Source organism: Coccinella septempunctata, chromosome 3 (assembly GCF_907165205.1).
Source record: "Coccinella septempunctata chromosome 3, icCocSept1.1, whole genome shotgun sequence".
Lineage (NCBI taxonomy): Eukaryota > Metazoa > Arthropoda > Insecta > Coleoptera > Coccinellidae > Coccinella > Coccinella septempunctata.
This window is the reverse complement of record NC_058191.1, coordinates 29152972-29297150: the sequence shown is the minus strand read 5'-3', so window position 1 is coordinate 29297150 and position 144179 is coordinate 29152972. Positions and strand designations below refer to the sequence as shown.

At 35.4% G+C, this 144179-nt stretch overlaps 9 protein-coding genes and 1 long non-coding RNA gene across 19 annotated transcripts; 6 read left to right on the top strand and 4 right to left on the bottom strand.

The window, feature by feature from the left end:
• Positions 1-43086: 43086 nt before the first annotated feature.
• On the bottom strand, positions 43087-44414 carry LOC123310031. Its single transcript, XR_006537318.1, has 2 exons — positions 43940-44414; positions 43087-43298 (listed from the first exon to the last, which is right to left on the bottom strand). It is a non-coding gene; the product is annotated as an uncharacterized LOC123310031 (long non-coding RNA).
• An 8726-nt stretch (positions 44415-53140) lies between these two features.
• Positions 53141-57126, bottom strand: LOC123309838 (caltractin-like). Its single transcript, XM_044893121.1, has 2 exons — positions 56994-57126; positions 53141-53747 (listed from the first exon to the last, which is right to left on the bottom strand). The coding sequence occupies exons 1-2, from the start codon at positions 56994-56996 to the stop codon at positions 53160-53162; spliced, it is 591 nt and encodes a 196-aa protein (XP_044749056.1). The 5' UTR covers positions 56997-57126; the 3' UTR covers positions 53141-53159.
• A 938-nt stretch (positions 57127-58064) lies between these two features.
• Positions 58065-60988, top strand: LOC123309860 (caltractin-like). Its single transcript, XM_044893149.1, has 3 exons — positions 58065-58189; positions 58253-58514; positions 60632-60988. The coding sequence occupies exons 1-3, from the start codon at positions 58187-58189 to the stop codon at positions 60907-60909; spliced, it is 543 nt and encodes a 180-aa protein (XP_044749084.1). The 5' UTR covers positions 58065-58186; the 3' UTR covers positions 60910-60988.
• A 424-nt stretch (positions 60989-61412) lies between these two features.
• LOC123309721 (radial spoke head 1 homolog) lies at positions 61413-67453 on the top strand. Its single transcript, XM_044892954.1, has 5 exons — positions 61413-61565; positions 61877-62042; positions 62422-62616; positions 63679-63894; positions 67091-67453. Exons 1-5 carry the CDS (start codon positions 61497-61499, stop codon positions 67384-67386), a joined length of 942 nt encoding a protein of 313 aa, XP_044748889.1. The 5' UTR covers positions 61413-61496; the 3' UTR covers positions 67387-67453.
• A 1624-nt stretch (positions 67454-69077) lies between these two features.
• Positions 69078-80215, bottom strand: LOC123309206 (RNA-binding protein 42). The gene is made up of 4 exons (XM_044892193.1): positions 80053-80215; positions 79633-79994; positions 79203-79529; positions 69078-69375 (listed from the first exon to the last, which is right to left on the bottom strand). Exons 1-4 carry the CDS (start codon positions 80088-80090, stop codon positions 69242-69244), a joined length of 861 nt encoding a protein of 286 aa, XP_044748128.1. The 5' UTR covers positions 80091-80215; the 3' UTR covers positions 69078-69241.
• A 118-nt stretch (positions 80216-80333) lies between these two features.
• LOC123309205 (DDB1- and CUL4-associated factor 8) lies at positions 80334-84104 on the top strand. Of its 4 annotated transcripts, none has more exons than XM_044892190.1 (9): positions 80334-80478; positions 80613-80897; positions 81007-81177; positions 81246-81591; positions 82536-82711; positions 82819-82984; positions 83074-83373; positions 83494-83724; positions 83782-84104. In XM_044892190.1, the coding sequence occupies exons 2-9, from the start codon at positions 80629-80631 to the stop codon at positions 83965-83967; spliced, it is 1845 nt and encodes a 614-aa protein (XP_044748125.1). In that variant the 5' UTR covers positions 80334-80478; positions 80613-80628; the 3' UTR covers positions 83968-84104. The 4 variants fall into 4 exon arrangements, with proteins under 4 accessions (XP_044748125.1, XP_044748126.1, XP_044748127.1 ...); XM_044892191.1 differs by having other exon boundaries at positions 80387-80507; XM_044892192.1 differs by having other exon boundaries at positions 80416-80507; positions 80560-80897.
• Positions 84105-85591: 1487 nt separating this feature from the next.
• Positions 85592-92324, bottom strand: LOC123309600 (ribonucleoside-diphosphate reductase large subunit). Its single transcript, XM_044892789.1, has 4 exons — positions 92171-92324; positions 92028-92116; positions 91793-91970; positions 85592-87844 (listed from the first exon to the last, which is right to left on the bottom strand). The coding sequence occupies exons 1-4, from the start codon at positions 92211-92213 to the stop codon at positions 85692-85694; spliced, it is 2463 nt and encodes an 820-aa protein (XP_044748724.1). The 5' UTR covers positions 92214-92324; the 3' UTR covers positions 85592-85691.
• A 319-nt stretch (positions 92325-92643) lies between these two features.
• Positions 92644-96204, top strand: LOC123310081 (oocyte zinc finger protein XlCOF22-like). The gene is made up of 4 exons (XM_044893456.1): positions 92644-93706; positions 94433-94783; positions 95008-95369; positions 95577-96204. Exons 1-4 carry the CDS (start codon positions 92941-92943, stop codon positions 95856-95858), a joined length of 1761 nt encoding a protein of 586 aa, XP_044749391.1. The 5' UTR covers positions 92644-92940; the 3' UTR covers positions 95859-96204.
• A 9221-nt stretch (positions 96205-105425) lies between these two features.
• Positions 105426-108093, top strand: LOC123310111 (muscle-specific protein 20). The gene is made up of 3 exons (XM_044893499.1): positions 105426-105581; positions 106983-107194; positions 107554-108093. The coding sequence occupies exons 1-3, from the start codon at positions 105552-105554 to the stop codon at positions 107864-107866; spliced, it is 555 nt and encodes a 184-aa protein (XP_044749434.1). The 5' UTR covers positions 105426-105551; the 3' UTR covers positions 107867-108093.
• An 11763-nt stretch (positions 108094-119856) lies between these two features.
• Positions 119857-129778, top strand: LOC123309150 (muscle LIM protein 1). 7 transcript variants are annotated; one of them, XM_044892110.1, is made up of 10 exons: positions 119857-120011; positions 121315-121444; positions 121686-121842; positions 123308-123437; positions 124581-124677; positions 125223-125307; positions 125491-125559; positions 126131-126427; positions 126510-126642; positions 128702-129778. In XM_044892110.1, exons 2-10 carry the CDS (start codon positions 121330-121332, stop codon positions 129167-129169), a joined length of 1551 nt encoding a protein of 516 aa, XP_044748045.1. In that variant the 5' UTR covers positions 119857-120011; positions 121315-121329; the 3' UTR covers positions 129170-129778. The 7 variants fall into 7 exon arrangements, 6 of the variants coding, with proteins under 6 accessions (XP_044748045.1, XP_044748040.1, XP_044748039.1 ...); XM_044892105.1 differs by lacking the exon at positions 125491-125559; XM_044892104.1 differs by lacking the exons at positions 124581-124677; positions 125223-125307 and adding an exon at positions 124371-124467 and having other exon boundaries at positions 125463-125559.
• Positions 129779-144179: the final 14401 nt, after the last annotated feature.

The window sequence follows — 144179 nt, the reverse complement described above, 5'->3', positions numbered from 1 at the left end:
AGCTCTATCATAAAGTGTTTTAATGATACCTCTTTTGACACTTACTCGGTGATTGGAATAAAATTTCAAATATCTATTAGTATGTGTCTTTTTTCGGTATACGCTCGTTTCAAAATAATTCGAAAACTTTTTTATTGAAACATCTAGGAATTAAATTTTGTTATCTTGCTCTTATTCCATTGTAAATTTTATTGTAGGTTCTTTGTTGTTAATATGATCAAAAAAATTCTCTAGTTCATCTCTACCATGTTGCCAAATCACAAAAATATCGTCTACATATCGCCACCAAGTCTTTGGTTTTAGTGGGTATGTGTCTATATATTTTTGTTCGAAAGATTCCATGAATATGTTACTCATTACTGGTGATAAAGAAGAACCCATAGCCATACCAAATTTTTGTTTATAGAAAACATCATCTAATTGAAAATATGTGGAATTCAGGCAAACTTCTAATATCTCCATTATATCATCAATAGTCAATTTCGAATTTGCATAAATGTTTCTATCATTAATCAATTTTGTTCTCACTATTTCAAGAGTTTTATCAACTGGAACATTTGGAAAAAGATTTACTACATCAAAACTTACTAAGATGTCTGTTGCAAGCCGAGCCGATTGGGAAAAATTGGTAAAGCAAAAAGGGTTCCTTGTGACCTCAGGAATCTACTGTTAAAATATTTATATAAGTCAAAGACTCGCCCTGTATAATAATAATTATTCCAGTGCTTGCGCCTCAAGCGTTATAATAAAGATCACCATCCAGATTGGAGAATCATTGCTCTATATGGGTATTCATAAATTAAATGCCATATTATAAAATTATTTCATTTTTGGCTTCGACGTCGGCCACAATTTGCGTGATAATAATTCCAACCAAAGAGAATCAAAATATATTTAACATTGAATTTAATCGATTAAATCCGCGGTCGAAGGTGGAAATGAATCCAAAACAAGAGAGAATTATTCCACATTGTATGGATCGATATGAATTTAATGAAAGCATCAACAGGTAAACCACTGCAGCAGAAACGCCATACGCTCGCCATAATTCAAGTTAGATATTCGTGAGCTAAAAATTAGCTGCATAAATAATAGTGTTGCAGTAAATGCAGATTGGAGCTATCGATTATTCAGGTCTTGTTCATTATTCAGATATTCTAAAATATTATTTCCGACTACAAAGAATTACCGCGGATATTTTTTCTAGGCTCATTAAAATGGAACGATTTCAGTTTTTTTCCTTTCTATAGAAACACAGATTCTCAGAATATTTCTTCCTCAGATATAAACAGCTGCAAACTGATTGATACCCTGCTCTAGGTTGAAAATGATGGCGAATTTGATTTTCAGGAATAGAATGTTTTATAGCCTAATGTTCATCCCACATAGGCAGTAAAAACAATTGAAAATTACTACATATACATATCAAATGCTCCAAAATGTTAGGGGAATATATTTATAATACTTGTGCAACTCTGCAAGAACAGTGGTGAATTTAGTTTCCTCTCATATGAGCGAATAAAAATTGACACACGGAATGTAAATAGATGTTTTTCTATAAAGAAAAGTTAGTTACAACTTATAAGGAGTTATGGACCAAAAATCTATGCGCTACAAGTTTTATATAGATACATAGTGATGCCGAAGCAGACCGACAGATTTTAGGAGGAATTTACAAAGTTTCGAAACAATGTTTGGTTTATCGCAGGAGGTCTCTATTGAGATTCTACAGGGTGATTTGTCCAATTCGACCGATTTTACTTTTATCAATAACTTTGGTATGACTCATTCAATTTCGATTAAATTTACTACCACTAGAGGTCAAATTATTTCCGGAGTTTTTTCGAGCGAAGACAAAAAAATTCTGAAAACATCTAAGCTTGTAGTTGGAATGAATCAAAATTATCATGTGAACAAATAAAAATTACATTGTCAAAAAAAATATTCTGTCATTATAAACGTCAAAAAAATTTCCAGTATAATTCGCTGTTGGGTACCTACGAAGAAAAAATTTCCACTAAAATTCATCCGTTGCGATGGTGATTTATCAGAAATACACGTTCTGATTGGTTGAAATTTGCATGTGTGGAATTTTCTTGATAATTCGATTCAAATAAATTGTTATCTCGGAGAATCAGAAATTTTTTATTCGTCACAAAAAAAAAAGTAGAAAAATTTTTTCATTGAAAAACGAATATTCATTCATGTTACTCACTTTCCGAGGTGAAATGGTTTCTTGAATGGATTTCCATATGAAAAAATTCTCGAAAAGTCTCGTCATTGGCTACAATTCCTGACCTGCTGAAATTGAAAAAAGACGTTCGTACAGTGCTGCCATCTTTTCGTCTAAAGTGGACACTATTGTATTATTCGTAACTTATACTGATCGTTCAAGTGTTCTGACAACACCCCACATTCTAGTATTCTTACACCCCTTACGACTTATACGAACGGCAAGAAAGTCCCCTAGTATAAACTAGGAATTAGGAATTCATAGGAGGATACGGCTTTACTACCTAGTTCAGAATATACCCACTGATTTGGAGCGAAATTTCGAAATAGTTCGTTTTTTAAATTTTTTTTCGAAAAACTGGAGGCGTGCTGAAAAAAATAGATACACTGAAATAATTACTCATTATGGTAGAATCTGAAGCGGATAACGAAGTTTTGGGAACTCAATGTATAGGGTGCGCTTTCAATCTGCACACTCAATCTGGAATTATGACAATAACAACAATGTATTTTGAAAAACGTGTTGAATTTATTGAATGTATCTACTCGTTCATATTTTACTGAAAACCCCATATACAGTAGTCGTTTCTGAAGTAATATATACCTTTATTTATACTACTTTTCCTTGCACTAATTGGTTTAGTTGTTGTCGAAAAACCTAATGGTAGCTATTTGAAATTCTTTTGAGCTATAAAGATAGGCAGCTACAGTCAGCAGCAATAACTATGTCATGAATAAACAAGGCACTTGGCATTTGAAACAGATCATTTTCCTCCTATAGGTCATAAAAATGATGAGTACTTGGACTCATTAAATTAGCTTCGTTATTCATTGATGGCTGAATTGAAATAATCTGTATTTGAAACAAACTGATGACTGATTCCCCACAGTTTTGTATAATGATGATTATCTTTTTGAACTCATATTAAGTTCAGCACGTTTTGATTTCCATTGATAACTGAACCTTTGGTAATGCTGCAAAATCTGTCTCAATTTTCAACACGCTTAGCATGGATTACTCTGAAAAATACGAAAGTTTCAGTCAATATGAATCCTATGGAATAAGGTATAGAAATAGAAAAATAAATATATTTGTTGTCTATCATCTTGCAAAAGATATTATATCACACCTAGTAGAGCTAAATGTTTAGCTTTGTTGATTTTCCTTTTTTCTCATTTTTCATTGTTGTCGTTGAGCATTTGTTGTTTTCATATTTTTACTGGATGAATCATGACAAAGTCGACGTAACCAATCAGTTAAGATGACAATATGTCACATTACAGAAAGCTGCCGATGGCACCCAACAATATTAACAGTGTCTTTATACACTTTATACTTTATATAAAGTCACTGTAACAATATTTCTTATGCAGTACTATCCTCTATGAGGACATACCGTACCAAGTTTCCAGGTGGGAGTTTTCCGCCGAACATAAACTAATAATACACCTACTTTATGTGAGTTTAAAACTCATCGTGGTATGCGATTGAAATACAATTTACAAAAACAACTAACAGATATGTCTACATGGCCGAAACTTCATTCTATTCCTCTTGGAATGTAGAAGTCCCTAGGTCCGAATAGTAATGGAATATACGTCTCTTAGTCCCATGAATCAGGAACAATTTAGTGCGTTCTACATAATCTCCTTCAAATCGTCTCGAAACTCGAGAAACATTCATGTAAATTCAACCCTGAGAATCTTGATAATGATTTAGTCGAATGAAGAGGCGACCCCTCAAGAACATTCTTTTCAAAACGCAATATATCTTTCTTAGGTTGGCGAAAGTTTCCTCCGTAGCGACGGTTCCACTGAGTTACACTTTTTGAATATCATCTTTTTGAAATATTGCGGAAAGTTACTCACGAAGTGCCGACTTCTTTGGACCTTATGTGAATTTTACTCCGGCCCATATATATTTTGCTGATATACTTATGTTAATCTTAGCAAAACCCATAGGCGTCTACATAAATTGTTCAGTCATATATTCGTTGGCTTAGTTAAAAGAATTTCTGCATTTTGCTTCATCTCATCAAAATTTCTTCTCTATCATTCACAAGATAGTTATGTTTATGTAAAAATGACAATAATCGATATATGAACAAGCCATGAATAGTCCAAATTTCCTTCTCACGATATACTAAGAAAAATAAGTACTAATACTCTCATCGTATTGACCAATCAATTCTGACTTCAAATTAATATACTATACAGGCTGCCGTAAGCAAATGCGAAGGACTTAGGGAGATGATTCCTCGATGAAAGTAAGCAAGGGTAGTTCCAATTTTTTTTTTCCGAAATTGACCTCCCTTCCAAGATACAGCCTTTAGAAGGCGATGACGACTTGACAGTTTTTGATTTTTTTTTTGGGTTCTACTAAACACTGAGTCATAAAACTATACATAATATGAAGCGATAGATGTTATTCACACAATTTTTTTTTAGATCTCATAACTTTATTATTAGTGGTTAAAAATAACAACCCCTTATAATTTTCCTTCAAAAATTGTTTTCGTGGGATAGATTTTCGAAAAATAAAATTCTCTTATGGTTTCCCTTTCAATTCTGGAGAAAAAAGTCTCTTGAAAAATTTCGATACAGTCGATATTTTTCTCGGAATAAATAAAAACTTACAAGCAGTTCTAATCACTGTTCATTCCATTTCATCGAATGACTACTCGTACATTCTGCCTCGTAGACCTCGCACACTGCTTGTAAGTTGTTATTTATTCTGAGAAAAGTATCGACTGTATCGAAATTTTGCAAGAGACTTTTTTTCTCCAGAATTGAATGGGAAACTATAAGACAATTTTATTTTTCGAACATCTATCCCACGAAAACAATTTTTGAAGGAAAATCATAAGGGGTTGTTATTTTCGATCCCTAATAATAAAGTTATGAGATCTAAAAAAATTGTGTTAGTAACATCTAATTAGTGCTTCATATTATGTATAGTTTCATGATTCAGTGTGTTTTAGATCCCGTAAAAGAAATTACGATCAAAAACTATCAACTCATCATCGCCTTCCAAAGGCTATATCTTGGAAGGGAGGTCGATTTCGAAAAAAATTTATAGAAACTACCCCTGCTTATTTTCATCGAGGAATAATCTCCGGTAGTCCTTCACATTTATTTACAGACACCCTGTATATGTATATTCCAAGCCATTTTATTCAAAATTGAAAATTACCCAGTGGAAAAGTTAACCATCTAGCAGGTTCACCTTAATTAAAAATGATGAATGAATGACCAACCTCAACCCTTACTGTACATCCGAGATTGTTCTCTTCTCTATTAACATGGATTCATCTCGGCATAGGATACCCATCCCTGTAGTTTCACACATTTCGACGAGAACAAAATTATTTTTTTCTCCATAAAACATTCATGCAATTTTGCCAGCCTCGTAAATTCCTCCAGGGGTTGAGAAGCTACACTTCAGATGTTCCTGCCGACACATTAATATTTCACTTCGCTTTCCGATCTAAATAAATTTAACCTGCATTATAACTCTTATGATTTAGGAACCACTGCTCTGTAAATCTAGTTATAACCTGTATGACGGATCATGTTGTACAAGCAACGAGACGAAACGTGATCGTATCAAGAGACATTTGAATAATAATGTTTCCTTTCCGTTCCGGAATAATTTCGAGGGACGCATTGCAGTGTTTATATTTGAGGAGATCCGAGAATTCAATTGGAAATGCTTTGTTTTTTTTGCAACGGTGAAATTCGTTTCAATTATTTTATTCAGCAGGAATGAGAAATAAAGAGTTGTCGAATATTTCCTCATGAAAAGTTCATATATCCTGGGAAAATATTATATTTGAATTTTTGGAATCGAAAAAGGTTATTGTAATGTCAACACCGCGGAGAGCGGAAAAAGTTGAATTTAAATTATTTTTTATTTTACCTAAATAGTAATATGTATGACTAGCTTACCCAACAGAAGTTGTTCTGCCATAGCAAGGGAATACCTACTAATTGGAAGTAAATTTGGAGATGAGAAAAATAATTTTTTATTTTAAACTTTTAATTATTGAGTAGGTAGGTACATATTTAACATACCTATCGTCGTTAAAACCCGAAAAATGTGTAACTCCATTTTAGCTGATTTGACAGGAGAGGCAAAAACCTTTTATTATTACCCGTACTCCCTTAATATTTACCTTTGTTTTCACAGCAAAGCAGCACTATTTTTCCACTACTTCTTATGTTATCCACTGATGTGATGTGGATATATGCACTGACGCCGTGCTAGTGTAAGGGAGGTACACGTATTTCTTTTAAACAATTTCAAGCACGGAGATACACATTATTCTATTTTGCGCGGGAAAAATATTTAACTGTTCGATGGAACTACACAAATTTCTGAGCATGTAGATGTTGAAAACCGCTAAGGGATGGCATCAAAATCTCTTTTTTGATTAAATTGGGAGTTACACATTTTTCGGGTTTTAACGACGATATATTATGCACATTTTCATTTGAAGTGAACATCGACATTTTCATTGCAGTGCTTCTTTGTAAACAACATTTTTCAATCTGTCTCAACAAATAATGTTTGTCAATACATACAATTGACCCTGTCAATCACCAGCAAGTATCAATCACCAGCAAGAATCAATCACTTGTCCATGGAGGGAAGACTAGACTACCCAATATACAACCTTCTACAAAGTATGAGGAAGGGGTCAAAGAAAAAATTAATAAAATCAGTTCAACCGTCTTTACATCAAGCGATGGCACCACCAAACAGAGCTCCATTTTTATTTATAAAGATAAAACCAACTTGAGACACTTGATCCCTCCTTTTATTTATAACCGCTAATTATTCATCCTTGAGAAGTCATATAACAAAAATGACCCTTTAATACTTTTACCCCCGGTTCCATAAAACTCCATCGGAGAATCAACGCTTGATTGACGGATAAACGTCAATTTGTTTTCAATCAATAAATTAAGTCATGAGAATTCGGAATACCATTGTCGCATCAAATTATGATCTATATACGTCCATTCAATGATTTCCAATTGATACTTCTTCAATATATGTAGGAAAGAAAAAGTTTTAGAAATTTCGTTTTTGAAATCGAGTGACGAGTGACTGTCAAATCGTTGATCGGGCAATCAAAGATTCTTGATAAGAATGAACTGAAAAAGGAAAATAATTTGTTTCTTGGTTTTTCAACAATGAATCATGACGTGTGCAGAAGTCAGGCTGGTAAAACTTGGGGATATCACTCCAAAACACTGCGATGGATCTACCTCAAGATTGTGGGACCAATAATCACTTTATGGGGCAATAGTCTGACACACCAAGGCAAGTCAGGACACTTCAAGGAAAACCCTCGATAGAATAGTAGCTAGCCAGCGTTTGCATCACTCTAGCTATGAGAACGTGTCCACTCGGGAAACTTGAGATCAATACGGATCTTCATCTCAAGATAGATACATTAGTCCACGAGGCTATTTCAAAAAAACCAGTGAAGGTACGGCTGATGGAATAATTAGAAATCAGAGAGCCTAGGTCTCTCTGACCAAATACATCCCATCATAGAATCTTTCCAGTGACGAGATTTAAAGGTAGGTAACCTACCTTGGTGTCAGTCAGGTTGCTATCAAAATACTGAGCTCCCACGTCATCGATTCTAAGATGTTAGGAGAGTGCGAATATTCGATTTTCTTCTCTTCAATTTGGCTAATCTGCCCGACATAGCAGATCTTAAGTTTCTGCGATCAAATCGTTCAGTTTTATTTCATTCATGACATCAATCAAGCCATGTATCGGTCAACACAATATGTTCATCACTGAGTTAATTGAATAGATGAAACATGAACTTCTGTGTATGTAGCTTATTTACGTCCTCATTCGCTCGCTGCTGCTTCCAAGTTACGTGCAGAAAGATTTAATTCTGAGCTCATTCAACAGAAGTTCGTTTAATCTCATTCAACAGGCTTAGAACACTGGTAATTTGCGGGAACAACCTGAAGGAAATGCAGAAAGAACGAGTTCTGAAATGTTCCAAGGTACATCACAGTCTTATCGAGAAATATTCAACAACAATATGGAATTTTAGGTCAGAGTGGAATGCAAAACAAAAATATTACAGGAAATATGCCTATCCTCTGAAAGATGAATCTGAATCTGCCTAAAGAATTCAAATTGGCTTTCAACACCTTGACGGGGACATCACTTTTGAGGAGAAATTTTGTAGAACGTTTCAATTTTATTCTGTACGGATATGCTGTTCCGAAATGGCTCCTCAGCTTTGAAAATTTGGAAGGAAGCTAGATGGATCGAGTTGGATTGAGTCATCAAGAAGACCTTTCCCCGAGCCGAAGCCATTGTTCACGCCTGGGAGAGGATCGATTTGAGGCGAAGCACCGTAATCGAAGAAGACTGGCTACCTCAAGAAATTCAAAGAGTACAAGAGGAAGATAACGACTTGAAAGTAATCCTGACTTGGAAGAAGAGCAGTAGACGACCTACTTGGGAAGAAGCATCTAGACTGAACCAGAATATAAAGTCGTATTGGGCACAATGGGAAACGTTGAAGATTGATTGAGGTCTTTTGAAACGTTCTTGGAAAAATGAAGATGGATCTGAGCAGAGGCTTCAGTTGATTGTACCGAAGAGTCGAGTGACAGACATTTTGACCAGACTACATAAAGGACATAGGGTGGATATTTCGAAATATCTAAGACGTTGGAAAAAGTAAGGCAGCGGTTCTATTGGTGGAGAAGATGCAAAGCTTGTGCTGCGGCTAATGGACCTTATGGTAAAGGAAAAGCATCAATGAAGCAATATAACGTCGGATCTCCCATGGAACGAGTGGCTATCGACATCGCGATTGCTGGCCCTTTCCAGAAACAGACCATCGAAACTAGTACATTTTGGTAGCGATGGACCATTTTACATGGTGGGAATCTTCGGTATTCCTAATTAGGATAGTACAGTAGCTGGTAAATTGGTCAAAGAGTTATTCTGCAGATTTGGAATACATCTAGAGCTGCATTGTGATCAAGGCCGAAATTTCGAGTCGAAGTTATTCCAAGAAGTATGCAGGAAATTGGGGATTCACAAAACAAGGTCTACACCTCCTCATCCACAATCAGACGGCATGGTCGAACAAATGAATCGGACCATGGACAAACATCTCGGCAAAGTAGTTTTTGATGATCACCAGCGGGACTGGGATGAATATAGGTAGATCTTCGGTTCAATAATCTATCAAGGAAACTTCACATAATATAAATAAGACTGCCTTGTCACCTGGAGTTTGGATGTAAGCCTGGAGAAGACATAGTTGGGAAGGACTACGTTAGTAAATTACGAAAACAAGCTGGATAACATTCATAACAAGGTTCGCAATCAAGTTCAGCAAGCAAGTGACTGAATTAAAATGCGCTACGTCATCAAGGCTTTCGAAGGTGGGTTCACAGCTGGAAATCTAGTTGCATAATCCACAAAGGAGGAAAGGTTTTTCACCGAAGCTGCAGAGGCAGTGGGAGGAACCGCATGAAGTTATCAAGACGATAAATGATATGGTTTACAGGGTAAGGAAGTTCTCCACAGGAAAACCGATTGGCCAGTACGCGCAGGGTGAAGAAGAAGGCGTACGTTTTGTGGAAGTTCCGATGCAAGATAGCAACAAGCAGAAGTTTATGGACTGCTATGGTGAGACACGCGTTGCACGCTTCGGCGTCATACAGGAAGAACTTCAAGACCTCTTCACAGTCTCTGAGGGATACTTTCCCGCTTATTGTATAGCGAAAGATCTTCTTATGAGCAGAGGATTAGCAAGAGTGTTCAGAAGCAAATTTGGACGTCGAGCGTTGGAAAGAACTATTGCGGGATGCAGCCAAGAATCGAAAAAGCTTTGAAATAGAAGGCTGAAGGTCAGTTCATGTACCCTGTCACCAAGCAGCATTCCCATCACAAACCAACCTATGAGACTTAATGGATGGCACTGCATAGCTTGAAAGAAAAATACCTTCAACGCTTTAGGGTTAGAAGTTAACTGTTCCCTCGGTTTGTGACTGGATCAGCTGAATTGGCGGGTTGTGCGAAGCATACTGGAGTAATATTTTTGAGAAGACTGGTATACGGATCCTAGTGTGCAATTTTAACCCGAAGCAAACTCAGGAACCTAGCTGAACAGTTGAGTGCTACTTCCACGAGAAGGGCTATTGTAGAAATGGTGATGATTGCAGATTTCTCCACAGTCCAATTACCAATTTGGTAATTTTTTTGTTATTTATTGTTTGTTATTATCAGAAATTGTTTTAGTCTAGTGCTTTCTTTTAAAATGAACGGTAGAATGGCAAAAAACGGTTTTATTTGAATCTACCGATTTTTCACCGAATCTACCGATTTCGCGCATTAGTTTTTTCAGATAATGCTTTCTGCTCTGAATTCAGTGATGCTTATATGGCGACTTCTACGACTTCGGTACTCTCTAAACCCTTTATTAAGGCTGACAATTTAAGAGAAAAAAAATATACCCGTTGAGCTCATTCAGTGAAAAGGTTTATCGAACCTGAAGCAACTCTTGTAAATTAGTTTCACCAATGATGTTGATGCAGCTTCTGGTTCATTACCGATGGAGGTCGATCAGTCGAGTCATCGAAAATTTATATGTGCGCAAAGCTTCAGAACCACAAAACCGATAGAGTGTATATATGTATCGGTTAATTAAAAAGTTCCACGAACAACTTGGCGCAATATAAGCCAGGTTGAGGAACGGATATCAAACAAAACAACGGCAATATTGGTATTTGTAGTTAATTCATCCGTGAAATGAGTCGTCTTTTTGCAACAAAACGCCGGGGTGTAATTGTTGAAGCGGAGATAACCCACATAACCCAGGGAAATAGCGGAGCGTGTTATCAGCAAACATAATATAAATTCAACCCGAATATTTTCCAGACATTTATTTTCTTAACTCTCCCGATGTATAAATATTAACGTAGTGAGTACTACGGGGATGTTTGCATTAGAATTCTAGTGAATGAAATAAGGCAATCTCGAGTCTTGGTCCCACGCAAAGCCGAATCCTAAATTTGGTTTCGTGAATTTGATTCTTCTACACTCTCACAGTTTATTCCGTGAGGCATCTGACCCAATGATACGAGTGAGGATGTAATTGTCGTAAGGATTATAATGAACAATAAACAAGTGTGTAAAAAGTGTAGTAAAAAATTCATATCTTCGGTATTTACTATTTTGTAGAAAAACTCTCGAGCAAGTCAACTTTTATTTTGAATTACGAAACTTTTCAAGTAGGTGTAATTGAGGAGTTTGTGGCACCTTGAATTTGTGACAGAAATGAAAACCATTTTTGTGTCTGAGGGTGATTTGGTCATTGATGGATAATTTATCAACCCATTTTTATTATAGGGATGAAATGGTGCAACTAACTGAATTCGAATTTTCACTTTTTATGTAGTTAGCAGTCAATGACTTACACTTTGGTGTTGACTTATTGATTAATTTAGTAATTAAATGAAAATCACAGAGGATTAAATGTTGAAATAGAGCACCATTAGAATATTGGTATTGTCCAAAATGAAATTCATACTCTTAGTGGACTTTTGCAGATTTTTGAGAGATATACTTCTGCATGATTTCTATTTTTCCAACGTAGTGGGTCTTGATGCTCAAACTTTAGTTTTTACGTATTTCCACAAGAAAATAGTGGTGTTAAATCAGTTGATCTAGCAGGCCATCCTATATGGCCCAATATGGGTCTTTTTCTAACGATACATCTACCAGGGAATGTATCAGTGAATAAATTCTGCTTAAGAGGAGCTTATACCACTCTCTCGCCATATGTATAAAGCGTAAAGGGGGAAAGACTACCAGAATGTTGGGTGTTGCCTGAACACTTGAAGAACACTTTCGTCGAAAAGGTGGCAGCACTTAACGAACGTCTTTTTTCAACTTCACCAGGATACGAATTGTAGCCAATGGCGAGACTTTTTGAGAAATTTGTTCATGTGGAAATTCATAGAAGACATAATTGTACCTCGGAAAGTTAATAACATGAATGAATATTTGTTCTTCTATGAAAAATTTTTTTTTTCCGTTTGACCAATAAAAAACTTTCTGACTTTTCAAGGTGACCAACTGATTGAATTGAATTATAATGAAAACCTTATATGAGTTAGTGGTTTATGACAAAAGATATTTATTTTCGCTTTTTGAACTGATCACTAAAACGTTGTAGAGCCATCTTAATGATAACGAAAGGCGATGGCGCTCCATCTTGTTACAACCAAATATCTTCATTTACTGTGACATGATCGTTGATATTGGGTAACTGTAACTAAACAGTGTCGAGGAGAGTTCAAAATGAGTAATGATGTAAAAGACCGTTTCTGAGCCTTTGTTTCGATGATCAGATATCTATAACAATACTCTTTATATGATTCACATTTTTCTCGTCAACATATTAGTGAAAAGGAGATATTTCTCATCTTCACTAACAGTGTTGAACAGTGTTATTCAATAAGCACTATATTTTTAGTGATGACAAAACGTTTCGGAAATTTTCAATGAACTAGATTATAGTCAAACAATTTATATGTGAATTAAACTTCTAACAGACAAAATAAAGAGTATTAATAATAAATTTTCAAAGCTGCTGGAAATGGCCTCTACTTGTGGCAATGCATGGTCCTATTTTCTTTCTCGATTTTCGGTTTCGCAATCTCATTATCTGAAAGAAAATGATCAAATTATCATCAAAATCGTACGAAGGCGTAGAAGGGCCACATAATATTTTAAAAATATTTTTCCTTAAATTCCGACTTTGAAGTCGGAATTTAGTTAAATTCCGAGTTCAAAGTCGGAATTTAACAAAATTCCGAGTTCAAAGTCGGAATTTAACAAAATTCCGAGTTCAAAGTCGGAATTTAACTAAATTCCGACTTCAAAGTCGGAATTTAACAAAATTCCGAGTTCAAAGTCGGAATTTACTAAATTCCGACTTCAAACTCGGAATTTTATTCAGTTCCGAACTTCTACAGGGTGTTGTACGACGACGTAGATATGTCCCTAAATTACAGTTTGCTTTTCTACAAATATTCAAATTCATATAATAGAAGGTGTTCCCACATTTATGATGAATGAATAATTATGTACACAGGGTGTACATTATTATTTGAGTTTTCTTTTATGAGAGGTCATAACAATGATATGACAACCTTTTACAGACATGACATGACATGAATATTTTTTTAGATATAGGTAACTGTTTTTTAGGTATATTCCGGATATTTTATAAAAAAATTTCCTTCTCATATGAAATCGTGAGGCTCAATGGACAAGAAATGAGTACACCCCGAGGTACACCCGGTGTGCTTTGATGTTTCTTACATGAAGAGGTCATTACAACGGTGAGAAAACCTCATATAGGCAGTTCTATGACGATTTGGTTCATTTCCAAATATGCTGAGATATTCATGAGAGGATTCAGATTTCACAAAATAAACACGTTGTTCTTTAATAAATATTGAACTTGATGTATTTTATTGGAGAAAATTGTCGTTAGGTCCATGTTTTTGAATAATTATGAAATTATGGTCGTAGACAGGTAGAGGTAAGGATAGTAACCATAAAATAACATTGAGCTCCCAGGCCCCCCTCTGTATACAACGTGTCCCAAAATTCAACGATAAGCCGGCGCCGTAGGGTGTACATGGTCGTGACTACTTCAGAAAAAATAAGAAAAAAAATCCAGCTCACTTTGTTATTTAATTACAAAATAACTTAGAAATTCTTCGAAAATTAACAACCTTCATGACATTTTAAGTTACTACGGCCACAATTTTTCAAAAATTTTTGTAAATTTTTTTGTGTCGGCAACTTGAGTAGTACTGCTGCCCACCACGATTCCTAAATCTCCTAGAATACTTATAGTTTTTACACAAAAAATAATCAAAATATGTTTTTCCCATAAAATTTTGAAAGATTTTTTCGTTCAGCCCACTTTCCCTCATTGTTTTGTTAAAAAAAGTATGGAAACCATGGCGGCAAGTTTTTCTAAAAATTTACACAACTAACCAAGATTCCAAAATAGTATAATAATCCAAGAAAAATAGTCGCAAAAAAAATATGCGTACCATTTCTTAGAAGGACTAAATTACTTAATTGTTCTCTTTCATAGTGACAATTTTTATTATGTGCCGAAATGAGATTGTGTAAAGTCATTTCTTGGAATTTCAATGGGGTACGTGTGTTGTTGATGAAATTTAGAAATTAAAGAGAAAAATATAGCGAGAGATACACCTTAGAGAAGGATAGTAGATGTTCTTTGTTTAATAACAATAGCACTGATAAAGAAGTTCCTATTCTCGGCAAAGTCAGTACCAATCTCAGAACATAGATACATGGAATGAACATTCTATGCTACGGATGAATTTTTTGTAGTTCACACATTCGATGTTCCTCTGTCTAGCACGACACTAAGGCAGTGGCGTTATATTGAAAAATTTACATACTTCCTATCTATTCGTACTGAAAATTGATGTTAATGATGTCCGAGTCAACTGTCTCAATTTTGATTGGCAACACTAAGCAACTATCTCACTCCAGTCTTTGGAATGGTTATTTTCCATTCCATGTTTCTATGTTCTGAGATTGGTACTGACTTTGCCGAGAATAGGAACTTCTTTATCAGTGCTATTGTTATTAAACAAAGAACATCTACTATCCTTCTCTAAGGTGTATCTCTCGCTATATTTTTCTCTTTAATTTCTAAATTTCATCAACAACACACGTACCCCATTGAAATTCCAAGAAATGACTTTACACAATCTCATTTCGGCACATAATAAAAATTGTCACTATGAACGAAAACAATTAAGTAATTTAGTCCTTCTAAGAAATGGTACGCATATTTTTTTGCGACTATTTTTCTTGGATTATTATACTATTTTGGAATCTTGGTTAGTTGTGTAAATTTTTAGAAAAACTTGCCGCCATAGTTTCCATACTTTTTTTAACAAAACAATGAGGGAAAGTGGGCTGGACGGAAAAATCTTTCAAAATTTTATGGGAAAAACATATTTTGATTATTTTTTGTGTAAAAACTATAAGTATTCTAGGAAATTTAGGAATCGTGGTGGGCAGCAGTACTACTCAAGTTGCCGACACAAAAAAATTTACAAAAATTTTTGAATAATTGTGGCCGTAGTAACTTAAAATGTCATGAAGGTTGTTAATTTTCGAAGAATTTCTAAGTTATTTTGTAATTAAATAACAAAGTGAGCTGGATTTTTTTTCTTATTTTTTCTGAAGTAGTCACGACCATGTACACCCTACGGCGCCGGCTTATCGTTGAATTTTGGGACACGTTGTATATGGAGAAATAATCTATATCGTCGTAGAACAACACCCTGTGCATCTAGCCTGTATAGGTTTCGAAGTAAATAAAATTCCGACTTCAAAGTCGGAATTTTACTAAATTCCGACTTTGAACTCGGAATTTTGTTAAATTCCGACTTTGAAGTCGGAATTTAGTTAAATTCCGACTTTGAACTCGGAATTTTCTTAAATTCCGACTTTGAACTCGGAATTTAACTAAATTCCGACTTCAAAGTCGGAATTTAAGGAAAAATATTTTTAAAATATTATGTGGCCCTTCTACGCCTTCGTAAAATCGAATCAACAGTTTAGAAATTATATTTTATGATTTTCAGGAAATATCCATTGATCTAAAAACTACAGGGCATAAAAGATCGTTGATTGCCCATTTCTGTCTCCTCATATGGTCCTCTATTACCATTACCCCATACCCGATTGGTGATTGGTCAGAAATCTGCCTGTATAATTCCATCACTACTGCCATTCTTTATGAATTATAGTCAACTATGATCCTATTGAATTTCTCTTGATTTGCTCATTCATTATTTCCAGTAGATCAACCTTTATACAAATACAAACACAAATAATTTTTTCTTCAAATCCAAATATTTTCGGGGTGCATAAAAAAATGTGACAAATAAGATGCAAATTGGAAATTCCTGAATGTCTCTATCCTAAAAATATGAGCTCGAACAAATGGAATAGAGACTTCCTATTATTGCTCTCAGTAGCGATGAGCCTATCTTATGAAACGAGTGTTGAATAAAAATGAAAGAAGTGGCTGTCCCTTTCAGGATTTGATATCTTACATCAGCCACCGAGTTGATCCTCGATTTAATTTTGAATGGGAACTTTTCGAATAAAAAGTTAAAAATTACCTTCCTCATGAAGATAATAGACTGTAATAAAGTTGAATGTCTTAATTCAGCTCAAGGAGATTAAACATCTAAGGTTAATAGGGTGGGAAAATCGGAATTTTGCGCGGGCCTGAAAGACGGTCGAAATTTCGATAAAGGATTACATGTCAGAGTTGCGAATATCTTTAATCTCTATCTGGGTTTTCTTCAAGTTATTTTCAACAGTAGTTACTAAGTTATAAAAGTTTTAAAAACAATTCTTTCCAATCAATATGGATCAAATATAATTATTCCCAGTTCTAATAGTTTCATGAACCCTTTAAAATAAACATTTCGTTTCGTCTTCATATACAGGGTGTTCTACAAGCTCTATGACAAACTTTGACAGAAGGAAGCTTCTTTTGAACATTTTTTTTTATGAACAGAGGTCCGATTCGTTTTCTTTTAAGAGTTAGAAGCATTTGAAATTTTTTTTTCCTGTTTTGATTAAGTAGGCCTACAGAAAATATCTGTTGACGTTATTTTAATTATTCATTTGACCCTTGTTTCACTAAGGATAGTATCAACAATAACCATAATGAACATGTATAGGCACTGCAGAATCCATATGCCATTAGACAAAGACGATGTCAACAAAGTTCCAATGTAAACGTTCGGGGTGGGATTTTCATCAATGATTTGATGCCAGTACAGGTTGTAAATGATCGGTTAAATGCAGATTTGTATAAAAATTTTTTGTGGCACAACTTTTTCGATTTAATTGATGATAAAGAGCACAACATTGTTGGAAATATGTTATATCAGAGACAAGTAGTCAGTGGGCTGAATGAACATTTCCCGTATAAAGGGATAGGTCAAGGAAGACCAATACAATGGCCATCTCTTTCACCTAATCTAAATATCTTAGATTTTTATTTATGGGGGTCATATGAAGGAGCTTGTTTATCATGTTGAAATCTAATCTCATTAACAATTACTTGATAGAATTCAAGATGCAGCAAACCAAATACGAAACGACCCAAATCTGATCCGCCGAGTAACGACACTTAGAAAAATTTTCATAGTCTAAAAATTTCCATTTATTATTATGATATGAACATAAAAATATGATTTTCCAAATGCTTGTATCTTCTGAATGAAAACAAATATGATATATGTCCATCGGAAAAAAAAATTTCAGAATAAGCACAGCTACCATCTATCAAAATTTGTCATAGAGCTTGTAGAACACCCTGTATATATCCCTTTACAACAAAAACACTGCCATAAAAGAATTAGTATTTTTCACAATATCTTCTGATGTTTATGTTTTCATGTTCTCTCCGTAATGTTCAAAAATTTTCATCCTCTTTACCATATGTATTATGTTAGTGTCAGCCAATTACAAGTTTGCTTTCTTAGCAAATGGGGATAAAAGTTCGAAAAAGGATTGTATGGTGAATTACATGAATTTAGGATTAACCTACGTTTTTATTTTTAATTTTCAAGAGTTTAGTCCTAAGCATGAACTTTTTTATTAGAGAAGCAAACAAACCACAACTTTATCTTTTGTAGATGAATAGAGTTGAAGGCAGCTAACGCAAACCCTCCCTATCAGCGCCAATCATCCCCTCACTCAAAAACTCACCTTATATTTTGCAGGTTCAAAAACAAACCCATGACCTTGAATGGCTAATTATTACTACATGCAAATGTTCAATAGTACCCTTGTTTATATAACCCTTATAAAACTATAAACAAGGGTAATACTCAAGATCCCCTGCAGCAATCTTGTCATGGTTCAATTCAATACGAAATCGTAGTTTGCAGGTAACGATATAAACTTTATTCATCCATTTTCACTGAATTTCGCATATAGCTCTGGGCATCTTATGCTATTTTCGCTTCGGAATATTTTTGCTGCAATATTTTATGTATTATAAAATGATAATCGTGTTTGATTTTGATAGCTTGCATTCTTTCAGTCCTCATTTCAATCGCATCCATAATTTCACAAAATGAAAACTGAAAACCTATTATTTTCAGGTGTTTTCATTCCAACAATATCAATATTGCGGATTATGTTATAGGGCCGGATACCAAATTTTCATTTAAATATAAATCAAAATTCATGTGGAGCCTGAATGCGAATCGAGCGATATCGTGTGAACAATATTTCAGCATTATTACAAAATCACTATTTGATGAATTCAACGAAGAGATTTTGGTTCAATATATGCCTTCAACATAATAGCACAGACAGATTCGACTGATTCAGCACTTGTTAGGTGAGGCTTTGCTATGGAGCTCAAATAGTAATCATTCTGGAGCTTGGCCTTCAGACTCGCAGGAGTTATGATAATATCAAACAAGATAACATTCAGAAAAAAGATGACATCGCAGAATGGCTCCAGCTTGTGATGATGCTGCAGAAACTGTAGGTCGATCTTATTATTTTTATAATACAGTCAAGAGTTTTGGCAGGGCCTATAAACTGAAATATTGAAGAAAAAAGTTAACAATAGATGTTAGAAAAATAAAGGTGCATACAAAGGATAAAGGAAAAATTAAGAAAAGTTACGAAAGACACGCTATGGCAACAGCTACTGTGCTTATAAAAGTGTTCACTGTTCGAAATATTATTCAAAGTGAACTGACTATGGGGATTGTGGTACCTAAGTGCAGCACAACACATTTCTCCTGGTTAATGGGCAACTACCAATCCTAATACCAAAGGCTCAATTTATCTAGGTCCTGCTGGAGTTCTTGAGCTTCTTCGTGAGGATTTCCGAACAATTTGGTATCGTAGGCAAATTGACAACAGTTAGACTTTAGACTTTTTGGAAAGTCAGAGATGTGAGGAATAAAAAGAAGTTGTACTAATACAGAACCTTGAGAAACTCCACTTGAAACAGGTCTTGACGATGAGAAGTCCTCGCCAACACGAACCTGAAGGATCTATTGGTAAGAAACGCCTCAATCCAACAGAAAACTACACGAATACGATTGCGAAGTAGAAGTTTGTGCGCCACACGGTCAAATGAGAGTGAAAAGTCAATTTACACCACGATAAATCGAAGAGCCTTACCCAAGGATTTTGACCAGGAATTGTAGGCTTCAAGAAGGTTGGTAATCGCTGACCGTCCTGGCAGAAAACCATGCTGGCAGTCTAGTATAAGAGAGTAAGCAAGGGCAAAATGAAGGACTTCGCTAAGAATAATTTTCTCGCATATCTTTTCTACCATCGGGACCAAACTGATGGGGCGGTAGTTAAAAATTAAAGAATATGTATCGTCAATATAAATACACACATAATAAAAATACCAAAAATGACTACATATAGAAAATTATATTGAATATATTGAATTCGTGAAACCGACACTTTGAAAATCCACAAAGTAACTAAAAGAAGTGAAGAAGACATTAAATCAAGCAAAGAGATCTATCATTATAGTCTATAAACATTAACAAACTTGACAATACAATTATATCATAAGAAACATTTGGGAAATACTCTTAAAAATCCTTATTTAGCTGTACCGACATTCAAACTATCACTGCATTTATATTGAAAATATGTTACAAGTTCTCTGTAATACTTCCTTACGATCTGTTCGTCGAAATTTCGGGAATAAACAAATAATAGAGTCTCATCTGCTAACTATTTCCATGGTTGCAAACTCTCCCAAACGAGCAATAACTCTGATCGACGAAGAACAATATCCGGTATAACTAAGAGCACTGGCATAGGAAACTTAAATCAAATCCCATTGCTCAAATAAATCAGCATCGTATAGAGATGGAAATATTCCCCTGGTTATTCTATTTGAGGAACTATGAATATATGGAATAAATAAAACACGACCAAACTGGGATTACTTACATAGAGGAAATGAGAATCTTCTTCATGTTTCGAATGCAGTAGACGCAGGCAGTTTCTGAAAGAAAATATTATTCCGTTCTTTGACTGGAATTTCATTTCCAGAGATATATTTAGTTGTATCGAATCAGTTTGCCGAGATCATCATATTCGCTAGAAAAAACATAGTTACATTAGTTACTATCATATTATCTCCTACCACATGAATATGGATATATTTTTCAACCCTTTCAACTTAATTTAGTCTTGTTTGTTAACTTCATATGCGGGAATAATAGCCAAAATTATATACCTCATATATACCTACTCATTCAATAATATATAGTCCATTCAAGAATTATTGATAACCCAGTAGGCCAGGCTTAAAATCTGGTCACAAAACACAAAAGATCGCCAATAAGTAAAGTATAAGTTCAGAGCAATCGCATCAGCATTCAAAATTGATACAATTATTTTCCATATTTCCATAATTGAAAATATCTTTCGTCAGTGCTTAGACTCATATTTTATCGGTCTATTACCAATACTGACCTGAATTCCGCAAATCAAAGATCTTACTCTACAGGCTATTACCAACTTAAATCTTATTTTCCACAGATGCCTGAGATATCAATAATTCTTAATTTTAGTATACTAACTGTCGATATCGGTTTCCTTTAATTATTCCATCAGCAAAATTGCTTTTTTCACTTTTTCGCATTGTGATTCTTATCTAATTTCCCATTAGTTGTGTATCTTCATATGAATTCTAGTGAGGTTTCACGTTCTATAGTCATTAGTAATATAGTAAAGAGTATTTATTGATCCTGTTGAGCTTAATGTTGGGTATAGGACAAGTCATATGATTACAAACTTATTTATACAGATGTCTGTTTACCAAATACTCTTTTACACTAGAATATGCCTTTGGAATAATCAGCGATTTAACTGTTTGCTCAAAACTCAATCTATGCTTGACTTTCACAGAATCAGGTAAGTGATGGTATAGCTTGATACTCTGATAAGAAGAAGATGGTGGAAACTTCCTGGTCTTGTGAACTGGCAATGACAGAATTACGATACTTCTTGTAGAGTAACAACTTGATAAAGGGTGATTTATTGTCTTTCATATATAATAAACATTTATACATTAAATAGAAGGCACAATTGGAATATTGTTGGCAACAAATAGTGCTTAACAGTGTTCACGAGGACCAATTCGAAAAATTCTGATGAGACATTTCTGGGATACAAAATTCTATTGAAATCTTCAAAATATTCTCAGATGAATATGTTATGGCAATATGGGTATAACCAAACCTGTAATATGTGTTGATGAGTGATTCAAGAGGAGGGGAGCCATAGTCTCTTATTTGACGAAAAGCATAAAAAGTAGAGCTCCATTTCCTACCTATAAATGATGTATATGATTATTCCATCTCGAATGGTTGTCGACATATAAACCTTCAACTGAGTTCTTGGACATTAATAAATTACAGTGGAACAAACATTTTGAGACTCAATCGAATAAGGCCGATGTAATTTTTTGGTCTACTCGGAGATTACTTGGTAAGGCTTCAAATCTCACATTATGCACTGGTTGTACACTGCAGTGGTGAGGTCTATCCTTACCTATGCATCTCTGGTGTGATGGACCATGGAGAAGAGCTGCAGCCTGCAGCAGCACCATTATGACATCTAGTCTGGCATCTGCCAGAGGATAGCCTTACAGGCTCTCTGAGATCCACACCTGCGGCATCCATGGAGTTTCTGCTGGGTTTATCTTCTTTACACCTTGTAGTTACAGAGATGGCTATGAAGGCATCTCTTAAAGTCTGGGAACAGGGACAATGGCGTGATAGTGGACTGTATAGGGGACACGCGAGGGCTCTCAGATGGTGGAAGATCACAACGTATATCTTCTCCATAGAGAGGACCGCGCAGGCACCAGCTTCAACTTCCTCGAACTTTATAGAGTAATTGTTCCTGATACAGACCTATGTTCCACTCCAAACAGACTTCTTGTGCACTTGGTTCACCGATGGCTTTGTGATACCCACAGGAACAGGAGTGAGATTTTTGGGACATCGTTTCATCTTGTCCATTCCTCTAGGGAAGGATGCAGGCTGAACTGTATGCTGTTCTGGTCCGCACAGTGGAGAATATACGGAGAGGATACTCCAGTGAACACATCCATATTTGTTGTGACAGTCAGGAGACTCTGAAATCCTTTTTTGAGGAAAGGGTTAACTCACGGTTAGTAGAGAAATGCTCGGAGTCTCTGCTAGAGCTGGGCTCCGGTAGCGTTGTGAAAGTTATTTGGTGTCCGGCGCATGCGGGGCTTCCGGTAAACGAGAAGGCAGACATACTACTAGAAAGTGCTGCCCATCTATCGTACATCTGTCAAGATCTTCTTTGATAGAGGGTTCCGGCCATTCGTCTTTCGTATGGCATTTTTTGTGGACCTCAAGATGTAGCGGTTCGTTCACAGATAGCTATTTCCAACCCTCCAAATCAGCTTATTTTTCTCTCTCACCTCCCCCACTCGGTGCTTACGAAATTATTATATACCGACTAAATACAAAATTCATTCAAGAAGAACGTTAAGTCCTTTGCTCAGTTGATCCCAAAAATTCCGGACGATGGAAAGAACGGATAAGGAAAACTTCCGTCGAATTGAGGATGAATTAGCTACAGGAAACATCAAATAAGGCCGGAAAGAATTCATCACCGCCAAGGAAGATGTTTATTATAGATCAAGTGGAGATTTTAGCCCGTCAGAGATGCGAACTGAGATCACGTTTAAACTCGTTATCCCCGACACTTACTACAGGCTCCTCGTAATTTATTCGTGCGATTTTCTGGTCCTTCCAAGCATTGTATGCGCCTATGTGTGCGTTGTTTGGCTCAGCCGAGTCTTTGTAGTTGTTCCTGATGCCTGGTTTCTTGTTTGCTGCAATTAGTCTGCCTGGGATTTGAATAATAATTCGTCCACAGCGTCGGTTTGACACATGACTGGTTTCCCCATTGTTTTCCTTGTCTTCTCGTGTCCTTTCCTTTCCCAATCCCGTCCGATTCAATTACCGCGGGTAACTATTTCCTTAAGTTCTTGCACTTAACTTTGGAATTTGCTAACTCGAAGTTGTATCGTTAGGACGTCCCTACAGGATCTGGTAGTGTAATACATATTCATACAAATAACCGGAAGTTATACCGTATTTTATGGAACGGGGCGAAAACTATACAAATTGGAATTACCACGAGCTATAAAGGAAATTAGGGTAGAGCAATTTAGGCCTCGACATTCAAATATTTGAGTTTTGGAAAATCGATGGTTGTGAGTAGTACTTACTTCTCGTTCAAATTTCTGGAAAGATATTTGAATGTTGAGTTTGAAATATGCTCTGAATTTATTATTCTTACTAAGTATACAGGGTGTATTTGAAGGTGAGGCTTTTTTTTTCAACAGAAGATAGAACTGGTCAAAATGGAGCGTTTCACCAAAAATCACCTATACAAATCTTTCAAGTTGAAAAAAAAATTGAAAATGATTACTAAAATAGATCCTAATACGATCCTAGACCGTTTGTTAGCTGAATTATCGAAAAGCAGAGAGAAAAAACTTATCTCCTGATTCGACCATTTGGTTTCATTGAGGATATTGGCTCGTTCGATATTTATGTGGTAATGAAAATGGAAACTCAGGATTGCCGAATTGTTCTCATTATTTTTAAGTAACACGATTTTATGAAATTTCGATACCAACTGACAGAAGAGAATTAGGACACAAGTGTAAAAATTAGACAAATACTTCAAAATCTCACCAATAAAATTCGTCTAAATCATTCACGATTTTTTGACACTGGGCATCACAATCTTCTTGTTCGAACATTCCAACAATCGTCGTAAAAATGAGATAAAATTGGGAAACATCGTAGCACTTTTTCAACATAACTAACATAAGCACTTTCAAGAAACTGCCTCAAATTTCTACATTTTTTTTTCACCCTTAATTGCACGATACAACAATTATGATTCTCTCGAAAGTGACCTAATGCATTTAATCCGATAAACTTGGTACTGAACCATTCATTTTCCAGCCATATGTTTATGTTTTGTTTCTTTTTTGCGATGCCGGAGTCACCTTCCACAGTCCCGTACTTGAAATTCAATGAAATTTTGTCGAACTTCTAGGGGTTGTATCTCAGCCATATTGGATATTTTATGTAGACAATTTTTGGTTATACGACATATTTTGATGAGTTCTACCTTCTGTCAAAAAAAAGAATCACCTTTGAAAATACCCTGTATAGAATAATTCTTTCATCTTTCATTTTTTCTTCGGAAATGAACTTGTGCCTCTCAGTATTTCAAAAGCAAGATCATAGGAGGTGACTAATACAGTTGAAACGATTGAGTTTCTTTCAAAATTACCAACATGTTAGCAACTTTGGCCGCAGTAGAATCACGAAGCTTATCTAGCCCCATAAAGCAATGACTGATCTTTAATGTGTTTTCCCGCGGCCAGAGTCGCTTTCCAGTACCATACTTGAATTTAATGGAATGCTATTTTACTTGGGAGAATGATAACAAATCCGCCGTTTACATCTATAGTGATGAATGAAATTGAGCATATGTCTGTAATCATAAAATGAAGGATAATCTGGGAACAGTTTGATTTTAATGTGATTTTCCACATCTATGCACTTTTTCACCGTAGTGATGAGAACCGAAAGCCCAAAACGTGTCTGCGGTTAATATTTCTCAGAGGGTTATGTCCGTTAAATTTCTCTTACCTTTCTGTAATTTTCGAATGTTTTTTTTGGTTTTTTGGGTTATTTGAAAATTATCTTCACCTAATCAACTCTTTTTAAAATTACTGTATATATATCTGTTTGTTCAGGGTAATATCTGGATTGGCCCAAACGATTTCAACGGATAATTCTCCATTGAAGGGAGGACTCTCCAAGAAAGGCTTTATACTTGGTTAACAATATTACAATTCCATACCGTTCAGTCACTATCTTGAGAAGAGTAAAGAAAACTCGTCCTGTGAATCCGCAGGGCACAGCTAGTAGTTGGGGAGCCGAAGAGGGAAATTCGTGATTTACTAGAGCGTGTCAGATTAATATTAGGGGACATACCTTGGACCCAGGGGCGTAGCTTCCGCGGTATCAGCGGTATCAGTGATACGGGGCCCCCGAATGTTTGTAGGCAAAAAATTTCCAAAAATGTTATCCAAAACCTCTTACAGGTTTTACAATAGCATTTTTGAGAATAACTGCTAAGAGCTAAGACAACCATTCATTTCAAAATCCCGTTCATTACACCGAATCGATCATTCAGATAGAGACGATTACTGAAAATCAGAAATTCAGAAAATTCGTGCCATCAAAGAACTTTTAGAATTAGTCCTGATAAAATTCAATAGCCTTGCATCCAGTTTTCCGGACGATATTAGTGCATGCCTTTTATTTTAGACCCTTCCGGTTACAACTGCAATCGCTGAAAGGAGTTTTTCAAAATTAAAACTCATAAAAAATTATCTGAGGACTTCTATGGGACAGGAACGGCTGTCAGACATGTCGTTATTGTCAATAGAGGGGGAACAACTTAAAAAACTGAAATCGTCATCAGCTATGGCTGATTTGATAAATAGATCTGCTGAAATAAATGCTAGAAAAGCGTATCTTTAATTTTTGTTATTTTTTGTTCATTATTTGTTTGTATATTATTTTATATTGTTTGTATGTTATTTGTTTGTGTATTATTTCGCTCCCAGCACCAAGTATGAGTTAGAACTTGTAATTATAAGTACATATAATCATTTCGATACTAATCGAACATTTTTTGCTACTTTTATTTTTACTTCACCCTTCCTTAGGGCCCCTCAACACATTTTGATACGGGGCCCCTCTAAGGCAACCTACGCCACTGCTTGGACCCTGTTGAGTACCTCCACCAAAAATCAGTCCAGTATATAGGGGAAATTGTCTAGGACAGCCTGTCAGAATTGTAAAAAAAAACGATCATTGTACATACTCGAGCGTGTCAGATTAAGATATATGTGGTTAATTACATGTTGAAAAGTATATATTCTCTTAATCTGACAATTTAAGCGTGTCGAAAATGTGTGGGATGGTGCCAAAGTTTAAAAAAAAATCGTCACGTGTACTTTCTCGAGCTCGGTGGCGTTTTTTCTTATTTTGAAGCTAATGATTCAAGAATAACGGAAAAAATATAATCTGACAGTTTTAGCAAGCCGAAACAATAAAAATTAACGATAAAGGTCACAAATATCAGTTTTTTTGAATTATCTCCTTCCTTGGGCTTCAAATCTTTTTCGCATTCATTATAAAAGTTGTAGAGCATAACATTTTCCAAAAATCACAATCAATTTTTTGTACGTCCAAACGTTTTTGAGATAAATGGCGATTAATGCGAGGTGTTTAGCGATACATGCTGAAGCGAAAATTCACTCGTTGGAAAATAGTACATTCTAAGAGTCACAGACAACACTAAAATTTTCGTGACTAATTTCGAAATTGTCATCATAGAAATAGCTTGTCATTTTGACAATTGTAGATTAGACTGGGATTCTACATTGACCTTGCCCTTTCGCATGTGTGGCTAAGCTTCTCGCCCTTATCGCCCTCTAACTCGAGAACGGTTAAGAATATGTAAAATTGCTTCAGTTAAAAGTTGTGTAGAATTTTATTATCTACAACATTCATAATGAATATAAAAATGATTAGAGGTGCAGAGAGGGAAATATTCGAAAAAAAGGGATTTTTATTATCTTCAAAGTGTCAGATTAAGAAAACCCACCCCTGATTAGTTTCATATTAAAGGGTAAACACGTCTACAACAGCCAGATTAATCATCTGTATGAAAATCTGACACGCTCGAGTATGTACAAGTATCGATTTTTTTTTACATTTTCAAAGGACCGCTGTGACCTTGCGTCACGTCCAAATTGTGAGTCCCTTGAAAATTAGCTTCCTTTGGGTCCAACTAACATATCCTCCAAAACTCTGACACGCTGGAAATTTTTTTTTTACCATTTTCAACTCTTCCATACGGCCAGTCCCACCGCGCAAACTATCAGATAAGCATGATTTCATTATCAGAGTCACGTAGGGCATATACAGTATCTCAATCTGACACGCTCTAGTATGTACACCTGACGATTTTTTTCTACATCTTTGAGACCCTGCAGGCGCTTTCCCCACCGCTGAAAGTGCATACATCATGGAACCTTTTTTTCTTTCTACCATCTAATCTTCAAAATGCACTAGGTCTCCACGACGCTCGAGTAAATCCCGATATAGCATCGTTGGCTCCCCAACTATAGTCTATATGGCTAAAACTTTTTCTCTCACGCTGATGAGTTCAACTTTGTCGAATGCGGTAATGATGTTTGTTTTACGCTTGGAAATATTCATGGGTCGTTTTTGCATCAACAATCGTACCTTTATACATAAACAACTCATCGTAGTCATCGTTAATATAACATAGCGTTTATAACAGACTCCTTAATGTATTTCGCCCTAAGCACCTCGTCAACGAATCGAGATTAAGACAGTCTAGTCGAAAAGTAATTCATTTAAACGGAATTTTCATTACTCTCTATTCATCTCGAGAAAGCAAAAGAGCAAAATGAAATAGGGAAGGAAATGAAATTTTACATGGCTGGAAATGAAGTTTGCATAACCGCGGTCTCTATCAAGCCCAGTCAGAGAGGTACGTTATTTTACCTGGCCTCGATAACCGTAGTACAAGCCCCAGAATTTTTGTAGTCATCAACTTTCACCTACAACGGATATGTGTGAACAGAAAGGTTTCATCAAGTGAGAAAACACCGAACAAACATTGTATCCAGCCTGTTCCTTTGTTTGAAATAAATTATGTGGAAAGCGAGATGACTGTTGCGTTCGACAACCCTCAAGGGTGATGCCTTAATCTGATCCGAGCCGAGGTACAGATCCTATTCATTTCGTGAGAATTAGTCGTTTTAAGCTGGTTATATGGCCGTTGGTGCGCTTTATACATTTTTGAAGCAGTATTTTTAAACAAGGTTCCAGTATCGGCCTACGTGTAAATTACCTCGTTTGCATATTAGATGGGAAATTGCTTTAGATGTCTTTTTAATTAAAAATAACAAGGACCTCGGAGGGTTTCCATCTCTACCGGGGCTTTTTCGCTGTGTCCTACCTCCACATTCCTGCCGACGATTTAATTTAGCTTGTTTCCACCTCGCAATTTTCATTCTTATACAGGTTTATTGGACATTTTCTAACCAAATGTTATTAAAACTTTTCGGTTCAATAATAACCTCTCGTCTTTGTGTTTCGAAGCTTCATTTCGCGAATCATTTTTCCTCAAGAGGAAACCTTCAAACTACGAACTGGTGCTGGATTAAAACTTGGCAATTTCACCACCATTTATTTAACTTTTTTCCACGTCGTACACTTTGACAGTTAGAAAGAGGAAATCACAAGAATCCGAACAATATGAGGTTTAATTCCCTATAAATCACGTTTAAATGACCTAGTCTTCAGTTGATCAAAATCAGAAAAAAGTTGAAAAATATAATCCTTAGAAATAGGGCACATAGGAAAAAATCCTACGATGAAAAATTACATGATCTTTGAGGAAATTCATGTCCACTATCCTGAAAAACATTCCATCTTGTTGAAAATAACTATTGGAACATTCATCAAGATTCAATTCGGCTATAAAAGACAGGACAACTTCTTCGTTATAACTGCTGTTTAAGCTGCATAAAAATAGGCCCAACAATGCGGCTTTGATTTATAGCAAACCAAGGTCCAAACTTTTGGGAATGAATGGTGTCTCAATCTTTTATCAAAAATTTTCTGCTTTTTGGGCTGCTCTATATCCTCAAATTTTGAGTGTTGTGAGATCTAGAGAAATGGAGCCAGACCTCATCAGAAAAAAAATTGGTTCAGGTTACCAATGATGTTGAGGAGCCAATGACACGAAGCCATCCCAGAAAAGTAATCAACTTCTTAAATTTTTTGTTAAAAATGTTAAATTGATGTGTCACATGTGAATCCAGACAGTTGAGACAAATCCCAAACAGAGGTTTGTGGAGTTACTGTCTTCACATTATCAACATGTTTTCATCAAAAACTCTGGGGTTCTCTTCTTTGGTAGGCCACTTTCTTTCAACACTGCCAATTTCTCGGAAAACGTAAACACATCCAGAAACAGTACTTTGGAAGTATTGGTAATCTACTGCAACATTGGGATACTTGATCCTGAAGTCACCGAAACATGTAACTAACAATAGAATATTTCCACTCGCCTTCTATTTTCTACCCATCTCTGAAGTAGGATTCAATAAAAATGCCCTTAGCATGTCGGTAAAAACCATCTTTATAACTTGCTGATAATAATTTTGATAAAACAATAATCCAGAACGCTAATGGGACAGGAAGATGGTACAACAGAAGCTGAGAATTACGTTTAGACTCAGAATATATAATGACCTTAAAAATTCCATAGCCTACTTGCGCATTCAATCCTGTTCCCACACGCATTCCAAGTCGCAAAGAGTCACTTTTCCAAACGGTGGGGGAAAACCCCTGCTATTTCGACCAGACTTATTTTCACACAGATGAAACTTTAGGATTTCAGAAGAGTCTCATGTGCTTTGAATACCTGCAAATTTGTGGGGCTTGCCTAGTGACATCTGGGCAGATACCAGGTGGCAAAGTTAGGTAAAAATAAGTGATACATAACTTATTTTCACATGGCTGATTTTTATAAATGTTTTGAAGAATATTATTCTGAAGTTATATTATGATATTATACTGATCTCTTGTATTTTCCATGCAAATAACTGGATTTGGTATGCCTTCAATCATTTTGTATATACTTCAATTATGTTCGTCACATATTTTCCCAAGAGATTCGACATTGTGATAAAATACGTAATAACAGAAACTTTCACGTAGAACCGGCAACATAGCGTTGATTTAAAACCCAAAAATGTTTTGACAAGCGCCATAACCCCACATTTTCGTATTATACAGAGTGAAATGTGTCAAATTTCCGTGGCCAGCCGAGTGCTAAAATAAAAGTGAATGGAGTATACCTATGTCTACATTTAAACGCGACAAGTCCAGCAATTGTCAATCCAATTGAACTTTTGCGCGTGTGAAACCACGGGGTAAAGCTATTAAATCATAAAAATGCGATTTGCCAAATCCTCAAGAGATCAAGAGTGAGTAATGAGATTCGCCTGGCGAGCTCTAATTCTTGAGATCGGAATGAATTGAAAGGGATAAATGAATTATCTTCGTCGAACGAATTCTACAATATAAAGTGAGAAAGTTTTCTATCTCCCCAAATATAACATTTTAACAAACCATTTCCATTATCTCCAGGCTAACTTTCTTCTGGGAAACTTCGTTGAGAAGATTGAATTGGATGGATTACAATACTAAGTGTTAAATGGCTAAAACAAAAATTCCGGGAAAGACGGGCATACGAAGTTGATCGAAAAATAAGGGGATCGTGCAATATAAATCTTAATTCGTCCTAATAAAGCCCGCTCGGTAGGGATATTGAAGGGATGATTTATAAGATGGGGCATTTATAATCTGCCGTTATTCATGAGGCGGAGCAAAAAGAAATATTCTGAGCTCGAGGTAATTGATTGTACTTGAGAGATGCCATTTGATTCTCAGAAATTATCCTGATTTATGTCTTATTCCAGGATTTCCCTGCTCACAGATTTCATCTATGAGTTTTCCTTGTGTAGTGACAATTTTCATCTCATGGCTTCGGGAACCGTTCACTCTGAGTTATAAAGATCATTAGTTCGAAGAAACAGTTTTATTTTTTGCATATCCAGTGTCAACTCTGCTAAAACTACCTACGATATAAGCAGATGCCGTCTCACCTGCATCAAGGATATCTCATAATAAAAATCAGCATTTACATGCATGAGGGGACATGGAAAAAATCAGAATTAATTTTAATTAAAATTTTCTACAGTTTTTTCAAGAGCTACAGCTTTGAAGATAACATGTAGTGCTGATTTTGTTTTTGAGGGCAATGTTGCAAGGTGTTATCGAACATAATTAGAGCACAAGAATCGTCAAGAGCAATATCCTATAATCGTAGTAGATTTCTTCCTAGATCCCCAAACCTCAACCCTATTGGATGAAGTCTGAGTTCTTCCTAAAGAAATGTCAGCCAGAAACTTCCAACCCAGGTGTAATCTTCCAATTGAAGAGAAGAAGCAATTTTCAATAAACTCCAATTTGAACGCCTCTGAATGAAACACATTCAATTAAATTATTCTTCCAAGTATAGATAACACTCAACAATACTGGCGAAAATTTTATCACATAGGTACTTACAACATCATATGGACGCATTTGATCCATTTCCTTAGATACATGCAGGCAGAGTATTCTTTGATGCAGTTTACTCTTACCGTTACAATCCACCCAACATAAAGAAGAACTCTGCAAATTATTTCTGAGTTTGCCAAAAACCGTAAATTGGCTTCCCTATAGGTATTCACAACCTGTATGTACAATGAGGAAAGCTTGAGAAAAAAATTATTTATACCATTGGCGCTTATCCAACGTCGGGGAAGAAATGTTGAAGCAACAGCTAGAATTTTAAGAAATGAAGGTGACATTATAAAATGGGGATATTTCGATACCAAATAATCTGCATCATTACACTCATTCTCTGTATTATACTGAAACAGAATATTCAGCTAATGGGTACCTGAATTTTTCAAATATTTCTCAGAGAAAAGTTTCTTACGATTTGATAACGAGGAGAAAACTTTTTGTCTGGAATTAGTTTCAATATAGACTACGGAAAAAAACTTCCAAACAATTTAAGGGAAAAAATGAAAAATAATGAATGGAGTTGGACTTGAATGCGAAACGGAAAATATTCAAAGTGGTGAAGTATTAGCTGTATTAGCTGTAAGCAATATTTTCCATGGATTCATTAACGAAGTAGGTAGTGAAGAAAAAATCTGATTTCAGGTTCTTGCTTATATCGTCTAGAGTGTTCCTCAGCGACCGAATTCGGAGATATCGAAGCTAATTTTTTTTAAGAAAAAACTCCAAAGAATGTTTTTTGATACGTATTAGGTATATTATATAAAACTGATAATCGAAGTAATATGTCCAGTAAGTATTAGCTCGCCCCTTAAAAACTACACTAAGTGAATCCGATGAATCAAATAGGTAAGTAATATCCAATATTTGAAGCATTATTCTACCTTTTGAGGAGTTTTGTTGGAAGAATCGTTTAAGGTTAAAGATCTTTTGAGGGGTTGTATGGCCCTAAAGGAGCCACAAACTCCTTTCAATGGCCTAGGACCTTTCTTTGCTATTGGTAAATGTACATACAGAAAAGAGTTTCAGGAAAAAAAACCGAAACACAAACGCTCTGGCTGAATCTGCCTGCATCGGACGATTCCAAAAAATTTCTTCGAAACTTCAATATTGCGAGATCTAAGAAGCATCTACATCTTAGAAGGAATATGTTACACCTACTACTCATGAAGCACCAAATGAGAATATGTCTAGCAGAAAACCACGAGTGCAGATTCTAGCACTTCTTAGCCATTACTAGTCAACGCAAATATGCTTTGGACAAGAAACTTGTAGAAGTGAGGAAATAACCTCCTTGAAGCATCCCAGATAATAAAGTTCTGAGGGAAAGATATGGGCTACATAATGGCGAAAACAACTGATGGGGGCCTTGATAGACCTCAAGGTCGCAGAGCTATGAAATCCCCCTTGAATCTACAGTCTACCCTTGATAAGCGGTTTTAGGCAGAAGTTTATTGGACAAACACTTATTTCATCCCTAGAAATTCCGATCATTTCCGATTCACTTTGTCTATAAATTAGCAAATGGACAGGAAGTGAATAAACAGGAAATTTTAAAAACAAAGACCATGTGTGAAGAGTCAGGTGTCTTCAGAACTCAATAAACTAAAAGTAAATTTTACTGACAGTTTTATATGTAGGAATATAGATAGCATTTCAATAGCTCGATCAAAGCCGATGATTTCGGATTTAATTATTAATTGGACAGTTATTGATTTATTGGTAATTATTTATATTTACCTACTCATTGAATCATTTCATTTATTGATTGATATTTTCCACGCGTCCGTGGATTGATGGTTGAAGCGTCGGCGTTGGCTTAGTATTCCGCAAGGTACTGAGTTCAATCCCAGGCTAGAGAAGAAATTTTCTAATCTATATGGGTACGGGCCATCATTCACTGTTAGGTTAAAATTAACAGTGCTATTCCTAAGATGGCGTAAGGACACAGTAACAAAGCCTACACAAACCACAACTGGTTATCCGAACTCGTACAAGCTCCCAGAGCTTCAGAGGGGTACTCCGGTACTTATGGAGAATCAGAATAATAATAACAGGAAGCATCTGATCAAAGCGATCAATACCTACGCTTGTTCAGCACTGCGCTACTTATTCGGTATCATCTCTAGGACCACCACCGATTTAGCAGCCTTACAGAGAAAAATTAGGACGATGCTGACAAAACACAATAAACATCACCCCAAAAGCTCAATAGAACGGACGGAGCTGCCACGACACCTTGGTGGGTAGAGGAATTGTTGATTTGTCCAACCGTATGTCTCTGGAAATTGAAGGAATTCGAAAATATTTCCTGAACAAGGCTGCTTCGTCAGAAATCCATCGAGTAGTTTGTGTTGCTGATAGTTCCACTCCGTTGAAGCTACAACAGGAACACTTAGAAATCATCGAACACTCTGCAGAAAGCAAAATGCAGAAACTGATTGGTATGGAAGGCACCAGAACGAGCTCAATCGTGATCGACATATCTGTGTCGAACTACTGGTTGACTTCCGGAAGGTTGTTTCCTGAGACAGAGGGTTTCATGCTCGCCATCCAGAATCAGGTGATTCCAACAAGGAACTACATGGAATATATCGCCATGGATGCCTCAGTGGAGGATGATAGCAGTCCTTATGGATGTGCGACACATGAAACTATCCAGCACATCACCGGGGAAAGTCAGAAGTTCGCGGGCACGGAGTACAAGAATAGAACTGATGGTGTTGCCAAGATTCTTCACCAAGAATTGGCCATAAAATACCAACTTCAAGTTCAAAAAAAGTTCCCTGTACCATCGGATGCTGTATTTGAAAATGATCATCACAAGCTCCACTGAGATCGCACGGTTCTCACAGACCGGAAAATAATTCACAAAAGACCTGACCTCATATTGCTGAATAAGGATGAGAGCAGAGCACTATTCATCGACGTAGCGATTCCAAATAATAACAATCTTTCAGATATGCATCTCAAAATACAGAGATCTCGAGAAATAAACCAGGAGACAGTGGAAGTTGAAAGATATTAAGACCTATTGTAATTTCATCTACAGGCTGATACCGAAGAAACTATCAGAGAAGTTGAGGAAACTTCAGTTGGACGAAAATATTTATAGAGTCATGCAGAAAGCGGTACTGCTAGGAAAGGCGAGAACTGTACGCAAGTATACATGGGGAATGTAGAGGAACACCGTCTGCTCCGACAGGAAGTGCGGGTGGATCAGGATTCCAACCGACAGCAAGGAGCCGACCCGAACCCGACCACCACCACGAGCCCGAAAACCTGGAAAGGGCTCAAACAGAGCTTAATCCTTTTGTTATCTGAGATATCTGGGATAAGTGAATGTTCTTCTGTATAGATGAGTGTGAAAGCCGCAAAGGTAGTGTCATAATAAGTAATAATAACAAATCATATAGCAGCAATGACCAGATCATGTTTCGATATTGGAATTTTCATCCAGAAGTTAAGGACGTTACTGGAGTACTGAATTTCCATGGAATTAATACCAATGAATAAATACATCATCCGTTGTTCATGATGAAATGAACAATGAAAATAGTGAAAACCGTGGAAAACTGAAAAACAATGATTTAATCGCGACTGATGGTTTTGCGGCAGAATCACGTCGAAAATCCGTACCTACATTTAGATCCAAACCCACAAAGGCCGGTGCTGCCGGCGAAATTCCACAAAGCGGCTTATGTTATTCCGGCCACATTTTTCGGACGCATTTTCTCATCCATCATTTTTAGAATCTTTCCTCTGTTAAAGCGGCAAATGAACGGTCAGGAAATCTGATGCGAAGGCCATGCGCTCGTTCGCTTCCTTCCGCTGAATTCAACTTTATTCAGTTTACTATTTTACGAGGCACGCTGTCCCAGAGAATCGGACGATATTTTATTCTTTGCGAATTAAATATGAGATGTTTCAGTGCACAGGACATCCTGATGTTGGAATTAAGACTTTTTTGGTATGGCCACTCGTCGCCTTTCCTTTCACTTACGCAGCTATTCTAGCTGAAACCACTGAACATGGATGCATTCTCAAGAAAACCGTCGATGGATATGTGTTTTCATAGATTGGTATAAGATTTAACTCATCCAAATGAGTTTTAAATATAGAGTCATTCGGGGCAACTGTGCGCACTTTTGCATTTCAAGCCATACCCTGTTTCAAATGTTGAAGCTAGGAAAATTAAAACATATTCATAAGATAGAGAATTTTCTAATCTATAAAAAACATCAAAAAGTCAACAAACAATAACGTTTACTTTCCGCAAAAAGAAATTTAGTGGTGAAAGTCGGAGTGCGATCAGATGCCCCGTATTGCGGGTAAGTGTGCGCACCCACACGGGGTAAGTAAACGCAGTGCTTAGTGAACCACACAATCAAAACAAATTACAAAATAATGTCATCAAAATGTTACAATATTAAAGAAATGCTGTCTATTGTCAATACAGAAGCGCCTTTTTATAAGCACCGCACTATTGTTCGTGCCACAATTCCTGGTGAACACAACACTTGATACATTCCCCTGCTGGTGGCTCTTCATATTTTTTCGAACAAATAGGACAATATTGATCGAGTCTTAACCAAGAAAATCAACAATGTCATAATTTATTCCTCACTGAACTAATGCCCATATAATGAATCTATGCGCACACTTACCCGCGCACACTTTCCCCAGTAAGCCAAAATTTGAATTGACGTTCTTATAGAGTTGAGCAGCTAAGAGAACCTAAAATTTTTTATTATATATTTAGATTAATATACCCATGATTGAATAAAATATTGTTTAACACTGTCGGACTCGGAACTTGGACCTGGCTGAATTTGCAGAGATGCTGAAAATTAACAAGAAAACTAGTGAATTTGATCGATTGCAAATAAAAAGTTAACGAAACGTCGCACGGCGCACTCCTATGAAAAACTAATTTGGGGATTCTGCACTCTTGCTTCACCCTAATGAACCCCTCTTTCATACATTGCATAGTCGAGATATACGCACTGTGCACACTTACCCACTGCGCTCAGTTACCCCGAATGACTCTAATAACCCCGGGTTTCATGAAGCTTGATCGGGGAATCAACCCTTGATTGACGAACAGACGTCAATTTGTTTTCAATCGATAATTCAGTCATGATCATTCGGAATATCATTCTCGCACCAAATTATGATGTTCATACGTCCATTCAATTATTCTCAATTGCTACGTCTTCTATATATTCAGAAATGAAAAGGTTTCAGTGATTTCGTTTCAGAAATCGAGTGACTGTCAAATCGTTGATCGGACAATCAAAGTTTTATGAAACCCGCTGTTACTCTATCAAATTACATACGTCTAATCAAGTTACCGTAAAAGTTCAATTATCACAACAATGTATGTACATCCTCTGGATGTACAGAACTTGATCTCAATATCTACTTCAAGAAATTGTACCTATTTTTATTCATGATACCTAGCTGATTCATCATTTTGAAACATTCATAAAAGTATTTTATGAGTTAAATATTCTGAGGAGAAATTATTATTTACTTGCTCTTATGCCAATGATATTCTTGCAATTTATCACAGACGGTTCTTAATAATTTCGCATACAGTCAACACAGACCGATTTTATTCTTTTCAGGTAATTTTATTTTTAATAGAAATGCATCTTCACCTAAGGCTAGATGGAACTACAAGCTCGTTGCGACAAATTTCAGGAAAAGGTTGATAGTGATATCAAATGGTTTCGTCGTTCTCATAAAAAAAATTATTTGTAGATATTGCAAAAAATATATTCCAAAGGAATTTTTCGAAAATTATATCCCTGGTTGGTCAACGGAAACAGAAATTTTGATTATATTGATCAGATGCATTATTGAAATCTATCAATGTAGATCGTAAAGAAAATAATAATATTGTGTCTTATATGAATTTTGCTCATTCGAGTAGGAGTTCTTGGGGTGTATTACAGAAATTAGGAGAAGCTGCTCCTCTGACTAAAGCCCCTTCAAATGTGAATCCGGAACTGATTGCTCGCCGACTTGTAAATGTATCAAACACATGAAGAAGAAATTACATAGATTAAGAAGATCGGCATCTGTTGTAGATGTTATTTCTAATCCTCTCAATATGGATGAATTAATATATGCAATTAGATGCACAAAATGTCGAAAATCTGTTGGATTCGATGTTCGATGGCATTTATACTGAATACATGAAGTACTTGGGGAAAAAAGCTTTATCTTAGTTATTGTCGTTTTATAATGATATTTTGAATTCTGGTAATTTTGCAACTGAATTTGGAAAAGCGAAATTACCTTTTGAAGCATGGATCCTATAAGTTTTTTGGGTGTCCGTTTCAAAATTCTAGAATAATTGAACCAATTTAAACCTATGTTGAGGATGTTTAACAAAATTACCAGGGAGGTTTTGAGGAGAATAGAAATTGTTCTGAGCTTGACTACTTTCATTGAAACAGGTTTCAATTATAAGAACAAAACAGGAACCGCATTTGTAGATGTATCATCGTCGTACGATACGGTGTGAAAAGATGGTTTAATTTTCAAACTTCACAATCATTTACAGTGTTTCAAAATGAAAATGAATTCCACCTATCATATGATAGGTGGATTTCAATCCACATGGATTGTAGCTCCATCGTGAAAAATTATTTAAATCGTAAAATACATTAGTTTATTTTGATGAATATATTATTCATTCATGACCTTTAATGGTGACAAAAAAGAAGGATAGATGAAATAGAGAAAACTAACTAACTTCATTGGTATGAATAGTGTTAATCTGATCATCTGAACTTACGCGACCTATTCATTAATGATTCACTAGCAAAGCGGCCGTATGTTGTTAGCACTTAGAGTAAATATTGCAGATTTCTCTTGAATTATAATATGGAATGTAGTGACAGGGCAACGTGAGTCTATTTATGCTGCTGTTGGATTTGAGTAGTACTAAATAAAATATAAAGCTGCAGCCTTATGAATAAACTAGCAGTTGGACGGCAAAATACGACCGACACATACGAAGCACTTGTACGGAAGGAGGATGAAAAGGCGAACTAGATCAATCCTTCTGGGAGAAGACGTGAAATATTCACCTTTGAGAACCAATATTCTTTTGAATATCGTCCATTTGGGAATATATTCTGCGGATATAAACTGAATTTCAGAAACTTTTGAGGATGCGTCGTTGGTTAGGGTGTATTTTCGAAAATGTATACTTACCAACTGTTTTTACATGAAGATGGATTTCTCATTCAGAACGAGCTGCAGGAAAGGTCAGCCATTTCAGATAATTTGTTTATATATCCTTGCACGAAACGTCACTTAAATATAATTACCTATTCAGTTTATTATATATTGCGGATTTGACGCTTACTACCTCATACTTTCAGGCGACAAAATTACTGGATAACTCTACCGTTTGCAAATTCTTCGCCAAATAATAGGAATTTGTTGTCTGCTTACATGCACACCATGTATAAAAAGAAAAAATTGAAGAAAATACCCTAAGCCAGTGACATGCAGACAGGAATAGCGCTTGACATATCTGAAGTAATGTCAATGATATAGATGCCCTACTCTATTTTCATCTCAGTTTAGTTCCTAACAATCATCCCTATAATTTAAACTAGCTAAAATTCTTATGGCTCTCCTCTGCATACGGAAAACCTGCAGCTTGCCAGTGTAGTGACCCCACGCTAAGGCTAGGTATAACAAAACACTCTGGCAAAGCGAGAAATAAGAGCTACTAAGGACATTTCCTGAGACTCAATTCGCCAGTTTCCTAAGGAGGAAGACGTTCTTGCCCAAACGATTACAGAGTGAGGATGTCTGATTACCCCAGACTTGTTGAAAAATCCATATTCTTGCTCTTTTCAGCTTGGCATTCAAAAGGAGGGTATTTGTCGAAAACCATGATCACCGATCACCCCAGGACAGATCTCTGGGGAACACCTGCAATGTTCGAGAAAAGTTAATCGTTAAATGCATCGTTTCAGTATGACTTAATATCGAGATCGATACTTGTTTCAATTACTTTAAACTATTTTTAAATGAGGCCGAGTTGCATGTATGAATAAAAAAGGTTAAATCGTTCATAAGGAATTGGTAAAACTCCGATAGAAGTTAATGAAGTGAATTCCATTTTTGGAATCCGAGCTCAAGGGATCAATTATTCCGGATCTCCATTGATATTCAGATTTTCGAATCCGCATCTTTTATGTTCATCTCGTTTAAGCACTGCTCCGAGAAAATAGATTTTATAGGACCATAAAATGTGCCGTATATAAATACGGCTCTGTGAAGTTTTTTTGCACAATCCGGGCGTACTTATAAATTTCATCTGGTGGATCGTACGTCTTTACGTTTTGCGTTTAGCATATTTCACGTTCTACCTGCATAAATCAAAGAGACATCGGGAAATCGATGCAGAATATACATTTTCCATTTATCTCCATTTCCACCATTATTTTCTACTGAAAGAGGATAGATTGATGAAATTTGGGTGTTCGGGTTCGGTATTTCTGGAATACATGAATGCCGTTCCGCGTATTTTACCGTATTTGGGGGTAATTGGGGATTTGATCCACACTTCGAACACTTCTGTTTCTCCGGAAAATCTGAGTGCAAGGGAGAGTGAACTGAGTACATATCTAGCGAATATGGATAGGGAGATTTTGATATTGTTACTTTTACGTCCTAGCAGGTTGAACCTACATAAATAGGAGGATCGTGGATCAATGGAGAGTACACAGAGAAAGTTCATTCGTAAGTCACTTGAAGGTCTTCAGAACTTGGAAAGAGTCCGGTGGTCCGGAGTCTGGATACTCTAGGTATAGGAATGTGATCATGTCGAGCCGTTCTAGATATCCGAATCTCGACCTGTAGTGGTATTAAGCTTTAGGCAGCTTCTTTCGAGATTTATATTTCTATAATTTACATAGACCTCTCTAGATTTTCTCACATGGAAATGGGTATGTACCACCAGAATTGAATTCTTCTCACGTCTCCTCATTGATAAGGAATTCTGATTCATTGTCTTCTCATGATCAATTCTTTTATTTGAATCAGTGTATTTCATTTTTCAAGACAACTCTGATGTTCACCTCTCACATATGACTTGTCGAGTTTCAGATGAAGGAATCCTCTTGTTCTCCAGGGTGGACCCTGGGGCCTGGATTTACCTAGTAGTTTTCCTTCAGAACACGATGTGAACTTCTTACATATGGTTCAACGGTCATTGGTAAGCCATGATACTGGTTGATGGTCTCTCGTCCTTAGTTCTACCTTGGAAAGCCGGCTCTGGTCCACACTAAATTGGTATGATCTACCCATTATAATTTGTACTCTCATTGATACCTTCTTACATTCATTCATCGTGCTCGATATACATGTTAGTTTTCAGCCTTCTGCTCTTCTGCGTTTCTCAAAACCAACGATTAATTATTTCCCTTATTATTACTCTCGACTTGTACCTTTAATAATTTATAAATTGTATCTCCTATTTTTCTGATGGACGTTCTAATCGTGCTTACTTGCAATCAGTCCGTAGTCCGCATAGAAACCTGCAACTTGGTATGATCTACTCATTATAATTTGTACTCTCATTGATACATTCTTATACTCATTCATCGGGCTCGATATACATTTTCATCCTTTCTGCTCTTCCGCACTTCTCGAAACCAACGATTAGTTGTTTTCCTCACTAGTACTTTCCTTTAAACCGTCATAACTTTTTTGTTTGTGGTGTAATACCACAAAATAACTCATGTTTGTATTCTGAAATGTATCCTTATTCTAATTAAATCATTACTTGATACAACTAAAATAAAAATAAAAACTTCTGAACTTTCGAAGCCAGAAATATGTGTAAATGTTATGAAAAGTAACAACTTTTGAAGTCATTACAAAAGAACTAACGGCCAGTTTTTTTTGTAATGAATTTGAAAGTTGACACTCTTATAAACATTTAGACAGATTTCCGACTTTGAAAGCCCAGAATTTTTTTATATTAATTGTATCATATAATTATTTATTCAGTATAAGGATACATTGCAGAATACACGCATGAGTTATTTTGTGTTATTACACCACAAACAAAAAAGTTATGACGGTTTAAAAGCAAGATTTCGGGTGATTAAAAAAAAAACTAAAAAATAACATATCTGAACTACCATCACACTTAGAACATACGATCTATCGGGAAAAACTAGCGCATTACCCCGCCCAACCCCCCTAAAAATCCTTTCGGTCCGTGCACCAAACACCCTGTATTCGGTTGATAGAAAATGGTCATTTTTTTCCTTAGTTTTTCGAAATGCACAAGCCTCACAACGAAGACTGTGAACATTTCAGGAAGGTTACAAATATTTCGTCATGTTCGAATCTAAGGTTCTTTATCAGAGTAAATACTTCAGAAATATAAAATGGTTTTATTGATAAAGTTAGATGTTCATAGTTAAACTTTTCGAACCAATACGTATATTTACAAACTCCAAGGAGATAAACAATGGAATGGCACCTAATATCCCCCAGGCCAATTCAATATTAAAATATAGAAAGTGTATGTGTATGTAATTCGATGAAAACCGCAAACAGTCATTCGGGAAAATGCTCACGGACGGCAAATCCGATAACAAATAAAATATAGTCGGGACGTGGGGACCCTACCATTACTCATAACATATACGTGCCAAATATGGATACTTAAGACCATTTCAGATTGCCTATTCTGATTTTTATGTTTTCCTTCCACGACGAATCGATAGATTGGCCGTCATTCGTCTTGTTTTTCTTCCGCAATCTTTTTATTTAGGATATTTGGCGTTTGGGTGCGTATTTCGAAAGCTTCGATGAATTTCATAGCATTTTTTACTAATATGCCGACTGATTATTTCAATCCTCAATGGCTACTTTGGTGCCATCGAATGTATAATTAGAATAATATTGATAACTGCTTGACCCGGCAGACGTCTCGCCATAGTAGCAGAAAATGGGATATGAATGAAGAAATAATTCTAGAACAATTTACCCAATTGAAATGAATTAATGAGACGAGCAGCTGGCGCATGGCGGTCGAATGCATAGAGAAAGAAAGAAAAGACTGCCGACTCAGTGGTAAAATAAATTAAGCCTGATTGAAGCGCCCTCATCGGCAGTAGATCTTAACTAACTTGTTATTAAAATTGACACCAGGGGGCGTATTGCTCTTTTTGAATTCCCATTTTGGCGCCTCAAATCATAATTCGGAATAATTTGAATTAAAACCTTAATTGAAAATTGATAATAAACTGATATGTTGATTACAGTTCATTATCAATCTTCAGTGATGTTTTCATCTTGTAAACTTTGATTTCAGATATGATACTCAACAAATAATGATATACTTTTTATTACACATTATAATACATATTGATTTTTCCAACAAGAGGTAATGAAACAATTCAGTTATGTCAAATAAGATATTCTTCTGTATATATTACCAAATTATTGAACAAAAGAACGTCCAATTTGAAGACTGTACATAATGAATTGGATTCTTCGATTCATTGGCAGAACTCCAGCATAAGCCATCTGATTCACATAACCTGGAACAGAGTGAAAAATCGTTCATACAAAGCTAATGTAGCTAATTTCAATGTATGTTTGGACTATTCAATGGATTATTTTCAATTCAGACAGCTGCTCTTATTGATGTTTACTGATATCAAACAAAAATTTTTCTCCATGTGACAACTGGTTCCTACGCTTCATATAAATTTTATTCAAAATTTCTGTCCTTTTCATCACAAAGAGGAAAAAGTCACTGCATTTGGTGAATTTGATCATGTTGAATTAGTACTCGGCTAACTATTATTGTCTAGATTTGGAAAATTCAATCTCCACCGAGCACCAGATGATTTCAAACCTCCATCGATTTGAATGCACTGTAAAAATTTAAAAATCCGGTAGAGCTAAAGGCCTTGTTTTAGTCTAATTTTTTAGACTGAAATGGTCCTCCTAAATCATACTATTTTTATTAAAAAATCAATTGGAATGAATAACTGACTCGATTGCATTATCCCATCTATGTTTTGTACTTGAAGATCAAAAAAAGTGCTTCTTCGTTTTTGACCCCGTGTAATTTTTGTTCGAACAGTTTGGGATGCAGAGTGAAAACTGAAATTTTAATGATGCCATACTGGTCGATTATGAAAATAGGTGCTAAGAACTAAGAATTAATACTTACCCTTACACGTAAACCTAAAGGATCTAATGGAATGAAGATATAGTAGCTCCTATCTACTTCTAAACTCCAAGATTGCTGCACAAAATTCATATTCAAATCAAAATATTACAATATAATCCGTGCCTCAACTCAAAGAAAGATGTTTGTCTTTTTATCTGATGAAACTTGTTGATAAAATTGATGTATTCACTGCAGTATATAAACCCATGTATGCATTAAAATCACAACAAATTATTTGAAAATACTAGAAAACATTGGCGAAAACTTGACTTATGACTTTAGATTCATCTGAAAATACAACTGAATCTGAAAACAAAAGGAAATTTGGAATTTAGGTTATGTTATGGCGAAAACATATTCCATCTTTTTCTACTATAGCGCTATTTCACACAATTAGTTCCGTCTACTGCCGGACGGGGCGCCACGATCAGCATTTTAAACGACCAATGAGAGTTGTTTGTCTTTCCTTCCTTTGTCTATGGTCGAATGTAAAGGCGAGATCGAGACTTGCTACTAACGTGAAAAGATTCGAGGAAAATAGAAGGGGAAATGGTGGGAGAGGAGTAGAAATATTTGTTCACTTTATTTCGCGCCTGGTTTTGTTCGTACATCTTTCTTCCACTCATTGATTTGTTACCTCTAAACAATTTATGCCGAACATGTATAAGTCAATCGCGACCTATGTAGATGATGTGACTTTTACGAGGATGTATTGATATCCAGTTAGACTAGACCAGAACCATGCATAAAAAAAATATTGCGTTACCATAACAATAACTCATTAGAAGTGTGAAGTTTGAGGTCAAAAAAGTGAACCAGAGTTACGCAATAAATTAAAAGATGTCCACCGAAATTGTGAAAATAGAAAAATTGGAGTATCGAGCCATCATCAAGTACTTGTATTTAAAAGGATTAAGAGGTAAGCAGATTTAAGAAGATATGGTTAATACCCTGGGTGATCAATGTCCTTCGTATGCGACCGTGAAAAATTGGACTGCAAGTTTCAGAAGAGGGTAAATTTTCCTTTGAAAATGATGACCGATCGGGAAGGCGAGTTTCTGTTTCAGTCCCCGAAAATATCGATGCATTTTATGACATAATTTTATCAGACCGTCGAATTGGGCTAAAACGGATATCTGAAGCACTGAATATTCCATACGAACGCGTTCATCATATAGTTGACGTCAATTTGGATATAGAAAAATTGCTGCACAATGGATCCCCAAATGTTTGAATGTTGACCAAAGGCGTGCAAGGGTAGAAGCATCGCATTCGATCTGTGCTCGATTTGAGAACCATATAGACTTCTTAAACCGAATTGTTACTATGGATGAGACTTGGGTACACTTCTACGATCCAGAAACAAAGCAAAAGTCGATGGAAAGGCGACACTCTGGTTCTCCAAGACCTAAGAACTTTCGTGTCCAAAAATCTGCTAGAAAAGTTCTTGCTTCAGTGTTTTGGGATTGCCATGGAGTAATCATGATTGATTTTTTGGATAAGGGTAGAACAATAATCGGATATTACTACTCCGACTTTACTGACCACTCACTACGGGAAAAAATTAAGAGAAAAGACGCGGAAAGCTATCCAAAGGTGTTTTGTCTTTGCAGGACAACGCCCCAGCACACAAATCTCATGTTGGCATGCAAAAAATTCGTGATTTAGGGTTTGAATTACTAGAACACTCCCCTTGTTCACCAAATTTGGCTCCATCCGACTATCATCTTTTTCTTCAACTGAAAAAAAGTTCAAAAGGACGTAAATTTTCTTCCAACGAGGAGGTAATAAAAGCTGTGGAGGTTTGGTTTGCAGAGCAAGAACAAACATTTTTGTGAAAGGTCTAGAGACGTTGCAGGTTCGCTGTAATAAATATATCCAATTAAGAGGAGAATATGTTGAGTAATAAAATATTTTTATATTGAATTGAATTATATTTGAATCTTCAAACACCTCCAAATCCAGCTTAACGAAAGCAATGAGGTCTGCAGACCCAAAGATATTCTCTTGGATTGATTTTGCACTGCATCAAGTTGATTTCAGGTCACACTACTCGTCTTGAGAAGCAATTTTCATTTCTGGCAGAATTACTATTTACAATGTTGCTAGCACTCATGGTAATACCAGCGAGAATTATTTCATAAATCTTGAACTCCATCGAATTGATTTGAGGCAGAGACAACAGAGTTTGTCTCTGTTTGAGGTAACACCACTCCTTCTGAAAACTCGTGTTGTTACCAAGCAAGTTCTCTGACACGTGGGAAAACTCTCTATAATTCCATAGAATTCGAGCGAATGTCGATATCGAAAAGGATATTCATTCCCTTTGTAGGAACAGCACCTGCAAATCCCAACCAGGGATATTTTCGAAATACGCAAAGAAGCCTACCAGATCCCGCTACATGTGCCCATGCTTGTTGGGTGATTTATAATACAGCGCAAAGGAGGAATTGATAAATTCAGCAATATGTTTGTTGTCTAGAAAAGTATTATTATTTCAGGAAGCGTATACGTAACTTGCGATTCTTTACTGTTGGGTTGAGGCTTCTTTATACATCTTTCCCCTAATCCATTATTCATTACAAATATCCTCTGGCCCGTATTGTTCGTGGGAGAAAGACATAATGTAAACAAAGTTGCCTGGAATTAATTCGCGGAAAGTATAGACGTTGTGCGAAATAGAAAAAAAAAGTATGGAAACGACATGAAAAATCGATACCTTTCAGCGAAATTTCACGTAATTCCGAAAATACTGGATATTGGTGAGTTCATATTCGAATATGCTTGTCAAAGACGTGTACGATCTACCCAATGAGCGTGCGTTTGTGTTGTGAATAAATTAGTAATTTCGAACCCCGTTATTTTTACGCTGGAATATCAGCCAGCTGCGTCAAAGGGAGTAAATATCAGTTGCATGTTGTGCAAAAAAGAGGCTTCGATTTCGAACAACTACATATACGATGAATTGAACATGGAAGCCAAAGCATATCAATTGAAATTTCGGAATCGCATAAGTTTTTCAATTGATTGAAAATATCTAGTGAAAATTATTTCTCATTGGATAGAAAACAGGATTAAGGTTAAGAAAACTTATTTCATTTGTATATCTCTAATAACATATTATGTAACCTATTTGTCTTCGAATATCACAACATAAAATTGAATCGAAATAAGGTGACGAGATATACGGCGATGTATAGAGAAATTTCAGGGCAGATTCCACAAAAATTTTACTTTGTGATAGACTATTTGGTAGTCATTTGGTATCCTGAAAAAAATCACTCTTTCAATCCTGAATATATTGAAACATTGTCGAAGGAGAGAATGAATAACTTATATACAGCATGTCCCAAAATTAATGGGTAATTTTGGTTAGAATACGATGCAAACAAATTAATCCTGTGTTTCTAGAAACGTCTTTTTTCGAAATAATCATAACTATTGCATCGTGTTGTGTTTCTTCGTACCATGGTTTTACAAACAAATCAAATCCATTGTTTTTCACGTAGCTACAGAATAGTCTCCAGAAAACCTTAACTTCAATCAATATTAGATAGGGGAAACTGGGGAGGGTTGATACGTTTTTTGGAATTTTTATTTTGGAAACTGAATTATATGAAGAAACAGGACTTTTGTTATATTATATAATTCTTCAATTAAGCGTTCAACACAATAAATATACAAGTCTCAAAACATTAACATCTTATTCTGTACAGAACGTTGAACACAAAAATATGCAAACTGTCTCAAGCCTCCCACATATGGGAGGATTGATACGATATACTGGGAGGCATGAGACACAAATTGAAAATATAAGTCCCATTGGCATCACTTGCAAATGTCACATATAAACATTTTTGTGCCTTTTCTAACACCGGCAAATTCTTCGGCGCACCATTGCGAGCACACCTGACACCTGATCCAGGATTCGTTTGATCTAGAGGATGAAATGAACCATTGCAATATATATATATAGGCTACATATCCGACCTCTCAGTCATATTCTTCAACTGTGTCATCCTCATTGTCCGAAGTCCGAAATACCCCGGTCTACATGCTCTTTCTTTCGTATACCTCTTTTGTTTGATTTTCTTGGTTCTTGTTCTGCCTCGGCTATGTATGCTGCTGGATGTACTAGGATTATTTAGCTCAGTAGGTAGGTCAGCAATGATACTGGCTTGCTTTGGACCCATGGGTGTAGGAAAATCAGGAACTGGTCGGTTAGTCACTTCCGCACAAGAAAAGTCGGCCTCGTTAAATACATGGGGATTGTACGGATAAATTCCAGTTGTTAAAAATCCCTTGATATGTTGGATGGTGAAAACGCCTTCATGTAGGCCTATCCAACTAGCTACGGAATAATTTTTGAAGCGGATACATGTATCAAGCCTCCCCAAGAGAAATGTCTCAAACCTCCCTGAAAGCAATTTTTAAAGTGATTTAGGTTTTCATCTTATACTCATATATTTTGAAAACCGAATAAAACTGTGAATTGAGTAGTTTTATGCATATTTCCCAGTGAAATGTTTGTTTATGCCGAATAATTAATGCATGATCATAAAACCCTTGGGTAACTTGAGTAAAAACTTACAATTTTTCACCTCGAAACACTCTTTGTTGAATATTTCACAAACAAACTACTGTTAGCCTTACAGATTAACGTCACGCAATGCCTCTGCCAAAAAATAGTGTTCACTAGTATAATACTTTTGAAAACGGCTACAGACCGCGGATGTAAGCCTGTATCAAGCCTCCATGTATCAATGCTCCCTATTCTCCCCTATATACTTCCTCATTTGTGAAACTTTTTATGTAAGTATATTATTTTAGTATAACATTTTAATTATACCTACGTGATTTGTACTAATTTTGATGGATTTTCATAATAATTCAATTCAATCACTCCATCAAACCAAAAATATTTTTATTCGTCAAGAGTTACTAAGAACTAATACCTAATAAAGGCACCAACAATTGGCAGATGGCATGCAGTGTAAACGTGTTTGCAATCTGCCCATGAGATTGGTCCCTCCATCAAGTATTGGTTTTTAGTAGCTCTGTTTAAACTCACCATTAGATATCCAGAGTTTCTTCAATGCTGCTTCGTTTCTGAGCCGTAAAAAATATACCTAACATTCTTCAAGAAGTATCTCAATACTTTTGAGAATCACAAAAACCCATAGATTCAACATGGAAAGTAAAACTTCTTTTGACTAAGGTACAAAAAGAGGTAGATCTGGCAGCAAAGAATGAAAAAGTAAACATTTGCATCAAGGAAAGGATACATCCGTCCTGAAAGCCCTCTCTAAGCAATTTATTTTGAGAGACATTATTGAAAAGATACAGCATTCGCTACGGCAGAGAGTAAAAGTCAATTGAAGTTCCAAAAATTCGACTGAAAAGTTGTTGCAGTCGGAGCGTTTAAACTTCAGAATTAATTAACATTCTTCGTAAGAGGAGGATAAAGCGGTAGGGTCGGAATGGTATCCGTTTCTTGCGCCTGAGATAGGGTCTAAACTATGTGCGGTTTTCCTTAAATGTACACTTACTTACCTAATTTTACTTTACCCCAGTATTCCACGCCATTTGTTGTTATTTACATTAGCACTAAAGTGGAATCAAAATAAGTTTCTCTTCAATAATGGAAGTAGTATAGCAAAAGCGTAATTACTTCTTAAACTCAGGACAATAATTGTAGCCATCAATCACATTGTTCACGTCTGACCGAATGAGATATTAAATCTGCGATAATATATTATTATTAATTTTTGGGTAGGAGCTGCAGTGTGTCAACTTATCAAATTTTTTGTGTGATAATTTGTTTCATTGAATGCATAAATAGTTTTAGTTTTCTGGAATGCAGAAATGCTAACTAAAATAAAATTCAAAATTCGAATAAAAGAAAGTTACTCAATTCAGAATGATGTTATTGGTGTTTTATTATTTCAGTAAATAGAGTCATTCGGGGTAACTGAGCGCGGTGGGTAAGTGTGCGCAGTGCGAATATCTCGACTATGCAATGTATGAAAGAGGGGTTCGTTTGGGTGAAGCAAGGGCGCAGAATCGCCATATTAGTTTTTCATAGGAGTGCGCCGTGCCACGTTTCGTTAACTTTTTATTTGCAATCAATCAAATTCACTAGTTTTCTTGTTAATTTTTAGCATCTCTGCAAATTCTGCCAGGTCTAAGTTCCGAGTCCCTCAGTGTTAAACAATATTTTATTCGATCATGGGCATATTAATGCCCATATTTAGATATATAATGAAAAGTTTTAGGTTCTCTTAGCTGCTCAACTCTTTAAGAACGTCAATTCAAATTTTGGCTTACTGGGGAAAGTGTGCGCGGGTAAGTGTGCGCATAGATTCATTATATGGGCATTAAGCCATATTTTGGCGATTAAGCGTCTTAATCGATATCTTAAAGCGTCTTTAAGCGTGACGTCATTAATTTTGTTGTCGCAAAAATAGAATATCGCTGATGGTTGAGTAATCTGTCGTTGTCATTAGACAGCGAATCGAATTGTGAATTTTTCAATTTATATTCTTTGGCTATTATTTGAAAAATATTTATTTATTCTAAATTATAATGCAGACACTGCGCTCTCTAGAGACCGCCAGGTTACGCTTAAAGCGTCTTAAAGACTGACGTCATGACTTATTCGCTCGAATAGCACCGCTTAAAGACGCTTCACGAGTCTGAATCGCGAAAATATGGCTTTAGTTCAGTGAGGAATAAATTATGACATTGTTGATTTTCTTGGTTAAGACTCGATCAATATTGTCCTATTTGTCCAGAAAAATATGAAGAGCCACCAACAGGGGAATGTATCAAGTGTTGTGTTCACCAAGAATTGTGGCACGAACAATAATGCACTGCTTGTGAAAAGGCGCTTCTGTATTGACAATATTGTCAATACAGAATAGACTCTAATATTGTAAAATTTTGATGACATTATTCTGTAATTTGTTTTGATTGTGTGGTTCACAAAGCACTGCGTTCACTTACCCCGTGAGGGGCATGTGAACGCACTCCAACTTTCTCTATTGAATTTTTTTTGCGGAAAGAAAACGTTTCTGTTTGTTTGTTTTTTGATGTTTTTTTTATAGATTAGAAAATTCTCTATCTTATGAATTTGTTTTAATTTTCCTAGCTTCAACATTTGAAACAGGGTATGGCTTGAAAGGCAAAAGTGCGCACAGTTGCCCCGAATGACTCTACAGTTGAAATAACTTCAGTAAGAATAAAATGTAATATAATGTAAGGAGATCACATCAATTGAATATTGGGCAATTGCCCAGTTTCTAACCCATTTTTAAGTCTGTCCTACAAAAATACCAGAGAAATTATAAGGAGTTTCTCTGTGTTAAGAAACATTCTACTAGCATCAATACTTACTTATCCTGTTAATTCCTCGTAGCTTTGAATTAATCAGTAACCAGAAATCATTGAAGGAGGCACAAAATTAAAATGCAAAAAGGTGATAATCTTTCCCGATTACCTTGAATAACACAAAAACTATTCGATTTTGGTATAGAGGACATTTCAGATATTTACCATTTTCTTTCAAGAAAACTCAATATAAGAAATAAAAGATTATGGGTCACCATTGAATTTATAAAATTTTCGTAACATCGATTTGTCCAAATAATCACCCATAAAAAGCCATTTAAATAATAGTAGGTGTCCACTCATATAAATTTTCTTCCCAAGATCACATTTTAGCCATAGTTATTCGAAGAAATGTACGATACTTCTACCACAAGTTTTTTCACCAAAATCATTATGAATACAATTCCACTATTGAGTGCATTTCTTGAGTGTGGTAAATGTTGAAATTATTTTTCAATGGACTCTCTCATGGTGCATAAAATGCTGGATGTGCCATTTGAAATAAGGAATCAGTTTGCATTTCGCTATATGAACGTAGGTTGCTCTTTTATGAAAATTTTTTAGTCGGATACCCTTTGGTACAAATTTAAATATTGACGCAAATTCTCCCAACCCTGTAGTGGGCGGTCTACGTCTATTACCGAGTATAAGTACCTCCTAGATAATTGAACTTAAAACAGATTAAACTCTGGTAAACTTAGTTTACCTTCACCGGATGCTATTGTGATAGCGAAACACGTGTGGTTTAAAAACTCATTTTGTGAAAATCGTATAATGTTTCAAGTTCAATTATGGATTCTCATCAAGTATCGGCCACATCAATTCAATATTCCTAGATGATTGATGATTAATTTAATTTGGAAGTTAGATTATACAGTCTATCCTCAATTGAATGTCACGATTGTTAGCGCTGAGGTAGTTTCATTGAATGTCTTTGAGATCTCAAAGATACTGCCTTCGAGACATAGTCAACTCTTGGAATATTCCAATATTCACGAAGGCTGAAGTCTAACCATTGTATATTGTATTGTGGTCTTTATACAATGGTCTAACTATATCTAAAGATAAAATGTGAGGAACAAAAAATACAAACTTGTGCCATCTTAACTCGAAACTATGAAACTTCTAAAACTCAACCCTTGCGGGTCATAAACTACCCTTAGGTTCGCAGAATTGGATTTGATTCGTCTCCCCCTAATGGAGATGGCAGCACCGTCTGTTTTTTGGATTCTGTAGACCAAATAGACGGGGAAAACATAGTTTCCTCTTCATTACGTTACTTTTTTATCTGAAATATTTTCAATTCAATTTTCGATCGATTGCAAGAATATTGTCTGTGATAGATATTCCACTTTTTGTCTTAATGTGAAAGAATGCAAACCGTTGGAAGGAAGAGGTGGTTGAAGTTACTATGTGTTTCCCTATCCTCTAATTCATCAATGAAATCATTCATTAGGTAAAATACAGATAGATATAGGTACATCGTTCAAAAAATATTTCTACAATAAAATAATCAAATTCGAACAAACTTCTTTCAATATAAACATTGAAAACAAACGTTTTATTTCGAAAGCTGAAAATTTGTTCACAAAAGGAAGATTTATATTCTCAATAGTTGAATATACACGTTTTGAAGTTTTGTCACTTTTAGCTCCCTTGATAATAAATGGTTTCAGGCTTGAACTTATGTTCATGAGACCAGAGTACTTATTTTTTAGTGTTTTTTCATCCCTAAGAGCTATTACGACATTTCCTATTCACATTGTATAATTCGTTCGTCAGATTAAACTCGAATGAATAAAAGTGTCGAAACATTTTTAAATTCGTTTATTCATTTTCTATTGTACAGTTCCTGCAACTGAATCGTACTAGACCTGATGAATCTTATCAATCCGTCCAAAGTGACAACATCAGGACCTGCTTCAAAAAGCATCTCTTGTAATACCTCGTCAGATACATCTTCCCCTAATGCAGTAGCAACTCCTTTCAATTTATTGAAGTCAATTCTTCCTTTTCCATCTGTATCTATTAAATTGAAGTACTTGATAATTTCCTCTGTTTCGTCCGGTTGAAGCATCTTAGCCTCCATTAAATCGAGAAAATTTTTATAGGAGAGAGAATCGATTCCCACGCAAACTTTTGCACTTTCTTTCAGTTTTTTGATATCTTCTGGTTTGACCTCGAATCCTAAAGCACGAATTGCTACACGAAGCTCGCTGTTAGTCACCTTTCCATCACCGTCTAGGTCGAAGAGATTGAATGCTTCGAGAAGATCATCTTTTTGCTCCCGACTGATCTTTATTTTCATACTGAAAGGTTTTTCGGTTGCTCTCATGTATGCATCCATGCTGTGCCTCGAATTTACTTGGGCGGTTTCTGATGGAAGTCGAAAATCTCCGGTGATTTCTGAGTAAAGTTCCTGAGAAAAAGATGTTGGGATATTAGCTTGCTATATTTTGAAATTTGCTATGAATTGAAAATCCGTGGTATGTTTAGTACATAAAAAAGCATTATTATGCTTAACTGTTCATTTGATTATTACAGAAAAACTAGATATGATATATGTCGAAAAGTGCGAAAGTATTTCCGTTGGAAATGTTTTCAAGATATAATCATTAGTTTATAACATCATAACCAGAAAATTTGTCGGCAAAAGTGGCCTACGTCCAAAAGGACACAGATATTTTGACCATTTCGTTATTTCGAAAGAAGAATTCAATGAAGATTCAGAATATGTGTTATATCGTGCACTGAGAAAACAATTTATTAACTTTAATGCATATTTATTAATACGTAATATGGGCTATATTCGAATATGGCGTAATGAATCCTTATTTCTCAGAAATAAATGCTTTATTGGATATCCTTAAATAAATATTTCTTATTTATTAATATATTGAAATATATTTATTACTAATGAATTGAGTTTTTCGTTAATATATAATAAGCTTCGTTATTAGTAATAATGAACTTTCTTAATAGTTATTATCAGGTTTGTTGAGAGATGAACCTATTGAATTCAGTCCATTAATAAAAGGATAATCAAAATTCTCCAATGAAAATACATTTATTTTTAATTAATTATTAAAGATGACAAATTCGAAAAATCTTGACATGTATCATTATCATTATCACAAAATATAACAAAAAAATACAAAATAAGCCATAGACATATCATCAGCATCATAAAAAATAACCAACCTTCTCCTGCGTCTGATTGAATCCTCAAAAAATTGACCTTTTTCGAATGGGGTACTCCTTCCACCTCTAGAATGTTCTCCACATAATTAAAAACACTCACTGAACCCACTTCACTTCACTTCAGTCCACTGTCTCCACTCACTCTTTTCAACACCATAGACAAGAAATTATTTGTAGAAACCGCTCTAATAATCTTGTTCAAACTCTCAAGTCACAAGAAAAAAATCAGGGATCTATAATATTCAGATTAATCTGGAAATCTCCCTGTATTGCAACAAATTTCAATAGTAGACTGAATACTAGAACCGACGCTTTGCTTGACCAATAGAGACGCTTGCCATCTATTGGTCGACAAGATTCGACAAGTCGAGAATGATTTCATAGCTGGCAAATAAATTTTTTTTTGATGGTAACAAAAATAAATAGATTATTTATAAACTATATATTTCTGGGAAATGAAGGTTCAGCCTAAGATAACAAAACGATATTCATTTCTATCAAATAAACAATATTTGGACCAAATAAATTAGGCTTTAATAAATTTCTCATTAACTATAAATAACTGAAATTTCTGAATTTCTTTGAGGGAAACCACGTTTATTTATTATTGGCTTATTAAATTTATAGTGAATAAATTCGGATCAAATAAATATTTATTAAATGTAAACCGTATCATTTTTCTCAGTGTGATTTACCACTTTTGGACCATCCCATAAAGTCAAAAAAAGTTTGAATCATTCTCCTAGCCCACAATTTCTAATGTGATTAGAGTTATCGACCGATCAAGCACTTTTGACTCACTCTGTATAGTAGTTGTATGGTTATTTGGTTACTGCAGACGTATTTACAATATCAATTGTTTATGGAATTATTAATATGTCAACAATACATGATAATTTTGTTAATAAGTTGTTTCCATAATATAACAAACTTTGCTGATCGAAATTTGTGTTTTTATTTATTCAACACTAGAAAATTCTTCCCTACATTATATAGTCATCATTAGCAGTAAATCATCACTTTAACAGTTTTTTACGTCTCTGCCATCTTTATCGCACTTACCTATTCCAAGCAATTGGTGTTTTTTCTATTAAAATTACTCATAGGATGCATTTTCGCTGAAAATAATAATTTTTTTGCCATAGAAAAAAATTTATAGGTTTGTTGAACGCAAGAATACTTAAAAAATAATTATTAGTTCTTTTCATATTGTTCAATTCGAGAGTAGGTATAGCAGACATTTTCTCTCTAAATTTGTAGTGACAATTTTCAGAAAGGCGCTGAAAAATAAGAACCAAATCTTGTTTCTTTCGACAGAACTCATATTTTCGTTGAAAAATCATGATCAAAGTATAATTACACATGTCTTTTTCATTCGCAAGAATTGGGAAGAAAATAATCATCAATGAATTTCAAAATTTACTAACAGAAGAAATTGAAAAAACAAGAGTTTTTTAAACACTCTCGAAAACCATTCAAGATAAAGACTGGTATTCGATACCAAAACGATCCCCAAAGAACGAATCGAAAATGTCGTAAAAGCAGATTTTCCATATAATCTCGGCCGTACCCTTTCATTGATTATAGCACACTTTATTTGTTCACAATTTCATTTTCCAGTATGGTATTTCAAGTGAAATATTAATTGGGGTAGTTTCAAATAACCTGATTTTATTGAATATGAATAATAATATAAATGATCGCCGCCATCTAGATTATCTGTTTGAAAATAAAATTAATCACTCTTTGAAAAATATCAGTGAGATAATAAGTATCGTTATTCAAATTTTTTTTACATAAGCCTCTTATGGAAGTTCTACTTTGAGATGCAATATCGCTGATGATTTCCAAATAAATTTTGCATCACAATCTGAATTTATATGACTCAAATTATTCTTTGAAAGATATCCGTATGTGGTGGATCATTTCTGCGCGTCAATCATGAATCATAACACAGAACATAAACATCAATCATAATATGAATCATAATAAGAAGGAAATGCACATGTGACGCTTGCGCGTTAGACATTTTAGGGTCATGTCATCTTTAGAGGCTTGAATTGGAATAAAGCTAAGACAAAATTCCATGGACCAATTTTATATTGATTAATTATTTGAAAGAATATTCAATTTTGTTTGGAGCTCATTGATAAAAGTTCATAGAAACAGAAACAAATCTTAAGAATTTGCTAAAGTATCCAAAAACAGACATGAAATACCGCATCCTTTTTAGGCCCATAAAAAAATGCATGAAGCATTCAATGAACCTCACTTATATTAGCTATGAATCTGCAGATTTCTATTTTTTCCCGACATGTTCGTCCATTTAAAACATGTAATAACTAGAACCATTGAGTATTAAACTTGGAATGTATATCTACTCAATGCTAGAACGTAATTACTGTTCTATCTCTTCGGACTCTCCGGTCCTCAACGAGGAGGAATAATATGGAATTCAACTTACCATTGCTATATCACGCCGGGATTTAGCAGAATACACAAAACATTAAAAAAATAAAAAAAGATTTGCCACAGCGTTTACGGAAAAACCCGAACTAGTACTAACCGCGACAAAAAATTTTTGAATGACGAAAAACGCCAAGTTGACAACATAAATTTACTCTATGCTTCTTCGTTGTGAAATGAAGAAAAACGTCAATATATGGCCCACAATTTTAAATATTGAATATATTCTACACTCAACCTAGTATACCTAATCCTTTGCTTTCGTCTTCTATATCTATATGCTTATTGACTATGTTACTCTTATCTTGAAGAATTTTTCTGGGTAAATACCCAGAAAAATTTTCTGGGTAAATACCCAGAAAAATTCTATTGGGTAAATACCCAATATTGAGGATTTACATAGGTACTCGTTGATACCAACGATTGTATGGTCCTGAGTTATATTACATCTAACGAGAGGTCAAGTAGGCCTTGTAATTTTGTTTGAGCATGCATGATTGCCGTACAAGGTTGAGAATAGGAGATCCTAAATCTCTTGTTGAAGGATATGTATAACACTGTTGGAATTATGGAATTGGAATCTATTTCTTATGAGAGCAAGTCATTAGAGGTCATCAGAGGCATCATGACCGGTTGTTACATCTAGGAGGTGGTGAAACCACATACTCTGTATTAAATACGGACGCTGTCCAACCCCCATTTCCAGCAATATAATGCTTGACCACATGCAGATAGAATTTTGAAGACAGTCAAGTCGGTTTGCTCCTTTGTTTTCCCTAGATCTCCTGAACTTTCACCCATATATCATATGGTATGGGCATACTTCTAATGAGATGGTTCTGAGTGCATAAGACACCATATGGTCCCACACATGATGTGTGCTTGGTTTTTCTGCGATTGTATTTTTTCCAAACTCTGCGCATGTATCTATAAGAAATTATTAATAAAATAAGTTCATTAATACTGGGTGTTATGCTTCCTATGTCACAATATTATCGTGCTCTAAAATCATTCATGGCATCAAAAATTAACAAACGATCAGGAAAAATTCATGAATCGTAAAATTCTAAACCAATAGAAATAAAATTAGAGTGTGCGATATTGTCACTTTACTATCGATTTTGACGTGCCTTATTTGTCATTATTCGAGTCTTTCTTCATTAATATATTTGTTATTTGTCCGATTTTTCCATGGTAAATACAGATATGTAAGAACAAATCAAAACATACTGTTCATTTTTCATTTCGATTATGCAGGGCTACGATAAGAGAAAATCTCAGGCATCAGCTACCGCTTATGCCCTTCGTAAGGAGGACCGTTTCTTCGAGATGAGGCTGCAGATAAATGAAGAGCAGAAGGCGGACATCAGAGAAGCATTCCATATTTTCGACGACGATGGAGACGGGGTGGTGGACCTAGAAGGACTGAAAGTTACATTCAGAGCGCTGGGGTTCGATGTGAAAAAATCTGACTTGAAGAAATGGGTTTCCGAAGTGAATCCTGCAGCTGATTGGAAATGTTAGTATCTCCAACTCCTTTTCTGAATAAGGAGGAATGTTCTATTTAAATGACTAGATTAATAGTTGAATGAATATGTCACCATAGTAGCAAGTACAAGGTTGGTCAATAGGTCCAATTTATGTCGTATAACGTTGCAAAATTAATTCGAATTATTTGCTTGTGGTTGACCATAATGGTGAGATTTTCCGCCAATATAAAATTATTGATTATTATTGGGCGATCTTTATAAAACTTCCAATTTAACTGGAAATACCCTCAAATATTTCAATTTGAATGGGGCGCTTTGATGTACAGGGTGACAATTTGAAAACTTAACAGTCCAATTATGTCACGACATAGATGATTTCAGAGAAATTGCCGGAACAGGTCAATTTCTCTTCGTAGGGGGACATATTTTGAGCAGAATTGTAAGCCGAGATCTCCTCAACCCTAGGTGTAGGAGCTATCACCCCTAAATTCTCAATAGGGAATAGGGGGTGAGCTATATATAGCTCACCCCCTACACCTAGGGTTGAGAAGATTTCGACTTACAATTCTGCTCAAAATATGACCCCCTCCGAATTAAAATTGGCCTGTTTCGGCATTTTCTCTGAAAACATCCTTGTCGAGACATAATTGGCCTGGCAAGTTTTCAAATTGTCACCCTCTGTCTAGTTTTCCGGATTCGTATGTTTAGTGGAAATAATTGATTTATTTCTCGTTTTCCCAAAATTAAAGCCACTGAAGAGGTCTTCGGAAATCTGCAAAAATATGCAGGGTTTTCCATTCAATATAAGTTTTTGGTCATGGCATACATGACATAAATAGCGTTTTTTCGTTTTAAAGACTTTAACCATGAGGCTTTCACACTCCTTTCTAAAAGAACATTCACATATCCCATCAGATATCTTAGATATCGAAAGTATTGAACTCTGTTGGAGTTCTTTCCAGGTTTTCGAGCTCATGGTGGTGGTTGGATCCGAGCTGCTCCTCGGCACTCTTTCAGTTATAATTTGCAATACAGAGGAATATGACCCTTTTCTTCGCCTTTTTTTCCTGATGAGAAATGCTCTTTACAGCTTTTTTTTTCAACGTTTATTCAGCGAGATATGGCAGATTGAAGAATTTAGACAAGAAATTAATTCTAGCCCCGATGACTGGAATTGTCGGGCTCCCTGATATATTGCCAGCGATAACGCGTGCTGTAAAATGTACAGGGTATAGAAATACCTTTTATTTTATAATATACTTAGATATATTTCTTTGCCACTCTCTATAATCACGTAGAAAAGAATGAAACAATAAAAAAATATAGGTTTAATTTGAAAATCTTGAGTTTTAAATCCACATCAAGAATAGAATTATAAAGATCAGCGCAAGCTTTTCGAGATATTGTTGCGCCGAATCAGCCCATATCGGTCGGTGTGTTATGGAGCAAAAAAATGTCAGATATCTTAGATATCGAAAGTATTGAACTCTGTTGGAGTTCTTTCCAGGTTTTCGAGCTCATGGTGGTGGTTGGATCCGAGCTGCTCCTCGGCACTCTTTCAGTTATAATTTGCAATTTTTCGAAGGTCAACTTTCGGGACGTATATCTCGCAGAAAAATCATCGTAGAGATAAAAGTTATACATATTGTAAAAGACTTACGTCCAGTTTCATAATCAAATTTAAAGTCACTTTAAGCTTAAAGTTTCCTTTACTGTCATTTTTAGTAGGGTTAAAGGAAGCTTTAAAATTAAAGCGACTTTAGGTTTGATTATGAAACCGGCCGTAACTCTTCTAGTAATAAATCTCGAAGTTGCATGGACCTCGGTGTTTGGTCCCCATCTTCTTCGGAATTTCTCAGGTCATCTTTCGACACGCATATCTCCTACAAAAATCATCGTAAAGCTGAAGGTGATACATGGGCTAAGACTGAGAGAGTAACCCTCCTAGTAATAAATCTCGAAGATAGAGTTCTCTCACACCTCACACCTAGTGTGAAACTAGTACTACTTGCAGATGAAATTTAAAATAATAAACTGAGAAAAGTTCTCTGTCAAAATAATTCTAGAACCCTTTATAATATCCCCTTCAATCAATGTATTCTTTTTATGTATTTATGTACATATTTCGATACTGACTATTTTTCAGGTGACAAGATTCCATACCAAGAATTTATTGAAATAATTGAGAGGAAAATGTGCGAGTACGATACAAGAGAGGACGAAATTAAAATGTTCCGAATTCTTGATCACCATGATCGCGGCAAAATCACTTTCACAGACCTCAAGAGAGTTGTCAATATCTTACAATTGGATGTTAACGATGAAGAAATAATGGAAATGTTGGAAATGGGCAAGAGTGTTTCTGGAAGAAACGAGGTCAACCTAGACGAATACATTATAGCGATGAGAAGAAGCCCAGTATGAAAGAGAAATATAATGTCTTTATTTTTATGTATATTTTTATACATGTATGAGCGAAGCAAGATTAAAATAATTTTTGATGTGAATAATACTAATTTATATGATCAGACGGGATGGTCCGTCCACAGTTACAAGGAAAGCTTATTAATTTAAATTTCTTCAATTGAAATCATCTGAACCATCTTAAGCGCATCAATTTGTATATCAGTTTGATTTCAGTTAAGTCAATACCCAAAAACAAGTTTACAAATTCATGACGGTGAGCATTTATAATGATATGTTGTGGAGAATATATAGTAAAAAGTAACACATATAATATTATCAGTTGAATAAATTGCACTACCACGATTTTCCTAATATGCAAATATATAGAGATCTCATACATTGAACATGAAGTTTTCTCCAACACTGTGGATATTTAAATGAAATTTTACACTACCGCGATTTCTAGTTAAGCGTTCATACGTCAGATTTGACATTAAAGTATTCAACATTCTAATCCTCATTGTATGGCAATAATTTATACGTAAATAATACGTGTATCTATATAATTATTGTATACTTGAGTGGATAAAACTGAAAAAAGCACAATGTCGGATGATGAATCTATAATCATGGCACCTGAAGCTGGTGAAGGAAAAGATGCTTATCCTTATGGGGTGAGGATACTTCTCATCTCAATAATTCTTACGAAACATTTACCTATACCCTTAAAGTTTTTTTTTTTAATCTTCAATGTTATGTGAATTTTTTGTCTCTGATTTTATCTTCCCTCCACTTTGTATACTTTCAGGCAGTAGAATATCTTTTGTGAGATTTATATCTTGATTTCCCAATATAAAGTTTGCAATTTGATTTTACATGCTTTCTTAATTTATCTTCAACAAGTGTTAACGTTGTAAACACAATATAAATCTTCTATTTTCTTGTCCAATTTCAAATTATCTCTGAAAAGATATGATAACTTCAGGAATATGAAGGAGGTAGGGATGACCATTTGGACAGACACGGCTTTGGTAGCGCATTATTACCAAATAACGATGTTTACGAAGGAAATTATGTCCATGGAAAAAGACATGGTCTGGGACTATATTGTTTCAAAAATGGGGCCAGATACTACGGTGAATGGAAAAAAGGTGAGGATGTCCCATGTGGATTAACACTATTTCATAAATTGTTTTGAGCATCACACCCTAGTAGGTACCCGACTGAAGGACAAAACTCCTTTTTTTTTTAAGCCTGCTTGTTAAGCCCCTTTCCCACACACATTTCAGGTCGCAAAAAGTCACTTTCCAAACAGTGATTATTTTTGTCCAATATTATAAAAATGATAGTTGATAGACCGGCTGAAACTCAAAGTAAGGTTGAGTACTAGAGCGTATTCAGTCATAACAATCGTATTTTTGTATCTTCAATAAATCCCCATTTCAGGAATTTTGAATTTTTTGCTCATACCTATAGTAGTTGAAGGATATCGATATACCGGAACTGTTGTGATGCAATGATTATTTTCAGGTCTAAAGCATGGAAAGGGTGTTTTTTACTATCCAGATGGCTCAAAATACGTTGGAATGTGGAGGAAAGACTTGAAGCATGGTCATGGTTTCTATTACTATATCAATGGGGACATCTTTGAAGGCAACTATTATAAGAACCAGCGTTGTGGATTGGGAAGCTATAAATATGCTGATAATAACGTTGTTGCATATGGTAATGTTCACGCCTGTTTACACGCTTGAGCCATCTGCGCAAACTGACAGTGCAAGCCAAATTGAACATGTGAACGCAGAAGCGAAATTTGCGCCAAATCAATTGGCTTGGTGAATTCTGGCCCGGACGGCTTCTGAACGACTTCATAACTGCGTTCACACGTTCAAGTCGGTTTGCAAAAACCAGTTTGCGCAAACGGCTTGAGCTTCAGACAATTTCGTAACTGTTGGACTTTTATTCGAGTCGCCTTTTTTCATTTTCATTTCATGCACAGATGATCAAAATATACTAAAGAACTATATACCTATAGTTTTTCAAGCCCATGAGCTTGACGTGCAGAAGTTTTTGGTGAAAGCTCAAAAACAACCCTCAATATGTAAAATCACTATAAAATCAACAATTCCAATAATAGGAAATATAATTCAGACAAATAACATTGCACACAGACTACCATCTTTGTTCAGGGGATCACGAAGGAGGAATGAGTTTGATCTCATTGCCGTCTCGGAGGCGTTGGATTATCACTTATACTTCCTAGCTCAAGCATTTAAATAGGTCCGACAATTCTATGCTCAGAAAAAGTCCGAAGGCACGGTCAGGATTTATAGATTCCTCCGATTCAGATCGTAACGTTGGTTTATGCTTTCAATCTCAGTTATTTAGCTGAATTGATTTCTACACATGTCCCATCTCATTGTGAATTACAAATTACAATAAATAAAAATACCGTACTTTATTTCCTCGAAATAAGGCCATCTACCGAAGTCCTTCAGCCTGAAAATCTAAACGTACAAAAAACATCACAAATATTGTAGGTATTCTCTTATAGCGGAATTCAAAAATGAAATTAAAAATGATTGAATGTGTTGTCCAGCATTTAGCATTGAAGATTTCAACTGAAAAAAAATATTCAGATTTTTATTCTTACCCATGTATCTTTACTGTCTATAAATATGTACTGGTACTATGTCAAAGAAAAGAAAATATGTAACTGTTAACAATAAACATCCCTGGTCATCGACAACCTAAATATTTTGCTTAACTGTTATGAAACAATTTCAGGAGTATGGAGAGATGGCCAGATGAACGGATCAGGTGTCATTAGATATGCACCATATCGTTTTCATGGATACTTCGAGAAAAACCTACCTATAGGACCAGGATGCTTCACCTTCGATGGAAAATATATTTTGCACGGTTTTTATGTCAACTTGAGAGATCCCGCTTTCGATTATGTTAGCAGTGATGTACTGAACCTAGAAGGTGAAAATCCGGAAGGTACTTTTCAGCTTATTTTCCGAGAATTCCTTAAAACTCAAATTCATTACCCATGATTATTGTTTTGACCTACAAAGGTTGGCGAAGAGGCGAAATATTTTTGGTCTGCACAAAAATAACCATACATATAGATCAAAAACATTGTTTTTATTGAATACCATATTGTTAGTTTTTCAAGTTTCTCATCATATAATATACAATGATTGGTAATTCGGCGTTATCGTTAGGTGTTAAAGAGAGGATGTGCGGGATTTGTATGGAGAAAGTACCTGTTCGGTTTTCCGGCTCCTTCTGTTTGATTTCGTCGACGAGTTGATGACTCATGTATTTTTGCAGAAAACTGATTGATCAAAGAGATAATTTCTTCAATTTGTGCTGCAAAAAAACTGATGGTTCCATATAAGGTCATTGATTTTTGAGTTCTAGAGGCACATACTTTATGAAATGATCGCTCACTATTCAGCTGCTGAAAAATTTGTTGAAAATGACCTTAGCAGTAAAATCACTTTGATAATCACGTCGAACTACCCATCACACGTTCTATATACAAGGTGTCTGTAAATCGATGCCAAAGACGATAAAAATTCGTAGGGATACTCCATATTAAGTATATCACCCACCCTTCCAAGACATATACAGTTTCTGAAAGGTTCAGAACATTAAAAAAATAGCGTGACAATAAGTCCCCTCCATTGGGAGAATCTTCTAGTTATTCAGTAAATCATTTTCAGTCTTTCTATTATTGGCTGTATTTTGGTCTTTCTGTAGAGTAGTTCATTGGATGGATTGTGTAATTTATTGAGGGGGTGTCTCATTCGTGTTATTGTTCTCAGAGATGTTCTCTCCCCTACCTCTAGATTTTTTAATACCGAATTTGTGGCATTTGCATATAATGTATGCCCGTACTCCAGAATTGGTCTGCAAACTGTTTTGTATATTTTTGTGGCATTTTCAATGCTTATTCCTTCGTTCTTGTAGGTGAGACATTTGAAATGTTTCGCTCTCGCAATTGTTTTTTTCTTGGAGAGGTTTGATTGAAGCTTCATATTTAGTTTACAGTCGATTTGTATGCCAAGGTACTTTATTGACGGAGACGGAGTTATATTTCTACTGTCTATCTTTACTAGAGGAGAACTTGGTCTGATCTTGTGGTTGAAGATTATGAATTTAGACTTTTCAGGGTTGGGATGTAGCCTCCATTTGTAAAACCAGGTTATCAATCTGTCCATGTAAAGCTGTAATGCCTTTATGCACTTAGCTACGGTTTTTCCATGCGAGATTATAATGGTGTCATCGGCATATTGCAGGAGATACTGATCTTTGCTATTGTTCTCAGGTATGTCATAGCAGAAAATATTAAAGAGCAAAGGGGAAAGGGGTGAACCCTGTGGTGTACCCTGTTCTGGTGAGAATGAGGGGGATGTTGTCTCATTGATTTTTACACAGAGTTTCCTTTCTTCCAGAAAACTTTTCACCATTTTTATTAAATAGTTCGGAGTATTGAGTTTGTGTAACTTAAAAAGTAGGCCCTTATGCCACACGCTGTCGAATGCCTTGTTGATGTCCAAACTAACAGCAGCTGTCTGTTTCCGGGTTCTTTGGGCGTTTTGTGTGTTGGATACAAATATAGTAAGATTGTTGACTTTTTTGAGCGGAATCCAAATTGGCTCTTTGGGATAGCGTTCTTAATTTTCTCTTCCAGTCTTCTTTTAATTATTTTTTCAAGAAGTTTTCCCAGTACAGGCAGCAGTGTTATGGGTATATAGTTTTATATTTTATGATGGTCTGTACCGTGTTTGGCAATGGTGATTATGGTGCCCTTTTTCCATATTTCTGGGAATACTCCGGACCTCAAACAGTATTCATACATCTGAATAATTTTGGCATGTATTTCCTTGTCTAATTTCCTTACAATACTCCATGGAACATTGTCTGATCCTGGGGCACTGTTCTTACTTTTGGAAAGGACATCGTAGTATTCCTCTTCCAAAATATTGGCATTTTCATTTTGGTGGGTACCGTCAGCATTCTTGAATAAACTTTCATACCAAGTGTTTACTTTGGTTTCTTGGCTGTATTCATATTTGATATTTCCATCATATTGGAATACACCTCTGAAGTAGGCAGCAAACTGTTCTACCTTCTCTTTGTCTGACCTATATTCTTTGTTGTTATCTTTGAGCGTAGGGATCTTATGCAATTGTTTGTATTTCGAGAGTTTGTTAACCTCTCGATAAAATGATTTTCCTTTTGTTTCGTTAATTTTGTTGCATGCGTTTATCCAAGTGTGTTGTCTGTATTGTTGGACCATGATATGAATGCTTTTGTTGATTTCATTGATGTTTCTTTTAAATTCAGGCTGGGGTTGAATCAGGTATTCTCTGTACATTTTTCTTTTCAGTTTTATCAGGTTTATAATATATGGTGGGAGTTCGTGAAGTACCGTATGATAACTGGCTATGGGAGTATTTTTTTTTATGCAATTTGATAGGGTGTTGTTGAAATTCTTTATATATATAATCTCCGTCAATATGTACAGTATGATTATCCTTAAAGAAGTCCAAAACTTCTCTATTGACTTTTTTTATTTTGCATGCATGGAACTTGTATATTGTCTTCTTGGGTATTTCTTTAGGTATTTCTTTCAAGTCCAGACTTATCATCATCCCTAAGTGATTTGATCCAAGGTCTGGGATCAATTCATCATCCAGTATGTTGTTTATGTTGTTTTTTAGATTAGAGGAATAAAGGATTAGGTCGGGTGTACTATCTGGGTTATTATCCATGATGAATGTTGGGGCTGTCAAATATTTCGAAAATACCCCATTTTGCATAAATTTAGTGAGCTGTTTTTGTTTTGCTTTGTTGACATTGAAGTCACCGATAATCATTGAATATTTATATACTGCTGCCTTTGTTAAGATTGTCTCCTCGACCTTTGAATGGGGATGTATATACACTAGGAAAACATGTAATTTCTCTCCTTGGAAGGGTATTGTGAAATGCAGGCATTCATTCAGTTTGTTGTTGATAGTAGGAGGGTTTTCCTTTCCCTTTGATCATTTTGTTCCCGAGAGTTATCATTTTTCCCAAATGTTAATAATTGGTAGACCGGTACTCACCGGTTAAGTTTATTAATGGATCTGTCCTCAGAGACATAAACCCTATGAATAAATTGCGAATTAATTTTTCACAGAAACAAAAGGTAACTTGCAGCTCCCGAAAGGCATAGTGCCCATTTGGCGATCAAGAAATATAACCGAATACAAGGAAGAACTTCTTCCGCCAGATCCAACGGATTTTCCTCGTGCCGAATCTCTGGATTCCGTTATGGATATAATCGAGTATCTTCAAAAACAGTACGGCCAAGAGCAAGCCATGCCTGTGGAAGAGGAAATGGATGACCATAGGCAAACCACTTCACCAGTACCCACTGACTTATTGATAGATGATGAGACTGCACAGTCACAACCAGGAAATATTGACGTTTAAAACTAATAGTTTGATTTAGGATGAAGTTTCAATGCTTTCAAATTGTTAATAAATCAACTTACTCAGCCTTTATTTTTCAATGATGAAGCTTTGAATATGTGGTATTTACCTTTTATAATTCCTCTTTATCTTTGTTTTTCACGAAAACCTTTTCATTTTTATTATTTCGGTCTATGTATGTATACTATTAATTGTCTTAATTTGATGAACAATTCACTATTTTCAGTGATAATTTATTAATGATATGATAATTAAAGAAACATTATATCAACCTCTAGTCCTCCGCAGCTTGTGTCTTTATATCTGTATGTTCGCGATAAAATCAGAAGATACCGAATGGATTTCCATGCGATTTTCACCAGTAGAAAGAATGATTCAAGAGGAGGGACGGAGGGTTTAGATGTACTTTTCAAGGTTTCTGTTGGGATATGACGATAATTACTGAAAATGTCGGAATGAGTCCGTACTTTTTGGTTTCCAAGGCCGACGCTGAGCAAGTTATAGGAGATAGAGAAAAATGATCTCCTACAATTTTGTAGAGCTCTAAAAGTTCAATGAAAAAAATAGGATTCACAATCCTATAGGATTGTACATTCGTTTCGAAAAATTGCTTCCTTTGAAGAGGTCGTTTGACTGTCTTAAAAAAATCAGAATACAGAGGAATATGACCTTTTTCTTCGCCTTTTTTTCCTGATGAGAAATGCTCTTTACAGCTTTTTTTTTCAACGTTTATTCAGCGAGATATGGCAGATTGAAGAATTTAGACAAGAAATTAATTCTAGCCCCGATGACTGGAATTGTCGGGCTCCCTGATATATTGCCAGCGATAACGCGTGCTGTAAAATGTACAGGGTATAGAAATACCTTTTATTTTATAATATACTTAGATATATTTCTTTGCCACTCTCTTTAATCACGTAGAATAGAATGAAACAATAAAAAAATATAGGTGATTTTGTCAGGAGTTATGCTGACAACGCGGACGCACCTTTTTTACGAGGGGTCATAGGAAATGACCTCACAATGGAGGAGTTTTAATTTATTTATTTTGAAAATTTCAGGAATTATTCTTTAAATATGTATCTATAAGACAGAAAAAAGTTTGAATCGAATAAGTAATTTTTTACATGGAAAAAAAAATATTGAAAATAGATCTTTTTTTACCCGACGAAACTCATGTAACCCCTTAAAACAGAGTCATAGGGAAAATACTGCTGTTTTATCCTAGCTCTGTTGGACGTGAAAAAAGTATGCTTAGACTGATATGAAATTTGAGGACAGTGGAAAATTCTAAAATTTAAGATAGCCCAGATAAATATCTATGATGGTGTTGGTTCAACAATAGAAAATCGATGTCAGTATATTTCCTGGAACAAAGATCACAAATAATCTCATAGGAGGAATTATTACCTTATTTATTGTAGATGCAATAATAATTCCCGATTCGGATCACTTCAATTCATCTTATTTATTTTGCATTGTAACTTATCGGCACAATACTTAGAACTTAAGTTTTTTGAATCTTCATTCTGCTCTTTAAACCGGCAACGCTTAATATAGGTACTTTACCCCATTTTCAACTATTCTATAAGAGAGCAATCTCTTTCAACGAATAAGTTTGTTGTTGCAACGAATAAGGTTGTGAAACTTTTTTTCAAAGAAATCCAATTGAAATATCTTCACAGTGAAAATACACTTATAAATACGTATATTAAGCAACATATTTTTCACAATAATGAAATTGATAATTTTCATTCCAATAACATGTCATACAAAAAACATATTGATTCAATTATATTCACTTAAGCTTAAATTGTTTCTTTACCTAATATATACAATGTTATACACAAACGTTCTACCGTCCAGAGCCTGAAGTCAGGAGATTCATCAGAGATGCCCTTTCTTTTTCTTTTTTCTTCACAACGTCGACACATCTGTTTTTCCAAGTACTCTTTCTGAGTTTTATAGGTCTGCTCCCAACATATCTTCCTGAAAGAAAATATGTAGAACTTTACTCTAAGATACAAAAAAATTTCCGATGGTGTTCAATATAATCGTCCAAACATCGTTGAAAAATCGCAACCGAAGCTGAAGAAAATAAAAACATAATAGAATTCAGAATGGCAGAGCAACATCAAACTTCACTTGTCAGAACCTTGAATAAATGTATAAATGTAGAAAATTTGTCCAGAATAGGAAAAAATTGCTTATTAGTCATATAGAATTTATTAAGCTTAAAATCAATTTTTTTTCACGGTCATTTCTGACACTACTAATTATTTAATTGTCCAAAAAATTTCATCATTCTTCATGTAATTTGTCAGTCAATTTTAATTATAACCAAATGTTTGATTACTGACCAGGAATACAGCACGTTTTAAACCCTAATTTTGATAACCGAATTAATATGCTACTGTTTGTTTAAAATCTCATCATAATTCGGCTGATTTGTTCCGCTTGGAAGAAAATACATTAGTAAAGGTTATCTCACGATTCCAATACTAATATAAGAAGAGTTCAGTGAAAAAATATGAAATTAATTTCAACATTAATAAATGCCAATTGATAAGATAAACACCTTGGGAAGTTATAATACGATCCAAATAAAAACTGTATCAAATCGTTACTATTTATAGAAATCATATGTGTAGGGGCTGCTTCAAGATTAGTTATGAAACATCTGTAAAAATTATTGATCAATTAAAAGGCGCCAGTAAGCAATTAAGATAATAAATTTACGTCATTAAGGAATGGTACATGCAATATCGGTTATTTCAACAGAATGGGAATATATCGATGTTTTTTGGTGGAAATATGAATTCGGAAAACTTCTGATTTCAATGAAATGGGAAATCTAGTAATATATCAATAACAACCTTTAGGCCAGGCGCAAATAGAAACGCAGGTTAGTGAGGTGACGCAGCCTGAGTTTTTGTAAAACATAGAAAACAACAAGACCGCGCAAACAAAGCGTGACAGTGACTTGTCAGATAGTACGTGCAGTGCAGGAAAAAGCTGCGTCACTTCACAAACCTGCGGTTTTATTTGCGCCTGGCCTTAATCAAAAATACAGGGTGCGGCATTCAACTTGAGACAGTGAATTATCTAGAAAACTATGATTTAGAAAAAAGCTTCAAATAAAAGTTTTTAGGAATCAAGGCGGACAGAAAATGAACATATTTTTTTAACCTTGACCTTGACTTCTAGGTTATTTCAAGGCCGACTTGAATTTCTTAAATGGAAAGATATATATTTTTGTGTACATTCTACTTCTTCAAAAAAGAAGAAGTAACTAATGTTTGGAACTTTTAATCGTCGAATTTAAAAATACGAACTAAATTTTATTCAAACAGTTGGAAAAAAAAATTAAAAATAATAAATACTAAAATTCAATGACAAAACGTTTCAAACAAAAGTACTATTTTTTTACGAAGAATATTAAAGACTCTCAGTCCTCTAACTCAAAAACGGTTGAGTCTGAAACGAAGTTTGTAGCCAATTTCATTCTCTAAACGTTGATAATAGATATAACCATAATTGAAACAGAAACCGGTTTTTTTTACCTTGAACCTTAAATAACCTAGAAGCAGACACGAAATCTTATGAGACTTTTGAGACAACTTCAAGAAGGACAAAATGAAGGTGTATACGAGTTTCCAGCTTATCTTCCATTTTGAGGTTAACCCCTATTTCATATTAAAGTGAATTGAATGATGAGCAAAACAAAAAATAACAAAGTTGAACGAGGACAATATTTGTGCTAGGTTGTTTATGATATCTTTGAAAAATAGGATTGGGAAAATATGAAAATTAAAATGGTGTATTACTGTATAACAATCTACGATTTGCTGATGATACTTTACTGGTATCAGATGCATTAGTTCAAAGTAAAATTACGAGAATAAAATCTTCCAATTAACTTTACATTTTCAACACTGCTAACTACAATTTTCGCTTCACCAAATGAACATCGACACTTAATTTAGTTCATATCTGTAAGGAGGATAAGGTGTAAAAAAAAACACTGCTGCCAATTTGTGCTCCAGAAATTAAGCTATTTAGTATACAAACATAAGTCTGAAATAATAATATTTCTGAAAATCATCAATTGATTTTCAATTATTCCAATTTTCTGGCAATGAAATTGAGTGTTTTGATTCAACCCCTTAGCTGCAATCCCATCCAACTTCCGTTTTTCTAATGGAAACATATAACATGAGGAAAACTCACGGAAAATGAAATCCCACCATCTTTGTTTTTATTTAATTTTGTACTTAAACACAATAGTCTCTTCGATTATAGTAAGGTGACATAACAAAAATTTTCTCGAGCATTGTACAATGAAAACAAAAAATGAAAATCAGGGTATCAATTGCAGTCCGCTTGTTTATATAATTACACCTATCATACAACTCTCCATCTGAGATATGACATTCGAAACTCCTTTGATACCTGATATTGTAGTGTGCCAAAATTATCTCAAACTGTGAAATGTAAGTTGCACCTTGTCTACCCGTCAAAATAATTAAGACGTGCGACGTCTTAAATCACACCTTGGAATTCTCAGGCCGTGTGAACTTGGCTTGATTTTGGTTGTCAGGATTTGAACTAATTTTCTCAGGGACCAAATTGGGAAATTATCTGTACGTTCTGTAAACAAGGATCCCAGAATCCTCGTGTTGCAAGCGGCATTAAAAAATAAAGTTGTTGACATTTCTGATGGATAGATCGTTTGAGCAAAATGGCGGTCAAAGTTCAGGAACTTTCTTAAAATAAATTACGTATCATTTTATGTTTACTACAGACGTGGTTATTTTTGTTTTTTCGCTGTAATGCCTTGTGATATAGACGTGCATAGATAGACTCCTTCGACATGGACTACATGACCCTGTGTACTATTGTCTGGCCAATTCCTTGAGTTCACGGTCTTAATTACTTCCTGGCAACGATTACGAATCAAATTGAACGCGGTTCCTAAGAAACGAGTTGATTCCGTTGATTAATTAGTTTACACTAAAGTTGTCACGTTTCTTCACCTGGACAGATATTTTAAAGAGGATCTCATATGTAATATCCTACCCGCTGAGCACTTCATCACGGTATTCACAAAATATACTGCAAAGAATTTCAGTGTTCAATAGAAATTAGATTAGAATTTAAATGAGTTCTTCAAGAGCAGTCGCAGACTCTTCATTGCAATCAGATAACGACTGAAGGATTCAAACATATCTAGGAAATTCAAAAAATTGGGAACTTTGGCGGAATCAAACAAAACATGAAAATCCATGATTGAAATAAAAAGAAGGATATGATTTTCAGTTACATGAGTGTAAAACACGACACGTGTTACGCTATCACAGTAGCATCTTGTTAAGGTTACCTTCACCCATCATATATTCGCATATCATTATGACTTTAGCCTTGCAGCTTTCACATTTCTCTCTAGGGTTCTGTTGGAGCCCTTTCCTGGTTCTCGGGCTCATGTTGGTGGTCGGGTCCCGTACTTCTTGCCGAAGTAGATAGTGTTTTCTTCTGCATGACTTCAGATATTTTCGTCCAAACGAAGTTTCTTCAAATTCTCTGGGGTACATGGACTGTTTATGAAATGACGATAGGGATAGTCTTGATATCTTTCAACTGTCTCCTGCTTTGTTCTTCGAGATCTTTTGTAGGGGGTTGTTATTTGGGATCGCCACGTCATTCCAATTTTTATTCCATAATGGGGTAGGTCAGGTCCATTGTCTATTTTCTGGTCTGTGAGAACCATGCGAACCCAGTAGAGCTTGTGATGAACCTTTTTTGAACTCATAAGTTTCTATTTTATTGTCAACGGGGAATTCTCCTCAATTTGGGTTATCACAGCATATGCAAGTTTAAACTGAATAATTATGAATTTCATTCATGAATTTCTCAAATGCACCGCGGAAACTATTCAAAGTAATTCTTCAAACATAAGGTTTTAAAATTCAAATCGCTTCGTTTCTAGCTCACAATGTGGCAACAGCGCGTACTAGAAAATTAAAAGAACAATGGCTTGTTTATAAAATGACGGCTGTTGATTAACAGCCATCATAATGCGCGTACTCACTGGCGAGCCTCAACAGCAACCGACCATAAAAATCCCATAAAATTTCACGACCTTACTCGTTCGTCGCAGACTTCATAGACAGCCATCTTCATCTATCTCATCAAGATGGTGTATTTGTTGTCCTTTATCATCAACGCATATTTCTGTCGCTGTTGCCAACTTGTGAAATAGAAACGAAACTCTAAATTTTAAATACCCATTTTTCTTTTTCATTTTTAAGTACTAAAAATAATAATTTTTTTTGGGAAACGGTTGAAATGTTTATTTCAATATGTGACGATTCAAAGATATGTCATAAAAAATACATCATTTTCATCAGAAGGAGTATTCTCTATTCTTGGTATAAAATCTTGGCTCTTCTTGTACTGCGTGCCTACGAACTTCTGGCATCTCCTGGTGATGTGCTGGATGATTTCATGAGTCGCACAGCCGTAACGACAGCTATCGTCCGCCATTGAGGCGATATATTCCATATTATAGTTCCTAGATGGAATCTCTTGATATTGGATGACAATGACGAAGCCCTCTGTCTCAGGACAGTTCTGATGAAGCAGAAGTTCAGGAAATATTCTGGAAGTACTACCATTTTCAGTTCCATTTTCCCATTGATGTGGGAGTGATTTTGCTCTGACGATGTCAAATAAGACCAAAACCTTTGGTCTACATCTACTCTTCCTCGATGGAATGGTCTCTATGTTGATACTCTGAATAATGGGGGGACGGCTAATTCGATTTAGATCGTAAAATTTGTTCAATTTCATATGAATAGATGAATGCATTAATTTCGTTTATAATTTATCTGCCTTATGTTCGTTTGCACCGTTTCGCTGGTAACCATGGTTAAACTAATCGATGTTTAATATTTAAACGTTGCTTAGCGGTTGACAGTTTGCACCGTGGAATCATAATCGTTGTTTACTTTAATCATCGATAAGTTTGGCAACAGCACTCACAGCATAAAAAATTCAAAATTTCAGCCAAGCACATCATAGAAGACAAATTAAAAAGAAAAAGAAGTCAAGGTTTTGTGATTAAACTTCTGTTATCAAGGTGGAAATTTGAACATTTCTTCTGGAGTTTCGGTGTTGTGTTTTGAATTTGAAGTGCGAACGTGGGTAGCATCAACACATCCTATTACTCTAGGAAAAGAAGCCTTATAGTGAAAGGACTGTTGAATTTGCACTATATCCTCATCTTTGGTCATTTTAATGAATTCGGAATATAATTTACCAATTAATTGCTAATGAAACTGCAGCAATAATTCTTGATCCTTTCGATACATCTAAATTTATGAAATTATCAACAGAAGCCAACTGACCAGCACTAGCATAAAACCTCAATTTAGCTAGCAATTGATTTATTGGGTCAACACTATTATTCCGGAAATATCTATATTTGTATAATAAAACTAATTATTAAATTCCAAATCATTCTCCATATATGGCAAAAAAATAACACGGTTTCTTTCGTTAAACGAAATCTTCTGAAAAAAGTGAGGTCCATTCTTTCGAAATAATTTCTTCTACGGAGAAAACATCTGGGAAATCCAAATTCGATATTGCCAAGTGCATCATGATCATCATCAAGTAATATCTCATCTTCCAAATCATCCATTATTAATTCGAATTTTATATCAACACAAATAGAAAACACAATTGTCAATCGAATTTGAAGTATTACTTCAATCAACGTTTTAATCGAGCTTTAATCGAGCAAATTTCTGCGTTTAGTTTAAACAACGTTTAAGGACCTTATAATCAACGTTTAGGAACGGTGCAACCCGGTTAAGGAATTAAACGTTGTTTAAGAATATAATCGTTGTTTAGACAAACGGTGCAAACGGCCATTAATATATGAAGTAGTTATCCTTTTTATGGTTCAAATTAAAATCTTCAACACAACTGTGTAGTATATGGCCAATTAGTAAAATCACTTTTTGAATGCTCTATCAAAATGAATAATCCATTTAGTCCATTCGAAATCGATTCCACAATGATTAAATTCAAATAAAAATCAAGGGTTCCATCTAAATTTTGAGCTGAAAATCTGTGTGCTAGGGTGCGATGACTGATGATTGAATTAATGATCAACTAGAAACGCTATTCAAAATGATGGAGCAATAAAAAAATAACTACTTTGTAATCATTCTTGAAATGAAACTCCTTGCACTATCGTTGATAAGCATAAGTTAAAAAGCGAGGATGAAAAATTAACTGATACGCGAAAAGGCAAGTGTGTTCGGTAATATGTACTCGTAAGTATATTAAACGGCTTTGTAAATGGCCGTAAATTTTCTGTCGTGAAATGAAGCAATGGACCCTTCCTACCACGCACACTTGCGAATTTTCAAAAATGATTTTACAGTGTGTTATAGATGACTAGACGAGTGTCAGATAAGGGACAGACACGTGATGTTTTCCATCAAATTATGTTTAAATAAGAGCCGAAGCAGTTGAACCCCCCATTTTCAACGCGCTTTTAGATATCATATTGACTCAAATCCAAAGAAACAAATCCTCAGTGTCAGTGTTTGGGGAACCGTTCAAACCTTGCCACTTTCATTGAAATTACCAGGTAAAGAATTATTGATTTCTTTTATCGATTGCAATTCTTGTTATCTAACTGCATCGAAAAGTGCATGATTATACATGCATCGAAAAAGTTTTGAAATCATTAAATTAATATATCTTTCTTCCATATAGATTATAGATGTATTAAGCTGAATTACATAAGCTAATTGTGCGGATCTTTTTTTTTTAATCATTATATTCCTACATCTTTCCGGAAAACTGTGAAGCATTTCTATTTTTTATGTATTATCTACTTTCACGCACAGAATGAGTTTCTTGAATTATAACTACGATTTATTCGTTTCCTAATAATTAATTCCGAAAATCTCTCTCAATAAGCTATTCGCAAATGTTTTTTTTCAAACAATTGTAATTAGCAGCACAAAAAGTAGAAAGTACTCTTCATTTATGCACTCAAACGCTCAGATTGCAGTCACAGTCGGTTACTTGGTTATACTATACAACAAAAGCCACCTCTTGGCAATGACAAATTGATATATTCTGATTATGTGGGTGAACCTGAATTCATTTTTCAACAAATGACCACAAAATACAATGTTATGTTAATTCCACTGAAAAGAAATTTAAATACCCACAAATTTTGCCTGTTTTTTTTTTTCAGAAAATACCCATATACCCCTGAGTGTTTATATCTGTTGAATAAATTCATTTATTTATATAAAAATTACTTCATTCAACCCTTTTTTTCAGGGTTCACGATGAGCAACACTATAGCATTTCTGATTTTCCTTGCGCTCCTCAGTTACGCATTGTCATCCCCAACAGCTAGAAGCACAAATGAAAAAGAAGTTCATCGATACAACAAATTAGATCAAACTGAAATCCAGAAACCAGAAAACGTGAATGCTCTGAAGAAAGAAAAAGACAGCAAAAAAACTTTTTCCGTTCCAAAGAGTTGGGCGGCGAGTGGAATGCCATTCAGCATTCTCTATATGAAAAGAAGCTACAAACCCTCGAAACAAATTCAAGCCAGTAAAATGAATCGCACGAAACAAGGAAGAAGAAGATCGAACGCAAAAAGGGCACTGTTAGGTTTGAGAATACCTTACTCCATAATTCCAAGAGTATTTCCACATAACTGGAGAGTTTAATAAATTACTCAAGGCACAAGAAACGCTCGTAATGGTAAAGACTGTACAATGACTCATACTATGGAAGCTCAAGAAAACAATAATGGTCGTTCTGGTTGTGTGCTAGGAAGATTTGAAAGTGTATTGTGAAATGGGTGAAATATTTTTTATGAGGGAAAGGTTTATAAATGCCCATGAATGAAAGCCTGTATAAGAAGAGTTTGAAGGAAAAATATTTTCCAAATTTTCAAAGCCCACAAAAATTAGATTACTTCAAATATCCCTAGTCAGAGGATTATGTACTTTATTATTAAAGATTCGAACAGATCTCTCATCTTCCAGTAATAATGCAATTTCAAGGTAACAATTTGCAGTCTTACTTTGAAATATTACTTTACGCATTTTTCAGAACTGACTCATTAGAAATTCCGTCCAATCTAACTTTCTTTTTGATTGCGCTCTTGTCGATAGTGAAGCGATAAATGCAGGACACAGTCCTGATTCTTTATTGAATATACCAAATCATGGAATATGTATTTTTAGTAAAGTATTATATTTTCTTGCTCAAAATTACTGAAATAATATAGACATGTACACTGTTGTGAAACTTGCAAGTTTATTCCAAAACATGTAGATGTGACTAAGAATTACGGATTTGACAGTGAAAAATATCTGACTGCACAATAAATACGAATAAATCAATGCAAAATTATGTCTGATGTATTTTTTTCATACCACAGATTTGAAACTATTATGTAGTCTGGATAATTTGCCCCAAACTCCTACCTACACTACAATGAAATACCCTTCTAAGAACTTCCTTCATATGGGACAAAATTGTGAAGAAACAATTATACCACGTGACTTTTCAGATGCGGTTGAAGGGAACTTCAACCTTTTCCGATTCCCTTCACGCAATACAGGGCGGAAAATAATGTAACTAGTTGATGTGGCTGCTGCAAATTTTCACTGATTGAAGATATACTCAAGAGGTATACCACACACAATACACAAAAAGAGAATTTCAATTTCGGAGATTCGTTCTGCTGGTTTTGTTTACTGTTCATTTTCCTCGGATTATTTTTGGTGGAAAATTCTTGAAATAGATGAGGTATCGGTGGAAAGCCCGTGGAAAAATAATAATATATATTATAATATTATATTTCAAGTTTGTCCTGGAATGGCAAAAAATATTTGAGGTAGATTTCGAATTCCATGATTGATGCTGCAAATTTTGTACTTAGTTCTACAGAGTAGAATTTATGTTATCTTCTACCAAATATTGAAGAGATGAAAATCTATAATTAAACTAGAAACTGCATAAAATGATTGGTCACTACTATATTTTCAGACACAATATAAAGTGAAACAGTTTCGAGTTTTATATTCCACTAAAATCATTCTTGGATTACTTATTAGATTGTAAATTATATTCACGTATGTTCTCCAAATTCTTCAGTTTAATATACATTGTAGGATAAAACCTCAAATTAAGGACCCAAAAAAATTTTCCAATCATTTTGGTCTCAAGACTTCATTAGAATCAATCAATTCATAATATAGAGGGGGTATTTCTGATCCACCTCAGCAAATAGTTAAATTTTAAAATCAATTCATAATTTTATAAGCTAGTGACATCACTGATGTTTGTTCTATTCCTTCTATTCCACAAACCCACTGAGCAAGTTTTTGTGCAGTTTAAGGAGAGTAAATTTTTTTTTCATTTCTCAAAGTTTAGATATGAAAAATAAATTCAAATCAGAAACAAACAATAAAAAATATCCCTTCTTATTTGGTGTAATCCTGTTAAATTCCAATACATGATTTATGTATACTTCAGTGGAGTTACTTTGCAGAAGAAACCAAATTGTAAGAACTAGCAGATTTTTAATGTAGATAAACTGGAAACCTTCCACACCTTAAATGCTTAAATGCCAACATTCTTCTTAACTGAACCTTCAGAATTGTATATTCCCCAAAAATTTATCAATATGAAATGGACACACATGTTCAAAATACATCAGATAGCTATAGAAACTATGAGAGGAAACCATCTGCTAAACTCACCATTCATTTCTTTCATAGCTTTCGTGAAATCTGCTGGATCCTTGAAACTAATGAAGCCATATCCTTTGCTCTTATTTGTTCTCTTGTCTCTGATTACTTTAGCCCTAAGAAAAGAAGGGAACTTGTTAAAAGTTCTTGTAAGAAGTTCATCAGTAACATCATTCCCTAAATCTCCACAAAACATTCGAAAATCATCATCTGTCCAATCTGCCAAAGTTGGATCTTCCCATGTCTGTCCCCCAGCAACTCTAAGGAGCTTTTTATTCTTGCTTCCTTTTCTTTTGTAATCGTCTGGACCAAAAGATTGCAGAGCACTACTAGCTTTACCTTAAATTTTAAGAGTAGGAATCAAAATAAGGCCAATACTTCTCCAATATATTTGAAGTTTAAAGAGATTCCAAATTCTTTCATCACACTGTATGATACTCACCCTGCGATATGGCAACCTCAGCACTTATTTTCTCATTTTTCAATTTCTTCAATTTTTTTTCCACTTCACTTTGCAAAGCCATGAAATCAACAGAAGATTGATTGGAGGTTGAAGAGGTAACATTAGACTTTGCAGGAATAGTGTAGAGGGTGGGCTTGGCAGAAACCACAGCGGGTTGAGCAACAACTGGTGCTGCATATGTCTCATAACTATTATTTGGCCTTCTGAAACTTTTCACTTGATGAGGTATTAACATTGGAGGAGCAGGAGGAGGCGGAATATTTCCGAATCCTGGCAATGCAAAGCCTCCTGCAAAGGAGCCATTATTCATTAACGCTTGACCTGAAATTTCGGCTTCAAACCTGAAACGAAAATGAGATATTTCGAATTCTATCGATATTTCATATTTTATTTCAGTACCTGCTCATTTCGTCTTCCATTTTACGGAATTTGTCCATCTTGAAGAACTATTATAAAATAATAAAATTTTAAAAAGAAAATCAGATTGTTTTTGTTGACTTTTGAGGTTAGGTCAATGTTATCATTTATCATCAGTCGAAGGGGTGCGTTCAAATTCAATAAAACTTTCACACATCCAGATGTCAATGAATCGTTTACGAATCAAAAATAGAGAAAAAAATATACGAAAGCAAAGATTATAGAGTAGAGTAGAGATTATAGAGTCTATAATCTTTGTACGAAAGAATGTGTAATGTTCGGTGAAAAATTTAAATTAATGTAATGCTTCTGTGTTTATTTTGCTCACAGATAAAACGAATTTGTCATCATACTTGTCAAAATCGAAAGAAAGTAGTAAACATCTATTGAAAACTTGAGAAAAAACAGGTGATGATGAATTTACTGTGATTCAAACAGTATGTTGCTATAGATTCCAGTTTATTTTTAATTTAAACTGTACCACTTTAGGGTTGCTTCAAGGAAACGTCCTAATAGTTATACGCATATCTTTATATTTTTAGAATAAGTGTGTGAAAAATGGAAGAAAATATGTCAGATAATGACACAGACAGCAAAGATGATTGCGATAACACTCAACCAAACAGAAATTCAAAACGTATAAAAATTCAGTTCAACTTGAATTCTGGTGAAGGAACATCCAATAGTACTGAGCAGGACAACACTGCTAGTGCAAGTACCAGTAATGGGGATAGTTCCCCTAGCCACAGAACCAGAACAAAAAGTTATAGGAATAGAAACTATCGGAACACCAATAGAGAGGATTCCAGTGCAAGTGCCAACGAAAGGTAGTCAGCTATTCCATTGTTGTTCTATTGGATGCATAAGATTTTCCATCCACTTTTTTGTATTGTAATACTAAGTAATCAAGTTCCAGCTTTATAGTTCTTGTTTTAGTGGTGAAGATGAAGCTGTGTCAGAGGAAGAAAATAACACAGAATCAAATTTATCTTTTGTTGAATATTCTTCAAGTCCAGAAAGTACATCCACTGTAATTCGAGAAACAGACACAGACTCTGAGGCTGAAGAACCACCAGTTTTGAAGAAGACAAAACCAAAACATACATGGTAAGTAAAGTCTATGGATTAACATAGAATAAAATATTGGAAATCAATTGATTTTAATGAACTTCTAGGTATGTAGTGCCTGAAGTTATCAAACGCCAGCTTGGCTACAGTTCGAAGTTACATAGTGCTGAGTTATTCAGGAACCAGTGTTATGGTTCCTTGCATAGTGTTCAACGCTTAGAGCTGATGTATAAACTAGAGGAACATTTTGGCTGTGTTAATAGCTTGAACTTTTATCCAGATGGATCTCTCTTAGCAAGCGGTTCCGATGATTTGTTTGTGGTGGTGTGGGACTGGAAAGTAGGAAAATGTCTATTGAAATATAAAACAAAGCATCTATCGAACGTCTTCCAAAGCAAATTTTTACATTTGTGTGGTGATTTACATATTGCCACCTGCTCAAGAGATGGACAGGTATGATGTTTAATTATTCTAAACAAATTTTTGATTGCCTGATCAAAACTTTGATAGGTCACTTGATTTCCAGAATAAAATCTGAAACTTTTTCATTCTTTAATATATTGAAGTAGCTATCTGTTTTCATTAAATGGGAGTATGTGGGTCATAATTCAATTTGAAGAATGCCGATTAATGAATTATCTATTGAAAACAAATTAAATTGATCGGTCATTAAAGTGTTGATTCCCCAATCAAGCATTTTGAAAGCACGCACTACAAAACATTGTTGGCTGTCATATTAACCTCAAAATATTTTTTGGAAAGATATCTTGGAAATTCTGAGAATCCCGACATGAAATGTTGCAAATATAGTTTCAAATCCAAATAATAGAGCTTTGTATCGATGGTGGAACGACATTTCTAATGTCACCCCTCTATCTGTCATGATGAATAGGGAAAATATCAGAAAATCAGGAAAAATTGAAAGAGTTGTATGCAATTTTTGTTCGCACAAAGTTGAATTTTACTTTTGGCATATGTGGCAACTTGACGAGTTTCTTTGCTGACTAAAGTTTTCCTTTTTTACTAAGAATGAACTTTCAAAACATGGGGCATTATTCACAATTTCAATTGAGCAGAAGAAACCATAGAATTTACGAGATTCTTTCAACTTAATGTAATACAATGAAGTATTAAATGAAGTTAATACCAAGTATATGCTTTTGAAAAGACATTCACGATTAAAAAGACCATTATTTTCGCGTCTTTCAAGGTTTTTACTGGATTTAATCGCATTTTTTGTCGGGAGATCGAAACATGAAGATTGCATGACCAATATGATAATAATAATACCAATACACAAATATATACCGACATGGCCTATACCAGCTAACAAGTTATATATATTTGAGTAACTCCGTCTGCTCATAAGAAACTGAGTTAGGTGTTTTTGGTCACAGGTTAGAGTGGCTCGATTATCAAGGGAGGGTGGTGTTAGAGAAAACAGAAAAATTGGTAGTCATAAATCTGCTTGTCACAAGCTGGCAGTGTTGCCAGATCAACCTCATATCATATTGAGTGCTGGGGAAGATGGTTATGTCCTTAGCCATGACGTAAGGAAGACTAAATCAGATCAGTAAGTGAATTTCTCAGCTGAATTGCCGATTGGTCTATAGACAAAATGTTCAATACGAATTTTGGGTTTTGTGTGCTGTGTCTCACTTTATTGAATTCTTTTCACAGCATAACTACTGTAAAGAGGGATAATAAACCAGTACCATTGTATAGCATTCACGGACATCCTCTTAGAACACATGAATTTTGTGTTGGGGGACAAGATATTAAAGTTAGGGTTTATGATCAAAGAAAATCATCTACACCACTTCATATCTATAATCCTTTCAAAAGCGTAAGTATACAGATATCCAGTATACAGGGTGTTTAACGCAAAGTGTCCACAACAAGTATCAGGCCACTTATTATGATCCCAACTTTCAGGAACCAAGTCCATACCTTAGTGGCCTCCACATAACGTCAGCCATGTATAATTACAATGGGGATGAAATTCTAGCCTCTTATAATGATGGAGACATCTATCTTTTCAATTCAGAATCTATACCAGGCGAATATGTTCATAAATATGAAGGACACAAGAATGGTGCTACAATCAAAGGGGTTAATTTCTTTGGCCCAAAATCGGAATTTATTGTCAGTGGTTCCGACTGTGGAAATATCTTTTTCTGGGAGAAGAATACGGAAGCTATCGTACAATGCATGCTTGGAGATGATAGTGGTGTTGTAAGTAACTTTTTGAATTTAATTTTGTGATCACAGTAAGTTTAACAAAAAGCCTTGAAACGTCTAACGCTCTGATTATTATGATAGCCCTGTATGTAAATAATAAATATCACATTTTAGGTGAACTGTTTGGAGCCCCATCCAAAACTTCCATACATATGTACTAGTGGACTGGATTGGGACGTCAAAGTTTGGGTGCCTTCATGTGAGACTGAACCATCATTAGAGAAATTACCGGAAATTGTAAAGACAAACAAAAAAAATAGGTTTTCTAGTTTAGGATTGGCCTCGGATGCACCTGTCCTCTGGATGTTATGGCAACACCTTAGGAGAAGTAGTAGAACACTTAGGGTAAAATTTATATTCCAACTTGATAACTTGCAAGAACTAAAATGGCTCTTTTTCTAGAGAGAACTAAGAGGAATGAATTTTGGCCCTGATGATTTGGGTTTGAGCAGTGGTAGCGATAATGATGAGGACATGAATGATACGAATGATGAAGATATGAATGATACTAATGAGGAGGAAGATGATGATGAAGATGAAGATGATGAGAGATCATTCGATTTTACATCAGAGTGTACAACTTCGTAATCTTATACTATTAAAGAGGCATCAAATCTATTGTTTGAAGATTTACAAAGTTTCTTTGATTTCTTAGTGTATTCATGTTATTTATAGTTTATGAAGGAATGCTGTTGATATTTTATCTAATAAATATTATTAACTAACAGGTTTTTCATATTTTCTGGTTAAGTGATTATCTTCGTATAAAAAATAATATATATATATGGGTTGAAGGTGAGGCTTTTTTTTAACAGAAGGTGGAACTGGTCAAAATGAAGCATTTCACCAACAATCACCTATACAAAACTTTCAAAATGACAAAGTTGAAAATGATTATTGAAATAGATCCTAATACGATTCTTGACCGTTTGTTAGCTGAATTATCGCAAAGCAATGAAAAAAACTTATAGATTTGACTATGTGGTTTCGTTTAGGATATAGGCACGTTCGATATTTACGTTGTTATGAAAATGGAAACTTAGGATTGCCGAATTGTTCTCATTATTTTTTGGTAACTTACACTATTTCATGAAGTGGCTCATTCCGATACCAACTGACAGAAGAGACTTGGGACAAGTGTGAAAAAAAAGAATATCACTTCAAAATCTCACCAATAAAATTCGTCTAAATTATTCACGAATTTTTTCACAATGGGCATCACAATCGTCTTATTCGAACATTCCAACAATCGTTGTAAAAATGGGATGAAATGCGGTAACATCATAGCACTTTTTCAACATAACTAACATAAGCACTTTCAAGAAACTGCCTAGATTTTCTACATTTTTTTCTCACCCTAATGTGCACGATACAACAATTATGATTCTCTCAGAAGTAACCTGATGCATCTAATCCGATGAACTTGGTACTGAACCATTCATTGCACAGCCATATGTTTATGTTTTGTTTCGCTTTTCCGAAGCCAGAGTCACCTTCCACAGTCCGTACTTGAAATTCATTGAAACTTTGTCGAACTTCTAGGGTTGCGTTCACAAACTTACTCCGAGAGTAGAGTAAGAGTATGGCCATGCTCAGAGAGCATACTCTGAGGAACTAAAAGTACGTTTGTGAACGCTTCGAGTAATCAAAGCTTACTCAGAGTAAGGTTGTGAAAGCAACCTAGGGGTTGTAGCTCAGCCATCTTGGATATTTTATTTAGACAATTTTCGGTGAAACGACTTATTTTGATGAGTTCTCCCTTCTGTCAGAAAAAAGCTTCACCTTTGAAATCACCCTGTATATACAATGACTAATAACGCATTTGAAGCTATAGTTTTTGTTATAACTCTACTTCCGTTTTCACCGGAAATATCCCCAACTTTTGGGAGACAATATTTTAGCAGTGTGTGAAAGACCTTGTTAATTCTCCAGGCATGTGTCAACTAGGTGGGTCGCACCGAAAGGGATAAATCTATCGGAGAACATGTGCATGAAGCTGCGTCCACTAGAGGCGCATAGGGGACCCATCTACAGTTTGCGCGTAATTTTGAAGGCATGGAAAACAGTTCTACAGATTTTCGTACATAACGTCGCGTCGGTCTGCGTCAACTAAGTATGTTTCTGCCCTAAATAATAAGCCATTTACGCCATCTGCCAATTCCTCATCAATGTCCTCAAATATTTCATAAGTGTTCAAAACAAATAAACCAAATTTTGCATAAATTTTATTCAAAAAATGTAGTGAATAATGAATCTTAAATAAATGTTGTACATAATATTAATAGCTAGAAATATCTTAACAAGAATATAAATTAGGCTCCACACATGTCACAAGCTCCTGGATTTTGCAGTGAACAAACCAACTTAGCCAACTCCTCATCGGTCTGTTTATCACTATCCACCACTTCCTCAACATCCTTTTTCTTCTCGCCATTTGTAGCCTTGGCTGGTTCCTTTGGCTGGTCATTCTTAACCATAAGTTTTTGTTTATCTACTGTGAATTGGATTGGCCTTGCAGCTGGTTTAGTACGTAAATAATACATTCCAGTCTTCAATCCCTTCCTCCACCCATAGAAGTGAATTGAACTCAAAACTCCGTAAGTGGGTTTCTCAACGTGAATATTAAGGGACTGGCTCTGATCAATGAATGCCCCTCTATCAGCAGCCATGTTCAAAACAACTTTTTGTGAAATCTCCCAGACAGTCTTATAAATTCTTTTCAATTCATCTGGAATCGTAGGAATATTTTGAATTGAACCACAATTGGCGATAATTTGGTTCTTCATGATATCATCCCAGAGGCCAAGGTCAGTCAGATCTTTCAATAAATGATGGTTTACTACTTGGAATTCGCCTGAGAGTACTCTACGGGTGTAAATATTCGATGTGTAGGGTTCGAAGGATTCGTTATTTCCTAAGATTTGGGCGGTTGAAGCGGTTGGCATTGGCGCCAGGAGGAGGGAGTTTCGTACTCCGTGTTTGGCTATCTTTTCCTTAAGTACTGACCAGTCCCAAAGTTTAGTTGGCGTTACATTCCACATATCATACTGAAGTATTCCTTTACTAACTGGGCATCCTTCATATGACGAATAAGTACCTTCAACTTGTGCTAATTCACAACTTGCTTCTAATGCTCCATAATACAGAGTTTCGAATATTTGCTGATTCAATAAAAGAGCTTCTGGACTATCAAAAGGTATTCTCATCAAAATGAAAGCATCAGCTAACCCTTGAATCCCAATCCCAATAGGTCTATGTCTGAGATTTGAATTCTTAGCTTCCGGCACTGGATAGTAATTGATATCTATAATTTTATTCAGATTTTTAGTTACAACTTTAGTAACCTCCCTAAGTCTCTGAAAATCATATTCTTTCTTTTCTTTGTCTACAAACATATTCACTGCGATAGACGCCAAATTGCAAACAGCAATTTCATCAGGTGATGTGTATTCTACAATTTCTGTACACAAGTTGCTACTCTTGATAGTTCCTAGATTCTGTTGGTTGCTCTTTTTGTTACACGCATCTTTATACAGCATATAAGGTGTTCCAGTTTCAACTTGCGATGTGATTATAGCATGCCACAATTTCTGTGCGTCAACTTGACGAACGAATTTTCCTTGTGCCTCATACGACTCGTAAAGTTTGTCAAATTTGTCACCCCAGCAATCTGATAGTCCAGGACACAAGTGTGGACACATCAAGGACCATTTTCCGTTACTTTCAACCCTTCTCATAAAAAGGTCGGGAATCCAGAGGGCATAGAAGAGATCTCTGGCACGAACTTCATCCTTGCCAGTGTTTTTCTTAAGTTGCAAAAATTCGAAAATATCTGCGTGCCACGGTTCAAGATAGATGGCGAAAGCACCTGGCCTCTTATTGCCGCCTTGGTCAACATAATGGGCCGTATTGTTGAAAACTCTCAACATTGGTACAAGTCCGTTTGAGACCCCATTCGTTCCAGCAATATAGGTTCCTTTGGCTCTGATATTATGTATGTTTACCCCTATTCCTCCAGCAGACTTAGAGATATAAGCGCATTTAGTAATGCAACTGAAAATTCCCTCAATACTATCTTCAGGCATCATCAAAAGGAAACAAGACGACAATTGCGGCTTAGGAGTAGCAGCAGCATATAAAGTTGGACTGGCATGTGTGAAATATCTCTCTGACAACAAATTGTATGTTTCGATGGCTTTATCAATATCAGCGCCGTGAATTCCAACACCAACTCTCATCAGCATATGCTGAGGTCTTTCAACAATCTTACGGTTGATCTTCAAAAGATACGATCTTTCCAAAGTTTTAAAACCGAAATAGTTATAGTTGAAATCTCTTTCGTGTTTTATAGCTGCATTCAAACGGTCCGCGTTTTCCATGATGATCTTATAATGGAAATCAGAAATCATCGGCGTTTTTCTTCCAGTTTTCTCATTGATCATGTTGTATAAATCTTCTACGACCTCTGCAAAAATTAATAGGATACAATTTCAACTCAAGAAATCTTTTTTTTTTAATAAAAACTACTGTGCACATTTTATGAAGCAGAAGCGACTACTGATAGTATATAAGTACATAATAAAACCTAGTTTTAATCAATTCAGTAACAAATAAACTATACAATAAAATACTAGATGATTTATCCAATCCACAGATATATAATACAGTTACGGCCGGTTTCATAATCAAACCTAAAGTCGCTTTAATTTTAAAGCTTCCTTTAACCCTACTAAAAATGACATTAAAGAAAGCTTTAAGCTTAAAGTGACGTTTAATTCGATTATGAAACTGGACGTTAGCAAGTCAAGCTTTGACAACGATATGGACTCAAGAAAATCAAGTCAAATTTACAATGCCATCAGTTTCCACGCCATGACTGAATTGACGGTTTAGACGGCTAACACGGGGATAGGCGAGGGTGTTAGTAGGCAGTGCAGTACCCCATATTTGTAAAGTAAGTTGACGATAAGTAAATGTTGTATTTGTTTACTTTCTTTACCGACTGCGCCACAATATACGTACCGATTATTGTTGGCAATTGTTGACCATTTAATCATTTTGCAAAAAAAAATCGATGCTTCTGCTGCACATGGCTAGAAACAGAAGGAAGTGTAGGATTTGGGACTCGTTCAAGTTGTGCATGGTTTGGTTAGCTAGTTCGATTTAGATCATGACATTTGTTGATTTTCATATCAATGGATGAATTTATTCCGTTTATCATCCACCTGCCTTAAGCTATGAAGGCGTTACCCACTTTATGAATCCGATGACCGGGGCGACGGTTACTGCCATTAATTCGAACGTTTCCGGTGTCCCTCTCGACCCTGCAATTTGAGGTTCTTGCAAACTGTTGAATTGAACCATCAATTCGTTCCATTTCAAGGTCAAGTAAGACCTAAACCATGGTCAGCACCTACTCTTCCATATTTCTGTTCATTATTCAAACAGCTGTTGGATGAATAACTGTAAGGATTATGAAGATGGACAAGCGCGTAAGCTTGTTTCTCACTATACTCCTCGTAAACGGCAGGGTCGATTTTCATGAAATTTTGTTAGTGGGTGTGGGTGAGGCCCCGGATGGTTCAGATTAATAATTGAGCCAGGTAGATGGAGCTGTAGTCGAGCTCTAAATGTGTGGTTTTTGGCGAGACCCTGGATTGTTTATATTTACAATTGAGCACGCTAGACATCGTTACATTCGAGTTAGACATCTTTTCGGACAACAGGCAATTTCTATGAAATTTAGCTGGGACGATTTTGATGAAACTTTTGTGTGTGGGTTAGGCCCAGGGTGGTTTAAATTCAAAATCAACCCAGCCAAGTACAGACTTTGAAGTCGATTAATAAGATGTTTTTCTTAAGCCCCTTTGCAACAGCCGGAAATTCTCTAGAGAATTTACCATAGACATATTAAACACATGGACACGGCGTAGAGAGAGAGGGGGTGCGGCCGAAATAAGATAGAGCTAGTATGGGCAAAACATTCGTTTGCACTTTGTATTTATCGAAATTTTCAGAATTTTTTCATCAATTTTAGATCAACTTTGAATGTCGTATCCTTTTTCTATTATGAAAGTAATAATGGTGTCCTCGTAGAGTGCAATTAATAGTACGAAATGAGTTGAAAAGACAGATAAAGTGAAATTTCACAGATATAGTAACTTAATTGTATTAATCGATTTATTATATCATAGTTGAATTATTCATTTCAAATCAATAAATGTATGTCAATTCTTTTCTCATCTAGCTAAAATAATACTCAAGAAGCACTTGAGATTAGAAGAGAAAATTAGTATGCTGATTGTAATGTCTATTTTTCAACCTTTTGATCAATATTGAGCAATGAAATATTTTTTAGATATTGAACCAACAAGAAATCAGAATATTGTGTTGGCTAAAAATATGCTCAATTGTTTTTATTCAAATCAATTTATTCACAAACTTTTCATGAACTTATCTGTTGTATTTTCCGATGAATAGTTGCCGAAAGCAAAAATTGTGCTCTTTAGTTCTAATAGGATCATTAAACGCAATCTAAATGATACTAATATTCGTTCATTATTTTATATTCTATTATAGGTACTTGTTTTTATCTCTAACGGGCGCCAATATACAAATATAGCTCGGAAATTAATATCATCTTACCATTGTATAAAGACCTTGTCTTTATACAATGCCCATACTAGCTACATCTCATGTTGGCCGCACTCGTTGCTATTGAAACTCACTGAAAGGGCGCGTCCATGTGTTTTATAGGTCTATGGAATTTACTCGTGCACCTGTAATTCCCTGCTACTTTCGATAGAATTCACTGTTCAGTTGCATACAAAATAATTTGTGCCGTTTTCTTGCCACAATTCTGTAGAGAATTCTCCGGAGAATTTTCGGCTGTTACAAACGGGCTTTAAACGGCATGAGTTTTATGAAATTTTCATCTTGAGGAAAGGCACCCGATAATTTATATAACAAACGAGCCCGGTAGGTGGCATTGAAGTCAAACCAAAGGTACAGTGACTATATACCCCCCATATATATGTCTATAGGGTATATAGTCACTGTAACCAAAGGATGGTATCCCAAAAGCCTGATGAAATTTCAATCTTGTTGAGTTCAGTAAAAGCCCTACATTTTTTCGCATATCAAAACATAAATTTTGATTTCCGATTCTCAAAAATTGCATGTACGCATCGATAGGCGACGTTAAAAGAACCTTTCAATTAAAAGTACTGGTACACTAAACTCAAAATTTCAATTTCGAAATTTAAAATTGCGTCAATTTAAACATCAGGACGTCTGTCCGGTTTGGTAGTAAAAGAAATAGTTAACCACCTAAATGGAACTAGACTACTGCTTCATCCTGCTTTTTAAATCCCTTCAATAAATCAATAACATCCAAAATCTGTGATTAGCTATAGCCATTTTATCATCAAATTTCTTCATTTCATCCCCAAAAATCTTGGAGAAAATATGATCATGGGGATGATTGTTTAATAAGTTTTTCTGAATCTACATGAAAACCCTTATTGCAAATACATAGTTCAAAGGTGGTCGAAACTTTTTCACACATAAAATTGAACTTTGGCTATGGAGAAATTCAAAAATCCCCATTGATTAGAGCTTGCTCATTGCACACCTTACTATTGTGTGAGCCTCCTACCCTTTTTGGCCAACTTAGCTAGAGCACTTCAAGTTTCTGTATATAAGGATTGTAAATTGTAGATTTGAAAGGGGGTCTCATTGCACTGGGACCTTAAGGTCTATTGTGTCTCCCAAAAGGCTGTTATCCCTATCACATAGCCTACAATTTGCCCTTCCGTATCTGGGATGGCTTCAAGAAGATAATTTTCTCTCATCCACAAGCTTCTTGACCAAAGCATTTTTTACATTGGCTAGCAGTGGCAAGGCTTTCCGTCAATAGGTGTGTGGTAGTTTCTTCTTTTTCCTCATAGAAACTGCACTCTTTTTCTGCTACATCCATTCTCGTTAGGTGCTTTCTCAGGAGGCCATATATTGATCCCAGATGCCAACTCTTGAGTTTTAATTATAAAATTTCAAAACCAGCATTATCCCCCTTACCAACCAAGGTAGCCAAAATTCATTTTGAAGGAGAATAACAAATTGGATGACTCGCATACTGAACTTATGATGCTTTATACAACAAAATGATGTAAAGTCCACTAATATGGACTATTTTGTTTCAATCTGGGAATTTATCCATGGTCCAACAGGTTACCCAAGAAATATTTACTATCATGAGAATGTTAAATAGAAGGAAATGATGTGAAAGTGAGTATATTACAAAAATTAGAGAATGTGTAGAAAGAAGATTATCAGCTGTGGTTGTTAGCAGGTGCACCTTTTGTTAGCATTGGCAGGAGTTAGTTTAAACAGCACCAGAAAATATAATTCATACCACTGAAATTTTTCTTAGTTTCTTTATGTAAGTTGGAAACAGCAATTCTGGCAGCTAATATTCCATAGTCTGGATGATCTGTAGTCATCATAGCAGCAGTTTCTGCAGCTAAAGTATCCAGTTCAACAGTAGTCACCCCATGGTAGAGACCACGAACCACTTTGAGTGTAATATTAACCTAAATAATTCGTAGGATCAATTAAAAATCTATACTTGAGCAAATAAGCAAACCTACAGGTTCTACATAATCCTTGTTTAAGCCATAACATAACTTTTCAATTCTAGAAGTGATCTTGTCAAGATGAACTTCTTCCTGCTTGCCATCTAAAAAAAAATGTACCTTGTTGAATCACATTATATCTAGGCACATAAACATACTTCTTTTAATAACGTAATGTTTCTTCGGCGTTTCGTTTACCATTTCGAATATCTATCTGAAAATAGCAGACGAAATACGAGCAAAGTTCCCAGAGCTCTGAACAACGTTTTTACTTTTGTCCGTTTCGTTTCCCGCCAAAGCAAAAAGTGTCATGTCAAACATAGATTATATATAATCTTTGATGTCAAAAGCAAAGAATGTCAGTAGAACAGAAAAATTGTTTCTGTTTTAATTTTTTTTTAGAGAACAGAGATATTCTCTCTGAACAGAGCTACATCAAAAAAGTTAAAAAACAGCCAAATCGTGAGCTAATCGTGAAATTCGTGAGCTACTCATGGATTTTGGGGACCTGAAGTAGGTCAAACAAGAAAGAAGTAGGTCCTTTGTTTGGATATAAACCTGTAGTTTTTTTATTATTGAATCATATGGCATATTTTGACATCTGAAAAAATTGAAAAGTGAAAAGAAAATAGTTGTCTATGGAGAAAAAGAAACAATAAAATTTAGAGAGCTGCTAGCTGTTTCTTTATTTTTCGAGAGAAAAATTTCACTTGATTTTCGAATAAAATCGATTGATGGATAATATTTTTTCGAAATTCGAAAACACTATTTAGTGTTAGGCTGTATTAAGACTTTAGATTATGTCTGGCTGTGTGTATTCGTATTTGTTCCACTTATGCTGTATTCCTAGTTCTGTTGGAATACTTAGTTGAGGAAAACATTCAGTATTCTGACCAAATATGCAATTTGTACTGCACATAAATTCCCTATGAACATGAATAAAATAAACATACATTCGAACGACATGGTTGAAGTGAAGAAAGAACCTCTGGAAGAATTAGAAAATGATTTTATCAACTTTTCAGAAAGTGATCTTCGCATTAATCTTCCTATTCCATTCAAGGAAGAACCAGATGCTGAGAATGATGGATCAACTGAAAATTTTTTAAATGATGTATGTGCTGCAGTTAATGCAAATATTGCTGAAATAAGTGCGGATTTAATTGATGCAAATGATAAACAATTAAATGAAGCAAGAAAACAAATGGAGGCCTTACAAAAGGCTCTCAACACTGGAAAATTGAGGATGCCAATTTCCATGAGTAGGAACAGAAGGAAAGAATCTATTGATAAACCTACTACCTCTACAGAAAAGGCTGATGTTGATAAAACTGAAATGGTTAAAAGTTATGATTCTGATATTGATAGTGATGATGATTTATTGAAGTGTATGGTGTGTAAGAGGATTTTCAATGATCAATTGTCTTTAGAAGATCATATTAGATCATTTAGTCCCTCTTGCTGTGCATGTGGTAAAACTTTTAGAGACAATTCACAATTAAATATTCATCATCGTAAACATACTGGTGAGAAACCTTATTCATGCAAAGAATGTAAAAAGCAGTTCTCAATTAAAGGGAATTTACACAAGCATATGAGAACTCATACTGGTGAAAGGAGATTTGAATGTAAAGTCTGCAAAAAGAAATTTTTTCAATTTGCACATTTGGATGATCATATTAAAACTCATACTGGTGAGTTCTAAGTTAATATTTATTTGATTAGAAAAGTTTATGCTTATAATTCGGAACATCATCAAGAATTTACAAGGTCCTGAGTTTTTGCCCTCAATTATGTCAACATTTAACAGCATTATAACAACTTCTGCTTTAGAAAAATTCGTCTTTATGCGGTTAGTTCTCAATTTCAGCTGGAAAATGATTCGAAATGACAGAAAATTACTTTTCTTCCCCTTGTTAAGTAAAATGGAATATTCAACTTTATTTGCTAGTTCCAAAATAGCTGTCACTGTGATTTGGCTACGTTTCCACACGTCCTTTTTTAGAGGTCCAAGTTAATAAACTTTTAAATCAGTCTTATGAAGAACAGTATATTTTAACATGTTGTCATTTGTGAAGTTAAAAGTGGAAATTATTGATGATTGTTTGGATAATTTGAGATTTCTACGTTTGTGAATGTTGGATAAGGGTTTTTTTCTGGAAAATTTTTCAAGAGTGAAGTAAACTCTTTTGATTATTGACATCGTCAAGACCCATTCATTTGGAGTCAGCAGACGAAATTAGAGCTGTATCGATGGTCTTAGTTACCCAAAAAGTATAAAAGATATGGAATGAATGAACTTTATTTGAGGAAAAAATTCCTTTGTGCATCAAGGTCATAATTGGATCATTGTTCATCCTCATAATGAGCCAATTTCCCAATAAAAAATTAATTAACACATATTTTGTTGATATTTTTAGGTGAAAGACCATTTAATTGTGATGAATGTCACAGTGCTTTCAAAACTAAATCACTCCTCAATAAACACAAAAAAAATCATGATGAGAATTTTGTTCGGAAAAGATGTGTTAGATGTCGTATTTGCTTCAAAGTAATGAAGACTAGTAAACAGCTTTATGGTCACATGAAGACACATTCCGAGGAGAAAGAACCATTCAAGTGTGAAGTCTGCGGAAAAGTTTATAAAAGCTTATTTTATCTGCAAGGTCATCAGAGAATGCATGAGGGAATCAAACCATACAAATGTAGTGTTTGCGAAAAATCCTTCGTTATGTCTAGCCAGTTGAGAAGACACGAAAATACTCATGCAGGTGAGTCTATCATTGTTTCATTGAAATGGTGCTGAGGCTGCTGTAGGTTTTCCATAGCATACTCTTAAGGCCACTTTAATGAAACATACAACTCAAATAGATGGTTTGATTTCATGTTGAAGCATAATGACTTGTATCCAGCTCTTCTTAGTATGCTTTACAGAATACATAGACCGACATTGAATCTGAATATTCTTTATAATTCATTTTTAATTTTTTTTTAGGTTTGAAACCTTTCGAATGCAGCATATGCTCAAGAGCCTTTGCTGTTATGCAGAACCTGAAGAGGCATTTATTAACTCACACTGGTGATAAACCTTACGCCTGTGAAATATGTGGTAAAGGTTTTTTGACTTTCGAAAATATGAATCGACACACTAGAACTCATACAGGAGAGAAACCATTTCCTTGTGATATATGTGGTAGGAGATTTGCACATAGCACAACTGTTAAAGAGCATCAAAGAACACACACTGGTGATAAGCCTTTTGGGTGCAGCATATGCAATAAACGATTTGCAATGAATAAAGTACTCTTCAAGCACATGAGAACGAGGCATCCGGAGTTCAATGAAACATTCGAAAAGGTGGGTATTTACAAAAGAAAAACAAAAATTTTTTCCAATTACTCAAGTGTCTCGGCACATTCGGTCATCAAAATTGGTTAAACTTATTGCAGAATAGCAATTATTATCTCTGAAAACGTTAGATTTATTGTTTGGCATTAAATTGCCTGACAGGAGTGATTTCAAGAAATTCATAGATATTTGATTCTTGTAATCTATAATTTGCAGGTTAACGATATTCCAATTCAAGTTAGGTCGCAAGTTGCTCATAACTTCGATAAGGACGAGTATCAAGAACCAGAATATATCAAAACTGCTGACATATTTCGAAATTTAGTGAAAGAAGAACATGATGAAGAAGATGACAAACCCCTCATTTATTTGAGATCGCATTCCAATAAAATACATATGAAAGGTGCATTTGATGCACATGTTAAAAAAAACATCGATGATGAAGAAGAAGAAGAAGAAGAAAAACCATTAGTTAATATTGTTGATTCAGTTTTGTAGCATTATTGAACGCTTTAACTTATTTCTAACTTGTTTATAACTAGTAACAAATTTTTATATTATATATTATATTATAATGTTATGGAAGATTTCATAATTTCAAAATATGAGCTTTATTTGGTTTTGTATTTTGTGATTAGTTATAGTTTATTATGGAAAATTTAGGTTAAATTTAAAGTTATTGTAATATAGGATAGTGCAAATATTTTTATATTACAAGAAGTACTTATGTTAAGTTTGTTTATGAAAGGACCATTTAATTTGAATTTTATTGTATTTATTTTCTTTTATTCTGTTATTTAATGGATTAGGTTCAAGTTCATGAAATAAACAGTAAAACAATTAACAGAGTATATCAATCAAAAAATAATTCTTTTTAATTTCTCTATTATGCATGGTATCATATTGAATGTTAAACCGCATTTCTCACTGCTCTGCAAATTTTCGATTTCCACCCAGTATTGGCGGATGTTTTTTGTGAAAGTATATGTCGATGGGAGCCTAATTTCGTCGGCTTTTCATCAATCGCTTCGTTAATCAAGAAACAGTAAATATAGTGTTACATTTTCACTGTGCAGCGGTATTGAGTAGCGAATAAGTGGGTGTAAAAACTTATCAGAGATCACAGCTGTGTTTTGGAATCTCCTTGTTGACTTTGTTATCGTACTAGTGGAATTCCCTCGTTTCCAGTGGCGTACCTAATTTCGAGATGTCGAGTCAAGAAACTGCGAAACCGGACTGCATGTACTGTAGGAAACCCGTCCCTAATCCGGTTGGTTGTTCAGAATGTGATGCCCTTTTTCATCCCAGTTGCTCCGTGAAGAAGGGCCGGGTCGTCATGAAAGACGGTAAAATGTTTTGTTCCCAACACCTGAACGATAACTCCGGGAACCCTGATTCTGAGAGAATAATCAAACAGCTCACTCTCCTATTCGAGAGGCAGTTCAATGAGTTCAGGGAAGAAATGAGGAGGAATTATCTATCTCAGATGGTTGAAATGAATGGAAGGATTGAGACTCTGTGTGCACAGGTTGCTTCCCAGGCTGAGGATATTTCTTCGCTGAAGGCAGCAGTAGCTTCTCTGCAGTCACCTACTGAACTCGACATTCAATCAAGAGCTCAAGATTCAACATCTCATGATGAATTAATGATGGAAATCGAGGAGCGCCGCAGAAGATCGAAGAACATCGTCATCTACAATTTACCGACACAAGAATCTATCGTCGAAGAAAAAAGAATAGTTCAGAATTTGTTGTCTGATGCTGTCCCTGATGCCAGAGTCGTTAAGATGTTCAGATTGGGAAGAAAGATGGAAAACAACCCCCCTCCTCTCAAACTAGTATTTTCTACATCTGACGAGGCTTTGAATGTGTTGAGGAGTAAGCATAAAATCAAGCACCCTTCTGCTAGAATTGCATCTGATTCGACCCGCAAGCAACGTGAGTATTTGAAGGCCCTTCGTCGAGAGTTGGACATGCGCAGAGACAATGGAAAATCCAACCTAACCATTAGATATGTTGATGGTTTTCCAAGAATAGTTAAATAAAAAAAAAACTAACAGTTAGGGATAATCTAGATTTAAAAAAGTTGTGTGTGTATTATCAAAATGTACGTAGTATTAGGGGTAGGTTGAAATTGTTTGATTTGGCTAAGAATGTAAATATGTCGGATTATGATGTAATTCTGCTCACCGAGACGTGGCTTGACTCCTCAATTGCCGATGCTGAATTACAATTGCACGATTATAATGTTTTCAGAAAGGATAGATCTTGTCTGACGAGCTTGAAGGAAACTGGAGGTGGTGTTTTGATTGCGGTCAAAAAAAGTTTACATTCTTCTTTACTGCCTACAGTTAATAATAATGTTGAAGACTTGTTCGTTTTAGTCAGGGGCAAACCAAGTATAGTGTTTGGAACAGTTTATATACCACCAAGCTCTTGTTCTTTGAATAGGTTTCAGATGTATGAGAATCATTGTGCTAATATAGAACATATTGTAAGTGAATTCGAACATCAGCAAGTTTTCATAGCTGGAGATTATAATTTGGGAAATGTTAGTTGGCATAATGCCTGTTTGGGTAGCGTTTCTGATCCTTGTGCTCGTGTTCTGGTTGATGCTCTTGCTTTTGGCGACTTACACCAGGTAAATTCAGTTAAGAATGTGCATGATACTATGTTGGATCTCGTTCTGTCTGGTGATGCTGATCTCTTTATTGAGCCTGCTGTGGATGTTATCTCTCGATTGGACCTTTACCACCCTGCACTTTGTGCACACATTCCGTTGGATCCTGTCCGGTCTCCTGATGTCGGTAGTACTTATTTTAATTTCAAGAAGGCCAATTATGCAGAAATCAACAGATATTTATTGGATGTGAACTGGGCTGGGATTCTGTCCGAGTCTGGTCATGTGGATGACCTCGTAAATGCTTTCTATGAAGTGCTCATGGCGGCCATTGATAAGTTCGTGCCCAGGATCAGAATAAGGAGGTCAACCTTTCCTCCGTGGTTCTCTGTAGAGTTGAAGAGACTTATTTTCCGGAAGAAAGAAATCCATCGAGTATACAAAAAATTCAAACGTTGGGAAGATTATCTAGCATTCAGCAAGATAAGGTCGGAGTGTGCTTCTTTGGCGACCACATGTTATTCAGAATATATTTCTGATGTTGAAAATTCGTTGAGAGAGAATGTCAAATCATTTTGGAATTTCACGAACTCTAAGAGAGAAAACAACGACTTGCCGCTTAATATGCACCTAGATGAAGGTATTGCTAGTGTAGATTCACATATTGCTGAACTTTTTGCCGAACATTTTAAATCAGTATATTTACCAACTTTTGATTCTACATGTGGGTCTACAGTGCCGCCGTCAAGCGGTCAACTTGGAGATTATATTTTATCTTTTTCAGTTGAGGAGGTTTTGGACCGAATGCATTCGCTAGATACCAACAAAGGTCCTGGACCTGACGAGATTCCACCCTTTTTTCTGAAGAACTGTTCCTCATCTCTTGCTCTTCCACTTCAGATAATATTCAATAAGTCTTTAAGTACAGGTATTTTTCCTGAACATTGGAAGTGCAGTACAGTTAAACCTTTGTACAAATCTGGTGACAGATCTGACATTAAAAACTATAGACCTATATGCATCATTAGTGCCATACCGAAAGTTTTTGAATCCTTAGTGTTGGAGCGATTGCGCAGAGACATATCTTCTAAGCTATCAGAACAGCAGCACGGTTTTGTTTGTGGTAAAAGCGTTGAATCGAATCACCTTGTGTTTGTTCAGTATGTTATGGATTCTTTGGAGGGGGGAAAGCAGGTTGACGTCATATATACGGATTTCTCCAAGGCATTTGATAAGGTGAATCATAGTATCTTGAGGGGCAAGCTATTGGCATTTGGTATCTCGGGCAGATTGCTCGGATGGTTCATGTCATACTTAGATAGTCGTTCGCAAAGGGTTAAGGTTAGGGCTTCTTTCTCCTTGTCATATGTGATCCGGTCGGGTGTTCCACAGGGCAGTCATCTTGGGCCTTTCCTGTTTCTGATGTACATTGATGACATTAAGACATGTTTCAGATTCGCGAGGTTCCTCCTCTTCGCAGATGACTTGAAGATATTTTTGGTAGTCAACACTTTATTAGATATGCTCAATCTCCAATCCGATCTGGAGAGACTTGAACAGTGGTGCAGGTTAAATGCTGTGTTTATTAACGTTGACAAATGTAAACACATGTCAATATTTAGAAAGGGATGCTATTTCCATTCTCGTTATTCTTTAGGAGGAGAGAAATTGGTTGAGGTTGATGTGGTGAGGGATTTAGGTGTTTTGTATGACTTCAAAATGAGTTTCAGTCTGCATATAGAGGATATTGTTGCTAAGGGATTAAGGTCGCTTGGTTTTGTTTTGAGACATTCCCATGAATTCAGTGATATCAATACTATAAAACATCTGTATGTAACTTTGGTAAGACCTCATCTTGAGTTCGCATCTTCTGTGTGGTGTCCTTATACTTCACAGGACAGTGACAGGATCGAGAGTGTTCAGAATAAATTTCTCCTCAATATTTCTTATAGAATGGGCATTTCTCGATTAAATTTTTCGGCAACTCACATGAGATCTATACTTCACTTACCAACTTTGAAGACGCGTAGGATTAGGAGCGACGTATTGCTCTTCACTAGGCTTTTAATGGGGAAACTGTCGACGACTGAGCTCCTCTCTCTCTTTGCTTTTCACGTTCCACCCAGAAATACTAGGAGGTCTGCCTTCCTCAGTGTTCCTAATTACAGGCTAAATTACACACGGGCATCTCCCATTCCCAGGATTTCAGAACGGGTGAATGTTGCCGGACAACTTGGCATCGACTTTGTAAACTCATCATACTCCGCCATAGTGAGAAATGTTAATAATTGTTTGATTTGAATAAGGTATGTACGATATTTTTGTTGACTTATATTTTTGTTCTTATTTTGTAATTGGGTTTATCCCGTGAATAAATAAATAAATAAATAAATAAATTAAAATAAGCCAAAGCATGCACTGCAGAAGAATCCTCCAATGATTTTGTCTTGGAACCACCCATAGCATATGGGAGAGAAAGATCGGGGAGAAAAAGAAAGATAGTCAGTTGGTCGAGGAAAGTGATCTGAATTATTGCCTCTTCCAGTGGGACCGGAATAAAAAGTATCTTTTTACAGTCAATCAGTAGATAGGGACTTAGAGTAATTAGGTTTTGACGAATTCAGAAGTATAACGATAAGTAGATCAAGGGATAGCATAGGAGACTCGGTCGACTCACATATTTTGGAAGAAGCACAGGGAATACAAGAAGTTCAATCATTTTCGAAGTAAAAACGACATAGTGGAAAACAAATAGCATGGAAAAATGGAAGTAAATTGAAGTTAAAGTCAGTTCTAAAGCTGCGTTTACACTAGCGAAATTTCCCTCGCGAAATAATTGCGCTAGGAAATTTCGCCTAGTGTAGACGCCTTCCTCACCGCGAGGAATTGCGAGGCGAGGGCCCTCGCTGCGAGCCACAGGTCTGTCGGCGCATCAAAGGGTTTCGCTCATCCAATTTCGCATAGTGTAAACGTGGTCGACAATCTCCGTACTTACTGCGAAACAAAAACTGAAGGCGACTCGCTCCACTCGCGAAAGATTTCGCTCTTAATTGCGCTTTGTTTTGGGAACTGCGAAATTTCACTCGATGAGAGTAATTGATGCCCGAGTGATTTTCGCGAGTAAATTTCGCTAATGTAAACGCAGCTTTAGGCAGAATTATAGATATCGCGGAGTGTTCGTTTTCTTTTAATTTGTGTTATAAAGCGGTTGAAAATCGAATTTTTTAGGAATTTAAGTTTCGGAATAGTAGACGATGTGATGTCTTAGGTAGGGTAGAAGCGAAGTCGAATAAGCGCAAATCATTTGCTACGGAAAGAAAGTTGGTACGTGGATCCACGTACTACTTCATACTTTCGAAAGTCTGGTGTACGAGTCCTTGAATGTTCTCCGCCAAGTATCACGCTCGAACGACGTACGATTGCAGAAAAAGGGAGAAAGTTACAACTTTATATTGATTTCGTTTTCTCGTTTTGGGTTCCGAGAAAACGTAAATATAGTCCAGAGTCCAGAACTCTCCTTCAAATTCAAGATGGGATATCCATAGGAAATACTGCGTATGGTCCGTATATACACATTTGGTAACCGAAAGTTACCAGAGCGGTTACTCTGGTGACAGATATTGAACCGAATTGTCCGAAAATCAACATTTACGGACCGCCCACTTACTAACCAGAAGAAACCAATGTGTATATACGGACCACAGCCTAGGTAATAAGCAGGATATCCAAGGGATATATCCCAATCATATCCTTTTACGGACGGTACTCTTTGGGACATAAAGCGGACGTACCTAGGATATGACTGTGTTGTTATTCATTCATTCATTGCTGTATACCGCTACCGAGAATAAATCTACAAAAAGACTCAAAAACAAAACTATCAGTGCGATCAAACTTATTATCTCTTGGGGTCACTTGCGACTCTTTGCCCATATCTGTGACTGTAGAGACCCAACCGTGACCTGCAGATCCTTCCACACTCCGGACAGAGTCACCAACCAGATCTGGCCGCAGCTGTATTCTTCTCGAGTCTCCATTATAACTGTGGACCAAAGACCTCCACTGATGTGATCTGTCCAAGGCTAGTTGTTTCCAGTTATGATTGGCATTGATTGATTTTAGGGATTGATGCATTATATCCTTAAACCGTCTATCTTGGCCTCCTGGTTTCCGAACTCCCTCTGCATGTGAATTCGCCATACAGAGCTATTTTGAGGAGTTTTGTGTCTTGCATCCTTAGAATGTGGCCGCTCCATCTGAGTCGGGCTCTCGTTACTTATTCCGTTTGTTCCGATATTCCTGAACAGTATCAGTATTTCAGAGACGATGCCTATTGGCCTAGTCGTTCGAGTACTATTGTTATTCGATTGCGGGCCTGTAAAACCAGCAATATTATCGGAACAGGCCCATTGAGTCTCAATTGTTATACAACTCGCGCGCTGCAAGACTTCTGCATTTGAAACTTTGTGGAACCAATTGATGTGCATTATTTGTCTTAGATGACAGGTGTTGTTATAATATAAGGACGTCCACTGAACCATTCTTACCAATCATGATTTCTGTAGTTGAACAGCAGTTGTCTGTCTCTTAGAATCAGTTCATGTTTCATCAATCGATGTGCATAGAGACCTCAGTTTTATTTTTCCACTCAGCATTATAATTCAGGGGTTTCATATGTTTCGAGTACTAACAAATGTGCACTGTAATCAATTGCTGCATTGTAGTTAATAAATGCATATAGTGATTAAAAAATGCAACATTTGCACGTCGTAAATTGATGCGTCCTATTCGGGGCCTGTTCCGATATTGCTGGTTTTACTGACCCGCAATCGAATAACAATAGAACTCGAATGACTGGGCCAATAGGCATCGTCTCTGAAATACTGACAGTACTGTTCAGGAATATCGGAACAGACGGTACATGGTATTTAGCTCGACTAAAAATGTACAATAATGGCCAATTGGCCCATTGTACTTGGTGCTTGGTGAAATTAATTCCACCAAGGATATATAAACCCAGATTTTAGATGTATAGCTAACAGGCCTTAAGGAAAGAAACTCGCCGATTACGATTGAATCTTAAGTTCAATTAAAAAGTGTTTTCCCTGTGTTTTGTGGTTTCTTTATCCTCCTTACTTCACTTTAAAAGAAGCAGTCAATGCTTAGAAAGAGTTTGTTTGATTTTTAATCAGAGTTTAAAGTTAAAGCAGGAGTTAATCACCGTTTGGTGAAATTGGCCCTTAGTCTTAACTAACTAACTTAGGTACTGTCTCACCGAAATTTGAATTAAAAAGAAAAGTGCGAAGCAATCGCTTTGCATTCATAGTTCTTAATAATTGATGTAATGATCCTATAATCACTCATCAGACTCACACTGGATATCCAAAAAATGAGAACATTAAGTCAATAATGAGGTGTGTTGTTTATTTGTCAAGTGTCATTTTATCAGTGGAGGGTAGAATACCCAAACATACAACAGAATTTAGAATTTCGCTTAGTTTTCTCGATTTTACCAGTTTCTCGAGCAACTTTTCCAAACTTTTTTCTTTCTCATCTTCTTTTTCTTCTTTCATAGTCTGTGTCTGTAACATTTCATCCTAGTTTGTGAAAAGAACAAATTCAATTCTTCTCGAAAAGTTCAGCGTATATATATATATATATATATATATATATATATATATATATATATATATATATATATATATATATATATATATATATATATATATATATATATATATATATTATATATTATATATTATATATTATATATCTCTAGTTTGAATGACATTCAAACAATTTTAGATTTTTCCTCAAACGAGAGCTATACGATCCTTGTGTTGAGTATTAACCCAAAAGACAAAAGAAAGAATCACTAAATCTTTGCTTGAGTTTATTCCTTTTTGTTTTAATAGTTTTATTCAGATACCAGATACCTATACTCTATTGAATCGATAAATTGAATTTTCATATATGCACTGAAATCATCCTGAGTATATAGGTACCTAAAATGTCAGGAAAGATGAATTGTTTTTTATTTCGACTGATTCAATGGAATCATTATTTCAAGCTTCAATAAAGCTTAAAATAGAGGGGATTCAATTTTCATATGATTTTAGGACACAAATTTAATTTTCTATAATTTAAAACACATTAATATGTACTTACACTGCCAATAACTTTACAGGTGGAACACAAATCGTTTTCTGAAATTTTGGTCAATGTCCCAAAAATTTCAGAAAACAAATTGTTTCTTCTAATTTTGACAGATAAAGTGACACTTTTAAAACTCATTGACGTTTTGAATCATTTTACTTTTCGCAACCAGTTACGCAAAGTAAAATATTTCGCAACTGATGATGAAACGATACTTGCTTTCATAGTGAAAAATTGAATAATTTCCGTCACTAGACGATTTTAAAGGAATCTCCAAGAGAAGCTTTTAAAGACGTTTTTGGTCCTTTTAATTTGAACTCATTGTAACATCCTATTCAAAATTAGAAAAAATATTCTGTGAAACACGTTGGGAAACGCCATTTTTCGTATTTCGCGTTCTCTTGGGCAACGAGCGAAACGAGAGACATATACACTCATTACGAAAAATAATGCTTTTCCCAACTGATTACACAACTAAAACTATTTTGAAATTTTTAGGATTATAATGAAAATTTCAAATTATGCATCAAAATGTTATTAGTTATATTACTTAGGTATTTTATAAAGAATAATAAGTGGGGAAAATTGTTCAGGTTTAGTGTGTTTTGGGAGACTGATTTGTAAGAGCTGATGCTCATAATGCTCACAATTTTTTCAGCGAAATGTTGGATGTACTCTAATATTATTATAAATAAGATATAATAAGATCAGATATAAGATTTAACGAGAACAGATGCATCTGAAACCGTTATTTGTTTATCTACAATAGATAACTGAATTGAGTATTTTTGTCTCAAATTATTCATCAAATTCATTGGTTGAATTAACTATACCAATAGAGTTCTAGTTTTTGATATTATTCAACTTTAATTTCACAAGAATTGAATAGTGTTTCGTGATTATTATTTGATTCATAATATAAATTGAATTTGCAATACTTCCAGTATCATCTGAAACCCTGAAGCATGAATCTCTTCAAAGGGATATTATATTAGGTTTCAAACATTAGCGTACGTCGGTTGCTGACTGAAAGTTCTTGTTAAAATTGTCGTTAACTGGAAGAAATCAATCAATCAAGATAACGTCTTTTCCAAACCAATGATATATCTGAAAAATCTGATATATATTGCCCATGAAGTTATCTAGACAGCTTTTAACACGTCACGATTCGTTAATTTTGAAAATGATGAAAAATTGACGAAATTCGTCAGAATAGAAATCTTTTGAATAATGTACTAAATTTAGCAAGGATGTAGGCACGACGCAAAATGACGTGAAATTAAACGAAACAGCCAAGAAGAGGAATGTTGCGAAAACTTTACATTCCTATATAAATAAGTCGGTCACACGTTCTGTTTCAGTTTTTAGTTCACGCTCCTAAAGCTCAAGAGCCAGTTGAAAATCTTTTACACAACCATGTCTCTGGAACGTCAAGTCAAAGCAAAAGTAAGTTATCTCCAGATCTTTCAGGATCGTTTCGCTGTTTTTCTTAACATTGAATGAATCGTTTTTGATACACGCTAATTTTGAAATCTTCTAATCAGATGGCTGGCGGCCCAAACTTGGAAGATTGTTATCGGTTAGATCTCGAATTTCTACCTTATTTCATCTAGAACGAGACATTGAATGATTCGATTGAAACCATAACGCTTTTAATCAAATCTCTCGATAATGCTTTTGAAAACGAAGGTCTGCCTACCTAATGCCATGGAATATTGAGCACTTCAAAAAACACTGCTTCAAAATATATTTCTTAGTTTAGAAATCTTCATTCGTTCAGTATTACTATAATATGGCTATGAACATCAAAACATTACTAGGCTGATTGCATTCCAAATAAGGGAGCAAATAAGGAAAACTCAATTAAATAGGTACAATATTTTTGTGAAGAAAATCTACCTGTATGGACTTATGCAGTGCCATTCTTAAATATTATTGTTACATCGCAGTGGGCTTTGCATTTGGCATTATTATACTTATTGAAATTCCGTGAACCTTCATTCTCTAAAACCGTATTAATTATTGAAATCTACAAAATGAGAATATGCTACTGCGATCATACACACTTTTAAAAACCCTGGATTTTCACTAAACAATGTCTTATAAAACACGAAAATGGAAATTATATGAAATGAACGTAACTTAAGAACTCGATCATTCTTCAATGAAACGTTGCAAATGGCCATAACATGTTTCGATTGATTAGGTAATATTAAACATTGATTTTTTTATGCATCTGTATGGCTTATATCTAAATTTTAATCTTTATATACACTTAAAGATGACAGTTATAATATCTATACAATTCAAATATGGATTTCACGTATCCATCAGTATAAGCCACATTAATTGAGCAATAAAAAGTGTCTATTCACATAGAAGAGAACTTCAAAAACCATGATTACTATCATTTGACCTTTTTTCAAGTATGATGATGAATATTTTCCGTACTCTATTTTCCTCAATCTTAGAAATATTTTTTTTATCGCTATTATCATTTTATTCATCTCTCATACTTTTTGTGTCTTATTTCTCTCCAAAGTCATTTATTGAATTTTCAGGGACTTATTTCTGATATAATTTACCAACTGTTTATTCATATACACTGCATATTGAAATGAACAAACATTCCGCCCGAAAAAGCTTTTCATCCCCAAATAGAGTCAATTATACTTAATAATTTTTACTCAACTGCTCACTCAAGCATAAGAGCCAATTTCTAACGCAGTGAATAATTTTGAGGGTTTCTTATTGTTTTCAAAATTCACTCGTAAAATATTGTGAGCTGGTGATTTAAGTAATTTAAAAACAAAACATATTGTATTTTCAAATTTGTCCTTGTCACAGATCGCTGCCAAGCGTAACCCACAACAAGACGCAGAAGCTCAAGAATGGATTGAGACAGTTTTGGGTGCCAAGTTTCCACCAGGTGAGCTCTACGAAGACGTGATTAGAGACGGCACCGTTCTCTGCCAGCTCATTAACAAATTGGCACCAGGATCTGTGCCCAAGATCAACACAAGCGGGGGACAGTTCAAAATGATGGAGAATATCAACAAGTAAGTGAGGAGGAATACCATTTGGAAAAAATTAAGAGGGGCCGAATACAGTTGAAGGAATTAGTCTTTTTTCTTATCTGGGCAATTTCTAGATGGCAAGCAGACAAGTTTGCCATTCGATTTCATTAGGGTTGATAGGTTCTCAGACTATTGATGAAATTTCAGGTGAAATTTCTTCTCAAAATTCCATTTTATCAATAGCTAAACAAAAACAGGAAAATTTTCAAAACATTCACTTGAAAAAGTGAATGTCTGTGCCTTGTCGTTTATGTCCTCTCTGTAAAGTTCTGCCATTCCTAGAGACATATTAAAATGTACACTTCATGAAGAGTGCGTTGATTATTTGATTTCATTTTTAGCTTCCAAGCAGCCATCAAGAAATACGGAGTTGCCGATGTTGACGTATTCCAAACTGTCGATCTATGGGAGAAGAAGGACATTGCCACCGTCACCAACACCATATTCGCTCTTGGCAGAACCACCTACAAGCACCCTGAATGGAGTGGCCCATATCTAGGACCTAAGCCATCCGACGAAAACAAACGTGAATTCACTGAAGAACAGTTGAGGGCTGGAGAAACCATTGTCGGTCTTCAAGCAGGAACCAACAAGGGAGCCTCCCAATCTGGACAAAACATGGGTGCCGGCCGTAAGATTATCCTTGGAAAGTAAACTTGGGAACAATAAGATATTCTGTATACTGATGCCAAAAATGATGAAAATGAACAAACATATAAATTGGATGAATACAATGTCTCAAGGACTAAAGTTTTGAGTTTTCACCTCAAAATTTGAAATTCACCACCTACGTATATTTTATATGTTTCTTACAACAATATATACTTCCATATTTTTTACTCATGTATAATTATTTAAATAAAAGTTTATTTATTTTTCAATTCTTTGATTTTTTCGCAAAAAAACTCAACAAGGTGAGAGATGTGATTAAAAATTCGCAAGTAGAGATGTTTACGATTATAGACACGTGTAAAATGTATGTTTTATCTATTTTTAAATCTCTCCAAATACCGTAAGAGTTCGGTGGAAATTTTGTTGCAATCTGACATGTGTTATTTTTAAGGTATTTTTGGACTGGCTTATTTCTGTTGGAATTTTCGAGAAACGAGTTTCGATTTTATACCCGATGTCGAAACTTAATAACATCGAAATGAAGCTATTGCATACAAATTATATTTATAGAGTAATATCAGTCATAATTATTCTGAAGAATTCGAATAAATTTTCCGATTCGGCGAAGACTATAAGAATTGGAATTCACGCGTGCCATGTGAGAAATCTGTCTGGAAATTGTGAATTTTTTTTAGTTTAAAATCAATTTTCATCGAATCATGTAAACATGTTCCATTTGCTCTTCAAAACAAAACAAGTTTAACCCTTATAGACACTTTTGAGTCTATTGGATTTTAGTGATTAGTCTCGCATGCGACAACACACAAAATGGACCAGTGCATGAAATCTACCGATTAATGCTCACGTTCGACAATTTAGTGATGTCGCATGCGAGATTAACCTGTTAGACATTTGAGATTAGTTTTATTGTTTTATGACATCCTACTCTTCATCTAAACCTTAGTAGCAACATAAACATGAAAATGATTTAAAATCAATTTAATCTAAAACAACTCGTGCATTTTTCCATTGTCGATTTTTTTCACGACAGCCATTAAAAATTGTTTCTTTTTGAGAACCATCCGAAGCAAATCAATCGGTGTGTCCACTTCTACATTTTCCAATGTATACATCAACACCTGATTTTCTTAACGATATATGAATGAAGTTATACGAAATATTAAGCAGAAACGGTATTTTGCTCAACCCTCAAGAGGAGTTTATACCACGGGACTGTCTCGTTATGCGTATTAGCCTCAGATCAATAAAAAACATGTTTTTTATTGATCTGAGGTATTAGCCGTAATAGGGAAAAGGCTACCAGAATATGGGATGTTGCCAGAACACTTGAACGATTAGTAGAAATTGCCAGAAGACTTGAACGTTTAGTAGAAGTTGCCAATATTACAATAGTTTCCACAATCGTCGAAAAGATGACAGCGAATATCTTTTATCTATTTTTTTTTTTTCGAATTGTAGCCACCTCAGAAAGTGAATAACAGGAATGAAAATTTGTTCCTCCATGAAATTTTTTTTTACTGTTTGATGAATAAAAAATATAATAATATAATATAATTGAATTATAATGGAAACCTCATCTCATGTAAATTAATTGTTTTGTGACGTAAGATATACCTTTTTGCTTCTTGAACTGACCACTGCAACAGTGTAGACCCTTCTTAACGGCTCACCCAATTGCTCATGAGTATGACTTTATACGCGTATAATGATAATTCTGTGCGATTTGAATTCTTCAGATTCTACTAGAATTAACTCAATTCGGCAAATTCAATGATCATCATATCTTTCATATTCCATAACAAATATTGAATGCCGATACTACTGAATATGTAGGAGGTACGTGATACGTGATATCTGATACGGAAATGAAAACGCTAATATACAGGGTGGCCATTTGAAAACGAAACAGACGAGATTACAGACGAAATAAATTTCTTCGATAGAAATGCTCGGACAGGTCGATTTCTGTTTCGAGGGGGACAACTTAAGATGTAGGTTACGGACGCATAGCGCTTCAACCCTTGCTACTACAACCCTCACCCCCAATTTTTGAATAAGGAAGATGGGGTGAGTGATACCTCATTTGAAAGGTATTTTTATACTGATTTCAGCGCAGTAATTGTTTTTTCATTTTATGCATTAGTTCTCGAAATATTTTTAACTAAGTATTGGAAAATGAAGTGGTGTTTTCATGGCACTTGTACTGTTTTTTTGTGAAAAATCGACATTTGGAGCTTCAAAACAACAATGACTGTGGCTTCCTCCCTCCAATCCACTGACATAGAAATCTTTAATCAAGATGTCGAACAAACAAAGCGTATTGCGAAGGAGCTCAATCTTGCTGAAACTCAATCTAAATTATCTTCGATATAATTTGCAGTATTTCCAATAACATGCGGTAACACTTGAGTCCAAATACGTACATATCTCTAATCAGATTACCAGGTAAGAAAATCAAATCATTAATGATGCCACAGAAATATTCCAGTCCCAATTCGTGAAACGATTTCCGACTTATGAAGTGTTTTCTCAGTTGGCTTCAATAATGTTTTCATTTTGTTGATTATTGAATTCACATCTTTCTCAAAAAAATGAGAATCGATAATTTTTTATTTATTACGAACAGATCATTAAGTTGGCTTACTGGTTCTTTGACATGTGAATTATTCTTAGTTTTGAATCGAGACTTGTATGTGTTCTAATTCATTGTTCGACATGGTTTATTCAATTGCAGAGCGGGTGGAAATAATTTCACTTTTTTTTGCAAACAATCAATGTGCGAATAGAACCGCAGATTCTTCAATCAACTTATCGCTTCAAAGGAAGCCACAGTCATGGTTGTTTTGAAGCTCAAAATGTCGATTTTTCACAAAAAAACACTACAAATGCCATGAAAACACCACTTAATTTCATATACTTAGTTGAGAATATTTTGAGAACTACAGCATGAAATGAAAAAACAATTTGTTTGGGAATCTAAATTTCCTAATTCATAAAACTATCAATAAAATTTTGTTATTTGTTTTTATGGGCCAAATTAAATTAAGAAGTATTTGTTTTCCGTCAATAATTTTCGAATTTCGCGGTGATTGCAAGTTACACCACGAAAACATCCGCAACTGCTGTTTTTTTCGGACATATGTGGAATCAGTATTGTTCTTACGGCCTTAGAAGAGAATTTTTATATTGATGACGGGCTCCTCGGTAGCGATTCCGTCGAAGATACTCGCGCTCTTCAATTGGAGCTCATTAATCTTTTAAGAGAAGGTGGTTTCGAACTGGGCAAATGGGCCGGTAATCATCCCAGTCTTATTCAAGATTTTGGGTCCGATGTGTTGACCGACTGCACATTCGATAAAGATGAACCTTCTTTCATCAAAGTCCTAGGTCTTAAATGGAATCCCAAGGCGGATGTATTTTCATATTCATACTATCCTCTCAACAAAACCTGTAGCAAACGGTCGATTCTTTCCGAGGTTAGTAGAATATTTGACCCTTTGGGTTTCGTTTCTCCATGCTTGCTGCTTGCAAAGCAGCTTCTCCAAAAGTTGTGGCAATCCCACGTATCTTGGGACGAAGAGCTTCCTGAACACATACAGCGAGTGTGGCAACAATTCAAGGTAGAACTACCCGGTCTCGGTAATATAAAGATACCACGATACTTTGGCTTCGATAGGACTTCTGAAGTACAAATTCACGGTTTTTGTGATGCGTCCGAAATTGGCTATGCCAGTGTGGTATATCTCAGGTTCTGGAATTCCAATAGTTTTAAAACCACCCTTGTTTGCGCCAAATGTAGAGTATCTCCTCTGAAAACTCAATCAATCGCAAGATTGGAACTCCTAGCAGCTCTTTTACTTGCTAATCTCATAGCATTCGTGATAGAAAGTTTCAAAGGCATATTCACTTTCAATGACATATATGTCTGGTCAGATTCCATGATTGTTCTCACTTGGGTTACTTCGTCTCCGCATAGATGGAAAACATTTATTGCCAATCGCGTGAGACATATCCAAGAAATAATCTCCATTTCATCTTGGCATCATGTGCCTTCCCATCTGAACCCGGCAGATTGTGCAAGTCGTGGTTTATCACCGGCGCAACTTTCGCAGTTTTCCCTGTGGTGGGATGGTCCAGAATTTTTGTTGAAATCTGAAGAGCATTGGCCTACTCAGAATAACTTTCATTCTTCAAATGGTGTTGAAATTCCGGAAGAAAGAGCGCCCACTGTTTTGTTGTCAAAACTCATTACCACGGAAAATGTTATTCTCTGTTTGCTTTCAAGATTCTCATCTCTTCCAAAAATACAGAGAATAACAGCATATATTTTGCGCTTTGTATCAAACGGATTGAAAAGGAATGATATCTCAATGTTTAACCTTTCTATTAGTCCTCAAGAAAGTGATAATGCGCTAAAGTATCTCATTAGGGTGGTTCAGAATGATGTTTTCGCCGAAATTAGGCTGAAGATTAAACAAAATGAGGTTTTACCAAAACCAATACGCAAGCTTGCTCCATTCATTGATCAATATGGTCTTTTAAGAGTTGGGGGACGATTGCAAAAATCACCATTTTCGTTCGACGTTAAGCATCCTTTACTTTTACCTAAAGTCCATAGACTCACGGATCTAATTATTGAATGGACTCATCAAACTTCTTTACACCCGGGCTTAAAGACAATGCAGTATTTATTACTTCAACGCTTCTGGATTCTTTCCCCTAGAAGTGCGATTTACAGATGTTTGTCAAAATGCATTCGTTGTTTTCGATGCAAACCCAAATCCTATAATCCATTCATGGGAAATTTACCGAGTGTAAGAGTAACTCCCTTACGCGCTTTCACCTCAGTTTGTCTCGACTTTGCCGGACCTTTTCCCTTACTGATGAGTAAGACTAGAGGTGCAAAAACGTACAAGGGCTACGTTTGTGTTTTCGTGTGTTGTAGCACAAGAGCCATTCATTTCGAGGTAACTTCCGACCTCAGTTCCGATACATTTTTGGCGGCATTTAGGAGATTCATATCTCGACGCGGACAATGTTTGTCAATTAGAAGTGATCAAGGCACCAATTTTAAAGGAGCTTATAATGAAATGATCAACCTAGCTCAAGTCACTGCTGAAACCCTCTCAATTACTTGGGATTTCAACCCACCAAGCGCACCACACTTTAACGGCTTAGCTGAAGCTGCGGTAAAATCTTTCAAAACCCACTTTTATAAGGTCATCGGTACCCAAGTTTTGAGTTATGAAGAATTTTACACCCTTATGACTCAGATAGAGGCTGTGTTGAATTCTCGCCCTCTTTGTGCGGTTAGCACAGACCCAAATGACCTCCAAGCTCTAACCCCAGGTCATTTTTTGGTTTTTGAGCCACTGGTCAGCTCCATTCCAAATCCTGACCTGAGCTCTTTAAATATAAATCGACTAAATCGTTGGCAGTTAATCCAACGCATTCAAGGCGATTTTTGGAAAAGGTGGTCCAGAGAATATATTCATTCGCTCCAAGAAAGATCAAAATGGTCTACATCCAACCCCTCACTTAATGAAAATTCGTTGGTTCTGATAAAAGACGACCAACAACCTCCTCTTCGTTGGCCTTTGGCCCGAATCATGAAATTACATCATGGTGATGATGGTGTTGCACGGGTTGTTACACTGAAAACAGCGTCCGGCGGCACTATGCAGCGTCCAGTGGTCAAAGTATGTCCACTGCCTGTTCATTAATCTGGACATTCCTTTATTTCTGAAAAATTAGTTATTTTTCATTATTTGTTTCGTGATTGTATTCATTTTTCGTTGAATTTGGGATAAAAACATTCGTTTTTGGTGGGGGAGAATGTTTGGGAATCTAAATTTCCTAATTCATAAAACTATCAATAAAATTTTGTTATTTGTTTTTATGGGCCAAATTAAATTAAGAAGTATTTGTTTTCCGTCAATAATTTTCGAATTTCGCGGTGATTGCAAGTTACACCACGAAAACATCCGCAACTGCTGTTTTTTTCGGACATATGTGGAATCAGTATTGTTCTTACGGCCGAACTAGAGAGTACTCTCGCTCGATAAATTATTATTAATATTTACTACGACAATCAGAAAATACGATCCATTGCTGTGATCCATAGCTACACGACTCCGAACATCCAGGAATCAAGAAAATAACGAGGTAAGCAGTTGCCCTATTTTTTTTCTCTTCGAGGTGTACTTGCTCGTATATTGTTTCATAATTATTCTCTTTCTTTTTTTTTAACCAGCATTCATTCCTACGTTGACACAATTACTGTGCTGAAATCAGTATAAAAATACCTTTCAAATGAGGTATCACTCACCCCATCTTCCCTATTCAAAAATTGGGGGTGAGGGTTGTAGTAGCAAGGGTTGAAGCGCTATGCGTCCGTAACCTACATCTCAAGTTGTCCCCCTCGAAACAGAAATCGACCTGTCCGAGCATTTCTATCGAAAAAATTTATTTCGTCTGTAATCTCGTCTGTTTCGTTTTCAAATGGCCAGCCTGTATAAAGTGAGTATTTTATGATTTATTAAAAGGTACTTTTGTAATACAGCGGAAGAAGAGCTGAGGTAAAATCTGTAATGGAAATAATGGCATATTTTGAAGTATCGGATAAATTAATTCAAAATTCTAACAATTAATTTGTCAATACACGAAGACAAATTAATGTCAATTGAGAAACTACAAGAGAAGATTTTTGAGAATTCTTCTGATGAAGGAGTCTGCTATAGGATCCGAAACGTTACGAAGTTATCATTTTAAAGTTCCATTCTTGGATGCAGAGTCCTTCCAGATTGAATTTCAATCGGTAGGCAAATTTGTAGTTATTTTTTTTTACTTTGTAAGTTTTTTCATTCAGAATCGATTTTTTCTCTCGGTAGAGCCATCTATTGGAAGAATTTCAATGTTATTATCGCAATATCATCGATACCTTCCAGAAGCAATAGGAATTCAATGGGTCAGTAGAACCGCCAGTACCCATACAAAAATAGAATGGATACATTTTCACAGAGCTCCCGAGAATGAGAACCAATTTTTCAAGCAAAAGTTTTTGAAATATAAGGTGGCAATTCTTCGGAAAGGTGACCGTTTATATTTTGGAATTTTAGCTGATGTACGCTTATGAAATTTTTTTCTTACTCAAATATACAATTTAAGCAAAATATTTGCTCATAAGCTCGTTGATCCTATCAATACATTTTGAGTGCTTAGTGATATTACTTCTGTTGTAGCAGAACCGTGTTACAAACATGAGTTTCCACCAAAATTGTTCTCATATATAAGTAATTGTACAAATGTCTATTTAGGTACCTACATCTTCTGAATATTTTCTGAGGATATAATTTAATATTTTTTATTTTTTCGTAGCCGATGCACATAGGTTTACGAATATGAGTCGACGTTCGTCAACCCAATCTATTGAACATATTCTTTTCTAGATAATTTTTCAGTTCTACTCGTAACATTTTAGTACGTAACAAATATAAAATATTTGAAAATCAATGTTTATATTTTTATAAGAATTTTTTTAACAATATCCTTATAAATCATAAATGAAAAATTATAAGGAAAAGCATAATTAGGAACTGTGTTGAAACAGTCGTATAGTTTACCCTGCAGTTAATTCATACTAAATTACTGATATTTTCGAGAAGAGCCCACTTAAGGACATTTTTTAAATCTCACCGACTCATCATACACCTGGCATCGTATTGCTGTCAAAGCGCGACAGTCAAAAATAATCATTTTTATATATAGATCGTGAATAATGAAAAGTATGCCAAAAGCTATATAGTATAGATTTTCACGGAGTTTGATGATTCATAGAAGTAAGTATGAAATCCAGAATTAGATACTTCGTGTTTACGTAGGCGTGAAAACAACGGATGCGTTATGTACCCAAGAATTATCGGCTATAAGGTAGATTAAGTGTACATTTTTCATTATATTTGACTGTTCGGGTCAGGACAATGAGAGTTACAAGCAAAATATAGTACCATTTTTTATAAGATTCAAACGGACATCTAAAATTAACGATACCTGGGGAAATATTATTATATTGAAGTTGCTTTCCATACAGGGAGTCTCAAAATAAGTGAATAAGCCTGAAACACCTCATAATAAAGCTATTATTCGCTCAGAATGAAATAACTAGACAAAAAATATTTTTTTAGTAGAAATATAATTTTATTCTCGCAATAACGATTTATTCCACAATACGGTGAGTTTTTGTATAGCACAGTTACAAATATAACACACAGATTTTATCTCTGTAAAATATTCTTCCTGGAATGTATCAATAGATATATGCATTGAACCGTGTGAGTGCTAAGCAATTTTTGGTGTAAAATTTTCAACTTTGATTTCTTTCATGAAATGTGGTAATGATCAGGGGCGTAGCTACCGCGGTATCAGCGGTATCAGTGATACGGGGCCCCCAGGCTTTAGGGGCCCCCGATTGTCTGTAAGCAAAAATTTCCTAAAAACGTTATCCAAAACCTCTTACAGGTTTTACAATAGCATTTTTGAGAATAACTACTAAGACTCATTCAAAGATTCATTTCAAAATCCCGTTTATTACACCGAATACTTAAAATCTGAAATTCAGAAAATTCTTGCCATCAAAGAACTTTTAGAATTAGCCCTGACAAAATTCAATAGCCTTGCATCCAGTTTTCCGGACCATATTACTGCATGCCTTTTATTTTAGACCCTTCCGGTTACAACTGCAATTGCTGAAAGGAGTTTTTCAAAATTAAAACTCATAAAAAATTATCTGAGGACTTCTATGGGACAGGAACGGCTGTCAGACATGTCGTTATTGTCAATAGAGGGGGAACAACTTAAAAACTGAAATCGTCTTCAGCTATGGCTGATTTGATAAATAGATTTGCTGAAAGAAATGCTAGAAAAGCATATCTTTAATTTTTGGTATTTTTGTTTATTATTCGTTTGTTTATCATTTTATGTTGTTTGTATATTATTTTATATTGTTTGTATGTTATTTGTTTGTGTATTATTTCGCTCCCAGCCTCAAGTATGAGTTAGAACTTTTAATTATAAGTACATATAATCATTTCGATACTAATCGAACATTATTTGCTACTTTTATTTTTAATTCACCCTTCCTTAGGGCCCCTCAACACATTTTGATACAGGGCCCCTCTAAGGCAAGCTACGCCACTGGTAATGATTTCAGTGTACGGAGTGGAAAAAAGATATGAAATACCAATTAATTAAATTGTTTATACTGATTTCAAAATGATACAATGCATTATTTTTGCTATTACTTAGTATTCCTACCCTTTGCTGCATATTTATTGTTATATTCTATAAAGAGAATCAATCATACGTCGTACAGAAACGCAGCTCAGTTCCTCAAAGAAGTTACTGGAAGTTACTGAATCAGAGTGCCCATTGTAACTTTGAGATTTTTCAAGTTCCAACCATTAATTTTTGGATACCCTGAATACTAAATATTCAAATATCATGTATGAGATATGAATACCAGTGGCGTATACAGCTAATATTTTCGGGGGGATCAATATAAAGTATTCGAGATGACAGAACTACAACTCCTAGAATTTCGACAGCATTTCATTAAATTTCAAGTACGAGACTGTGTAAGGTGACTACGGCATCGGAAAAACGGAATAAAATATGAACATATGACTTGACAATGAATGGTTCAATACTTCCGAGTCGGAAAAAAATACTTCATATAAGTAAATATATGTATATTGACAAAATAATAATAGTATATAAAATAAGATAAATTGAAATAGGGTTCAAGGGAAAGCCCAAATTTATATAATATATTTATATATGTATGTATATTGCTCGCTCATGTATATCAAGTAACTTTCGAGTTAGTTATATTCCAAACACAATATGTTTCAAATGACAGTTTTCTAATAAGTTAATTTGACATCACGTAAAAAATTATAAATTGTATTATATTTGAGAGATGAACAAGTTGATAATAATGACAATTACTCATCCTCGAAAAATTCTTAGACCTAGTTGTACACTTCAGGTTTAAACCGAGGTGAACGTTGAACCCAGTTCAACGGTCAAGTCAAAATTGAACGGAATGGTCATATTTGAGCTGTGTTCAATTTTGAATCTGAACTGTACAATCGGGCATTAAAGTGCCTATACATGCACTGGCGAACTGCAGTCCAGGACTGTCAATTTGAACTAAAACTCCAAAAAACTTTAGTGCAGTTGAACTGAAAATCTACGTATCTGCAGTCCTGAACTGCAGTTCGCCGGTGCGTGTATAGGCCCTTTAAGTCTACATTTTTTACTTGCTATAATTAGGTACAACGTCAGAGTCCACAAGGTGTTTACTGAAGATGAGGAAAAATACTGGTTCTGATGCAATGTCGAAAAATATCAATATTTCGTGAAGAATATGGGGTTATACTTATCACTTAAGATGCAACGCTTCTGAAAATTGGGGTGTCAAAATATAGAAACGTTTCACACTTGGCCCAGTCGATGAAATTGAAAGGACAAGAAATATTTCGTTGAAATTTTCGATATTAATCATCTTCAGTCTGAAAAAAATAAGGTGGTCCGTCTAATGTTTGAATGGTGTTTGTAAGAGTTACCGTTTTCACTTCTCATAAGATGCGAATTTGCAGCTGCAACTGAAAACCTCATTCTCTGAATTTTTCGGTTTTTTTTTTTAAACACATCTATGAGCAGTGGCGGAAGATATAATTTTGAGCTTTATAACTAATATAGAGGGTCAGGAAATAGAGACATAATGACAACAATCAAGGTTGGCAGGTTAATATGGGCAGGACATGTAGCACGCTACGACAACAACGTGCCAATGCGAAGAAACTTTGAGGCCATACCAGCCGGCAGAAGAGCTAGAGGGAGACCAAGCTGAGATGGACTGATGGCGTTCCCGAAGATGCCAGAAAAATTGGTGCGGCTCTTGCCAGAGACCCGAAAGGATGGCGGACGAGGCTGGAGAAAGTCAAGGCCCTGTAGCGCTGTAGCACTACTGATGATGATGATGAACAGTGGCCAGTTGACTTCATTTTTCTGTTGAGAATAGTAAACATTATGGACAAATCCGAAATTTCAAGGCAATATTACTCAATCTCTGAATTCTATCAATTAAAAACTGAGGAAATTTTTAATTTTCAACACCCCATATCTCAGAAAGGAATCCCATCTTCATCTTAGTATGCACCCTTTAGAGATTACAATTATTTTGACTTTTCAATCGCGCTCCTCTGTAATCCTGCGCTTTTAATTACATGCCTATTGGTTGTATTCTGCTTTTCATCTGTAAGTTACAAATCAGTAGCGTACGATCCATCTGTCAGTGTCCGATTGATAGATTCGTAAATAGTGCAATTCTGGAAATGTTCCTGTAACTCTCTGCTTTACAGTGTTACATTCGAACTACTTATCGTAAATAATACGGATTCCTGTAAGCTACAGATCACTAAAAACGTCCAGAATTGCAATTTTCCTGTAAGCTCATGAAAATTTACAGATTGGCTTTCAGTGGAAGCAGAATACCACCATTAATTTCACCTAATGGATAATCCTGTCTCTGATACATGGAAATGGTACTTTTAGCACTAATTGACTGATAACGAGTCAAATTAAGTCATAAGTTTATAACAGAAGAAGTTTCATGAAATTTTTGACACCTATTCTTTCCTTCAAAAAAGTGCAAAATACCCATAGTAGGTATACTAAAAATTGCGAGTTCTATGCAAACTTTGCCAATGACTTGTCCAAGAAAAAACTACGAGGCAATTATGATTGTCTAGTGCCAGTGGTGCCAAATAATCTCCTGAATCATAGAATGACTAATGTATACCCATATAATAAGATAACCTGATCAGTAAGGCATTATCAACGAGTCATAAATCACACGCGCAAGGTGTCATATTTCTGTAAAAGGTGTGGTTCTTCTCCTCAGTTGCATCCTTCTCTGTTGCATCGCAACCGAAATAGCCTCATCTAAAATGGCTATTTTTGACTGTTCGTCGTTCCCTCCTTCTATGTTCGTGTCGTGTGCAAACCCTTCCATAGACTAGGAAGAGCATCCCGTTTTTGGCGCATTCGATTATCAGTGGTTGTAGTGTCTTGAGACTCCACAGCTACCGCACGACTCGACCAGGTACGTCAGGGATATGCCGGTGGTGCAAGTGCAGTGAAAATTTTCAAGTGTCAATTTTGCTCGATAGGTGTCAGCCTTGCTAAGCTGGTGTGCCATACTAACAGTGCATAGGAAACTTTTGCAAACTGGTGTTTTGCTTGATATACGATAGGGCCTTCCTTTCACGTCCGCCTTATTTGGACACCAAGTATCACCCAGTTGGCTCCTGGCCAATTGTAGTTTTTGATTGCTATCAGATAAAGTATATTTAGAAAGTACTCGGGAAATGCTGGAGTGTTGCCAACATGGAAAATTTGTTGCTTTTGGATTGCATCAAAGAATCTGCAGTGGAATTTCCCCAGACTAGACATAGAACGGTCATTTATCATTTCGTTACGAAATCTTCTACTGAAGTCAATGAATTAGATCAGGATCTCGAAGGAAAAAAAAATAATTGCCTTATTTTCAATTTCGAAATTCACACTTTCCTCAATTAGTATCATGAATTGAATAGCCAAAAATCTAACTCCACTTTGAATGTTTCTCAAATACTTCACACTCTGGTAAATATACTTAGGGAAATGTAAAACAGAGTTGGTTATACCTTTCGGCTGTTTTCAAAATACAGATGGGTACCTACTATATTTCTTCAATATGTTTTAACTTTCTTCAAATACTTAGTCTCAATTCTTGGCTGTAGGCTTGCTTTCGTTTCTATAAAATTTATATCAAGTATATGAACTTTAAGATGACCTGAAATGCTCTTTCAAAGGAAATTTCAACATGGAGCTCTAACTTAACGGTCTTTGATTATTGTACGTAATCAATTTTAGAGTTTTCCTACATTTACAGTTTTCACAACAAATATAATATAAATTCTTTGATTTTCTAAATTGAAAATTCCTAGATGGCAAGAATGCCTAACTTTGTTGATTCTTTGATGTCACCACTGTCTTAAAGGACCTTACAGTTTTTGAAACCTTCCGATTTATGACGGACGTATTTAATTTTTCAACTCTGGAGAACCATCAGATCTACCACAATATTTTGAACTGAAGAATTGCGTTTTCCATTAACCAAACAACCTTGCATGAATCAGTTTCGAGGCAAATATTAGGCACTTGAATTAAATCACATCAGCTTAGGGTTACATATTTGTGGAGGAAATACGAAGACTACAATTTCTAGATTGTGTTGAAATAAGCTTGAAGGAAAACATTATTCAGCTAATAAGCAAAAACAAAGTACAATTGCAACTAATGAGTGTTTTGTTTGACGGTTGCAAAAAAATTCTATTCGAATGAAAAACTATTTACTTTTATAGGTCAACGACATCAAAATGCCTTTCAAGCCAGTTGAAAACCCAAAATGCCCCAAATGCGGCAAATCCGTATATGCTGCCGAAGAACGTGTTGCTGGAGGATATAAATACCACAAATCCTGCTTCAAATGCGGTAAGTATGCTTCCGGCTGGATTCCAGACCAGAAATAGGTCTGCTAAAAATAATGGGTCGGTCATATGTTGAAATTGTTGCGGAATGTTACTTTTCATCAAATTAATCGCTTTTGAGGATTTGAATCCTTTCGCGAAAGTAAAACTGTTAATAATGATCGGATAGATGATAAATATTATGAAAATATCCTCGAACGTCGTCTTAGATTCAATCAATAGTATAATTTTTACAATTTCTGCAGGAATGTGCCAGAAATTCCTCGACTCTACCAACTGCGCAGAGCACGAATCTGAGCTCTACTGCAAAAACTGCCACGGCAGAAAATACGGACCTAAAGGTTACGGATTTGGTGGTGGAGCAGGATGTTTGAGCATGGACACTGGTGCCCACCTTCAAGGGTGAGTATCTTTCTGACCACACGTACTAATAGAACAATTCAGAAGGCCAATATCAAGTATATTTTACAAAATTTCAAATTGGGGGCTTTCCTTATCTTATTCATAAGGTCAATGTTTTTCTGTTTACAAGGACCGTGAAAATTATAGAGGACACTATTGCATCGTCATAGTTTCACCAAATTAGAAGAAAAACCTTTCAGTTTTCAACTCCCAGTTATCAAAACCTCCTCGACCAGAAATTGAAAAGTTCGCAAAAACTAGTTGAGTAATCGATTGCTTCATTATTTTCGCAAAGTATTCCATATAATACAGTAGAAAACATTTCCTCAACCGTGTTCTGATGAACCCTTGTAAACTGAAGAGCATCAATGTGATGTGATTTTCCTATAAAAGCATGACACTTCCTTTTTTGTTCCCTACAGAAGCTCTTAAGGAGTGCAACAGGATCGAAACCTCAAGCTTCCACAAGAACCTATAACCCTCAAAATCCAATACGTGTTAGGTATTATTTAGATGATAACTTAATAGGTTATTGTTATTTTACATAAAATTTTACACCGTCAAATACCATTCAATTATTATGTCGTTGTGATAATTGGATATTAATAAATTTTAAAAAAGATTGAATGGGCGCCCAAATAACACATATTTTGATGTACTTTCCATCTTCATCTTTAGACAAGAATGAGGTCCTTTAAAAGTTTTGTTTTCGTGCATGTTTCCCTCGTAATATGTCAAACATTTTGTTATTTGTGAGTTTTGTCGGAAAAATCTGCGTTATTTGTGTGTAGCCCTTGTTGAGTTATTTCATTTTCACACTGTTGTCATTCGTCTTACCCTGAACCCTTTGTCCTTACCCTCACGAGACGTCTATGTGGAACTAAACAATCTGGGGAAACGGTGAGAAAACGTCGTGGTTGAGCATGATGACTAAATAATATATGCCCTGCCTTCAATTAACAATATTTTATGTCTATCCCTAACCCTGTGATGGGATAAGGAAGTGCCCTCAAGTTCGAGTGTATGGATTAGGTAGACTACTAATAGCGGGAAACACTACCTTCTCTCATTACAATTACTCCAGAAGTAACAACACTTTGCACAAGCAATTCCGTTATACACAGCACCGCTTCTCGTGATAAAACGCAATGCTAATGAACCATTTTCTATTAGTATATCTTTGACTTGATTCATATTATTGCTGAGTAATAAACTTTTCTGCCATTTTGATATTTCAGAGCTGATCAGATAAGCCACAATTATCCAAAAAACATAATTTGAAGTATAAAAAAGAGGATTGAACTGTTTTCAAAACACTGGCCTAATCAGCTCTGGAGTATCCAATTTTTATCGAATGGGAGGCAATATCTACTAAAAACTTCATTTTCCCCCAAATTATGCTTCTTGTGTATCTTCTTATCCTCAATTTTGTTCACTGATTTTATCATCCAATAAAATATTTTAGCGACGAAGAAATTGTCACATCTAGAGCCCCCTTACTCCCCAAAGCTATTGCTAAAGCACCCGAAGGCGAAGGTTGTCCAAGATGCGGAGGTTTTGTTTACGCTGCTGAGCAAATGCTGGCCAGAGGAAGAGTGAGTAATCAGTATTATATTATACACTTTTTTACGAACACTCAGTATGTGCTGAGGGTTTAAAATGAAGAAGAATTGAACAGAATTTAAAATAATTCAGAATCTCGGCAAAGGGCAATTAATATTATCACCGAAGGAATAAAAACACCGCATTTCAAAAAAATAACATAACATATGAATTCTTCCGGTTCCTATTCCTTTGTGCCAAGTGTGCCATGTAAAGTGAAAATTGAATTCCTTAGAATAAATAATGTAGTTTTTCATGGCAATAACGAAATTTCTGTAGGAGTAAAAAATATAGATTTGGGGCTTTAATGAAAAATCATGATATTATGAGTACTGCCCTGAAAATATTGATATTTCATGAACCGTTTGAAGTGAACAAACCCTTAAAATTTGATCGAAATCGGACCTTGCATTCCAGAGTTATGGCTATCGCAAATTTAGGCCAATATTCATTAATCACCCCGTATCTCCGAAACTAATAGCAAAACAAGCAAGTTCTCTGAAAGGCCTTGATGACCTACATTGGGTTATGGCCAACGACTCATGAAACACCCTGTATAAGTACGAAAAGAATGGAAAGTACCAATCCCAGGAAATATTCTGCTGTTCAGTTCTATCTAATGTTTTCATGAATGTGAGCAAATTTCTAAAAATAGTAGGGCTAAAAAGAAATTTTGAATCAATTGTTGTGAAAATACACATAATCTTGTATTCGTATAATCTGGCTTTAAGTAGTTTTTTGCAATTAAAAGAAAGATCTCAAATTATATTTTGCATTTCACAAATTCTACAAATTCGAAGAAAATATAGAAATTGTTTTCCATGAGTTTTTCATTTTGAACAACGAATAATATTACCGGAATTTCAATTCGTTGTCCTAAAATATCCACCTTTAAAATATAAGCTTTTTGCATTTTCACCATATAGGGATGGCACAGAATATGTTTCCGATGTGGAAACTGTCAACGGTGGTTGGACTCAACATCACACTGTGATGGTCCAGATGGCAATGTCTACTGCCGAGGTACGAGGGGTGTTAATGTTCTCGTAACTTGTCGGCTTTAACTAAATTTTTAGTGAACATGTCCATGAATTTTACTGTGTTACGTCTCTTTTATCTGTTACTTTGTTTTGAAGGCTTTCCACAAGTCCTGTTTCAAGTGTGCTGACTGTACCAAGGGTTTAGATTCTGTGAACGTCACTGAAGGTCCTGACAAGGAGATCTACTGTAAAGGTGTGTGTCTTCATTGAATAATGAAGGGGAGGGGAGATATGAACTTATAAGTTGCATTACTTTATATGGAAAAAATTCATCACCCTCGTATTCAAGAGAGAAAAGGCCATTCTATATACTTATTGTTTCAAAATTTATTGTTGTTTTTCCATTTGTCTCTTCTAAATTATACATTCTTACTTGAATATTAACATCTTTGACAATAAATTCTCTGATAAAAAACAGTACATGGCCCATGCAGAAAGAAGAGGAATCTACTTCACATAAAATGCCCTTCGTAGATTTTACTCATAATGCTTAACTGTTTGTTTTGACCGTCATTTTAATGAAGAGGTGGTTGAATAAACATTTTGAAACGTAATCATTTCGGAACACAAAATAAAATTCGAGATATTTACATCTCTTTTTTCTGAAGAGCTTCTTGTCAAGAATAATATTTGTCAGAGAATTTTTTATGACAATAGTCGTTAAAATCGAACATGATCAATCGAGTAAGTTAGATATGTATGTTTGATTTGTTATTTGAATGATTTTGTGTTGTGTAGTTTGTTATGGTAAGAGATTTGGACCAAAAGGATATGGTTACGGCCAAGGTGGTGGAACCCTCCAAAGCGAATGCTATTCTGTTGGGTTAGTATTGTGTTTTAATGTCTGATTAATCAATCCACTTCATGATTGCTTCATGATAAGGAGAATTTGAAGTTGCTTCAACCAAAAACCCCCAGATATTGAAGCAGTCATGAATCAGAGATTCAATGCTGAAACTAATAATTTTGTGTGCATAGCTTGCTATGCTCAGCGCTTTGGTCCAAGAGGGATTGGACATGCTGGAGGCTTATTCCTTGGACTTATGTCTGACGCTTTGGACATAGATTGCCAGAGGTAGCGAAATATATTTTTCGATTGTGATTTATATGTTTTGAATATTTCCAACCTCAATCTTCCACCCATGCACGCCTGCTATGCTATTAAAATTTTGTTGTTTTTATCTTGTGATACCATTTCATTTGTTCCATTTCATTCTTATCTACGGTTTTCTTTATCTCTTTCTGTGAGATTGAACTGATTTACTATAAGCACCTATGTTTGAAATGTTATTTTCTGGACTGACTCAAGGAAGAATCTTAGCTCGGCATGAACAATGTTCCGATTCAAATTCAGAGTCTATTGTCCGAAAATATTTTTAATTATGGTCATGATCTATACAGAGTGAATAAAAAGTAACGAATCTTCGATATCTACTTGATATATTCTTCCATTTTTCAAGCGTACGATAAGGTATGTTTTCGGAAACATTAAATAAACATTAAAATACATTATTCTCCTGAACTGAATGTTATTGATCTCACAAAAGGGGATTCGAAAAACGAAGAACACTGTAGATTCTGAAATTGGTTTTTATTCCAACCAAATCGATATTCAGCACCCATTACAAGATTTTTCGATTTATTAGCGATGCTGCACCAAAAACCACCGTTATTGACACTGCCTCCATCATGGCTAAGCCTGGTCAGGGTTGCCCAAGGTGCGGTGGGGTAGTCTTCGCCGCTGAAGAAGTGCTCGCCCGAGGAAGACCATGGCACAGAAAGTGTTTCAAATGCAAAGACTGCACCAAAACACTGGACTCTATCATCGCATGCGACGGTCCTGACAGAGATGTTTACTGTAAAACTTGCTACGGTAAAAAGTGGGGACCTCACGGTTATGGATTTGCTTGTGGATCTGGATTCCTTCAAACTGATGGTTTGAGGTTAGTGTTTTTCAACAAACTGTAACATTTTTGGTGGATTATTCCTGGGATTCATGATTCTGAGGGTTTATTTTTCTTACAGTGAAGAAGAAATATCCGCGTCCCGTCCATTCTACAATCCAGATACTACATCTATCAAAGCCCCTCCCGGTCAAGGTTGTCCAAGATGCGGTGGAATGGTATTTGCTGCTGAACAACAATTAGCAAAGGGAACCGTAAGTGTTTATTTATTTCTTCAATAAAACAGAATTTCAAAATACAAACATTGTCAGTTGAAACTGAAGAATGTCCTGAAGACCAAAAGCAAAATATTGATGTCTCGAACCCTACAAAGTAATACAGGACAGGCAATATGAATTTCAACCGCACACCTACTCAAATATGCCACAAATACAATGGTTGAAGACTTTCCTGTTGAGGCAGATTGGAAAATCTGATCTTATAATTTTCTTGCTTCATTTAGGGAAGGCTGTCAAAGCCCAATTCTTCTCACAAGTCACAAGATAGAAGTAGACTTGAGTCTACTTGTTGTTTGAACATGCACACTATAGGAGGGTTGTAAATAACTTGGCAGAAATAACATCTGCTTGGCAAACGCCTCGTCCTATCTTGAAGTCAGGAGTATTTTCAATTTTTCAATCAGCATGATGCAAGCAGTTGCATTTTAGTGTACATGTCTTAGGATATCTGTGTAGAGACTAACAACTCTGCCATCACTGCAGTCATCCAGAACTTTCAACATTGCACAAAGGTCTATACTGTCAAAGGCCTTTTCGTAGTCGATGAAGACGACAATTAGAAGTTTATTGCCCATACACTTTCCTATGAGGACTTTGATTGGATGGAGTGGTCATTAACGCCGTAACCGGCACATAATCCTGCCCTTTCTCGTGTTTGATAGAAATTTAGCTTTGCTGTCAGCCTCTTGGTAATAATTCTCATGAACAATTTATACAACTGGGAAAGCAGACTGATGAGTCGATAGTTCAGGATCTTTACTGAGTCCCCTTTGTACGGATCAATACAAGAACAGCTTTTTTTTATACCTCTGGTACTGTAGTTTCTGCCATTTGAATGTATTCGACGCTGATGTCATCAGACTGATATTTCATCTCGGGAATACCTCGCTATTTATTTGAAGTCTCATCGTTCTTAAACAATTTATCGAAGAATTCAAAATCACCTGTCTATTTGTTCTAGAATTTCATCATATATCTTTCCAATTTATTTCTTCCCATATAACAGTAGTTTCCTCAGTACCTTCATATCACCTTTCTCTTCTATGGCTCTAGATATTTCTTCCGTTTTATGTAGTCTCATATTCTAAGGCCTTAGATATTTCTTTATTGGGTTCCCCCAATTGTCACACTTTTGTCGAGTGCTAGTATTCCAACTTTTTTTTCCATCAGCTGTTATGGCTTCGGAATTTAGAAGGGCTCCCAACAGCATAACAGACTGGCCTTCCAGGAACCACATGAGCGGTACTATTTATGCAACAAAATTCACAAAAATCAGCTCCTAATATTAATGAATGAGCAGACACAGCAGCATAGGGACTCCTTGCTACATGTTGGAGTCAGTATTTCGCCTTACTTTCTCTTCCACAACTAAGAAGTTGACTTCTCAATTGCTGCTGGAGGGAACAGACATAGCAGATATTTTTCAACTCCAACTTGGATAGCCCAAATTCGACAGGGATTACCAACTTAGCTCGCACTTAAGGTCAATGCGCTACTCATTAGAGCTGCTCTTTAGCTCCTCTTTCTTGTGGCCGATCATTTACTGTTTCATTGAAACTTTCTTGGTCGATATTCTTTGAAACTGACTTCTATAATTCCAAGGTTTGAGAAACCTGGCAAACAGATCCAGGTCCTTGGATTAAACACGATAGACAGCCGTGTTTAGAACATCTAGAACCCATCGATACGATCAAACGTTTACACATTCACTAACGGCCGTTTTCAATAACCAATCTGAAACGATGGATATCGTTTCACTTACTGACGGTTAGTAACCATTGGTAATCATTGGAAATCACATGCATTTTCTATCTTCAGTAACTGAAACGACGGATAGATAGGTTTATTGAAAACGGCCGTTAGAGTATTCAGACCTTTGAAATCTTTGCCTATCTACGTTTTCTCAGATAGATACATCTGATAGAATATTCTGGCATAATGAAAATTATGTCAATAATCTATTAAATTTCTTTAAAATTTTAATGGATTGCTAGTTTTTCTTTTGAATGATGAACAAAATTCATTCTACTTTCAGATGTGGCACAAAAAATGCTTCAACTGCGCCGAATGTCACCGCCCTCTAGATTCAGTCCTAGCTTGCGATGGCCCCGACAAAGAAATCCATTGCAAAGCCTGCTACGGTAAATTGTTCGGCCCCAAAGGTTTTGGCTTCGGGCACACACCAACCCTAGTCTCAGTTGACGGCTCAGCCCCTCATATGTACAGCGATGCTAAGCCAAACAGCGGTCCGAAAGCCAGAGATCCACGCCAAGGTTGCCGTAGATGCGGTTATGCTGTATTTGCTGCAGAGCAAATGATCAGCAAGAACGGTCTATGGCATAGACGATGCTTCAGCTGCGCTGAATGCTCCAGGTCCTTGGATTCCACCAACATGAACGACGCACCTAACGGTGAAATCTACTGCAAGGGCTGCTACGGCAGGAACTTTGGACCGCGTGGAGTTGGTTTCGGCATGGGCGCTGGAGCTTTAACCATGGCCTAAGCTGACGCAACAAAATCTTAATCAATACATTATCCCATTTTGCAACAGAGATCTCATTAAGAGGGCCCCCTCTCCCTCCACTTGAGGTGCTCAACACTATGCCCTATAAGTCGAAATTTCCCCCTCTAATTTCAACCGATAGGGCCAGAACGCAAAAAAAGATTCTGGTACTGTTAGGTACCTACGACGTCAAAGAACTAAGTACCTAAAAGTATATTTGATTGAGACTGTCCCATGAGCTTTTTTAGCAGTGTACTTAATGCTGTTTTACGCATGATTTTTGATAACTGATTTTTGTAAAGAAAATAGATAATACTTATTCCATTTTGAAGAAGGTTTGAAGAACATGAAAAGAAGTCGTGACCTGTTGAAATTAAGCTAAGACTTTCTCGAACGAACAAGATTGACCTGAGAATTTTTGTATATATCTACATCGGCCAATTTTTGTTGGTCTATCTTAGCTTCGCGCTTTGCTACATGGTTTTACAATATATTGATACAATAATTGATTCATTTTACAGTGGAGATTATACTCATGAGGTATTTTTGTTTAGTTTTAATCATTATCATGTAATACGAAATTGAAGCAATAAAAATTAGGAAACTAAAGTTATTTGATTTCTGTGATTCTAAATAATGGAAAAACTGAAAGAAATATCCAAATATATAATGGAAAATATACTTCAAAAATATCTTCCATTTATCCTATTTCATATTAATGATCACATATTAATAAATAATAGTGCAGATGTATCTCCTGATTTGGCATACTTTATTTTAACTTAAGAAATTCTTACATAGAAAGTGAATTTCCATTTGTTATATTCGAAATGATTCTTCTTAGTATCAACTGTAGTGATAAAATATTAATGATTCGAGTGATGAGGCACCGACAGAGCCGTCATGAAAACTCCCTCTTATCCCTTCTGGATCGTACTGCACCTGATGAATGTTGAAAATTTTTAAGAGAAGACCGCATACTCATGATATTTCTTCCTTGGCTGAATTCCCAACAAAACCCTTTCAATAATTCATCTAATTTGAAAGCCTCAGAGAACACATGATATAAAAGATACAAACAATGGAAACATTCTAAATGGGGTGTACGATGTACGGCAGTCAATAAAAAGAAATAGCTCTACTAACATATGTTACCTCAGGGGCTCTGGAACGCAATACTATAGATACGTAATGACCAACATCTCCGCTTTCATATATCCATTACAATATAATACCACTACCTTCACCGCAATATTTATTGAAATTCTGTGCAAAGAAACCTTGCCGGAAATATTTATATGGCTGTTCTAGGACTGGGTCAGGATTTATATTTACCCTTCATTTTTGTGATCTGAACTTCTGAGCTACTCCGAGAACTGAGAAAAGCTCATTCATGGGCTTGTTATAGAGGTTTGATTTATTTCATAATTGGCACTATGAATTTTTGGGGGTTAAAACAAATTTCTGCTATTCCAAATGAAGAACGATATTAATGGAGGTTGGTGTAGAAGCAATGATTATTGTTAGATTTTAAAAACCGTTCCAGATCAATGTATGATTGATTTATTGAATTCCAGGAGAGTTTCCAAGTCTTCTCAAGTTTATCCGGATAGTTGGGGAGTTCGAGAGTGAAATTTGGGATTTACTGAAGCGTGTCAAATTACACTGTAGTGCGCCTCTATCAAAATTTAGACCTGTATATGAGGAGAATTGTCTAGGACAGCTTATCAGAATAGTAAAAAAAAAACGATCATTGTACATACTCTAGCGTGTCAGAATAAAATATATGTGATTAATTATGTACATGTTGAATAGTGTACATTCTTTTAATCGTGACGAAAATGTGTGACAGAGAGTCAAACTTTCAGAACAAAAAAAAAAAACGTCACGTATAAATTCTCGAGCGCGGTAGCTTTTTTTTTTATTTGAAGCTAATGATTCAACAATAACGGAGAAAATACGAAACAATAAAAATTGGCCATAACATAAATTGGCACAAAATTAGTATTTTGTTAATTATCTCCTCTCCTGGGCTGAGAATTGATTTCGCATTCATTATTAAAGTTGTAGAGCATAACATTTCCTACAAATTTTGTCCGAAGCAACTTTTTTTACTTTTGAACGTTTTTGAGATATTTGACGATGAATTTACATTACAATGGGTTTCTACATTGATCTTGGCCTTTCGCATGTGTGGCTAAGCTTCTCGCCTCTATTACCCTCTAGGTCTAGATCGAAAACAGTTAAGGGTATGAAAAATTACTTCGGACAAAAATTGTATAAAATTTTTTCACCAACAACTTTCATGATGAATAAGAAACGATAAGAGGTACAGGAAGGGAGATATTTTCAAAAAATGCATTGTTAACATCTTCAAACTCTCAGATTAAGAAAACCCCTCCTGATTAGAGCCAAATTAATGGGTCAACATGTCTGCCACACCGAGATTAACCATCTGTTTGAAAATCTGACACGCTCGAGTATGTACAAGAAACGATTTTTTTTGCATTTTCAAAGTAGTGCTGTGATCTTGCGTCACGTCCAAATTGTCAGTCTCTCGAAAAATAGCTTTTTATGTCAAAAACGTATCCTCTAAAAATCTGACGTCTATCCCCACCAAGCAAACTTTCAGATTAACATGAATTTATAATCAGAGACACGTAGGGCATATACATCGTATCTTAATCTAACACGCTCGAGTGTGTACACCTGACGATTTTTTTTTAATTCTTTGAAAATCTGCAGACGCTTTCCCCACCGCTGAAAATGCATATATCATAGGTAGATCCTTTTTTTCTTTCTACCATCTAATCTTCGAAATTCACTAGGTCTCCATGACTCTCGAGTAAATCCCGATTAACTCGGCTCCCCAACTACTGGCGGTCAGAAAGATACTGCGATTTTTTGAAAATGACATTTTGAAAATGTCATTAAGTGCGTTTTTTCAAATGGCATGCCCTGAAATTTTTCCGACCTCTGCCGAGCCGCCTTTGTCACAGACCATACCCTTTTGTGTGTTTAGTGATCAAAATCTGATATTTTGTCAATTGCTGTTCGAGGATTTTTGGCTAGGTAACTATAATTGTATGAAATTATTTTACATTATAATCTAAGCAGTGTTGGTTCGGTTCAGTACCTCAATGGATGGCTGCCCATTTGAACCTGCGCGCAAATTAACCTGGCTACAAATAGGAAGAAAAAGTATAGTCTCATTATAACCACAATCAGAGAGATTAGCTTTTCTTCATTCAAGAAGAAGTAGAACAATTCGGATATACTCTCATATTATACGACTAAAATTGCTTCCCAAGAGTTGACACCCAATCGAAGAAAGTAGGTACATATCTGAGTAGGAACAGAATCGGGAGCAAGTACTTACCCAAATGAATTTCATCGTCTGAAAGCTTTTCCAACAGCGGATGTAAGTGGAATATAATCCCTTGAAACTCGTTACATTGAAGTAATTGAAATGCATCCTAATTAAAAATGAATGTATCTGTTACGACCATGTAATAATTTATATGCTCCTGGAGGATATCAGAATGAAACAGTCGCCGAGACAACCTGCATGAATCTATACATCCTTTAAGATTTAATCTAGGTAATAGAATCCTTACTGCGTCTGCGGTTAGGCTGCATTACAAATTGATTCTTTGGAAAAGCACAATTTTGTTAATGGTCACGAAAGAAGTGAGCAGTTCCGAGTTTCTGCTCTGGGTTTAAGATGTTGTAAAGTTGGCTGTTTTCCATCCTTCGACGAGGATATTTCTAGAAGGGAAATTCGATAATTACATGAAATTTGTGGTTTCAGAATGAGAAATACCTAAAAACTGAATTTGTGGAATGTGGATTTACTGAAGAAGATTGCGAAGAAATAATATACTGTAGATTTGGGTGACTTGGGACGATTGTTGAATTCACCTTGTCATATTTTCAAAACGGTAACATATTTTTATCTGAAAAAGAGGTTCGAATATGCTTAATGACGCAGACTATTGATTATGATATATACCATGCTTCAGAATTCGGATATAAATTTTGAAAAAAATAAAATATACTTGTCCCAAGTCACCAACCGAGTTGGGAGGCTTGGGACACAAGTTGAAATCCACTGATTTCTCAACTATCAAATGAAATAGGTGACTTGGGACGGTGTACAGTTTTTGAAAATTAGAATTTGTGATTATATAGTTGCAATTCGGTGAGGAAATTAAATGATAAACCCTTATTACAGCGAAAGTAAATATATTGCAACTCAAATGTAAAAAAAACTGAACAAAACATGGGAACTTTAATTTCTTTCATTTTCTGGTGATTTCTTTGTGGAAATAACGTATATAATAATATCCTGCGAAAAATCAGCATATTTCTTGCTGCCAATTCGCCAATGCGTCAGGGTGTTTGTGAAACAACAAAATAAATTAATAAGATCCATGTTGCCGTTTGATTTGTAAACAACCATGTTTCATGACATATCTAATATCCCAATATCCCACGTAACCAGAAAAAAAAATTACACATGTGTAATTTTTTTTTTATGCATGCACGAAGTGAAACACATGTTCAGGGTGGGCAAAATTGGTGATACCTGGAATTACAATTTTTTCAACCCAACGAGATAGAGGAAAATGCATGGCACCTTACGGTCGTCTTTTTTCCAGAAACTAATAATGCCATCAACTGCATTACTCTATCTTCTTTTGTTTTCGAGTTATAGGTCAAAATTAAAATTTCAACTTTGGTCATTATCTCCGTTTCTGTTTAAGCTAGGATGTTGAGATGAAAAAATTATACAGACACTTTTTCGATAGCAATCCAGTGACGTACTATAATTTTTTTCAACAAGTATATTTGCTGAGCATATATTTATATTTATAACATAAAGATTTATTTTTTCTTATGAAAACAGTAGTTTAGAATGACTTAGAGAGACTGAGGGTGAAGTTTAATATATTTCTGAAACGGTAAAAGGATGGCGATTCTTTCTGAGTCATTTGAAACTACTGCTTTCATAAGAAAAAACACAACTTTATGTTATAGCTCAGCAAATGAACCTGTAGGAAAAAATCATAGTACGCCACTGGATTGCTATCATAAAAGTGTATTTATAATGTCTTCATTTCAACATCCTAGTACAAACAAAAACGGAGATAATGGCCAAAGTTGAAATCGCCCAAATTTAAATTTTGGCCTATAACTCAAAAACAAAAGAAGATAGAGGAATGCGGTTAATGGCATTATTATTTTCTCGAGAAAAGACGACATGAATGGTATATTCATTTTCTTCTATCTCGTTGGGTTAAAAAGTTTTAGTTCAGGTATCACCAATTTTGCCCACCCGGTACAGGACACTAGAAAGTATAAGGGCCATAAAAAAACGCGCTTTTACTCTCCTGAATTCGTTAATTTTTCCTGTCAATTCAAACGCTCTAGTCACGGCAAACTCAGCGGGAATTAATTGTTAAACTGACCGAAAAGACGTTACACAATCTTATAAGTTTGTCCCTTCACTCATAAATGGTAAGAAACAAAGATAACTGCAAGGGGGATAATTGTCCCAAGTTACAGGACTGTCAGGACTGTCCCAAGTCACCCGAATCTACCGGTATTGTTCATGAGATTATTTAATTGTAGAGATATCTGTTGAATAACAGAATGTACGAATAAATATCGATGATGAGTTTTGTGCTGGAAGTTTTTGAATTCAAAGCCCCCTTTCTCAATTATGTGATGAATAAAACCATTCTATCTTTCGAAGTTGATTCCGCAAAGATAGGGTCTTATAGCGATCTTTGCGTACCTGAAGAATACTCGTTTGAAAGACTGGACATGTCCGAAACATCTTCCAAAATGGAGAGACCAAAGGTCAATGAAACATAAGTGAGTTGTCATCTAAATAATCTGAAAACTATTATGCTGACTTGATCCTCTCCCAAATTACTCACACTGCTAATTGAAAGCACTCTGTGAGAGTGTTTTAACCTGCTATGTAGTAACTTAGATTGTCATGTCCATTTTAGGCATAAAAACTCATTTTTCTGAAAGTGCTGGGCTGGCACTTTCCATACATTTTGTGGAATATCTTGAGAACCGTATGGAATTGAAAAAAAATTCCACGGCACAAAGCAGCACAAACCTAGCACAATTCAACACAACAAAATTTCGAATATAAAAGTGCTGGGCCTACTTCACACACATGTCGATGTATCATCCTGAAGCAAATCATTTATTCAGCTTCCCAAATTTTTTCTGGGGTTATTTTCATCTCATTTTCGTGCACTTATAAGAAGAAATTATTTATCAATATTTTATACCAATAATTTCAGAAAAGTGATGTATCATGTATTTGCTCCAGAAGACTCTAGTTCTTAAAACTAAAACGAACAAAAATGTCATATTTCACATAAAAGTCTCAAGTTGAGAGAAAATAAATAATCTTTAAGCTATTCAGCTTGATGAAACTAGCAGAGATTCGATATTTTACATAACAGAAATTTTTTGCACCAAATTTGGTCTGAAATGAAAATCTTCTTCAAATACAAAAAAAAATATAAAAGATTGATGTGGTCACCGACCGATTTCGAGAAGCAAGTAAAAGCTTGTGTGAGTATAAAATAAGAAGACTGCCGTTTTCGATAAATGAGTTGAATGAATTATGTATTCTTTCCTTTCCCCATCATGGGAAATGAGTTCACATTGTCCGATCTCATTCAAACCTCATTTTATACGTCTGCTTCATCAATGAATTGAATTGGATAGGCACCCTGTTACTAAATCTTTTACGGGATGCATCCGGTGCCTTCTGAGCGCATAGTTACATATGGCATAAAACACGAATCCTTTAAAAATTTACGAGTACACTTTTGGAACCGAAAAGGCAATTTGCAGATAGGTTTTAAAATTTAAGACGTTAGAGGAGAACTGAAGAGGCCGCAAAGAACTGTCACGTCGCTTCACCGGAATTTGAAGGCGTTGAGGAGATGGGTTTCGACCCTTTAGGGTAACTTATTATTCACATACACGGTACAGGCTGGTTGCCGAGTTTTTGTGAGAGATGTCGATTTTGTGGCTTGTTTCCGTTACTTCTCTCGCAATTACGTACAGTATTTTTCAGACGAAGTAATATATTAACAAAAACACAGTACAGAGTAGGCCCTTGTATAATATGAAGCACAACCTGACAATGCTTTTGCATATTTCAGATCAGATTGTTGAAGTAGCCTTGATCAATGTCTCTCCAGAATTGGGGAATTGAGTTCTTAAAGTCTATGTGGAGGTGTTTGATGATAATTCTAAGCTCTTCATAGCTGATCCGAAGCGTCTTCAATGGTATTGACATCTGCTCGATTTCTCTCCAGACTTGCTGTAAAAGTTCTCGAAGTGTATTTGGATGTGGTGGATGGGAATCCAAAGCTCTAAGAGTCTTTAATGGAATTGGGAGATAGGGCCAGATATACGATGGGGTGGAGCATTATCCTCCAAAAATAAGAGATTTGGCCTACTAGTAGCACGAAACAAAGGAATAATATTGTCAGTTGCATGCCCTATGTGCAATCTGAGTATTCATGGTAGCATGAAGCACCAACAATTTTGTACGTTCTTTGAAGAAAATGCCTCCCCAAACAGTAACTGTACCACCTCTAAACGGATGAACTTCCTGATCCGATCTTCAAATCCTGGACACCAGAGGATGGGTCCATCAAGAACACGCCGACAATCAGAAAATCACCCATTTCTCTACTTATCTGCAAATAATACAGAGCTCCACTGATTCTTCTAATTCACATGCTCATTGGCTGATTCCGCTTGAAGTCGCATATGATTTTGTTAGCGGAATATCCTTTGTGGTGTGATTCAAATCAGGAATTTTATGCCTCTTATAAAAATAATATACAGCGTGAGTCTTTGACATTCGATATTTTAACAGTAGATTCTTGGGGTTAAAAGGAACATTTGTTTCCCTTACCAGTTTTTCCGAATCAGCTCGGCTCAAAAGATACAGACTGTTGGAAAACCATAAAAAAAATTATTTTTAGTTCTCACAAACGCTTTTTTCGTCGACTTGAACAAAAAATGACATTTAACCTACTAATTTCCTAAAGAAAAGTCAACTAATTTTGAAGGCGGGTTATTTTCGTTCTGATTCATTTTAGTACTGATTTACTTTTCGTCCGGCTGTTCGTCACTAAGCATTATATTTGATCCCAGGGCGATTGAACCAATTTTGTGAAATGAATGAATTTGATGAAAACATAAGTCCCTGTGACTATAACTGTCAGTTGATGTTGTCAAATTAATTCTTTACGAAATCGGCTAGATTTTACCAGTGAATTAGGTACGTGGTCTGAATGTTTGTGTTCAGTATAATAGAGAATGTATAGTGATAGCGATATGGATAACAGTAACACTTCACCAGAGCTCAGGGAATTGGCAATTACGGACACTTAGATGAGCCCATAAAACGGACAATCTTACTTTCATAAAGGTATGTGAGGTCGACGAATAAATGATATATACACCCCGACAAAAAATTGTCTATATTGTCTCACCTACTTGCTATCCTCAGCTGCGCCTCGGCTATCAACTTGAACACTGTAATAGATAGTTTTTCGTCCTTGGTAAATAAATTACTATTATCGAATAAAATGAATATCGAAATATAGTTTTTCATTTATTCGATTAATAGGTATTTTTCAAATACAAGATATCAACCACGTCTTCCAGATTTCTCATTATGACCATTGCGTACTATAAAAATACCAAAAATTCAACGAACCCAATTCTTGATACTAAGTTGGGCGCTATCTAATGGATATATGAACGTTTTGTAAAATAAAAGTATTCTTCATATTCTCTCGTATAATGCACCGTTTTCGAGTAATTTGATGTTCAAAAATTTAAAAGTAGGTAACTGTGAAATTTGGAAAATTGGGTACTTTGGATGAATACAATTTTTTAGGTAGGTTTAGAATCCGAATTCGGCTATGTTCGAATTGGCAGAATCTGCTCGATTGTTTTAGAGTTATGAACGTGAAAATTTTTCTCCATATATCAAGAAATATCAAACCCTTAAAATTCAAAAAGATTTGTAGGAATTGTATCAGTTTAAAATGAATAGAAACTGTATCTCAGAAACTATGTTCTAGATGACGTTCAAATTTTTCATGAACATCCAAGATATTATTCTCGACGTAAGGACTTTTTTGCAGATGATTTGATCTGTATTTTTGGAAATATTGGGAATATAACTCTTTTTACTTGAAGACAAGTAACTTTTAGCGAGTTTAATAGCTACATGGATGACCGCCTTGGTTATAAGTTTGAACGCGAGTGCAAATGCCAGTTCTTTTTTCAAATTTTTTATTTTTTGCAATTTTCTCACAATACTTTCATGAATTCTCTAAAAATAACTGCAACCCATTGATACTTACCTACTAATCCTGTGAAATAGTGAACTGAAAAAATATTAATCTTGGTTTCATGAAAGTCTACACCATTCCCAGTTGTAATTCAGAAATAATCAATTGAAATTCAGAAAATATCAATTGTATTTCAGATTAGTCAAGTTCATTTCAGAAAATATCAAATGTGATTCAGATTAGTCAAATCAAATTCAGAAATGGTCATTTGAAATTCAGTTAAATCACATTTATTTCAGAAACCGTCAATTGTATTTCAGATTAATCATTTGTATTTCAGAAACCGTCAACTATATTTCAGAAAATATCAATTTTAATTCAGAAAGGAATTCATTGAATGTATGAACTTTTATTATCCTCAAAAACACTAAACTTCCTGTATATAAACAAGAAAATTCGACAATTTAAACGCCAACAGGTATGTCGTCTATGGCAATAGCAGCTGCATAGAAGTTGATGCTATGCTGCGCCCCTCTATGTAGCACAATCACCCCCAAAGATTGCCTGGTCAATAACATTCTCCAGATATGCAGATTCGGAATTTTCAGGAGAATAGAAATATTATATTAGTTGCCTAGATAAAAAAATAAGGAAGCAGGATCAAGCCAGGATTCTGCAACACCCTAAATATATATGAAAAGAAGTTTTTTCAAAAATTCACTTTATATAGCGTAGCACAAATGAGACAAAGATAGAGGACGGGCATTTATAAATCAATCGCCCTGTACCTACTGAGCTGTCGAATAAGTCGTGGAGAAAAATAATACAGTGTGTATCTTGAATAGGATATGTGATTAGTAGAGTACCTAAAACTGATTGATTCTGATTTACAATACAATTGATGGTTTCTGAAATCAAATTGACTAATCTGAATTACATTTGATGTTTTCGGAAATGAAAGTGACTACTCTGAATTTCAAATGACCATTTCTGAAATAAACTTGACCGATCTGAATTTCAATTGATAATTTCTGAATTACAATAACTGGAAATGGTTTAATTTTATTATATCATTGTCGGAAATTTTGAAATAGACGAAAAAGTATAAAGCTGATAAAACTCACTGGATCCTTCATCGATCATTTCCGACATGTTTTCATGTTATCTCAAAATGATCTCACAATATCATGAAAACATCAGTTGAATTTCATCATCGTCCGTCGGTATCTCGGATACCATAAGACATCGCATAAAATTTGAAGGAAGCTCCAAACGTCAGACAGCAACTCACACCCGATCTGACAGAGAAAAGAGCAGTAAGTGGGCCAGTCCCTTGGGGTAGATGGACGTAGCCACCGCCTTCGAGTGCCCCAACACTAGGAAATGCAATATTAATCAGACTCGTGAGGGACTTGAACAGTGCATTAAGGTAATGGATGTTACTTTTCGCTTATGCTGCCTTCCCTTTGCCGTCCCATGGCATTGCTACCAAGCTCCTTCTATCGGATAGGTTTTCGGCTCAACCGATTCTGGAGTTTTAACGAAATTACAGCCATGCATACTGAATTACTATTCGGCATGGGATGTTCATGATATGATAATCGGCCTCTCAGAAATTATACAGGAAATGAACTCCGACTGTACCTACTTCTGAGCTCTGAGAATTGCCAGTGAGATGCATTAAAGAGCGATAACAAATAATTAAGTATATACTTCGATACTGATATTTTTTTCGTTATGAAATATAAAATGAAATAATTAATCAAGCTCTTTAGATTTCTAATTTTTCCTCTTAAAAAAGTAAATAATTTTGAAAAATCATTCAAATCTATGATGACTAATCGATACCAGCATTTAGTGATGTACCCAGAGTGACAAACAACTTTTTATTGTGAATAAAGCATGAAGCAATTCTTGGAGATGTTTCACATTTCTTATGCGGCGTTTAAGTGGAAGTATTACCTCAAGAATTTCCATTCAAAAACGGCATTCACTAGTTCCTAATTTACGCTTTCAATTTTGTACGTAAACCTTTGATTTTTTTTAAATTGAAGTTTAAGGACGTCTTGATGTCACCCCTCATCTTTTTTTTTCAATTTAGTTGTTTTTTTATGAAAAAAAAAGTTGGACTGTCTATAAAACCTGTTTTTACAATCCTTTTTTGATGGTTTTTCAACATATTTCGTTAAATATAGCGAAGGGGTGACATCAGATACTTTGAGCACGAATAATTTCACAAGTACTTGAAACTTAGCGATGAAAACCTATACTGTTCATCTCTGTTCCACGATACAAGAATTTTTCAAAATATTCTAAAGAAGGAATCTGAAGAGTAATATCAGTTCTTCGGTAGCTCATATTCATTTTCCTGGAAAATATGCTATTATAAGTATGGGGAGTCGAGGAGAACTGAAACCCTTTTCACTCTGAAGCCACTTAATTTGTATCTGTTAATGCTAGCAACTCATTTTTTTGAATGATGATATCATGGTGAGATGAACATTGTGAGTACAGCAGTACTTTTTTTACGAACCGAAAATTGGCTCATGTCTCCCTAACCCATGGGAGAGTTGAACAGGGGGCGAGAGAGACTTGACCATAAGTTTGTTTATCAGGAAAAACATTGAAAAAAAAATCAATTTCCAATGACCAACGATTGTCCATGTCACTGTTTTCATCATCAGATATATCAGCGTATGAAACACATATTTTCTATTTCCGAGATATTTTTTACGTTTTTGAATCTTTTTATATTTTTTATAGTTATTTATTTTATTCAATTTTCTTTTTTTTTGAAGCAAATTATTATCTAAGCTCAGTGCGGGAAACTTGGACCACTGATTATGTCTCCCAACCATAGCATGGGTCATGTCTCCCCCATTCTCTTTTAGTCTTTTCAACAGATGTTTTCTTGAAACTGTTATTAAAAAGGCTCATCGTTTGTTGAACAATATCAATCAATGAAAGCAATGAAACTTACTAAAACCATGCACCTATTAATCTTTTCAAACAGTTTAACAAACAAAAAGTATTCAATTTCTTACTTCCTAAAAACAAAATCACGTTCAACCCTCTCACTCCCGAACTGTTCTGATGGCGGCCAAAATGGATTCGCCAGTAGATGTACATTTTACGAATATGTTGCAAGCTATTTACGATACCGGTAGCCCGAAATTTGAATTGAACTATTTGAGGTGGTTCAAGTCTCCTACCTGAAAAAATCTCCCGGACTCCCCCTACCTGAAAGTTTGGAGGAGCTGGAGATGAAAGTTTGTTGATAGAATTTTCTCTACTGTGAAACTGAAGTTTATCCTACCTTTAGAATTCATTGTATCGTTATTTATTTTTATATTATTCAAACAAGTTTTTTTTCTGCTTCCGAATTATCTATTTCGTCCTTGATTCATTATCCTTATTAAATGTACACCGAATTTGCATTACAATGAAATTGTGGGTATTAAGCTTGCCAAATATCAATTCCTCAGACACCGCAGCCATTTACTCAAGAAACCAACCCCCTTAATGCCTCCAAGGGAAGAAACCCATAACAAAACACACTTTTTCACTTTTAATTAATCCAATGCCACTTTATCCTACGATGGTCCGAGCAATGTCATATAGTGAATCTTAATTTTGCCAGTTCTGCGCCAACAAATTTATGATAGTTAATTAAATTTTAATTTCGCTTTGTTGTGCTGCCTGCAGGCTTCCCGGTTAGAGAGAGGCCATTACGGAAGCGCTTTATTATCAAGGTTGGTAACACTGGACCCGGCGTCTTAAATGTAAACGAAATTAATTAGACCTACCTGAAAATAGAATCACTCTTCATCTTAGAGGATTCTGTTGTTACTTACCGTGGAATGAGCACATTGCGAAAGATAATTTTGTGTTTTCAAGAAATCTTTGATTGATTAACTGCGGAATAACCTAAACTTTACCAGATGAGTTTTCGAAATCATTTATATCCCCATGGATTTGTTTTTCCAGGTTTTTTTCAAACCATGCTAGATTTTGAGTTAATTTCTCACTTGAAATGAACAACACTATCCTTTCTAAACATGTTCTACGACCAAAACATAAAATAGTGAAATGAATTAATTTTCAGAAACAAGAATGTTTCATCTTTCATGATAGATATGGTTCAACGATAAAAAATATAATTATTTTGTCATCAGACAAGGTAATGAAATTGATAATATATTCCATTATTTGACACTTATAAAAAGTGGAATTTTTCTACTCCAGATTATATGGAAAGATTTATGGTGATTTGTAGGTTAGAGGAGTGACATATTACTTCTTCCACCTTCTCAGATTTTAAGTGGGGTTTATAAAATTCAAATCAAGTAGTGATCAAGAAAAGCAACTAAATATGGAACCAGCGCATTCACCTTTTTGCAGTACGCTGGATAAATTGTTTTTCAGTCCATCCATCAAAAATAGGTTGTTCAATCATTTTTGCTTAAAGATGAGTATTCAGTCACTCTTCATATTTAAATTTCATAATTTTCATAATGTTGCGAAACCTGTACAGTGAAAAAAATCTTCGTTAGTGAATGTGAATTAATTCCTCAACTCCCTAATTTTGATGTCGTAGGTACACCGCTGGGAAGTTTAGAATTTTGGCATCGGTAATGCACCAATTTTAAATCAGGAATACAGTTTTTATGATGACTTTAATGAAAGTCTTTCATATTGAATATGTTTGGGCTCTCTCTGTGGGAATCGACAGTTGAATCTAAAATTTTTATTAATTCATCTTTATTCTGATAGCCGAAAAACGATATTTCTGTACTACTGGATGTTTATCTGTCGATTTTAGGTACTCTGCTGTCATGATGCACAGTGCTATTATGGCTTTGAAGTAGTAAGTGCTAATTAATATTATTATTAGAAGTTCTGTCAAAAATGAATGAGATCAGGATTTTCAGATCGAGATCGAGTGCTTCCAATATTGTAGATCAAGGGTTCCCAATCTTTTCATGGCCAGGGACCTCTTTTATATTATTCTTGTTAGCAGGGACCAGCTGTACCAAACCTGCAATAAATCTGAAAATTTTTAACTCGATGCAGCCGTTCGGTCTTGACGATCATTTCATTGATTCCATCTTTTTGGAAATTTTTCGATAGTCATCTTTCGAATCGATTATCTCCCAATAACAATTACCGTAGATGAAAATGTGATATATATTCTGAAAAAGCAACGTTTCTAGTGATAAATCTGAAAATTTTATGGTGCTCGATGGAACCGTTCGGTCTTGACGATTATTTAATTGATTCCATCTTTTTGGAAATTTTTCTATGCAACCGTTCAATCTTGACGATTATTCAATTGATTACAGCTTTTTGGAAACTTTTACGTATAATAACAATTGAAGTTGCGACGCTCTCTAATTTTTCAGAAAGTTTGTATTGACTGTATTACTGTTTATATTCACTAACGCCATCTATTAAACAAATTGGTTTGAGAGCAGCGGTTGAATCTTGAACAAAAAACTGTAAATAATTCGCGGAATTCGATTTAAGTTCCGTGTTCTAAGTTCGCGGACCATATTTTGGCTTCTACGGACCACTGGTGGTCCACCAGAGCCAATTGTTCGGTAACTCACAGAAGACATTCCATTTCCTCTACCCTCAGATGGGATATTGAA

Coding starts and splice junctions, on each gene's coding strand:
- LOC123309860 (XM_044893149.1), top strand. Junction 58,515..60,631: donor TCCTGCAGCTGATTGGAAAT/GTTAGTATCTCC, acceptor ACTATTTTTCAG/GTGACAAGATTCCATACCAA.
- LOC123309721 (XM_044892954.1), top strand. CDS start 61,497: ATGTCGGATGATGAATCTATAATCATGGCACCTGAAGCTGGTGAAGGA. Junction 61,566..61,876: donor AAGATGCTTATCCTTATGGG/GTGAGGATACTT, acceptor TGATAACTTCAG/GAATATGAAGGAGGTAGGGA. Junction 63,895..67,090: donor AGAAGGTGAAAATCCGGAAG/GTACTTTTCAGC, acceptor AATTTTTCACAG/AAACAAAAGGTAACTTGCAG.
- LOC123309206 (XM_044892193.1), bottom strand. CDS start 80,090: ATGGACAAATTCCGTAAAATGGAAGACGAAATGAGCAG. Junction 79,530..79,632: donor TGAGGTTGCCATATCGCAGG/GTGAGTATCATA, acceptor TTAAAATTTAAG/GTAAAGCTAGTAGTGCTCTG. Junction 69,376..79,202: donor AGCTATGAAAGAAATGAATG/GTGAGTTTAGCA, acceptor ATTTTCTTTCAG/GAAGATATGTTGGGAGCAGA.
- LOC123309205 (XM_044892190.1), top strand. CDS start 80,629: ATGGAAGAAAATATGTCAGATAATGACACAGACAGCAAAGATGATTGC. Junction 80,898..81,006: donor AGTGCAAGTGCCAACGAAAG/GTAGTCAGCTAT, acceptor TTCTTGTTTTAG/TGGTGAAGATGAAGCTGTGT. Junction 82,985..83,073: donor TCTATAATCCTTTCAAAAGC/GTAAGTATACAG, acceptor CCCAACTTTCAG/GAACCAAGTCCATACCTTAG.
- LOC123309600 (XM_044892789.1), bottom strand. CDS start 92,213: ATGGTAAACGAAACGCCGAAGAAACATTACGTTATTAAAAGAA. Junction 92,117..92,170: donor ACATTACGTTATTAAAAGAA/GTATGTTTATGT, acceptor ATTTTTTTTTAG/ATGGCAAGCAGGAAGAAGTT. Junction 91,971..92,027: donor ACAAGGATTATGTAGAACCT/GTAGGTTTGCTT, acceptor CGAATTATTTAG/GTTAATATTACACTCAAAGT.
- LOC123310081 (XM_044893456.1), top strand. CDS start 92,941: ATGAACATGAATAAAATAAACATACATTCGAACGACATGGTTGAAGTG. Junction 93,707..94,432: donor TCATATTAAAACTCATACTG/GTGAGTTCTAAG, acceptor TGATATTTTTAG/GTGAAAGACCATTTAATTGT. Junction 94,784..95,007: donor ACACGAAAATACTCATGCAG/GTGAGTCTATCA, acceptor ATTTTTTTTTAG/GTTTGAAACCTTTCGAATGC.
- LOC123310111 (XM_044893499.1), top strand. CDS start 105,552: ATGTCTCTGGAACGTCAAGTCAAAGCAAAA. Junction 105,582..106,982: donor AACGTCAAGTCAAAGCAAAA/GTAAGTTATCTC, acceptor TCCTTGTCACAG/ATCGCTGCCAAGCGTAACCC. Junction 107,195..107,553: donor ATGATGGAGAATATCAACAA/GTAAGTGAGGAG, acceptor TTTCATTTTTAG/CTTCCAAGCAGCCATCAAGA.
- LOC123309150 (XM_044892110.1), top strand. CDS start 121,330: ATGCCTTTCAAGCCAGTTGAAAACCCAAAATGCCCCAAATGCGGCAAA. Junction 121,445..121,685: donor CAAATCCTGCTTCAAATGCG/GTAAGTATGCTT, acceptor CAATTTCTGCAG/GAATGTGCCAGAAATTCCTC. Junction 123,438..124,580: donor AAATGCTGGCCAGAGGAAGA/GTGAGTAATCAG, acceptor TTTGTTTTGAAG/GCTTTCCACAAGTCCTGTTT.